Source organism: Ischnura elegans, chromosome 9 (genome assembly GCF_921293095.1).
Source record: "Ischnura elegans chromosome 9, ioIscEleg1.1, whole genome shotgun sequence".
Lineage (NCBI taxonomy): Eukaryota > Metazoa > Arthropoda > Insecta > Odonata > Coenagrionidae > Ischnura > Ischnura elegans.
The window spans coordinates 39,681,841-39,788,766 of record NC_060254.1 but is presented as its reverse complement, the minus strand read 5'-3'; the positions used below and the strand labels follow the sequence as shown (position 1 = coordinate 39,788,766).

Genomic DNA, 106,926 nt, shown 5'->3' with positions numbered 1-106,926 from the left:
GGACGGATTGTATTGCTTGAATTCAGGATGTGGTAGGAGAGAAAATTTTAGCCATTTTTTGTACTGTGAGCATGGGGTCGCAACTCCTTAGTTACTGAGCAACGCAAACATTTTTTTGGATGCACTTCGCAGTTACTATGACAACGTTGAATAACGTAATAAGCAGGGATGGAAGGGATCTGAAGCTTGTGCTGATTATGCTTGTGATATGTTTCGTTTATTTTATGCTATCCACAAAGAGATTGGTGGCTTACTTTTATAATGGACCCGAATATTCGTAGACATTTCAACTACCGTGGCGATTAGGTACGACAATGGAAGCTTGACACGCAGGAGGAACGGAAGATGAATGAACTCACTGCAATTTTCGGGTTCACCGCATTGCAGTGATCAGTGGCGCAGCGAGGGGGGGTTTTGGGGGATAAAACCCCCCAAGAGCCCAGAAAAATTTTAAAGTTTAATCCATTTTACTTAATTGGATTGATATTACTAATAAAATAGTGTAAGGATTAATAAATTATCCCTCAGAAAGCCGTAAAACTCACCATTTTGAAACATTTACCTTAAAATTCCGCAATTTATTAATCTCGCACCTATTGCTTATCCTGGTGGGTTTCCATACCCCCACACACCCCGGTATTAGTTGCATCTAAACCCCCCCAGCCTCAATTCCTTGCTGCGCCCCTGGCAGTGATGTAGCCATAAGAGAGGTCTGGGGGGTTCGGACCCCCCTGAAATATAAAAAAAACAATTATTTTCCTTCAAAAAGAAAACAAAATGTTGAAAAATCATGAATTTAAGAAGTATTTCTTTAAAAAATGAAGTTTTTCGATTATAAAAAGTGTGAAATTTAGTTTAAAACCCATTGCGAAATTTCTGGCTACGCCACTGACGCATTGTAAAAATAACTAGTACACAATGTTCTCGTTTTCGTTCAACAAATCACATCGCGTGTTCGACTGGTCCCGAAAAGTATGGATACAAGGGTTCTCTGTAACCCAATATCGCAATGAGCTTCGTGACTATTTTTTCTATCTTCGATTATGATTCATTCATGCATAGTATTGCAATCCTAAGATCGGTATACTTCTGAGGATGACTGAATGTGGAAGGATTCTTTTCGTTTAAAGTTGTCTTTCCCATCAATCTTCCGAAAAAAATCTGAATGGCTATTTTAGTTCTTAGTGAACAACCGTGATTCAAGTTGATTTCTTTTTATCCTTTACGGACACAAAGAGCATGAATTCACGATTTTAGCTATTAATACAATGTTTTATTAACATTCCTTATTATCATCCGTCAAGCCGAAGAAAAAACGCGTGGAAAAAAAACAAAACGGAAAACACCCTCCGAGTAAACGAAATAGACTGGATTTAATCTCCCCCGCATGCGACCAAGATAGACATAAGAGATCACGTGATGGGTCCAAATGTTTGATTACGAGATAGTTTATTTTAAGCTGTTAACACTCCTAATCCAACATAATGTTAGCTACATTTTCCACAATCGAATTAACAAATACATCACGTAGTGAAGTTCATGTTTCTCTGACTATAAGTTTCCGAGAAAACGTTTTTTCATAAAATTAACAATAACTCTTCACGCTAAGGGTTTAATAGGTTGACTACGGCTCTAGCATTCGTTTTATGTTATTAATTTTGATTGGAAATACAAAGAAGGGGAAATATCTACATCTACATGTACCTAATACCCTGTGAGCCACCTATAGGGTATTTGGCAAGGGGTGATCAACCACCAGCACGCAAAAGGTTCCTTACAGGATGCGGCCTCAGAAAAGTCCCCTAGCAATTCGTTTTAAAGATATCAACCCTTAAATATTGACTCGCAATTTTTGTTTCACTGCGAGTGATGTGAGATCTCTGAGATCGCAGTATATAAAGTGTTTAAACGCAATTTTATTGTTTTATTTAGTTTTTGTTCCTCCTGGTAACAGGTCTAAAACTTATATGTACCTAATTATTTTCATCACCAGCACTAGCAAATTTTCCGATAAAGTTTATAACCTGAAAAAGGGAAAAATAAACTGAAAACTATTATTTTTGGGCGAACCAAAAATGTAGTGATAGTCATAAAAAATAGGAAAGGGAAATTCGTATTTACTTCACTATAATTTGACACTTTTCGAATGTACAACCAATTTTTTTACGGATCTAACAGGGTTAAACTATAGTCATCACTTCCCAAGACTATTGATTTTATTAAACCTTGTACCAAATATTATTGGCAAGGGGTGATCAACCACCAGCACGCAAAAGGTTCCTTACAGGATGCGGCCTCAGAAAAGTCCCCTAGCAATTCGTTTTAAAGATAACAACCCTTAAATATTGACTCGCAATTTTTGTTTCACTGAAATAATAATAATTGAATTAAGAAACATGCATTAATTTTTACATATGTTAGTAGGCTACACTACAAGTCATGCAATCTACTTACGAGTTCTATTGCTGCCGTTATAATCTCTTATAAGCATTGTATTGTATTAATACCTATTAAGCAAATTTCATCCGAAATGTATGCGAATGAATCAAAGGCAGTCGCCGCAGGGGGGGGGGGGGGAATATGCTTCGGCTGTGAAGGGCGAAGCCTTCTAAGTACCCCGTTGTCTCAAGTTGCTCTCTTCTGGCGGTAATTTCCCATGCTTTTATCACCTTGAGGAGTTCGCCACACAGTTACGCCTTGGCGTTTTTCCGTTGATTCCAGAGAAACGCTTTCTTAATCAAGTTGCGAACGAAATTCTACCAAACAGTCTGATAGTTTACTCACAATCTTCCAAGCAGTGGCGGATCCATGAAGTAGGCCATTGAGGCATTCTTACTAATTTAATGTCTACATCTATATAATACCCTGCGAGCCACCTCTAGGGTGTTTGGCAGGGGGTGATCAATCACCAGCATGCAGCACGCATTTGGACTCCCACATGCACACCACACCGTCTAAAAAAACGTCCCGTATACTAACAAACTATACTACTATATGCTGTTAGAAATAATAATTGAATTAAGAAACATGCATTAATTTTTACATATGTTAGTAGGCTACACTACAAGTCATGCAATCTACTTACGAGTTCTATTGCTGCCGTTATAATCTCTTATTGATCGTGGAAATAATGACATTCGGAATCTGTCTGTTCTACAATCTATCTCTCTTATTTTATTCATATGATCTGATCTTCCGTAGTATGTTGGCGTCCGTAAGATATGGTTAACTTCGTCAGAAAAGACACTGCTCTTGAATTTATCTAAAAGGTTTAGTCTATTTTTCAATCCACGGTCCGATAGAGATTCCCATCCGAGTTTATCTAAGAGGTCAGTTACACATGTAAGTAGGTTCGAATATTTTCGCGGCGTTGATCAGATGTCTTCTGCATTTTCTTCGGATTCTCACCGTGTCCATCGGCGTTTGTTGACTGCACAACAGTTTTATCTTCGACCTGAAGATGTTGACTGCAATGTCAGTGAAATTGTTATAAACAAAAGATCATCATTACTAATTTGATGTTTGAATGAAGGTTTCATCTCTGCATAAATTTTTCGTTGTTGGTTGATGGAAAACAATTCACTGACAGAATAGCCTACGAAACTTTTTTCAAAAGCTGACTGACGCGGAATAAAACTCGAGAGAAATGCAAAGTACTACCTTAATGCTAATGTATATTGGTGTTTGACTTTAATGTTTAATACTCCATAACTGAAATCAGCTAGCTTCTTTTATTTCTACCTATAAAAAGTATATTTTTATACTTTTTACATTTAGAAACCGTTTTTAAAAATATTGTTTTTTGTTATTCATAACCCGAAGGCCTTACATTCGCTATCCTAATGTAAACTGATGTCCAAGTAGTTTATTCAACAAATGTCTCCTCAACCGGTCGCATATCGATGGGAAGGAAGTAGCCTAACGCTAGAATTAGCTTTCTGGGTGAAGTGGCAAGGAACCACGGCTTAGCGGCCCTTTAAACGGACGGAATATTGCACTTCGTTGCCAACCCTCGAGTAGAGATCAGGTTACCACTGAAATATTTCACGACCCTCTAAGGCATTTGGTTATGGCTGAAGGGTATGTGGTGATAAAAGAGAAGCCCAATGTTGGCTTAAGCTAGTGTTAATCCCGTCGGGGGAGCTTAGCTTTGTCATTCTGTACTCGGCTTGAAGCATCCGGGAAGGAATTAAGCTTTCCCTCATAGATGATTATACAAGTATTATAGTTGTATGTAGTAGAGCTCTGTTAAATGTTCGTAGTATTTGATAAAACCCTTTTTTGGCCCGGGCGAGTGTATTTACTAGGGACTTCTGGAAGAGAGGGAAGCAGGAACGTAGCCGGGGGGAAGAGGACTTAACCCCCCCCCCCTTTCTTTCTCCATTCTCCAATACTCCTCCAAGCCTCCCACAGCGGAGTTCGGCAGGGGTTGAACCATAACCAACGTACAGCAGAAGATTAAAATTTAGTTCCACCTACTTGCACTACGCATCATGTGTACGCTATATATGACACATAATATATCATATCCTACTTACGAAAGCAACCTGCTTATAAAGCTAGAAAATGTAAAACATGCTGTTAGAAATACTAGGAAAATTTATAAACAAGCATTTAAGAATTATTATGTTAGTAACGTGCTCTACCAGTCAAATAACTAATTTCTAAGATGGCAACGGGTCTCGATTAACAAAATTAATGGCATCACTCGCCAGGATAACTCATTGCATGTTTTATATTTCTATTGTTCTGACCGCGAATGGATTTGATAAAGGAACTATCAAACTTTTTCAAGTTTTGCCTTTGCATGAATGTGGACGTCCATTTGTAAGTGTGTGTAATGTTTTGATTACCGTGTAGTTTCCTCTTGGATGTTGGTGATTGATCATCACCCCATGCCAAACACCCTTAAGGTGGCTCTAAAGGGTACATACTAGATGTAGATACACCGAAGAGAGCATACTTGGATCTCTAGTGTGGTGAAGAATATTTTTGACCAGTTACTTTGAAGAAACGGAGAGGAAAGCACATTAACGGTCAACAGACTTGCACAAGGTCACGTAAAAAGGGTGATTCAGATTTAAAAGAAAGCCAACGGAATTATGAAAGCCATTAATTACGGGAAATACCCTTATGAATTATCCTGTACATTATTTTTTAAGGTTTAATTATGTAGGCAACCTGATTTCATCCAAAAAGTAGGTATTATATCATCATAGTGCGTCTCAGCCACTATTTCATAGTCCACTCGTTGGTATTGTGGATCAAAGGCAAGTTTTCCTTTTGCATCTGTGAACGTATAATTTGTTAGCATGTGTGATGTTGCTATAACCAAGTGGTGTACATGTGGAGATCCTTTTGCATGCTGGTGATTGATCAGCCCCAGCCTAACACCCTAGAGGTGGCTCGCAGGGCTATTATATACATGTAGATGTTTCTCCTTCTTAAATAACATTTACAGTAAAAATAAACATTAAAACAACCGCTATCGTCGTCGTCAATCAGTTATGCCCATCATGTGACCTCCCATTCCAATCCAACCACGGTTCGAGGCGTGGCAGCCAGAGTTAAATTTAAAAAAATGCGTAGTAATACATTTTTGAGAAGAAAAACTACCGCAACATAGCTATTTAATTAAGGGTAATTAGAGACTTGAAAAGAAACCGTACATATTTACTATAAAATTTTAATTATTAATTCTTAATTAATGGATTTACTGAAAAAGAGGCGGTAAAATATCTAGGAGGAACACTCACTAATTATCGCCCAATAAACGTATTCGGGGATACTAGGAAAGTGCGACAACTAATTGAGAGAAATAAGCGACTTCTCCCTTATTAGACCTCATTTGGAATACGCTGCCAGTGTTTGAAATCCTCATGAATAGACTTAGAAACGGAGTTGGAAGGTGTACGGAGAAGAGTAGTCAGATAGGTACGTGAAAAGCCGTTGCAATAGTCTTGCTAGTGCTAGATAGACCTCTTATAACAACTCCTTAGGGGATCACTGTTAGATCGTAGATTGAAAACTAGGCTTAACCTATGAAGGATATTCAAGAGCAGTTTATTTTCCGACAGTAGATTATTTTCCGAGTGGTTTGCTTTTAAAGTTAGCCATTTCTTACGAACTCCAACATACTACGTTAGATCAGATCATAAAAATAAAATAAGAGAGATGGAATGCAGAACAGATAGATTTAGAATGCCGTTTTTCCGCGATGAATAAGAGACTATAACTGCATTGTCATGACTTATAAAGGGTTTAGTTGAATGGCAGTATAGCCTACTAAATTACGTATACCTTAGTGTACGTTTCTGAATTTTTCAAGAAGTTCTGACGGCACGTTGTGCACTTTCTATTTACATTTTCAGATTGGCTACATAAGTAGGATATAGTAGCTAATGCATCATATGTGCATGTGTGGTATCGTTCTCCTCTCTGGTGGTATGTATACGCAGCGGCGCAGCGAGGGAGGGTTTTGGGGGGTAACCCACCCCCCCAAAAGGTCAGAGAAATTTTTAAGTTGAATCCATTTTACTTAATTGGATTGATATTACTAATAGAATAGTGTAAGTATTAATAAAATATCCCTCATAAAGCCGTAAAACTCGCCATTTTGAACCATTTATCATAGAATTCCGCAATTTATTAATCTCCCGGTGGGTATTCCCTACCCCCACACACCCCGGTATTAGTTGCGCCCGTTGCGCCTAAACCCCCCCAGCCTTAATTCCTAGCTGCGCCCCTGTGTATATGGGGATCCTCTTGCATGCTGCATGCTCGATCACCCCCTGCCAAACACCCTATAAGTGGCTCTCAAGGAATTTTAAAAATGTAGACATGTTGATGTGTAATCTGGATAGGATAAAAGTACATGTGGTCGCACGCGAATAAGCTGAAAATCACTCTACTTCATGTTTACTCGCAAAGTACCGCAGGTGTTTTCTTCGGCTTGCCGGATGATGAGTGGGTATGGATGTATCGTGCCGGGGAAGTTTGGGTGGTTGGCTTTGAAAGTTTTGCTTCCCGCGGTATTGGGCTCTAACATCCCGACTTATGTAAACCGCATGATCGCACTGACCTTGACTATGCCCGGATTTCACGTGCCCTCGTCCGGAGTGAAGTAAAGGAGACGCATAAAAACTTCTCTCACACTCATCAGTGATTCAACCCGAAAATCGGTTGGATGTGACGCGTATTACCGAATGGGTGTGATAAACGCCATGAGGGTATTTACTCATTCGTTATTGCCAACATCATTATTACGTAGCCATATAGATTTTTAAGGATGCAAAGTGTAGTATAACTTTACAATCTATTTTTTAAAACTACTATTACTAAAAAAAATTATTCTTGAGGATATATAGTGCTAATATTTTTAAATTTTAATCATTTGAAGGGCTGCAGCGAAGTCGCGGATGGTTCGATGAAAACGTAATTTACATCCAAATGAATGTAATCATATTATTCATAGTAATTTGGAAATATAAATGTGGCATTAGTTTTTTGAAGATACTTTCATATAACAAGAAGAGTAACAGTACCGGTTTTTCGGCATTTTCCGCGCGATCATGAAATATTGGGCATTATAAATATAACGATAGGTAATAACTGTATAAGTATTTTCGAAAACTAAAAGTCGGGGAAATCTGAGCGTTGAACCGCAGCGAGCGTCTTGATATTCTCTGTATGATGTCTTTGTGACAATGAATCCAAAAAAAAGTAGTTAACATTGTATTGGATTAGGATTGTTTTCAATTTTTCGCTCGGCCACTGTCGGCCGCCTATCAGGTTAGTAGTAATTTATTGCGAAAAAAGTCGAGTCGAGTTATTGTTGAGTGATACGTTTTCTTCGGGAGGATGGCCCGGCGAAAACGGGGATTGAGTTTTTTTTATTTTGGCGCTCCTATGGAGCTTTAGATTCTAAACATGAATCAAATTACTTCTCATTGTAACATGTTTGGTATTTTTGGAAGATATTCTTCATATTTTAGTCATTTCCTCGGGCCAATCACATTTATATGAATGTCTCTATCAATATTTTCTGAACTTTATAACCTTCGTAATTTTTCACTTTTGAGCTTCTATTCCTCATAGATTGTTGAGCAAAATCGGATCAAAGGACTTTTTCATGAATTTTCTGATAAAAAAATTAATGCCTAACAATTAATCAGCTAGTTATTTTTGTGGGAAGAACGAAATTTCTTATCTTATTGAGCACAACTCTTGACCGAAACAAATTCATACAACTGACACTTATCTCGAGGCAACCAACATTGTTTTTAGCATTCATAAATAATTCCTCAGTCAGTATTAACACCACAGACTCCGAGTAAATTTGATAGGAATTCGAAATTTAGAGGTTTAACTTCATTTTGAAACATTTTTATGAGCGAGGAATATTAATTGCAAAGGGGAGGCCAAGATTTTGTACAAATATGGGCTTGAAATTTTCAAAAGTTCCCAACTCCCGTAGTACGTGTAGAAAAAATTTCTTTCTAAATTTTAACGAAATTTTAAAAGCAGTGTCTTCAAGTTTTGCTGGAAAATATATTTTCTGAGCAACCCGAATTGCAAGAGATGGACAATCATTTATTTCTGTCCTTTCTTTATAAGATAACCACTTCAGGACCAGAAATCGAAGAATTCCTTTATTATCTCTTTTGAATTATTTTCGCATTAGATTCGTGGTTTTCCTCGTCGCAGTTAAATAGCTAAATAAATTTGTGCTATTATTCTTGTAAATTGTTTTTCTTACGACAGTATAATTCTTAATTTGCATAGGTCCTTCGGTAATTGGTGTTTAAAAATATCGAAAACAATCCGCAGTAAAAAAACATCAACATCACAAAGTGCTATACACATTCTTATACGTTTGACACTTCGTTAACAAACCCGATACTGTCAGTTTTTTTAAGATTTCATTATAATCGAATTAATTAATTTCAAGTGTGAGAAAAACCAATGTTAACACAAAAAAGGGCCCTTGTTACTTTATTCCCCCTTAACACAGGAGTACCACTTACCAAATCCCTTTCGACGCTTATGGGATAAGGTTATGAAATAGTAATCCTTGCGAAGAAGAGATTCAACTTTCTTATTCATTTTCAAAAGAAGTAATTTTCATTATAATTTAGCATTTTAAGGTAAAAATAAGATATTTTCATTTTATTTTAAATTCACAAGGAGTGCTTAGTTATTTTATCCAGTAGGTAATATATTAATCCACTTCTATTTTACTTTTTTACTTTGTTTTTGAGCTCTGCATGTGATGTATCGCTTTCTGTCCTTAGAACACGCATTCATCTACATTTAGATACTTCCACGCAAGCTACTTTAATAGACGCGTGTCGGTGAGTGTTAGAACACCAGCCATTTACTTAAAATAAGCATATGCTCAAACGAAATTATGACTAACATTTATTGAATACCTTTATAGTTCGGGGGAAAAACGAATTCCCATATCTATAACCATTACGTAAAATATCCGTCTTATTTTTTCGTTCCTGTCGGGCCTGGAAATGTATTGAAGTTTTACTGTGATTGCCTCAGTGTCGCTCTTAAAGATATTCATTGTCAATTGCTCAAGCAATATAAGCCTAGCACGCAGCCTCCGAGTCTCTAGCGGCTACCAGCCTAATTCACTTAACATCTGTGTGACGTATTCTGCACGCCCATAAAAAAAAGTTCTGCATTAGATTTGAAGAATAATTTCAATTTATATTTACCTCAAAATGCATTTACCCACTCCTGTAGCCCTAACCGGAAGGCAATTTTCATATTTTTTATTTCGAGTTCGCATTACTTAATGCGTTGTTTATTTGTCGGTGTATTTTTTTATTTTATCGCCATCAACTTCCACTATTGCTGCCATCGTCATGGAAATCTATTCAGTGACGCAAAAACCAAAAGGTGGAAGCAGACTCGGGTCATGGTGACTCTACGTGACAAATTATGCACATACGCCGTGAATCTGCCGCTGACTACGTGATTTCTCGCTTTCATCGGTGCTGAAATTTTATTTTCTCCTTCCAGTCCAGATACGCAGAAATGCACCGCCCGAAACCTCTTCTCCAGTCTTCACCACATCCTTCCGTTTGCTGCGTCTGAACTTGGGAAAACGCTCGTCATTAATGTTCGCGCGGGACTCACTATTAGGGGAAAGAGGTCGTCAAAAAGGAAATGTAATCTACTTTCTTTATGATGAGTAAAAAAAAAATATGTGCCCGAGCGAGATTTTATGTCGCTCGTCCATTAAGAGGATTCCAAAGGCCGTTTTACACGGGGCTGGTAATTTTACAATTTGACGTGTATACGAACGCGCAATCAAAACTGCATCGTGTAAATTTCTATAATGCATGGACGTAAGATTGCAAAATAACACGTGTTCTAATTTCACTCGCGCAATTGCACACCTTAGGATGAAATTAATGGAGTTCTATAACCTGCACAATTACGTGCCCCGTGTAAAACGGCCTACAGGCCAAATCCACAATCTTTGCATACGCAACAGCGGCGTAAAAACTCTAAGCGTCTGAAATTCTTACAATTTCCTCCTACGCCTAAAAACTGAACTTGAAGAAGCCTAAATATAAGGTAAAGGGTTGAGTTGCTTAGCTTTTTTACGGTAAACAGGGCATTCACTTCACGCGGAAATTTTGACTGCTGGCCTTAATGAACCTTTTGCCTATATTACAGGGGCGGATCCAGGATTTTTTCCTGGGGGGGCACAAGGGTTTGACTCGCAAACGGTCTTGTAATATCTGAGATAAAAAATGACGTACAAAAATTACTGTACGAAAGATTCCCTTTATTTTAACATGAAAGTTATAACTTAATATGAAACTGAGGAAATGATTGAAGCTCCGCAATACAAAAAACAAAACGAACGTAATGATAACCGTATTAAAAATCTTGTCTATTTTTTAATCGTCTGGGAGGGGGGGCGACCCCCTTCCTAAATCCACCTATGCCAACAGAGCATTCAATGAAATATGTAGACACAATTTCTCCTTATTTTCAATATTTCAATTCCTTTTCCTCATGTTTTTTTCACCCAAAATCTTATTGTAGCTAATGATAACATTTAAAAGATATACTCCCTGCAATAAATTTTTAATGCAATATACTGGATAAAATTGATGACAATTGCCGCTGAAGAAACACGCAGACACGAATTAAAAATACTAAACATGAGGAGATTACCAGAATATATGTAAAAAATCCTACCTCGCCAGATTTCCTTGATGAAGCAACCAGCATCAGTGGGGAAAAGTTGGGGCCACAAAAAAATTGACGCGGCGACATAGCCCAAAAGTGCAACAATGATAGTTGTTTTTATTATTATTTCCTCTGGAATTTGTTTCATTGGAGTTCATGAGCGAAACGAATGTTTTTCCGAGACAAGAAATTCAAGCAAGCAATTTCTATTAAAAGAATTGCGTTTCGGAAGTACTTTTTCTCAAAGCATTCATAATGAAAGCCAGTTTATTGGCACATACCTAAAATCAAAGTTGATATCAGAAAACAACGGTGCAATTCCAATAATGCATGCTTTGTCCTCCAAAGAGTCCAGATCTCACATATTGCGATGCTTTCTTATTGTGATATATCAAAAGCGTTGTTTATAGACAAATATTTGGGACCAAAACCACTGTATGAACAAGATTGTAGAAGCAATGACAGCCATTAACGAAGAAATGCTAATTTTTGTTTGGGCGGAAGTTGAGTATCGTTTGTAAATTTGTTGAGCAACTAAGGGGGCACATATTGTAATTTATTTATTACGTAAAAACAAGATTAAATATTGAAAGTTAGCGCTACCTGCTCGCAGGGTACTCTACGCTACCGCCATCCTCGGCAGCAAGCAGCCTGCATCGTAGCGGCGTTCATAGCCTAGCACCCAGGTAGCCTCACACATCAGCAGCCAGACGTCACACAGGCTTTTCGCAGCATTCATACTTAGCCGTCGCGTTTTCGCGCGCTTGAAAATTTTCACTTTTAATTTAATCGCGAAAAATAAAAATTGTCATCTAAAAATCTAAGAGCGTGTAATATGTACTCCAGGAGTAATAATCTTTCGATCTAGGCAATAAAAAATAATAGGAAACCACCCTATTGTCGTGTTTCTTCAGGATTCAATCCAGCAGCCATCACCTTTCGTTTCGTCAGCTGGTCTCTCAAAGTGCTTCTTCATAAGGGGGAATCTTATGCTTTTTCTTGCTCCTACACGCACAAATATCGCATAATTTCTAATTGAGGACAACCTTTTATATGGTAAGATAAGAATTCTTTTGTGTGTTAGTGGACATCTCATTTTTGTAAAATCTGAACGTTATCTCATTCAAGGGGACTGCATAGAGGAGGCCCAAATCCATCCCAAATAAGGCTGATGTCTGCATTTCCCACTTCGGTCACATTTCAATCCGTTTTCAAAAATGCCCGCGGCGCGGTGATGAGTGCAATGCGATCCGCTCTTTCCAATATTTTTCTGTGAAATGTTTACAATTGCAAGGATCAGCATTGAGAGGTCATGAATTTGATAGATCACATCATCAGGTATATAAATTTCGGGTAACACATCTATTCATACCTTATTTCCGCGTGAAACTCGGATCAATTTGTCCACCAGCGACGCGAGTGGCGACTTTCGGAAACCCATTTAAATGCGCGCTAGGTGACAGCACATTTAGAGACCGATTTGAGGATCTTCTATTGTACTATTCGTGATCTGGTTCTTGCACTCAGGTCTTCAATTGTTCGTTGAATCGACCTGGACCATTCAACTGAGATGACCCTTGCAGTAAAACGTTCATGTATACCTGTAGAGCATACATGACCACCACTAAAATCGTAGCATAGTCAAAGAGTTCAGAAGTGGGATATCGTCAGCTAAAAAAACATTTCAAATAAAGATTCATAGTATTTTTGTGTGTCCTCCTAATGTCCCAGGTGCACAAGACACAAGGCAGGGGTTGTTATTAACGTATTATCAGCATTAGCGTTGATTCTAGGAAGAAATTCCTGATTAGGAGTTTCTTATCTAGACAATAATTCCAATGGAGTGCGGTGACCCATGGACGTAAGAATTGTAACTTCAGACGTTTGCTTTGTCGCAAACCCTCTTCATTCTCTTAAAAATAGTTTCTTTTTTTGCTCGTAAATTCAAGTAACTTTCCCCTTTCTTCTCTCTCTTCAACAATCCCCCCTCTCCTCCCATCAATAGGAAAAATTAAATATCAAACGTTATAGAATGAAACCAAAGGAAGAGCGAAATAACCAATTTCAAAGCTACAGAAATCTGTTTTGAACGCTGGTGGATATAACCGCTTATTCTAAGTATGCTACAGAAAAATGGCGGTCCATATGATCGACGGAACGTTTAGAATAAGGATTGGTATAGAGGTCGGGTGACGCCGTTACTTCGATCCCAACATGCCTCCAGCGCAGCGTCTCCATAGTAATGTGGTATCGCGTCACGAAAATTGAGCGAAATTGTGGATAACTGCTGTGCATTTGGATTCCAAGAAAAATCATGCAAGGGAAGCTTTGTGGCATTTAATTGGTGAGACAAGTTAAAAATAATTTAATCCATTGTTTTTAATTTTGATGTGCGACTAATTTTCCTCCCGGGCTCATTGATGTTTGAATTTCCCACGTCACGTTAAACATAAAAGGGGTTCACTTGATAACTGAAGAGGGTGCTAACTTCCTGCTCTCTCATAATCCATACTTATGGTATGTACTGGTACTAAGTAGAGTAAGCAGTGGTAACTGAGTACTGAGTAGAGGGTTTTTAACAAATTTTAACACTTTTCATAATCGAAAAAACTTCATTTGTCAAAGAAATCCTTTGTAAATTCATGATTTTTCAATATTTTAATTTTCTTTATGAAGGAAAGTAGTTGCGCTTTTATATTTCGGGATTTTGAACGCTGGTGGATATAACCGCTTATTCTAAGTATGCTATAGAAAAATGGTGGTGCATATGATCGACGGAACGTTTAGAATAAGGAGTGGTATAGAGGTCGGGTGACGCCGCTACTTCGAGGGGGGTCCGGACCCCCCGGATCTCTCCCCTCGCTACGCCACTGCTCCGACTTAAAGATAGCTTATTTAAAACGGCTTTACATCAATAACAAAAGAATGAACAGAGAGTAAATACAGTTTAATTCCGTAACTAGGGTGACCGGATGCCAAGAGGTGAAAGTGAAAAGGAGAGGAACCTATGAAAAAGGAAAATAAAGTGTAATAAATAAATAAATAAAATTGTTGATGACCTATATTTAGCAATACCAAATAATATACAAGATAACACTATTTTACAACATTTCAATGATTTCCATCCCAAATTGCAATTTGTAATAGAAAAAGAAAAAAATAATGAACTTCCTTTTCTGGATATGATCACTAAAAGAAACTCTGATGGTTCCATAATAATAGATTGGTACAGGAAACCGCATAAAGCAGATAGATATCTAAATTTTCTTTCCCACCACCCTCTAAAGCACAAAATAAATACGGCCATGGCACTCAAATTTAGAGCACTCAGTTTAAGTGATAAGATTTTCCATAAAAAAAATTTGAAAATAATTGGTAATATTTTAGAAAAAAACCACTTTCCAAAAAAATTAATCAATAACATACTGTATTCAAATAAAAAATCATCTTCACAGACTCACAATACAATAACTACAACAAATATATCAAACACAAATACAGACCAATATCGAGGAATGATTTATATAAATGGATTATCAGAACAAATTACCAAAGTATTCAAAAAACAAATTTTAAAATAGCACATAAAAACTATAAAACCCAACATAAACTCATATATTCTAAACTTAAGTCAAATACCCCTATGCAGCTTAGAAGCAATATCATTTATTCAATTCCATGTAAAGACTGTGATAAAAATTATATAGGCCAAACATGTCAATATTTAAAAAATAGGATCTCACAACATAAAACATCAATTAAGACCAAAATTCAAATTTGTGCATTAGCAGATCATGCAATTACAAACAGTCACTCATTTCGTTTCGAAGAGGCCAAAATTTTAGATACAGAACCAGTTTTATCAAAAAGATTATTCAAAGAAATGTACCACATATCCAGAAATAAAAAAAGCTGCAATAAAAGAACAGACATTACTTACCTTAGCAAAATTTATCATAATTTAATAAATGACATAACCAACAAAGAAAGAAATCCAAGCAACCAAATTGTAAATAAATAAAAACAACATCAGACTTAAAGGTAAATTTTGAATATGTATTTCCATGTATTTTAATGTATAACAACTGTAAAATTGCCTGTATTTAACAAATTTTGTATCATAAATTATCATTTTTATAGCCCTGAGGATGGACAAATAAAATGTCCGAAACGTTGGCAAAGTTTGGAAAAAATTAAATAATATTTACAATGACCCACATCTCGTGATTTAAAAAAAAAAAAAATATATATATAAAATGTTTAATGAAGAAAATTATCTTTTTGCTTTCCGCAGATATCATTTCCTATCTTTGGATTCATATTTGGACTCACCGTTTACCTCTTACCAATACGTAGCTCCGTAGGCATTTATAATCGTTGCCGAGTGGGTCCATACGGTGCGCTGTAACTTCATGAGAATCCGGCGAGGGATGAAGTCCGAAGAAATCAATCTTTTTTCATTTATTAAACATAATACATGAAATGATTGTTATTTATTTTATCAACATAATAATGGTGGCGCCTAAGAAAAATTCAATACTGAATTTTTTTAAGGAGGAAAATTTTCTAAATTAGACTCCGAGGTGATCCACACATGCGTAAATCCTCACATCAAAACAAATATCCAAAACGCTTACTCCAGGGAAAGCTACTATATCTATATTGATTAGCACTTTCATAGTGATACTCTCATCTTATCAACAGCGAAGAAAAGAACCACCCGATAGGTAATCTAAAAAATATGACATTAACTATGTCGCAATTAATTTTCATAGCGTTATAAACAAGAGTGCAAAAATCGGGTGTAAATTTCAGGACGTAGGCATGGTCATAGGAACAGAGAGTTGACTTATGAAGGATATAAGCGACAGCGAAGTTTTCCCTCCAGGAATCTACAAGTCCCATCCAGTGTCGATGAGATGCTGCAGTTCAGAGGTGGCGTCAGTGATGAAAAGGCGGCTGACTGCAGGGCGCTTGCCGCGTATACCAACTGCCCTACATGTTTTCCGCGAAGTTACATGGGGACTCACAGCGATGAGCCTTCTCCGCAAACCTCGCGTGATAGCAGCATAGCCCGTCACTGGATGGGGGACGGGAGTTCGCACGGGAGCGGCTGCGGGAATTGTCTCGCCCCTCACGCCGGCGATGTATTACACTTAGTGACCATGTGAGATTGCTCTTGTTGCACTAAAACATATTATACATATAATACTGGATCTTACTGCATCTGGTTTTTTGAGGTAGCTACCTTACCCTACCAAAAAGTGACAATATATAAATATAACTAATAACTTACCATCAATGGTGGATCTAGAGGGGGGCACGGGGGCTCGTGAACCCCCAGACCCTTAAAAAAATGCAATATTTTTAATATGGTCCCATTATCAATGCGTTCGCTTTGTATTACGAAGTATCCTTGTCCCCCCTAGAACAAAATCCTGGAACGGTCGCGCTTGTGCCCCCCCCCCCCCCCCCCAGAAAGAAATTCCTAGATCCGCCCCTGCTTACCATTATATGTATAAATACTTCAGGAAATTTTTCTATGAGGTGTATAACACAAAAATGTCCCAGGTTGGGCGCACACAGTAAAATACACACTAAAAGATGAAAATAAATAAATTTTCAGGGGCACCTACCACCTTCTTCAGATTTAGGAAAGATTTTTATTAAATTGCGTACACAGTGCCCAACCTGGAATATTTTCATCTTATAGGTATAAATATTCGAGGCCGATATCCCAAAGCCCCTTCCCCTCCATCTTACTGTATAACAGTGTTATATATTAAAAAAAACACAATGCAAATTAGCTATGCAAATTAGGCTCTAATTTTCATGGTTGAACTGATCTGGCAGATCGCTGCTGAGTTCTCAGCCAACCACATTGCCAGAAAGGTATGAAGAGTATGGGTGTTATGTGGCCTGCCAGCACTCGTTGTCGTCGCTTTGGAGGTATCAGACAACAATACACTTGTTACAAACTTTTCAGCTACTTAGCGATGAAATAGTCTTTCAGCATTATAACAATTAATTGATTACTGGAATACATAATGAAATGTAACAACATAATTTGCAAATTGGAGTGCTGGAGGTCTTGTGGTCTTCTCAGTAGATGCGTTGCAGGTAGTCACCTCCAGGGGAGAAATATTGGGGATGTTAATGCCCCCAAAACACCCCTATGGTTATAAAAAATTAAAACATACATTATTAAAATAAATTCATACTGATCAAGCATTACCAGTACTATTACACTTATTCACAAAAGCCCTACAAGCCCTATTTTTAAAGCCCTACCTAACTAAATACCTCAACATGCACGCCTGAATTAATCTCACGCCATAATATGGACTCATTGTCACGATGACCAAAGGCCTGCCTAGTCTGAGTTATTTATAATCGATAGCATTATATAATTCATATATAACCCTTATTCTCCTGTTCCAAATCTAAACTGTAGCCGAAAAAATACATGTTCTTAATCTTTTTTGTGTAACAATGTCCTATTATCATTACAAAAAATGGATTAACAATGCTAAAAAATCGCCTATTTGCATACAATTGAATGAATTAAAATATAGTTATATACCCAATATATGCCCAATGTAATTGCAACCTTGATGGATGCTTTCTGAAAATGTTCACTTTATTTAGGTTAATTGTCAACTGACGAATGTAAAATTTTGTCAATACCTTAACGACATTCCATTTTACTGGATTTGTACCAGCACTTTAATTTTCACAAAAATTAAATGTAAAATGTTTTATTTTATGTCACCAATCACAAAGATACTAAAATATTTTATTTTTACAACATCTCCTTTGTAACATAGTCAAAGGTATATAGAAAATAGTTTTAATGTCTTTACCAGTACAAATTAGTAGGGAGAAATTACATGCACACCATTTAATAGCATTAAAAATAGCATTTAATAGCAGTTAATAATTTCAACTGCTATTAAAATAATATCATTAAAAATCGAGAAAAAAATATCAACAACAATAATACAAATCGACATTAGCAATGGGTACAATTTCTTCTAGTCAAGGTGTTACTTAATTATATTTTCATGGTCGCAAATACGAAGACCTGCCTATTCTGAGTCATTTCTTAACAACTGTCAGATGCAATATTAAATCCCTACTCTCCTGCCCCAAGTCTAAACTATACCTGGCAAAAATACAAGCCATAGTTACAAAAATAAAAGAAGGCTCTGTACAATATTATCGAAAAACCACAAAAACAGTAATGCAAATAGTACTTAGCACTGGAATAAAGAACACAGCAACATATAATATATTATATTCAAATATTTCACATATTTAAATACAAATCACAAATGCACCAACTGTTTTAGCCAGGGATAAGTCATATTTGCATGTTATCAAATAACATTTACAATTTGCAACTCATGCGGAAAAACCATAAACTTTGAAAGAAAAAATATTCCATCACATTCCCAATAAGGGTGCAATATTGTAAGCATTTGGCGTAAATTAATAACTTATCCCTGTTACACCCCCTCCCCACGATGAGGGAACAGTTTGGATTTGAGGGGGGCATGCACTACACTACGACCAAAATTAATAAGAATAAAAAAAACTACACAAAAAAGAATTAGCAATTCATAAAAATCAAGCACTACTACTACTACTAATATCATTCATTCACTCATAAACCACATTCCATTCACTCATTCATCAAAGCACAATCCATTCACTCATTCATAAAATCACATTCCATTCACTCATTCATAAAATCACATTCATCCATTCATACAGCCCTGCCTACCTAAATACTTCTTTATACGCCTAAATACGGAATCGTGGCCACTATATACGAAGACCTGCCTAATCTGAGTTATTTCTACTCGACGGTAGGACGCAATATAATATCCCTACTCTCCTGCCGCAAATCCTAACTTTAGCTGGAAAAAATACATGCATAAATAAAAAATATACAAACACCCTGTACAATAATTGCAACAAAAAATGCAAAAAAAACAACAATCATCAGGCGTGGTGTCTTCTTTCTTCCTATCTTCATTCTTCCTTTCCTCTCGATAAATCCTTAAGTCTCTGGTTGTCGGCGCAGTTACCTTCAGATGTCCATTTCATGGACCTCCACAGTTGTCTCCAAAAGCAATCGCTGTCGTTGTCCACAAGCATGACCTGTTGTAATGTAACAAAAAAATTTCAAAATCCAACGAAGGGGAGACCTAAAAAGTTAACTTTCAGCTCAGAAATATCATTTCGAGGAAGACTTTGAGAAAATATGTATTAACTTTGTAATGGTCAAGAAATTTTTAAAATTAAAAAAATGCAAGAGCGGGTAATTCCAAATTATTTGACGCTTATCTCATCGGCGATATTTCAATGTATTTTCATTATTCTTTAAACATTTTAAAGATATGATCGGGCAATATTAAAAATTTTCCCGGAAATCACTACGGTGAGCATGGGTATTACTAAACATTGATAGAAAATATATTCCATTCTGCATTTAATATATGTACTATTATGTGAATTGGAAAACAATAATGAAATTATAAAAATCAATACGTTGAAATTATTTAAAAAGACGAAACCAGAAGTTACAAATATGGCATCCATATTAAGGACAACACACCTATCCAGGAGAATGTATTTTAATAATTTCTTGTAGGATATAATTTTATAATTAAGTCTTCTGATACGAAAGAAATAATATAAGTTAATTCTCAAGATCATGCAAAGAGCCAGAGGTCAAAGTATCTCTTCAGAAAAAAAAACAGCCGAAAAAAATGAAAAACATATACTGATTTTTCCGACACCATTGGATTAATAAATATTTCATAGCTAGGAAAAACGCGTCACCAGAAATTAAGTACCCAAAATTAAACACAAAAGAGTATCAATCATTGTGACATTATTGTTGCGACTTTTTTTGAAATATGTCACTTAAACACATTAAATTCACGGAAAATTTCAGAAAGGTAGAAAATATTACCGGAATCTCATGTTTCCCTCAGGTAGGGTCTCCGAGGAAGTAAGTACTTGAGCGCGCATGACGGTTGCTGGGTTATCAAAAGCATGGCTAATATGGAAACCTCCACCTCCACATTACAATGAGAAAATTAAAGAGAAAAGTAAATACTTATGATGGATTCACGAAAATCCCCATAACTGTCATTCATTCGAATTATTAAATTTAATGGAAATGAAGTAACAAACCGAAATAGATGAGGCAAACGCTATCGTCGTCGTCAACCAATCAATGCTTTGATATTCAGTGCGGGATTTAAGTATTATGAGTGTTGCAAAAAAAGCACGAGATCTTAATTTTTGGTGCGGTTTAATTAAATATTTTCGCGTTGCAAAAGTGAAAATATTTATTTATTTTATCACCCATTCATTACTTTTATCATCGAGGTTCCTGATTATAAAAATTATAGTGTACCTATGTGATCACTAAATAATGGTTCTGAACTGAACTCAAAACTTGGAAGAGGAATGAATGAAATCTTACCGTCTGCCTGCGTCAACGAGCTGCATTCTTTCGATCTTTTTGCACGTGCTTTCACCGAGGCCTCGAGTAGTCAACTCACACAAGACGTTCAAACGAACTCTGCAATGGAAAAAAACGAACACTCATGATGAGACAAATCAATGTCCTAGAAAACCGGCTTCATGGTCGAATCAATCAATAAATTTTCTTATGGCGCATAGACGTTAGAGAGTGGATAGGCTCACCTTTTAATTAGATTAAAAAACTTCGAGTGAAAAATAACATTTCCCGTATTGCAGGGTAAATTAAAATAATATTCAATTAACTAATAATACTTATTAATATAAAAAATTAATTCTAATTAAATGGAACTATATATTTGTTTAAATAGGAAAAATTAAGGATTGATTTTGAAGTGGGTAACCTTTCACAGGATAAAAATAGTTAAATAATTCTGATTCAGAATGAAAAATCAAAATAAATTTTGTAATGAATAAACAAATAATTATAAACTAATTACAAATAAAAGTTATTCGCAATGCCTTATAATGCGAAAATATTTTGCGGAAACTGTTAAGGGAGGTGATATTTTGACTTGAAAACACTTGTAAAGAAAATACGTTAATAGGTGATTGTGAGTCATCCAGAAAAATGTTGGCACAAAAAAATGTTTTGCCCATTGCAATATATTTCATAAGTTTTCAATTCAATTCGAAGTTAATAGGTCAATGAAATATCACTTCCAGTTACTAAGTACCAAGTACAATTTTCAAACTAAGTAGTCAATGACTAAATTGAGGAGGATATTGAGTTTATTTTTTTATTTTGATTGCATTATGGGCAAATTAGAAGTTCAGTAAAAGCATGAGCACAATTGAGTTCCGTTAAGGAATGCAAAATTGAACATTCTTAAGCAACTCCTTAATTTAAAAATTTGTATTGGAAAAATGAACCAAATTTTAATTAATATTATGAGATCATACCGCTCCTAATCTGCTGCAACTCATGTAGAGCCGCAAGAAGCCGGCTCGGTAATGTGCACCATCCAATCTTCTTCCAAGTGTCTTCTTTCTCCTTATCATCATGTCCAGCGATGAATCGCGCCTAAGGAGAGAGCGGGTTAGTGCATACACAAATAAATAACCCTTCCGAGGATTTGCACCACTCCAAAGCAGCACACAAGAACGTGACAATGGCATCGATAGGAAACCACACATTTCCTACCTAGCCACAGCCACATTCCTGAATGACGCGATGGAATCCGTAATGCAAACCCACGGCACAAAAAACTACAACTAACGCGCGCAAAAAAACGCCTAGCCTTACGCAAATTTATGTTCACTGGCCAGATGGGCCCAAAGCTAAGATGTCGTCTTCTTCTGGTCCCGCGATGCCATCCTCTTCTGTCTTCTCTTCTTCCGATGAATCTTCATTCTTCCTTTCACATCCAGCGATGGCTTGCGGACCTAGGGAGAGAGCGGGTTAGTGCATACACAAATAAATAACCCTTCCGAGGATTTGCACCACTCCAAAGCAGCACAAAAGAACCTGACAATGGCATCGATAGGAAATCATAAATTTCCTACCTAGCCACAGCCACATTCCCGCATGATGCGATGGAATCCGTAATGCAAAACCACGGCACAAAAACTACAACTAACGCGCGCAAAAAAAACGCCTAGCCTTACGAAAATTTATGTTCACTGGCCAGATGGGCCCAAAGCTAAGATGTCGTCTTCTTCTGGTCCCGCGATGCCATCCTCTTCTGTCTTCTCTTCTTCCGATGAATCTTCATTCTTCCTTTCACATCCAGCGATGGCTTGCGGACCTAGGGAGAGAGCGGGTTAGTGCATACACAAATAAATAACCCTTCCGAGGATTTGCACCACTCCAAAGCAGCACACAAGAACGTGACAATGGCATCGATAGGAAATCATAAATTTCCTACCTATCCACAGCCACATTCCCGCATGATGCGATGGAATCCGTAATGCAAAACCACGGCACAAAACAACTAAAACTAACGCACGGAAAAAACGCCTAGCCTTACGCAAATTTTTATTCATTGGCCAGAAGGGCCCAAAACTAAGCCGCAAATATCGCACACGTCTTCTTACGATGCTCCTCTTCTTTCTTCTGCGAATACTTGCGTCTTCAATCTTCTCTTCTTCGCGCAGTCTTCACTCTTTCTTCCTTGAAGTCCAGCGATGGCTTGAATCTGTGAAGAGGTAAGATTAGTGCATGCACAAACAAATAAATAAATAACACTAACATGCAAGCCCTAACGCAACGCAACGGAAAAATACTCGCAGCACACGCAATTATAAATAATCACACGCAGAAAAATATCACACGAAATCACACGATAGATTAAAAAACACACGCAATCGGATTCTTGCCGTTCTTCGAGCTCAATTTGATGTCTTCAGTCTTCATGGCTGGAAGGGAAGGGGTTACAGGCATGTTACAATTAAGTACAAAAAAACACTCAGTTCAGGCGAGGGATTTTCAATGTCCACTCATTCCCCAAACACACATACATTATCTTCACTCTTCATTCTTCGAGGCCCCCAGCGATGTCTTCAATCTTCGGGGCCTCAGCTACGTCTTGTTTCTTCATTCTTCACTCCTACAATAAATGGTGTTAGTACAAAACCCACCCAAATACCTTAAAAAACTAAACACACAAAAATACCCACATTTATTTCCTGCCTAATAATGCATTCTTTGTCTACCAGGACCGGTCTCATTCGTAGTAAATAACCTTAAAGTGCACTTTCAGGTACCTTAGTTTCAGCGGTGTTTCGAAACCTTTTTGAACTTGCTTCTTCGAGCAGTTACCTTTCGTGTACTGTTGTTACCTAGAGGTCGTGCTTTGATAATAGAGTGTGAATTCACTTTCCACCAGGAGTCTCTCATAACTCCAGGTCGGCCCTAATTTACCATTTCATGTTCAAGATAACCTGATGAAAAGCTGATACGGCAATGACCAGCGTCCGAGGAAAACTGCACTCTTCCCAACCTTCAACGTAAGTCGATGAATGGTGTTCTAATTCTTCAATATTCATTCTGAAACTGAAAAATCAAAAATGTGGATTAAAATTCGAGTCAAATCTCTCCGAATAACATAAAAGGAATTAGCATTGGATCCCGAGAGGCCATCGTCTTCTTCTTTTCTTCATTCTTCCTGCTCCACCCTTCATTCTTCCCATCACGTCCGGGGATGGCTTGCACCTAAGGAGAGACCAAAAAATTTAATTAAATTCGGGGGTTAGATTATTAAATACGTGTCACTCGACCTAAATTCAACAAGCCTTTGTCTCTAAGAGTCTCATATTTTGATATCTGTATGGGTCTACATCAACCTCAAACTAAATACCATGAGATATTTTTTTAATGTGGTTTTAATACGTTATCGATTTTTTCCCAAAAAAATTGCCTTAAATCATATAAACCCCACAATCTAACTATCAAATTGTCGTATAGCCATTATTTATTGCTTTTTTACTGCTAAGTCCTTACGGAAGTCACTCTGAGTAAAATATTTATAAAGTGCACTTCCCTATTATTGTTATATTTAAATGTTTAAAACATTGTTAATCAACTTTTCTCAAAAAACCCACCTCAGAATTGGCCCAAGCATTAATTATTTAGAATGTAGGCTCATTCATTACCTTAGAAATACAAAAATTAAATTTAAATCACCTCCTGAATGATATTTTTGAAAATATTTAAACGTTTACTTTTTCTCCCGTGCGGCTTTCCGATTACTTTTAATAGCATTCTATGGGCGTGTACTCGTACACTGGTAATCTATATCATAGTAGTATGACCTACAGCGTCAACTATAAAATATCATTCATGAATTCATCAAAATCTGAGACCCTACGGGACAAGCTTTTTTTGGAATTGAGGTGGAATGACTCAAACTATTATACCCGTCTGTCTTTAAAAATCGTGGAAATGGATGCTAAAACAAAGGCTGTTTATTTAAAAAGAAGGACACCCAAAAAATTCTCCAGAAATTCACATATTTGTTCAATGGCTTTTAAACAACAGGCTATTTTTTAGGGAGCTTGTTACAGTGATATTGAATAGGGTAGGTGTATTAAAATCTCTCGTAAACAGATTAAATTATTGTACTTTAATGTGGAATTCTTTTATCCACCTGATTTTAGCAGTGAAATATTTGTATAAATATGTAAAATGACTTAGAAATATATAACTTTAATTATTCTAATAGCAGCACTAGAGAATTCGTAGAATAAGCAGTCCCAAAGAAATACATAACAAACAAACATTTTGGGAAATATTACATCGTATTAACTATTTTGTTTTTAAAAATAGGCAGACAGCAAAAGTTAAATATATAACTCAAAAAATTGAAGTTATTGATCGCACGATGTTAGTATATTACAAGTTAAGCAAGATTATCTATATTGGCTTTGTACAAATCGGAATTCAAAGTTGCTCTGTTCCACCGAGATCACGATTTAACTATCTAGTTTATTTTGGATACGTTTATTTTGGATAAATGAGTACGGAAGCTCATTTTTAAACAATGATCAGAATCAATATTTATATAAAAATTTCCTTCTCTCTTCACATAAATCGTTGGAATTGATACTGGAGACAAAGGAGGCAGTCAAGTGAACCTTATTTCTATATTTCACGGATTATCTTAGTGGTAAAATGAAAAATCAATACCTTATAACCATGGCCCATAACCATGCGTTATTATCGCGACAGAATTGGATGCGTATTTTCAGTGTTAACAAGTTAATCTAACCTTTATTCGTTAGATTTATTAAAAAACAATGTTTTATCATTTTTTATGAAAAAAATTACGCGACACTTGCAAAGAACACCTGGTCCCCCACGTGAGATTGGGTGAGAATCGGCACGACCCCCTCGCCCCCCCCCCCCTAAACACCCTAATCATCTAACTAACCCTTTCGCTACTAACAATGTAAATATTCGCTCGGACGGTTTATGACACGGAAGACAAAAGCAGCAAATTTTCGTCTCATATTTTCCTACGCAGGCGAACGAATATCCGTTTCGTTGCCCTTTTATGACGGTCGCAGCTGCGCGAAGTCCCATCGGGACCCAACAAATCGGGGACATAGGCTGTACCCAAGGTTCTTAGACTGTTACTTACTCTAAGAACCTTGGGCTGTACCCTCGAAATCCGGGAGCAGGTACCCGGACACCTCGTCTTCTACTACCCCTTTTTGTGGTAAGGTATAGTGATCATTCAGTCAGTTTTTGAAATAAGCATTTGTTCCTTTCTCGAAAAAATATAAAATAATAAGTGAATTATTTGCCTTTTAGGGAGCGTTTAAAAATTTAAATGAAATTTTACCATAAATATTAACTTATATCTCGATTTCGATATAAAAATCAACATAGAAATTGTTGATGCACTAAATTCGTTAATTAGGACGGTATAGCTCCGTTCAAAAGTTGACAATGCACAGAAAAAAACCGAGGAATCGATTTCGAAATCTGTAACATACGGGCAAACAACAATTATCCTTGTAGCTAATTCACAAAAACTAACCATGAGTTGACCCGGAACCAACTCCGCTGCAAGGGCTATCAACCCGGAAAGGAGGAAGACCAACTATAATTTGAGTCCGAGATAATGCGGAGTCCCCGCCAGGAAAAGTCGAATAAGGTTGGCGCTGAGAGAGTGTGATTATCCGTGAGACCCTTCTTAACCAATGTCCTGCAAAAATGGTCCGTACAGAGGGGACGGAAGAGACCCCTGGGGCTCAGTCATGCTAAGGAAACAACACCACTGTGTCGAAAGGGTTAATGGATACCCCCAAAGATGTGATATTCGTAAGAATTGGCTTGTATAGTACAAAGTAAATATATAGTTGACAGACGAAAGTGGTATATTTTGCTTGGATGTTGTAAAAAATAAGAAAATAAAATCCTTTCAAGAAATAAGGAAGGTGGAATAGTAAACCAACGTAGCATTATTTGACATTAACGTCCGAAAAATATGGCTCTGTTGTGCCTACAAGTCAAGGGGAAAGTGGAGGGTCTATCAATTTATATTGAGAGGAACTTTGAGAATAATATGATAATAATACTCGGTTCTCTTATTTTTTCACCTGTATAAAGGCTTTAGTATCGAGTACGGACACGTAAAAGATAAGCGTGAAAACTCCATCTGCGAAAAAATTATGAAATTAAAAGTATGAAATGCTAAATATTGAATAAATGTATTATAATTTTTCAAACGTTTCAACTTCAGTGGTGAAGGATATGATTAAAAAATAATAAAAGCAGGGTCTTATCCTATAACTCATGTCATAAATGATTAGCCTCATTCACTGAATCGACTCACTTACTAGCTTTCTGTGCGCGAGAGACTATGTCTAAACTTAATCAGCTTCTTTGCTTATTTATGCTTCATGTGACATTTTTTCCGATGCCCTTTGAAGGTTTAGTTAAATTAGCGCCAACGAGAGTAAGACATGTATCCCGATGTCAAATGCTAACTCAGCATAATATTCAGCCAGCATTGTGCGAAAAATCCACGATGAAAAAATCATTCGCCAGGATTCGAATCCGGATCCCCCCGAATGATTTTTTTTCCTCTGTGGATTTTAGCACAATTTGTGCACGGTGGGTGACCCTCGCAGATTTACCGCCGTGGCTAGTCCCGGTATACTTATAAAAAAAGAAACACTTATCCAGCCAGCAAACTGAAAAAGTGTTTGGCAGGGTTGGCTTATCACAAGCATGTAAGCTACCTTTCATAAATGTTTACGAAACATGATATTAATGTAAGAGGAGTTATGTAAGAGAATGTGAGAGGAGGGTCCGTGATTTCAAATGAAACTATCGTTGAAAATGTAATTTACTGCGTTCCTTGGGTCCTAACTTCCTTTCTTCGCATGATTTATCTCTCACGGACACTATAAAATTAATCTGAATTTATTCATTGACGGCATACAAAGAACTCTAATCAATTTTGTCATATGGCAATTTTCCAACAAATATTCCAGTAATTTTCCTGGGCAATGTTAGTACTGTTACCTTAGTTAGTACCTGTTAGTTAGAACCTGTTAGTACTTCCCGACTCCCAATGAAATTATTCGAATGATAGAGATTTATATTATTGTATCAGCTTTAAACTAAGGAGCCACTTTTCATTTTTTCCATAAAAACCAGCACTAACTGATATTTCAGTTTTATACGGACAAAATATGATTGAAAAGCTAATTTTAATCACACAGGATCACTACTACTATGTAGTTTTCCTATTACTGCTCTCAGTGCATAACGTATGACGTTCTTTTACTCAGATTTCTTCTCTTCGGCAACCATTATTATCCTCTGTATCGTGAAATTCTTTAGAACTAACATCATCTACTTCGGACACCGCAAAGTAAAAGTTTCAATATTTCTGACTCTCGACAAGAGGGCAGGTGAAACATTCTAACGGAATGAAAAAGGAGGATTACATGCGTTCTTGTCAGCGTAAAGAAAAGTATTAACTCGAAAGCACACAATATATTTATGAGCGCATTTGTAAAAATTTATACACTAACGAAATTTATCATTAATTAATCGTTACTCGTCATCTGGGCGTTATTTAGACGGTGCGTTAACCTTTTACAGAACTAATCCACAACCTAATTTAAATTATTTAAAAATTGTTTTGATCACCTAAATCTACATCTACAGACTAAGCCGCCTCAATAGGCGTGTGGCAGAGAGTGTTAGGTCACCTGCCGTTGACAAATGAAAAGGATATGCTCTAACAAAATTACGCCCAGCATTTAGTTATGTCCTTTATTGTCGACGGGGGAAAAACTAATTCCCATACCTATCCGTTTGGCAAAATATCTCTCTCAATTTATCGTTTCTGTAAGACCTGGAAATGTGGCGGGGCTCTGATATGATGTTCTCCGTTTTCGCTTCGAAAGATTTCCATTGTCAATTGCTCAAGCATTCCAAGTCTAACGCGCAGCCTCCGAATCTACAGCGGTTCCCAACCTAATTCGTGTAACATCTGTGTAACACTTTCCGTGCGCCCGAAGCGGTTTTATTACGAATCGTGCAGCTTTCCTTTGTATTTTATTAATTTCACGAATCAAATCTTTCTGCACCGTATCCCATACGCTCGCTATATATTCAAGGTGTGGCCTGGCGAGCGCGAAATAGCACCTCTCTTTTACTTTCTCATCCGAAAATCCACCCACTAAACGCTTGACGAATCCCAGCTTCTTCAGAACTCTTACAAAAATATTTCTTAAGGCCTGTTTACACGGTACATTAACACGTACGGGTCTAAATGTATGAACGCGAATAAACGCCAAAACGCATCGTGTAACCAACCAACTTATGCGAATGCATGCACAGAAAATAGAACCTGTGCTAATTTGGTTCATGCATTCATACGTGTTCCGTTCCGATCCACAAAAATCATTCATGGAAACAGACGTGTTAATGTATCGAGTAAACAGGCCATTATATGCGTTCCCCAAGATAGGGTCGAGGTTATGGTAACTCCCAGATACCTTACTTCATCTGTCATCATAATGTTAAAAACATCCACAGAAAATACATGGAGATAGTAGGGCGACCCGAGCAAAAAAATCACAGTCAGATTGCATTTGATCAGATTAAGTTCGAGTCCCCACTCTTGGCTCCACACATGGACGTTTTTTAAGTTCGTAGATGGAATTTGAAAGCCTGAGTGATCACTAATACGGCGGGAAGGATGGCAACGTCGCGACGTTGCCATCTTCACTTCCTCTTTAGCCTTTATGTTAATACCATCCACAGAATTAGCATGGTTATGGTTGGACGAACTCTGCAAAAATTGCACCGACATGAATTTGCTCAAATTAAGTTCAAGTCCCCAATCTTGTCTTCACAAATGAAGGTTGTTTAAATTCGATTATAGAATTTCATTGTCAGAGTGGCCGCTAATTTCGCGATAGATGACGGCGTCGTTAGCAAATAAGCGTATTTTACTGTTAATGCTAGGGCAAAGGTCATTTATGTATATGCCTAATGAACAAAAGGGGGCCCGATACGCTTCCTTGTGGGGCACCTTATGTCACTTCAACTATAAAAGAGCTAATTCCGTATTGAACTACTTGTTACTTACGATTACTCAGAAATTCGCGTATCCAGTTTACCACTGTTTCATCTAATCCGCATGTCTGTAAATAGTATATGAGTTAATAGGGAAATTGCATACTTTTTATAGACAGTATGCTGACATACTACAGTAAATACTTAGTACCGCAATATACTTTTTTCCGCTTAAAATTCAGTTTATACACTAGAAAATAAATCCCAAAAGTCTCCCGAAAATCGCGGGATAAAAAATACCGCCCCCACTAATCTTACGCAGTGACGTCATAATTCAGTAGGAGTCCAAGATCCAAGCCCAGTAACGTCGTAGCTGCAGGTTTGGAAGAGCCAATTTGCGTTTAAAGGAGAACATGGCTGGAATAAGGAAAAATTACATGTGGTGCATAGTTCCTCTGTGCAATAACACCCCAGAAAAAAATTGTCGTTTGCATTCCCACGGAGGAAATTAGAAGATAAGCCGCGATACATGCCGTTCGTCAGAATGAGCGTAGCGGAAAAATAAGAGTATAATAAACGGAATCATAAACCCGTGTGCTATGTGTGCGAAGATAACTTTAATATAAATAATATTTCGATATTTCATCGACTGAATGACTTGAACCTGAGATTTTTCTATAATTCGGCCGCCTTATAATAAAAACTTCGAGATACTTGTTTCTCGATGGATACGATGGGCTCGAATTACTTATGGCACTTGTTCAATTTCAGTTACGGGAGGACATAGAAAATTCCATGATGTTAAAAATCAAGGAAGGAAACATGAAAATAAAGAGCAGCGTTTATCCTCATGCATTCGAGTGCCAGCCAAGAAGACATCGTTTTCTTCTGCTGTCGGCGTCAAAATGATGAGGCGCTGTACTTCGCAACTTTATATCTTGGCTTCAGCGCATGCTATAATTTATTTCTTTATTTATTTATGTCACACCAAAAACAGCACTAAGGCCTTTACATTGGGCTTATAAACAAGATAAATAATATAAATATAATAATGAACATGTAAAAAAAATAATATCATAAATAACAATCATTTTCAGCGTATGCAACAGATACAAAAGGTCAGAAAGATGGACTTTTCACTTGGTTATTAAAATTAGAGCGGGAGGCGAAGATGTCAAGAGAGGAAGAAGTATATGAGACTGAATTGAAAATAGAAGGTAGGCGGAAAAAGAGGGATCTTTGAGATATTGCCAGACGGAAATTGGGCTGGTGTAGAAGTTCAGTATTGCGGGTTTTGCGAGCAGGAATGCGAAGTGAAAAGAAGGATAGGAGATCACTGGATCTGAAGGACCCATTTAAGATGCTGTTAAGAAATTTGATGTCTATTGTCAATCTGCGGTGGTTGGGGTGTATTAATCCAAGTGAATGAAGTATTTCGGCACGTGAAGAGAATCTGAGGTGAGGTATACGATGTCGAACTATTGCTAAAAAGAAATTTAGTGGACGGTTGATTAATTTTAGTGTGGCGGGAGAAGCAGTTGACGAAATGGGAGAGCAATATTCAAGGATGGGTTGCACACATCCAATGAAGACTGATTTTAAGGCACTCGGTTCGGATATCTCGCTCAGGCGATATAGGGTCCCAACCACTGCCATAGCCTTGTTAACAACGGTTTTTATATGCTCGTAAAAGGTTAACTTTTGGTCAAAAGTGACGCCTAAATCGGAGTGGGATAAGAGGGAATGGGTTGATTATTTAGAATAATGAATTATACGTCATTTTAAAGAAAATTTTATCCTAAATTCCGATTTTTTTAAATTAAAAAATGTAGACACACCAGTGCAATTAATGACTCCGCGCACCGTATAAGTAGCCGTTTTGTCAACTTAATGAACTTTGAAACTCAACCTAGGGTAAACTACTGCGTCAACCGCACTCTTCTTCCATAATTATTTACAAACATCAGTGTAGATTAAAAATGGCTTTTGGGTGTTTTTAAAGCGCATATTTTGTTATAAATTAATGAAAATATTTAAACAGTATCTTGTCCTGTAGTTTACCCTGAAAGAAAAAATAAAACTGATAGAAACACCTTTTATTTTATTTGTAATATTTCTATGACCCATAGTCTATAAAAATATTGATATTTGTGAATGCCAATCAACTCTATTAATGCCATGTTGCCAAACGGGGCGCGGCGGAACCTAGAGAGCTGTTGCGAGAATGGATCGGAGACGTATGATAAAGTAAGTTGTAGATGGAAAAAGAATGGAATACAGAGGTGGTCACAAAAAATGAATCGTAGCATTCTTTGATGTTATTCTACGCCGTTGCTTGCTTTCCAGAAAAAGTTGAATCACAAGAGGAATGCTCCGCGGCCCTTGATTTGGAAAATGTGGAGGAAGAAGCAGAATACATGTGTGGATCAGCAATTTCCATTCAGCATTTTATTTTGGTTGTCAGGAAAAACCAAGGATCCATTTAAAGGTTGTCAGGCCATCGTATAAAGTAGGACTGATCTGCACCACAGGGAAAATGGTGAGAGTGCAGGTGAAGGTTATCCATCTAGGATTTCCGATACGGAATTTTTAAGTGGCAACGCTCGCAATGACGATGAGCTCATATTGAGAGTAGGTTCCAGATATATCGCGAGAACAGCTCCCAAAATGGACGCTCTTTGGAAAATGTTCATATTTTAATGTTACATTAGGAAGACCTTAATTACAAAATTAATTTATTAACACCTGAAGACGTTGTGTTTATTATATTTATCGAAGTGCGATTGACTGATTCTGTCTGCAAAATAGGAAGTGGCTTCTGAGTTTTTGAGTCACAAGCTGGTAGATTGTGTTGGAAATTCGTGCATATTATCGCTACTAAATTGAAACAATTAAAGTCTGGCTTGCTCAGATTCTAATCTCAAAGAGCTTCCTGTCGCCTTCCAGGCAAACTATTTTTAAGTTGAAAGCATCATTGACTGCCTCGAGGTGGAAAATAAGTTCACCATAAGACTCTCTAGCGGACTGCCAAGAGAATACACATTTCACATACGCTTTCGCCAATAATTTATGCAAGTCTCACGTTGTTGTTAACTATAAAACATTTCAGATGCACATCAGCTACATTTCCATTTCTCGGCATCGACATTCGGCGCCGACGAAGTCTACAGTTTCACTAAAATACCCTGGTATCATGATGGAATCAGGAAGCATGCTAGGATCAGCCAAAGAATAACCATATTCCTTCATCTTCATGCAATCTATCGCTTTCAATAAAAGAAAAATAGATCAAATAATAGCCCTGTAGTCACAATAAACAACTCCGATACGTCTGCACTTCAATAAATGAATCATAACCACGCCGTCGCTTGTATTCAAGTATGCAACCTCTACCATAGCCGTGCCTCCTCGTACTGAATAATGACGTCACTTTTCTACCAGCGAATCATCGGGCGTTTTCGATTCTCATTTGTATTTGAAAATTCTCGTGAACTTTGATGAATTAAATATCGCAAACCACGTCATAAAATAAAATAAAACTTTCACCGTGGTATGCAAGCATATATTTTTATATAATTTTGGGGCTCTTGATTATATCTGAAATATATGCAAGTTCCCTATTGTGAGGTACCGTGTCAAATGTTTTCTTAAAATCTAAGAATAAAGTGTATTCATGTCTTTTCGATTCGACAGGTTGAAGGGCATCGTGAAGAAAGAGCGCGAGCTGTGTTTCCGGAAGCCGTGTATATATAAAACATGTTCTCAGAAATAAGGTAAAAGGATAGATTAAATCGAAATCCCTCCGTGAAGGGATTCAGGGCAAATTTTTGGCAGGTGGCTCCTCAAGTTTATTGAAGCCTCCTTAATCATCAAGTTACGACAATTATAATATTTCATACAAACATTTTATTTTCGCTTCATATGTTTTCTTATGACGTATACCCCTGTCTGTCCTTCCCGTATTTCATTTATAGTTAAAGGGTTCCTAGAGCCTGTCCATATTACGATAGTATTACTCACATTAAGTCATCAACAATGTATTCACTACAGCGTATCAGTATTAAACGGCCACTTGAACACCTTATAAAAACTGTAACAACTGTCATATAAAGCCTAAATAAGGTTTTAAAAAGGAGTACTGATATCCGTATAAATAATCGGGCATAAACTAGGACTCAACAACAGGTGTCAGCTCCGAGTTCTCAACGCGACGAAAAGTCCGAAAACATTTTGCAGTACAAGACTTCTAAGCCTCTGATGAGTTCAGTTATAACCCCGGAACTTTTCCTCAACAACCGCGCACAGTATAGACGTACTCGGCGACGGAGCCACGTAGTAGTAAGAGACAAACGGTGAGTCCAAATGTGAATCTAAAGATAGGCAGAACCTCGCCAAGGAGCCCGAAAGAAAACACTGCGACAGCCCAACGTGAGTGTGGACGTGGGTTACCTCGGTACATTCCATCCGCTAATCTTAATGCTGATTGGGCTTATGCTAATGGAGCTTGACTCCAGATTCGGTGGCTAGGTCGCGTCCACCTCCATCCTCGTCGGCTCTTAGTTGCTTACGAGGCTTACGAGTGAGGGATGCAGGTCGCTCTATGTGCCAACCTCTCAAGTTTTCACCGACCCGGCCCCATCAGTTAAGTAGGACTACTGTGTGTCTACATACTTTGGAAAACGATAGTACTTACATTCTACGTATGGGGGAAGAATGGATAACTTTCGAGAAGTAATCGCGCGATAACCAAATGAACCCTAATGTAAACCATCTCTAACATTTTCTGTTATTATTATTATTATTATTATATCCAAATGAATCCTAATGTAAACCACCTCTAACGATTATTCGCGAGTGTATTGGAAATTTTGTGGCTTGGCTACGTATGACGGCGTTGATAGAAATTCCTATTATCAATAAAAACCGTAAATTACTCTCACTGTAGCGTTCATTTTATTAAAAATATATTAATATGCGTTGTTAGTCGTGATATCTATTTTTCGAAATTGAATTCAAAATGGTGAAGCCTATCTACCCACATGACGATGCTGATGTAAATACCTATTCTATTTATCAATCGCTGATTGATAATAATCGTGAATTATTTCAAATTCGTGTCGTTATGGCGTGTTGAGATACTTGGACGTTGACAGCAGCAGAGAAGTCAAGAGTGGAAGCATTCGAAATGTGGTGCTACCGGAGAATGATGAATATGAAATGAATCGACTGAGTAAGTATAATGACGAAGTGCCAAGAAAAAAGGGAGAAAAGAGAAATATTCTAAAATCCTTAGGATAAGACGGGAAAATTGAGTTGGCAATAATATGAGCCATGATAATCTGACGAAAATCTTATCTTAGAAGGACAGGTGGAAGGAAAGAAGGGCAAGGAAAGTCCCCGAATGTGACATTTCGGATAAAATGTTTTTATAACATAACGAACGGTTGTTTTTACATAAGGAATTAATACCTTTGCAATAGAGAAAATTGAAATATCTTATACGTGAAAAAATCATTTTTTTTATAGTCTGTCAGGAAACTTTGTTAAAAAAAAGGTGGAATTATGGAAAGTATCTGCATTTCTAGAGATTGCATTTAATATTCTGTAAATATTTGTGGGCCCTTACGGATGAAGTCACAAGCATTCTTCTACTTGACAATTCGCAGTGTGAATATCTCTTCATCCGACCAATAAAAATCATTATCAGCCCGTTGCGTGCGAGAGGTGAGTATGTCGTGTGCGAATCTCCACGTCCGCCTTCAAAAATAATTCAGCGTGCTACCTCTGGCTTTAAGCTAATCTATTTAATGTTAACAGAGTACTATGTTGTGTTTCATCGCTAGAATTTTGTGCATTGGAGTGCTTGGAACGGCAGAGCAAAACGTTTCTCATCTCATTTGATGCCTCATCTATGCAGTGAATAACCCAATATGCAATAATTACCATATGAGTACCTCATCGGAGTTTTTGGTTGGTTATCGAGTAAAACGCATCGGATTTCTTAAAACGATTACTTTTGCAGTCATTTGTATTTGTAACAATTACTTTTACGAAATGCAAGTTTTATTTGTAATTTACTACTTACGTTGGAAGAGGAATCGGTATTATCGATGTAATCGTTAATTGCTCCTAATCGACGCTAACATTATGGATTTTACTGATTTGCCTAGGCCTACGTATAACTTCTAATCCTTGAGTGCCATAATTTCCTTGCTTACGTTCAGCCACTCTTCTGTTGTAAGCAACAACACAAATGGGTACAAAATACGACACCACTAGTGTCGTATTTTGTACCCATTTGTGTTGTTACAATAGTTATAATTGTATGCATCGCGAGTTAAAGTGCAACTTTAGCTATTTCTGACTCTAGTTTTCCATATTTTTACTCCAATATTCGACATTAATTGCCAAGTGGTCTTTAGAGTGGACAATTTAGAAGAAGTTAATATAATTTTACTGTTTACTTTTAAAATCAGTAACTTATACCAGTAAATGATTACCTTTTAAAAAGTAACTGCAATATAGCCGAGTTTCTTTTTCTCAGCACTTTTACAAACACTGCTCATTGGATAAACATTCGATAACGGGCAAGTGGTGGAGGGTTAATTTCACTGGCATCCGAGAAGGTGATTGATTACCGAGGAGCAATATGAAATATTTGACATCTGGTGAGACCTGCCTTCATTTTCCATTTCGCTGATTGTCATTTTGGTACCACTAGATTTGTGCAGCCGAGCTTCTTAGCCAGGTGAGATTCTACAGCCTCGAATTAATATTGATATGACTCCCTTCATTCTGTGTAACGGAATTAATTACTTTCGACTGTTTTAGTTACTCCGGTAATCAAAGGTTCATTTCCGTGTCTGAAAACTTCGCGGTGCCCCTTCGCTTGATTAAACTGTGGTATTAAAATTAAAGCAACGGACGAAGTGAAGTACCTGGGAGTTATGATAACTTACAATCAATCGTGGGGAACACATAAGGAATATTTCTGGCAGAGCCCTAAAGAAGTTAAGATTCTTGAAGCGTATTGTGGGAAGATTTTCGGATGAAAAACTGAAAGAGAGGTGCTATTTTACGCTCTTCCTCTCCACACCTTGAATATGCAGCAAGCATATGGGATGCGGTGCAGAAAGACATAATCCGCGAGCTGAACAAATTACAAATAAAAGCTGCGCGATTCGTAATAGAACTCCTACGGGCGTACAGACAGCGTTACCCAGCGAAGTAGCAACCGGAGACTCGGTGGCTGCGCGATAGGCTAAGATTGTTTGAACAATTGAGAATAGATATCTTTAAGAGTAACATTGAGAACATAATATTAGAGCCCCTCTATATTTCCAGGTCCGACAGAAGCAATAAATTAAGAGAGATATTTTGGCGAACGGATAGACGTGTGAATTCGTTTTTCCCCCGAACCTTAAGGTTTTAAAAAATGCTAGCCGTTATTTCGTTAGAGCATTTTCTTTCATATGTAAACGGCTTTTGTCCTAACACCCCCTGCCGCACGCCTTTTTAGGTGGCTTGCGGGGTAGTATGTAGATGTAAACTAAAGGGCAGTGAGTGCAACGAGGTCCGGTGCTAAGATTGGCTACATTCAGTTCGTGTTCCGCTCCCGTCGGGTATGGATGTGTTCTCACTCCGTGTGGTTGACTCAACGTCCGACGTTGTGGAATGCATCGCCGGTTGCGAGCCACTTAGTTTCCGGCTAAATGTGTGAAAATAGTTGCCTTCATTGAGTGGAAGCCTTATTTGTGTAAAGAAAATTGTGCTAAATCGAGCTTACAGGAGTGATATCCGCCATGCCTACAACACCTTTCTGACATTAGTTCGTGTGCAAAGTGTAACACATCTACACGGAATACAACTTCCATCAATAGCGATACCTGCCGTAAAACCTTCCATGGATTTTCTCTTCAGGAGTCGCTGACATCGAAGGGATTGAATCAAGAGGACAATCCTGGAAATGTGTGTACTGCAAAAATTTACGAAAGACATGCCGTATGGACAGAAGTAAATCGGAAGGTAAATCCCTTCGGGAAATATTTTATTTGTTCATAGAGGTTATACAATAACTAAATATAACGGATAAAAAAAACTAGGGAACACTATTCATAAGCCATAAGATAAATTGGGAGACAGGTTAAAGTTAATTGAATCGCAGGGTAAAATATTAAAGAAATTTTTAGATCGAATATCCAAATTGCAAAGTGAAAATGTGGTGCTGAAGACGAAACTTTCTGACGCACTAAACCGTTCTGATGGCCTTGCGAAACGTATGTTAGGTATTAAGACGAAATTTCATGGCATCCCCAGCCAATGTGATGAAAATATGGAAGTAGTAGTGAATAAAGTTTGTGTTGCATTAGATGCAGAAATAAATAGTAGCCTAATTGTCCACTACTACCCGGTTAAGACGAAATCTAGTTGGGAAACAGGAGGAATTCAACTCCGAATTCTGAATCAGCACGTAAATGATAAGCTGTTAGCTTAGTGCCAAGTAAATTTTTTTTATCTATTCGACTCTTGACCTTGTAATTCTACCTCCTAGTGATGTACAATCGTTTTCAATAATATCATAGACATCCACGTGTCCCATTTTAGTGAGTTAAAATAATTTTCATACCCTAGGGCCCTAAAATGATTTCAACTACGAATGTAGCTGGTTAGTTATTGAGTATTGCCGATACTATAAGTTGGGATTTTACTCAATGGATATTTGACAGTGATTAGCCGCAAGGAAATTAAGATACAACCACTGCCACCTCCCCGACTTATTTTACCTCAGTGATTTAATCTGTTTAGAAAGAAATGTGTTAAGGTAGATAGAGGCATTATTTTTATAAATGTAGTATTGACTCTTGTATACTCTATTATTTTATAAAATGTAAAAGAGAATAATTAATTCGATTTTAAACCTTCCCACATTTCACCGCAACAACCGCACATGTAATGTATAGAGCGCAATTGCAAGCTATAGAGCCACAACTTCGTAAATCAGAAACGGTGAGTCACGTATGAAAATGAAAAGAGGATATACCATGCCGCGAAGTCAACCTTTTTCCGGGGAGATATCGCGGAACAAAATATCGAATTGATGCAAAGATATCGTTCTGCCCACTAATTTCATTCCACTCCTCACAGCACGTGTTTCGATTCCTATATAGTCATAATCGGGTACAAACAAATTATTCCGGACTATACATACTATTCCGGACAGAAATATATATCTTCAAAAGTAGCAGTGGCGAATACATATGCCCCTCCCCCTTGCGGGACCGCCCGCATCGCCTAATATTTCAGAACCTAAATTGTAACTTTTTTATATCAAAAGGTAGCATTGTCTTGTATATGCGTATAATCAGAAATTATCTTAAACTTTGCATGTAACTTGATTATTCTTCATTACGAGTAAAGTACAGGAGGCTCAAAATATCTTTTGCGCTCCCCCTTGAGTTTTTTCCATATCCGGAACTGAAAAATAGTTAGGGGGAGGTATCAGAAGGAAGTAGGTGGAGGGGTTGTAGGAGGACGCATAGACGGTAAGTCAAGAAGAGTTCATCATACAGGTAATCTAAATTCCGGACTTGCGTCATGTCACGAGGTAAAAAAGGTTTTGGGGAAGGAAGTGGGGTTAGGTAGCAGTCAGGGTAGTACATATAAGATGGGGGAGTGACTAAAAAACTCATTTCCGTTCAGTAAGTCAAATTTCTTCCTTTTCTTTTTCACCATTTCCCACTTTTCGGCCGCACCTAAAATAAGCCCTTTTTCTTGGAACCGAATAATTTAATTATCGAAAATTTGATGTATGTTTTTGTGCCATTGGGCGTTTTGAACAGTTGGGTAACGGTTCTCCAAGCACATATTGCGTTCGGACACACGAGTAAAGAAGTTCCTCCCAGTGTGGCCGATATACACCCCCTCAAGTGAATCACATCATAGTTTGTACTTGCCGCTGAGCCCGAAAGAAAAAACTCAGACGGCCCAACGTGTGCGAGAGTGTCCTCAGTGCATTGTAACCGCTAGGGTTTTTGCCCCGAGAGTTCGACTCCCATTTCGCTAGCCGGGCTGCATCCGCGTCCGACCTCGTCGGCGACGTGAAGCAAAGGAAGCAGCTCGCATTGAGTGCCAACCCTGTAAGTGGTCACCGACACGGCCCCATCAATAAAATGGGACTGGTGGGTGTCTGCATATTATTGAAAACAATAATACTTGTTTGCATTAATGAGACCCATTTGTGCTGGTAGAAAGGTGGGGTGGCGCAGAATGATAAGCACTGTAAGCATATTTGGATTCGTGGAGGTAAAATTTATTTGAGAAAAGTAGAAAAGGAGCCAGCAATTGTAGTTAGCATTATGGATGACGTAAAACATCTTTGATCATTGCTTTTGTGATTCATAATTCAATGATATAGAAGGTATACCTAGACTATAAGTCAATTTTATGGATATAAATATTACGGTAAATGCCTTTAATGGAATGAATTCCCTATTGATCGTCCATCAAAATATCCGAAGTGTTAGACGCAACTTTAATTTACTACTTTCACATTTAAATAGCATGTCACAATTACCCGATATTATAGCTTTGAATGAAATAGGAATACAATCTGATTAAATTAATGTATATACAGTGAGTGGGTAGGTACTATTCTTATGGAAGTTGTAATACTTCTGAAAGAGCAAGAGGTGTGTTAGCTTTTATAAGACATGACATAACAACCGTACTGAGGCCTTGTCATATAAGCCCTACTGATTGTTTGTTAATCAATGTTTCATGCAAGTTTTGTATATTTGATCTCTTTGTCGTCTACAGAAAACAAAAAATTTCTATTGATCAATTTGTTTTAGATTTTGAACCCTAATCAAGGGGCATATCTAAAAAATTAGTAATGGTCGGTGATATGAATGTTCAGTTACTAATGCCCAGCTGCGATTCCAAGCAGTTTACAAATCTCATGAGTTCTTGTGGCTTGACTACCTTAAAGACTGAAGCAACCAGAATTACTATACAATGAGCTACCTGTTCAGATCAGGTAATCACTCGGTGGTTTTTTTTAACACATTTAATGTAGACCTCCAAGCCAAGGTTATGCAAGCAAGGTATAACGCATTACTCTTGAGTCCAACCCAATATCCAATCTTTCTGCTCGCGAAGAAAACGAAAGTACTCCATCTAATGACACTTCGCTAGAGTATTGCTGCCGTAAATCATTAAATGAAAATGTTCGACTGTATTCTCGGGAAGTATTGTATGAAGAACATGAAATTTCCTTAACTTTTACTACATTTTCAAACATACTGTTAACATGTGTAAATGAGTCTTAAGTATGGTCAGGAATGAACGTGCCGTAAAATTAAAGCCCTGGATGACTGACTCCTCGATGAGCAAAGTTGCGCGTAAAAAAAATCTTTTTCAAAATCTACGTCATCACCCGCACAATAGCGGCTTGAGAAAAGAGTACCTAAAGATAAGAAATAAACTGTGTATATGTGTCCGTAATGCGGCTAACTCCTATTACATGAAACAATTGGACAAAGTAAATCGAAATAAAAAGACAGTGGAGCATCTTCAAGGAATTAACGAGAGCGAAACAAACTTCGGATGCATGAGCTAATACAAGGAAATCGGACCTTAAATGACCCAGTTATTATTGATATTGACTTCAAGAAGGAGTTCATAAGCACATTTGAGTCTCCTAAATTGTGTCCATTTGTAAAAAATAATTCAATGATTGATAATTCATCAAATAGTAAAAATCATCTAAGCCTAAACTCCTTCTTGGAACCAGTCACGACGCCTGATGTATTAAAAATTGCCAATAGCCAATCTTTAAAAAAGCTGCCCGTCCGGATCAACTAAATGCTGGTATGATAAAATTATCATATAAGACAATGCAGATGTACTCTGCCATTTCTTCAATCAAAGCTTGCCAAATGTAAGGTTCCCTGCATCCTTAAAGCAAGAAATTATTGTTCCCGTTCACAAAATAGTCGAACTACGTGGTATTCACAATTACCGTCCGATTTCTTTGCTCTTATTCTAACTTATTCTAACGTACTTGAAAAACTTGTAAAAAGAATACTGGTAAATTTTCCGGAAAAGGAAGTAGTTTTGTGACAGTCAATATAGTACGAGGGTCGTTCAATATGTCTTTACAAAAAGGTATAAAAACAAATTGTATTGGACAAATTATTATATATGTTTGATTTTAGTCTCCTTTCAGCTCTATAATTTTTTGTTAACAAAAGTTGTTCTCTACAATCGGCAACAAAGAAACTATGGGATGGATACTGCTGACAAGTCAACTTCAACTGCTGACAAGTCACAAGTGCTAATTTCTGAATAACATTAATTTTGGGTACTAAGAGAGCAATTTTTCGGAAATTCTAAGGACTTATAGAACGAACCTTGTATTAGGATAGGTAAAAGTACACAGGACGCTTGAGTATATTCGAGGGTAAATTATAGTTTGTTGAGCTAAGCTAGTGCATTTAAAAATTCGCTCAAGCTTCCACACACAGCTCTAAGAGCAATTACACTTGCCCCTGCAGCCGGAGCAGATGGCCTTTCACTCTCTTTTCCTATAATTGTTAAACTGCAGGTACTTACTACCCCTGAGACACTGATAAATCTATTAGATGCTAAGGTTCTCTACCTTGGTGGTGGATGAAGGTAGTCAAAAAGTCTCGGACAAGCCCCAATAATACTATCTACGAACAAATACTTCATGTGTATTGCCCAAACCCAATGTTATTTTTTTAAAGGCAGCTTTCTTTTCTTGGGACCAAAAATTTGCTCTAGTTCTCGAAGAACAACCAAAGAGAGTAACAATATGTATACGACTACGAGAGTAACCACATATATACCATCCTTAAGCAAGTGAACCTGGCTGTATACTAAAAAAAAATTATAGGGGATATCTAATCAGTATTTTCAAATCATATTCCTTTTTTATTGTTGATTCCATTTTTTAGTTCATATTTATTGTGTTTTTCCAATGTATCAAAAGTTCATCTGGAAGGCATTTCTTGTTTCGCAGCAATATGCACAGAATTACGATTGTATTTCTGAAGGTGATCCCTCCAACAGACAATAGACTCTGAGGTCAACTATAGCTCCAAAATTATTTATGTATGTATGGTATTTAACTTTTTAAATTGTTTAAGGAGAAATACATGTAACTATTATGGAGGACTGATGATAAAAATAAAATGTAGGCATTTCACCATTGCAAGTCAAAGCCAATGGTTAAAATCAACGGGAAACTTAAAACGATAAACACGTTTTATTAAATTTGGGTTTTATACGCTTGCATTAATATGGCGACAGGTATGAATAAAACCGTAGGAGAAAAAGATGACTGAATAATCGACTCGCTATTGTACAATGGGCTTCAAAAGTAAATGTCTAGTTGCGACAGGCCACAGATAGTAGGCATAATTCGCTTGACATTTTTTCCGCTTTTGAAAACAGGCACGACAAGAAGAGGAAGACTCGGAGAAAATCATATTAGAACAACACTGTATTTCCAGGTCCTTCAGAAACGATAATAAGAGATATTTTTTCGAATGGATGAATAATTAAATTAGTTTTCCTCCCGCACGATAAAAGAATTTAATAAAGTATCGATAGAAATTCGTTACAGCCTTTCCTTTTTATTCGTTAACGGCTGGTGTCCTAACACCCCCTGCCACGCGCTTATTGACGCGGCTTGCTGCGTAGTATACAGATGTAGAAGAGTAGGTTCTGAGAAAAAGTAAAAGGGGGAAGCTGCGCCTAATATAATGTGCATAAAAGTCTGCTCCTAGTCTAGACCCTATGTGGTAGGTCAATAAAAAAATCGCAAAGTAACCGATCTACTACCACAAATGTTTTCCCAGGAAAACTCCTAATTAGTTTCACAGGATCAAATCCAGACCTCTAAGGTCTCCCCTGTCATCACACCACCAACCCTCAGCTCACATTCCATATTACATCCCTTAAGTCATGGAAATTCCCCTTCAAGATTTTGAAACGACATTCATTTGATATGTCTTTCAAAGCTAAATTTATGCGAGCATTTATTGAAAGAACGAAATTTGAGTTGCGGTTGGTTCGGCATATTTATAATTTCAGACATTCGAGAGAAAAGAAATCAAAAATTAAACAAAATCATATTTTGTAACAAATGAAATTGACGAGTCATTATCATTAGTCAATGTTGACCTGTAATCGATCGAAACATGCTAATAATTAGTGGAAACTATTGTGCATCCTTGCATAAATGTGGAAGAAGTGTACTTGGTATTTTGTGACGTGTCCTAGATTAATAAATTTATATCAGTATCAAGAATTTCTTTTTCTTACAGATATCCTTATAGATTGCCTCCTATTTCTTTAGGAAGCAGAGATGAGAGGTCTTAAGCATTTTCACGCCTACTTGGGGGGAAAGGAACCCTACTCATGTGTATGATAACAAGGAAGTAAGTTTTAGCCATGATGAGAAATACGAGAACAGGCCGGGTCGTAGTGCGCAAGTCAGTCGAAGTAAGCTAAAATCATGCATTGGGCAAGTAAAAATAAACGGCTCTTAAGACAGTTATTTGACTTTAATGCCTACCGATTGAGAAATTGAAAAATTTATCACGAAGTGAAAGGAGAGTCTGGACTGCCCAACAGTGAACCAAGCACTAGAGACCCACGACGCTAAGTATTTCGCTGCAGGCCTTAGAAGGCAACATTTCACAATAGGGTCGATTACTCAGACAAGAAACCGCAATTCATTATTAGAATTCGGTTGATGAAGTGGGAAGATTACTTACGAGGAAAACTGATCTTCTTCATTCAGACATTCTCTGTTTAAAATGAAAAGATACGAGAAGGTACCCCCACAATCCACATATCATCAGTTGGTGATGCCATTACATCTCTGATAAATCAGAACCGATCAGAGAGGGAAAGCATTTCTAACTAGAGAACCGTCTAGTTGATCTCTTATAATAATAGCCTAACCCTTCTGGGCTAATAACTGTTGTATTTATATTGTAAGCAGTTATTTTTTAACAGTACGCACAGTGGCGAATCTATGGGGGGCTAAGGGGACCATAGGGCCCCCCCCCTTGTGTGTCCAATTCACTTTAGATAGAATAGTAATTTTTTTCGGACCCCCACTACTGCTGGTCGGCTAACCCCCACTTCGCCTCCCCCATTTTCCCTATTCTGGATCCGCATCTTACTATATTTCTACTGTTTTCATTCTAGTAATAAAAGTGTTATCGTCGGAACAAATAAATAAACCAAGCGGCAATGAACTTCGCTTGTTACGTGAGAGATGCTTGGGAGTTCTAGGGGCGGTGACTCGCTCCGAATTAATTTGTGACGGTATCAAATTTTCTGCCAAAGTCTCGATACCTTCGATGTTTCACCGAGAATTGCTCGATAAGTGGACGACGGGTTGTAAACGGAAAAATATGTCAGTGCTGTTATCAAAATTGACGATAAAAGGAAGTCCTCAACTGGTCTATTGAGTCAAAAACAAGTATAAGCTCAAATAAAGACATATCACTCGAGCTGAGAAATAGATCGAAGTAAGAATGGTGCATAGGAGGCAAAGAAGACAAGTAAGCTGGGCAAATCGTAGTGCGCAAGTCATTCAAATTAAACTTTAATGATGATTATTCATGGTTATAGGTAAACCTATTTATCTTAATGAAGCTGAAAAAACTGTAAATCCTCGCAATGGATTAACATGACGACTGTTAACTTATCACTGTGAAGCTGAAACATGCGTTTCATTCGTTGATGATTGAAACAAAATTCTGAAAAGGTATCTTGAATGTTCTCATGACACATGACCCTGCCTAATGCCACCTCATTGCATAAAATTTGTGAGTATATTTTGGATATTTTTTCCTAGGAGCCTCCCTCACGGAGGAACAAAGCAGACAGAGAAATCTACGTCGAGAAAAAGTTTACAATGCCCGTGAATCACCAAATGAATGGTCACTACGTCATTAAATAGTTCTACTTTGCGAGTGTATTGAGACAATGTCAAGTAAAAACAAAATATAAGTGAAGCAAATGCTAAAGGAAGCGAATGAACCAACAAGGATATATAAAATTAAAATTAACGAAAATTTGACTGACTTACCATATCTAAATCAGCACACCTCTCTCATGTGACCTTGTAAGGGTTTCCCGCAAAATCTGATTTCACTTCACGCAATCGACAGCGACAACGGATTTGCATTGCTGTAAAGAAAGAAAAATAACAAATTAAATTTCGCCTTGACTTAGTGCTCGATTCAAACTATTACTATCCTTTGTAAACCTCAAGTCATAATATAAATATTATCACTAGAAAGAATTAAAATATGTGAGAATATCTGAGTGAGCCATTTTGATACATTTCTCAAGTAGAAATAAACGAAATTAAAGAAAGTTATTGGAATTCGATCCCTACCGATTGAGAATTTTTAAAAATTTCGCGCCTAATAGTGAACCAAGCGCTACTAGCAGTCACCAGTAGTCACCCACGCTACAGTGCTTAGGAGGCAAAATGCCACAGTAGGGTAGATTTTTCATTATACATATTCGGTAGATGGAAGTGGGGACATTGTATTAGTTACGAGGAAAGTCCGAAGATTATTAAGTTACGAGGAAAATAATCTTCATAACTCAGCCATTCTCAGTTTAAAATGAAAAACACGCGAAGGTAACGCCCACATTTCACGAGTTGATGACGTCATTACAGCTCCGGCAAATTTAACCGTTCAGGTGGAACAAATCATACAGGGAAAGAATTTATAACTTCTTGTCGTCTAATTTCTAATTCTTATTTCCAACTTCCTCAGAATTATGGCCCAACCTTAGTTTCAAAGAAGCGTTTCATATTATGTATCAATGTACTACATATTATGTATGTAGAATAAGTGGCTGCAAGGTGGAATATACCAACGAAGATTGGCAAAAGATATGATGTTACAGATTTTGATTCACATCACTACATAGTTATGGAATATACGAATACTTAGATTAACAATTTTTGACGCAACCAATATAACACACCGGTGAAAACTTGAAAAGACAATGTCAGTACCAACTGATTATGACGGTATAGAGCAATGTACGGTCCCGAGAATCGCCGATTCAAAAGCCTACATTGAAACCCCGGTCAAAAAATTTCTGGAGCACGTCTTACGACCTTGGTTCACGCTTGCCGAGAAATAGTGAATTTAAATTTTGAGAGGCAAGAGAAATTCACCACACACAAAAATGGATATTTCATACGTTGCAAGTATTTTGCAAGTCCCAAAACATGAAAAAACGAGAACGGTTCATGTAAACGAACGATGGAAACTTCCCACCGAAAAATATATTCACGACCATCATATCGATAACGATTACATTACGTAGCCTCAAACATCGAATAAAATATGAGGATTACTCTTGATAAGCTTGAAGACTATACGGGGTCACTGGTTCTCAGCACTTCGTTGAACACCATTTTCCGTAAAATTAATTTACTTTACGGGTTCCATAGTCACTCGCTACAAGAATTATTTCACATGCCTAAAGTCGAAATCACACACCATCAACACCGGAGATGAATGTAGAATATGGTAGCTGTTAACTTTTTGGGAACACTCCCGTACTCACCTCTTAACTCAATGCAAGTTGCCGCCAGACTGACGAAAGATTTTCAGGAGAAGCATTGTGGGCCTCTTCGAGTGTCACGTGACAACTAGTCACCACAATAAATAGTTCCGATAAATTAAAAAAAACAGTAAAAAGCAAGCAACAGCATAACATAAATAACTTTTAAAATATTTGAATCTACTTATTTTAATATTTGATGTTGCTTATTAATTTAATAATACGTTTAGGTGCGATTATAAAATTGATTCATTACGCGGAAGAACGAATTTAATTTTAAGTCTTCGCGGAATAACTTTAGCGGAAAACAGTATCCTTACGCGAGGGTCACGATGCAATTTTTCCAACCTTTTTCGCGCAGAGACCTTCTAGAAAAATCATCCTGTGGGAGGGGGAAAATCTGCTTCAAAGGTCATTCAAAGACGTCATCCGCAAGATTATCATCATTTCACGAAAGTATTGCATTATTCCATTGCCTCTCGTAACAGTCTGCTCCGCGACGTAAAATTGGGCAGTAGTCATGGCTATTTGATGTCGAGCCTGCCTTAATTCGACGGCCTCAGTAACCGCCCTACCCCGCCTCCCATCAAGTCTAACCCCCCTCTAGTCTAATCGTCACGAACCTTGGTGTCATTTCAAGCAACTTATTTCTTGATTAGACAGCTGATAAACCAGCCAACCCTCTTCGTCAAGATCACCCTCTTCCTCAGCAGTTACGGAAAGAAGACAGTGCGAAGGAGACTACGAAAGAAACATAAAAACTCTTCGGATGGCCATTTACGTGAGTACGAAAATTTTTTACTGGCGGTAGAACAATTCATAGGATAAACTTACTTAGAATAAGTCATGTGGGCTTTTTACGATAATGTTCGTAATTATTTTACTGGTTGTATCTGGAGGGTGGGAAGAATCGAAAAAAAGTGATAGGCATTTGTAAAATCTCGCTATTTGAGATGTGATTTTTTCGTCAAAATAGCAGTGTAATTATAGGGCGCAAAAATCGGTCGCTAACTGATCTCCATGACACTGCTGAAAGCATTAAAATTATAATTATTTAAATGAAATAATTTGCTGCACTTTTAAGTGGGTGGTTGAGTTGTACGTTAAGATTCAATCGGATTGCTGTTTTTGTGTTGCTTATCACTTTCCATATATTTACGGTTTCGGTAGTTCCACATAGTACATTAAGAACTTAATGGTAAAGATCAACTCATCCGCATTTGCGAGCATTTATTTTCGTAATGTTTTTTCAATGTAATAATGGTAATAGCTTGAGTTCATTGGCGTGGTAGCGGTGGGAGAGTCAGGGCGATCTCAATTCCTCTTCCTATCGAAATTCTAGAGAGAATGATCATATGCGAAATCCCTCATAATGAACCCCTCCTACCCGGACATTTTATGTGTATGGCAGGAGCAGTCGTTGTACATCGTTGTTTAGGGGGTTCATAAACTTCCATACCGCCTTGTTGTACAATACTTGTCAGTGATATTATGTATGAAGCCTGATATATGTTGACGAGTGCCTTTGTGGTTTTCATGAATTATTGTTAAACATTGTTCATTCATCTGTTCAAACGAAAATTTTCATTGGAAAGCCACCTAAAAGCGATTGCAATATTTTCAATTTTCCCAGAAATTACGTGGGTGGTTCTATCCCCACTACGTTACGACTGCGGCCTTGATTTGAATAACAGTAAAAGTAATATAGTAACTCTCTCACACATGGCTAACACCAATGCGATGCCTCTTCAAGTGTTTATTCAAGTGTCGAATTATTCTATTTTCTATGCCAATTCACATAACATTCCAAAAATCATTCAAAATTCTCTGTCCATCTTGATGATTATTTTCTGCCATTTGCGTGAATATTTTCGAGACCGCAACGATTTCAACAAGTTGGGCTAAACGATGAAATTTATAGTGCCTGAGAAGTATTTTTTTCTGCTGCTGCTTTCCCGTTGAGCTGCAGCGATGGCTTTTTCCCTCTGGGTTTCCGTCCGGGTTAGGCTCCCCAATTTCTGCCAACGTTTCGATGGACGCGTCTCACTAACAGGTCGGAAGTCCGAGAAAAATTCATGGTATATTAATTGCCATTTCCGTAAATGCTGAGGGGCGGAAATATTTCTCTAGGGCATGAAATTAACTGCAGGGGATGGTGTGGCCAATTTTCTTCAATAAAAACCTTCGGTTTGCATAAATGTAACTTATTTCCTATTAACTTTCATCTGTTGAGGCGTTAGACCTATTTACCACTCAAAATCAGTCCCCAACTATTTTCCACGCGTTGATATGACCGGTTAGGCCCAACTTCGAATTACCTCTTTTTGGGGCGAGTCAAGGCCTGTAGACTCAACTGTATCTGAACCTCTCTGCTCGAGTAAAGTGCCCATATAACAATACATACCATTCTACCTCCTAACCTTTAAGCTCCCCTCTCTTGCCCTTGCTTCGGCCTGCGCAAACCAACCAGGACGAGAAATGAACTTCTCAGCCTAAGCTAGGATCTTATCTTCGAATAACTCCTATATTTTAAGCTTTGGTTATTATTTTGTCTCTAGACAGGTTTGTTTTCATTGCCTAACTCTTGCAAAGCAGCTACGGTCTTCTACAACTCCTTACACACCTCTTAGAACTCATTTTCAGTGACGTCGCCTTGCCACAGCTCCGTTGCTTATCAGTTGCCAGCCCTAGTTAACCGCTTCGATTTATCATGCGAAAAAATTGTGCTCATACAAAAACTGTCACGTAGTGCCCAACATCAGCGCTGATATTTAGTGTTAGTTTTTAAGAGGACGCATACCTCGAGCTCAATCGGTCTTTTTTGTGACGGATTACTAGCTGAAAACTCATGTACCAACTTCGAATTTTCAGGGTGCATAAAAGAGATCTACAAGGCAGCTGATTGTGAGATGGGGAAACATCAGGCTGAGACCCTGCATGGAACCAAACCCGTGGATGCAGTCAGCAGGAAAAGAACGAGAGCTAAAGCATTGAAGGATTCAGTGAGGCATACTGATAAGTACCTTCCTAAGGCAGGAGTGAATTTGTGTAAAACGTGCAATTATAAGCATAAAAAAGGAGAATGTCTAGCATTTGGTAAATTTTTCAATAATTGTGGAAAGCAAAATCATTTTGCAAATGCATTTAAAGTTAGAAAATTGTATAATAATACTAAAGTAAAATCAGTTGACTTATCTGCCCAAGACGTAAGTGTTGAACACGATCTTAATGATTTTGTAATTGAAAGTGCTGTGAGCAGTTTGAGTATACAGATGATTCGAACGTCTGGTCTGAGATTATTAATGTTAATGGTGTAAACGTCAAATTTAAACTAGATACCGGAGCTCAATTGAATGTTCTGCCTTACAGAATACTGACACATTGTAAAAGTGATAATTTGATGAAGGTGGAATTGAAACCCACGTCATTAATATTAGAATCATTTGATGGTCATAAAGTGAAGCCACTTAAGAGTGGCAAGTCAAAACACTACGCAGAGGAATTTTCAAGTGTTCTGGATTTCTGGATTCCGGATTTGAGGTCCTCAATTGTAATATGCTGGGAATGTTCATCAAGAATTGCTCTTTTTACTGAAAAGGATGAAAATGAACAGTGAAATCTACCTCTTTATCTAAATGAATTAATGAACCAGAACTTAACAACATCACTAACTCATGAAAAATAGGTGGTAAATTTTACATTTTTTCACTTAGAAGTTATGAGAAAATGACTGAATGATAAATACCTTTTTTGTCATTACTTATCTTTTCCATTCACTTATAGAATTGCCTGGTAGAATTGTAATATTGGGTTTGACTGAAAGACCCCATAGGAAATGAACATGAGCTCTCGAACATGAGGTGATTTTTTTTTAGAAGTTTGCGATGAAGATGGAGTGGCCTTAACTCTTGCAACTGAATGTCAGGCGAGGGAAGAGCATTGGAGGTTTCCCTCTCCACCAAAATTTTTTCCTTTACGGCAACTGGCAATCCATCCTCAAATACTCCATTTTTCCGAATACATTGGAGTCCAACTAATACAGACACATGCAACCCAAACATCTGCTTAATGCAAACAGCTCTAAGACAAAATATTTTCGAAGAAATTGACTTTTTTATTTACAGTATAGTTATTTTCTTTAATATTTAGGTGCTAAGCACAGTATAATAATTCTTTCATGTGCACATTTTAAAGTATAGTACACAATAAAACAACAAAATCCATGCAATATTCAATATTTTATTTAAAGTCAGTAACTGTACAGTATTGAAAGTCATTAATTTAGAACAAACGAAATAAAGAAAATTAAATGAGTGAAATTAAACTCCATATAGAATTCTGATACTTTGGCCTACTTGCTATTAGGCATAAACTCAGTCATTGCCGTTTGTCACAATTGGTAGACTTTAGGCCTATGAGTAGTTTTGCCATCGCCTCATTAGTTATATTCCATACCTAATGTCTGCAAAAAAAAACTTCGAATTTAACTTTCAGCAAGATTCCAATGAAAAATATGTGTAGCTGGTTTAATGATGTGTACGATTTTCTAGTGTAGGAATTGCTAAGCTCCCCAGGAGAAAATTGCTAGCCTCATACCTGTTGGGAGTGTAAGATGCAGTAAATAGACAAAACAAAAAAGTAAGCTTTTCTTACTTTTGACAAGTATTTATGTAATTGTTATTTTTCTTTCTTGTTCCATCTCTCCCTCCCATTGCCGGCCTGAGGAGCCTATGGATTCCCACCTAACTTACTCACTCGTGTGGCCATGTGAACCCATGATGGTTTTTGGCCTCGCAAACGAACCGCATTCACTCTTCTGTCATTTCTATTTCCAGTCCACATCTCTTTACATCCTTTGGCACTTTGTCTCTCAAACGCAGACTTGGTCAATCACTTGTCTTATCAATTGGTCTACAGTTAACATGCTGTTTTATCAAACCGGCTGTTAGTTGACAATTTAAAGATGGGAAAATATAGCGACTAAAAAGAAATGGCCAGAAACAGGAAATAATGGAGACAGCGTTGGCGCAAGGGACCTACCAACAGGCAAAACTCCAGATGATGATGATATCCATCTTAAAAAATTGCTTTTTATTGTTGCAATTATATCTGGCTCACTACATATAAATCTCTCTCAGTTATCTTTTTATTTCTGATTCTTAAAACTACCCTTCCTATACCCTTAGGCAAGGATAGACGGAGCGTATTTTAGAACATTGGCGGGTAGGCCCTATCCTTCCTGGAGTGTAGGGTAAAGGCAGATTAAGGGTTGGGCCATTCTCAATGAAGGGTAAAGGAAGGGTAGGACTAATATGAAAACAAAAAATCCATAAAATAATATGAAAACAAAAAAAATCGCAACATAATTATCGCAACTAAGCTATTACAATCGCAACTAAATTAAACGAATGGGGATGAGTTGTAACAGTGATTTCAAAAATTATAAGACAGAAAAAATTACCCTTCATGTGGACTTGAATCCGGGACCCACACACCGTGAGACCCACGGCTACCAAGGTAACCTTGCCTATTATATATTTATTTATTTGTTTCAGAAAATAACATCGGCGTTCAAATCCCGAACATCACTCTCGCCATGTCTCCTTGACAGCCACATAGAAACATTAGGTCCTTTTCACACAATTATAGCAACTACTTTTCCTTAGAGGACTTTTAAATATTTGTTGTGCATCCCGTCTAGCTTTGCTATCAAAGGCTGCTTATGTTCTTTTACAGAGAAGAGATTCCAAGGAAGGATGGACGAAGGATAGTCCTAAACTTACCTTACCGTTGATTGAGTGTAGAGGAAGGGCAGTCAGATGGCAGGGGAAGGAGTCCCAAGGAAGGGTATACCCTTACCTTACACTCAATAGATGTTGGATGAAGAACATGATATTAGAATGCCACTACATTTCCGGGTCCGACAGAAACGACAAATTGAGAGATATATGAGAGAGAGATAGAGAAAAAATTGATTACTTCGGACTTGATCCCTCGCAAGATTTTCATGAAGTTACAGCGCACAGTATAGACCCACTCGGCTACGGAGCCACGTATTGTTCAAATTTCCCTCCCACTGGTGCAATAGAAAATACCGAAACTCGATTTCAAAACTGGGGCGAAAGTGGCGCCGCTCCATTTGTTGCAATACTTTTGAATCCGACTACGTGCGAAGGCGCAATCAAAATTGCGTCGTGTAAAGCGGTTAATTGCTAGAACACATGCGAGAATGCGTGGATACGAGACGGCAAAATAGCCCGTTCTAATTTCGTTCATGCATTCGCGCAATTCCACGCCATTTTAGAAATTAATGCAGCTCTAACCTGCGTAATTCCGTGCCCCGTGTAAAACGGCCTTTATGATCTAAAAAAGTTGCAATTGTGGTTCTGCATTGTTCGGCAATACGGGCAGCCCCGCAAAGGGGGGGGGGCGTCCCCTGCGCCCCCTAAATGTATCCGCCACTGTTTATAGCCCTCATTTCCTCTGCAGAGAGCATCTGTGTGTGTATAATTCCTGAGCAGGACATGCGAGAAATAAATTGAAAAGCATTTCGCCTCAACCATCAAATGTTTGTACATTAAATACGTCTAAATAATATGTCGTATGTTCTCATTCGGAGGTCCATTGGTGGGAGGCAGTGGCGGATACAGGGAGGGTGCAGGGGGTGCGCCCCACCCCCCTTTCAGGGCCACCCGCATTGCAGAACTACAATTTTAAATTTTTTATATCGTAAGGTAGGATTGTCTTATATACGTGTATACTTAGTTTAAATAAATCTTTCTTCAACTTTGCACGTGGCTCGATTAATTTTTTATTACGATAAAAGTAAAGGTAGCACAAGATATCTTTTGCGACCCCCCCTCGAGTTTTTTCTGTATCCGCTACTGGTGGGAGGACAGCGGATTAAGTGTTTTTATCAGCAGCGTTGACAATTTATTATTAACGTCAATGTTAACGACTACATGTAGACCAAAAAAACAACCCAGCTTCACTTCGAATTCCCTCATACATAATGATTTTTTTCTGATTTTGTGAGATTTACCTCTACTTTGACGGATGGCTCATGCTTGGTGGGAGGCCCAGGGGTCGGGCCCCTCCTTTGAGCCTGCCCTGCCCGGGAGGTTTAAATTTTTTTGTCCGGGAGTGTAATAATGCTTCGCCGTGAAGGTAAACGATTCTAACTACACTCACTTTAGGTAATAAAGCCATTATAATTGTTTTCTCACAAGTAAGTTGGTGGATAAAGACAATAATTAGCTTTAGAAGGAAAAAATTATCGTTACTGGGTGGTTACCTTATATTTCGAGCCATTTGACTCTTTCTGTGAGAATTTTGCCAAATCCTTAGATCCGAGTTTCGGCTGTTATGTTATTCCTCTTCTGCAACTTCCATCTAAAGATAAAAAAAGCTACAAATCCACCACAAGTTGCTTCCACACTTACAATATCGAGCACAATTAACACCATTCCATGCACTGACACAGTGATTTCCTAATCCAGATATTTTTCTTAATCCACTTACACCAATGCACTTTTTCACAATGCGCAACGAACAATTTACGTTTTTTATGTACAAATCACTTCCTTCACGTTACTGGAAATTGGGAATAATTACATCGCAAGCGGGAAAGGAACACTTTCAGAAATGAAATACTCGCATCACCAGGGACGCAGTTAAGAATTAAGCCTAGGGGGGTGGGGGGTTTAGGCGCAACTAATACTCCGGGGGTAAAGGGGTACGGAATAACCCCCAGGTGCGGAGTCTGGAGTTTCGCACGTTAATTGTTGTATCCTCATTATTTTATTATGAAAGTTATTAATGTGAAATTAAATGATTGAGGTTCCGTAACTCACAAAACACAACGAACGCAATGCTAACAGTATAAAAAAATTTTGTCTATTTTTTAAGCGTATGGGGGGGATACGTGCCCCCCCCTAAATCCGTTGCGATCCCATGCTCATGGACGAAAGTTCTTGAAATTGTCTTCCCTGCTACCTCCTGAGGTATTCCAGATTCCTCCCAAAACACCCTGTATATTTGGCTACGTTCTCGACGGGAAGAATGACTCTGGATTCCTTTCGAAGCCATCATGATTAATCGCTCGCATTTACACGTGCGGCTAACATGACACATCACTCCTGCTCAATCGGTGGTGTTTGATTTTATTGTTTAGGTACTAATATGGTGGAACTGTCGTCATGTACTAACCGTAGGGGCCGTGGGGAGAGGTAGTGTCTTCAGGCCTCATGACGCAATTCAGAGTTGAGGGTGGTGAAATTTTCGGATCGGTGCGAAGCCACTCAGAATATAGTTCAGTTGCCGCTTAACCATGTGATGTGCAGTGCACGTTAATTGTTGTATCCTGTTTTTAATCTTAAGTATGAGAAGATCGTTTACTTGTCGGACCCCCAGAAAAAAATCCTGGATCCGTCCGTGATCGGAACTCCTAAGTTATTTGAGCCATGGCAAAGCAAACATTTTTTTATGCCCTTTGAAGTTGCCATGAAAACAGTATTGGGTATCCAGCCTTTTTGGAATTTTATTTAGTACTCTGTTTTTTCTGGACATATAATAATTAAGGTTGAACGAAAATGTGCGATTAAAAATGTCTGAAACAACCTAAAAATGGGCGAGATTGCGCAATCGTATTGTTGATATACGCTCTATGCTCAGTTTAATGGTTTAATCACTAACGTAACTAGCCGCCGCGACTTATCTGATCTCATTTTTCTGCATAATACGCTTTTGCGGTTACCTCCAGACCAACGAATTTCTCCCTCTTTTCCGCTTTCATGTCCCTCCTCGGCCCTTTACGTGATAACTCTGTTTCACATTCCGCAATTCCGTCTTTCCATCTTTTAACGCTCTCTTTTCTACCGAATCCCGTCCTTGTTTATCTCCATGTCTTCAAAAATCCCCTCCCTGGACCTCTTTTCCTCTGCCACTACTTACAAATCCTCCTTAAAATGCCACCTGAAAAATTCACCGCTGCCTAATCCATAATGCCCCTTTTTACGTTCAAAAATGTTGTTTTCTGTTAGTTTCGTATTTATTGTGTTATCTTTCAGCGATAAAGGCTTTTACAATGGCGGTGTACGTAAATAAATAATAATTATTTATTTACGTACACCGCCATTGTAAAAGCCTTTGTGCCGTTTTTGGTGGTGAAATAAAGAAATAAATAATAGAGCTCAAAGATTAGTTATAAGTAAGGAATGGCGACCCCATGTTTATGGACAAGAAATGCTTCAAATTGTCTCCCCTACCACATCTTGAATTATTTCAGATTCCTCCTGCAACACCCCCCGGTATGAATGGAGGGATGATAGACCAGCCCTCGCCACGGTATACAGGTACATTAGAGTCGCGAATCAAAATTTAAATGATAAGGTGAGACTAGAACTCATAAATTCATACAGTGGAATATCGATTGCCGCATTTCGCTAGCATAAACATAGTCGCTCATGAGCGGTGCTTTTCGCTAAACGCCGTGGGAAGGGCCTCGGCCCATGTATTTTTAACGAGAAATCTTCGGCTAATTCTAAATTAAAAGGCACGAATGTCACAAATTAGAGGATTCTCCATTCGGCTGCCACCCACCGCACATTTAAACGGCTTTACAAAAGTGGCATATTGATACGAATTATCACGGAGAAATAAGCTAATATTAGGGATGTTAACCGAGCAATTGAAGCCCTTACAAAAACAAAAAAAAGTCAGGGGAGGTCTGGCCAGGTCGGCTGGTCGGCGATAGCCGAAGGCCCCAAACTTACGAGGCCCTCACAACACTCGCGTTTACCGTGAAGCGTGCACGAAAGGTGCAGATTACTTGAGCCATATTTTTCCTATTATAAAAAATTCATTGATTTGCTTAATCAACAAAATACTCTGCGTAAAAACGTCGTATGAAAATAAATAAAATAAAGGAGCCGGAAGACTAAAGACAACCCGATTGTTTTATGACAGGGTTATTCGAAAAGCTTATTTTAGAGGTTTTTTAAGATTTATAATATTTTATACACTGTGAAATTCTCACTTTTTACAGTATTTTATCCTGACGAAATTGCTATTTTTATTCACTTTTATCTGGTATTTAAGAGCAAGAATAGTTTCAAAATCCGTTTCCCGGCATAAAATTTCCAAAATTTTTCCGAGGGAGGGCCCCATCCCCCAAATTCACCCCAGACCGCCCCTGCCCTAAGTATCAATAGAAGTATTCACGGATCCCCGAAATCCAAACCAAATGCATCGGGCAGCATGTTAGCTTGTCATGGGAAAATAAAATCCCCTAAATCGCGTCATGAGTTCTCATTTGCAGGTCCAAAACCCATAAAATAAGATGAAAATAGAAAAAATACTATTGTAACAGACATTAATGAAAGAGGTTGGGCTGTAAAAACGATTCCTTAAATTAGAAGATAGAAAAAAAATTAACTTCCCTAGAACCTAGAGGGCCCATGGTAATAGTGAAGGCTTGTCTCCTAAACGCACGCGGTTATACCGATACTAATTTCTCATGAGGTGTGATACCGCATCAAATCTTTCCTTGCATTTATCTTTCGAACCCGGGCATACGAGGAAGAATGCCATGACATTTTTCGTACATTCCCTTGTATACATAGTTTCAGAAAATAACATCGGCTAGCAAAACGGCATTTAGATCCCAAACATCACTCTCCTTGCTACAGTGTCAGATCCAGAGAGAGGCTAAGGGGCATGCCTCCTCTGTGGTATCCAATTTACACTAGATAAAACGGTTATTTTGTTTGCTCCCCCGGCACTACTGAGAAGCCCAAACCCCCAGGCCTTCCTGTCCATATCCTGGCCGCTGCCTTGTTCAATGGTAAAGATTAAACAAAAAATGAAAATATGTAAGCCAAAGATGAAGTTCTCCATGAAATAATGTATGGCTTAGCCGGGATTCAAACCTGGATCCCCCTACAGCCAGTCATGTGTGCTAGTCAGTTACACCACCAGTCCTGACTAAGCCACCATTCTTTCTTAGGCTTAGTGATTTAATTGGCTAGTATGCCTGAATGGCAATCAGGAGATCCAGGTTCGAATCCCAGCTAAGCCAAACAGTGGTGCAGCGAGGGGGGGTTTTGGGGGATAAAAACCCCCCCGGAACTCAGAGAAATTTTAAAATTTAATCCATTTTACTCAATTGGATAAATATTACTTACAGAATAATGTAAGGATTGATAAAATATTCCTCAGAAAGCCATAAAACTCACCATTTTAAACCTTTTATCATAAAAATTTTCTGGGGGAGGGCAACCACACCTCCAGTACTCCATACCCACTAGAATTAGTTGCTACTAAAACCCCTCCTATCCTTAATTCTTAGCTGTGCGCTTGAAGCCAAATATTTTTTTATGGTGAACTTCATCCTTCGTGCATATAAATTTGCATCCGTGCATGTGGCTGCATATAAACTGACTCATTTCATGCAGTATGCTTAAAAAAATAAAAAGATGGAATTAATGGGGGAGGGTTCGCTCAAATTTTTCATGGGACACAGCCCATCTTTCTCCAGAGAGAAGAGGCACAGGAATGACTGAGGAAAAAGCAAATGTCTGATGTGGAGGAGCAATGGAAGCATGTATAGACACGCATCCTTCGTTCCTCCAATTTCAGCTCTTCATTCATTTACATTTGTGTGTCACCTCCCATTTCATCAATGTAAGGACCGTAAACTTCACTGTTGAAAAGCAGAAGCTCAGTTATAAACAGCCTTTCTCGGGCTTTGGCTAATTACTTAATTTTTCATCCCAATTTATGATAGACCAGGGAATTGAAACCACATTTCTCTCTATGTTTCGTAATCTGAAATATATATTGATTGAGAGCAATAATTGAGAAACATTACTTAGTTTAATTTCAATATTTGAGGATGAGTAAGCTAGAAAACATAAAAAGGGAAATGGAGAAAGGCAGGATAGATATCTTGGGACTATCCGAAGTGAGGTGGAAGAGTGATTAAGATTTTTCTGTGTTCAATAAGCGACAATAACACCTACGATAGTTTAGCTCTATGATAGCTTGAATCTGATTAGGTAAAATATGCTCCACATGTATAGCAAATAACTAATTTAATAGTAAATACTATCTTCTATGCATCTCTAATATGTTTCAAGATTTTGGCTCCAGAGCAGAAACATTTATTCCATTGTGGCAGATTATAAGGTTGGGGTGAGTGGCCGCCCCACCCGTAATTTCTACGAATTTTAAAATAAAGTAGTTTTTAAGATGGCTTTCCAATGTAAGTTTTCATTTCACCAAACTTAAATTTTTTTTTTAAATAATGGATATCTATTGGCCACTTGTCTACACACACTATGTAAACCTCAGTCAATTCTCCTCGGACCTTTTCTCAGTTATATAGCACAAGCTTCTCTAATTCCTCATTACCATCAATTTTTTGACCACCAAATGCACCCAAAAAGTAGACAAAAGCAGTAAAATAGAGGCAGGGATCAACACTGTAAATGATAGAAAATTTAGTGCTTCAGCAACTTTTCCAAAGGTTTCAGACGATTTAAGAGGGGGGTGATTCTATGACCTTTTGTCATATATCGTCTCGTTCACCCCAAGTGGCTACAAAAAGCAGAGGCATAGAGACAGTCTGCAACATTGTAATAGAGAGAAAAATGTAGCCTTTCAAAAATTTTTCCTTGGGCTACACATGATTTTAGAGGGGGTTCAATTCTATGAGTTTTTGTCACATTTCATCTGTTGCATCTCTAAACATTTGTATGAGTCCAAGGTCAGAAGTGGGTTTTATAGTACATATATAGATAAGATCATTTGCCTCCAAGATAGATGAATAATGATCATACCATAATTCCCAGAAGGGATGCCTGAAATGCTGGAATTAATGAACTTTGTTATTCAAAATATTTTTGCATACCTTTTCACTTCTCATAGAAAAAAAAAACCTTGATGCTCGAAAAATAATTGAATGAACAAACTCCATTAACAAATTAAATTATACTTCTTGTATTGCAGCAATAGCATAAATACAGGTATATATTTTATAAACTCATTGATACAAATGATCACTACTTTTTTCTATTAAAACAAATCTTCACAAAAGTCAACATTCTCTCTATAACTTTTCATATACCCACGGTATCATGTCATATTTACACATTTTTATTGCATGGATGCCATGCATAGCTTTGCCCCACTAGCTCTCATCATCTCCATCTTGAGTGTCACTATCAGCCATACTTTCATCATATATTCGACGTATTTCAGACAAAACTGTAGACAAATTATCTCCCATTTTTGCTGACATAGGAATCACAGGCAACTTCATGTGCTTCATAGCATTTTCAAGATTTTCCTGCAAAGGTTAAAAAAAGTATTTTTTTCAACATAAGCACATTACATGCAGTATCAAATAAATAAATTTAATGTAACTAGGATTAGAAAACATTTCACTACCCATTAGATGTTAACAGGAAAAAAATACAATTTTGTGGAAGGTAAATCTTTATTTATGCAAGATAGTTTTCCTCTTAGACACGACTCATTTGCCGATGATATCCAACCTCTATCAACGCCATGCAAAGGTAAAATTTACTATTTTTATTTGATATCATAAATATAATATAATTCCACAAATTTTAATGAAAACCTGATCAATTTGGACATCTTTAAGTCGTGTTTTAGAGTAAACTCATATAAAAAAAAGAATTAAGCATTTTTTTATTTCAATGAATCATCTATTTTCCACATGGTAACAATGATCAACGAGTCAGGACAGTTCTCCACAATCTATTCCAGGTAATAGGGTAGTTTTTGGTAGCTAGACACCATGAGCCTCGTTACAATAAGGTATTTTCCTTCATCAAAGAAAACAAAGGCATTTATTGTGATTTTTACCCACCATTACTGTATTTATAATATAAAAACTATTTGGTTTTAGAAATCCCAGTATCTGAACAGCCTTTGGCATATGGAATCACACTAATCACTCCCAATGGATAATTTTTTTTAACCTAGCCTTAAAATGAAAGCAAAAGAATATGATGAGTTTACCTTGGCATCAGGCAAATCCATCTTGTTGGCAAGCACTAAGAGCGCACGAGATGGGAGATTGGGATCAAAATGCCCCAATTCCGAAAGAAGTTCTTCACACTGCTCCCACGGGCATTTAAACGATGCATCCACAATTAGAAGCAGGGCTATACAGCGTTCCGCATGGCGTAAAAAAGACAGTCCCAGCCCTCGGTTTTTATGAGCACCAGGAAGAAGGCCGGGCAGATCAGCCACTGTAAAAAAAAAAAAAGATCAATGAGTCAGGACAGTTCTCCACCCTCCCAGGGGCGCAGCCAAGAATTAAGGCTGGGGGGGGTTTTAGGCACAAATAATACTTATGGGTGTGGGGGTATTGCATACCCGCAAGGGTAAGCAGGAGTTGCGGGGGGCCCTCCTTTAGAAAAATTCTAAGAATAATGGTTCAAAATGGTGAGTTTTACGGCCTTCTGATGGATATTTGATTAATCCTAACACTATTCTATGAGTAATACTGATCCGAATAAGTAAAATGGATTAATTGTGCGAAAAATCCACAGAGAAAACTTAAAAATTCCTCCGAGCTCTGGGGGGGGTTTTAACCCCCAAAACCCCCCCTCGCTGCACCACTGCACCCTCCTACCTACCTTTGGGCCCACCACTGCTATCAGTAAAGTCAAACCTGTACCAAATGATCCTTGGCAATGCAAAAGCTGTGGTTGTTAGCAAGTATAATGACCACAAAATTAAAGAATTCCCTCCCAGCAAACCTAAGGAAGAGTAACAGAGAACCAAGGAGGTTGTAAATACACTGGAAGGGGCATAACTGGTTCCGAGCGTTGAGCGCAGTGTGACATGTTAACACAACAGAGGTCTGCAAGTGAGTTTCCAAAGCTCTAAAGCCCCACCTGCTGTCTTTTGATTGGCTAAGGGAAAATCACGTGCTTATAAACTTTCCCTCCACTAACCCCTACTTGCTTTAACCACACCCACTTAACCAAAAAGATATTTTCAATCCAGTGCAGCAAGCACAAGATTTCCTATATCATGTGATACAGAGGTGGCTTAATAGAAATCCTATATCATCGCTAGGATCCTATCTATCATGCTTGTTCTCATGGAAGACCTAATTTTCATTCTATCTCCCACTAGGGTCATCAAGCAAACAAGTTCACTTGTTATGAGAAAAAATTCCCTTCCGAGCCTCTGCTAAGAACACTCAGCTATTCAGGTTCCCGAATTTCCATGGTCATTTCACCAAGGCCCATGGTATTATGTAGATGTTACCGCCCAGTGCGACTTTAACGCAAGTTTGAGGCTCTCAACCAGTTGTGGCTTCATTGAAGTCCTTTCTCCCACGCATTGCCATCCTTGATGGACCCCGAGGGCCTAACATCTAGTAGCATGAGGCTTGTTACAATTGCCACGGGAATCCAAGAACCTGGATAGCATAGCGGTCTGTGCAGTGCCCCCGAAAGCCAAGGTGTGTGGTTTGATTCCCGTGGAATTTTTTTCGTGGAAATTTATGTGAATTTCACTGCCGTAGGCAGAATCGAACTATTACACAAGTTTACTTGTTGCTGAGCATGCATTCCAATTGTTATTTGTGTACATCAATAATGGTTAGATGGAAGATGGGAATTTCTAGTCCCAATCTTGCCCAATAAAGTTGAATTATTATTATAAAATAAAATAAAGATTTTTTGGACTCCCCTGGTGTCGTACCTTCACTTCTGAGAAATCTTTATCATATCAACTATCCATTTAGTTACACAAAAAAAAGCTTTCCAGGGTAACTTAGAAAAAAACCCAAACCAACCTTCTGCAAGCCCCAAAGATACTGAACTTCCTCGCATCCTTGGGTGTACACATGGAAAATGATTGTGCAATTCAGGCTTTAGAAATGGAGAAAGAAAAGAAACATACCTGACAGCTGCTCATGATCGCTGTATCGAACCATTCCAAGTTGCGGCTTCAACGTAGTGAATGGGTATGGAGCTATTTTGGCCTTTGCTCTTGTGACTGCACTGAGGAAAGTGCTCTTCCCAGCATTAGGATATCCAATCTGAAATGAATGTAGAAATGAAAATTGCTATCATGATCCAAAGTGAATGATGAACTGCTACACGCAAGAACTGAAGAACAGAAGGTTATTTTTGTATTATAGTTTTATTATATGTAGTTATAGGTTTGGTAATTGGAGTTAACAGGAAATGGGTATGGGCACTCACCCAATTGCAGTAAAATTTCATACACATAACATTCTCACGAAATGGATTAAATTCAGAGGTATAATAAAGGATAACAGGAAATTAGGACCAATCCAATTACAAAGGCATATAGCATAGCAGCAACCCAGGACATTTACTTTTTTTCGATGAATTACTAAAATATTACCATAGCAAAAAAATTAGTATTATTTGCAATAATGATGGCATATTTTAAGGTTAAGCAAACAGTATGGATGAAATACATACCAGGCCAAATTGAGACATAGATTTCAGCTCAAGGATAAATGTTCCATCTTCTCCCTCAGCTCCAAATTCTGCCACTTGGGGAGACTGGAGCGTGTCAGTTGCAAAGAATGCATTCCCATGACCACCAGCACCACCTCTAGCACCAATGTAAATGGTTCCCTCTGCGGCCAAGTCTCCTACCACCTTCCCTTTCATAAACCACAATGGATCTGTTGTCGGACTTTTTTTCGTATCTTCAGGATCTAGCCTTTTCACAACAGTCCCAATAGGAACCTAAGAAGAAAAAAAATATATTTGTTTGGTTGTGAATTTCCCATACAAAGTCGAGCCTCGCCACCTGTTGGCGATACCACGCGTAGTCGCGTTTTCGTTTTGTTTTTTTTTTGTCACTCTGAGAACGTGAGTAAATTGTGCAGTTGTCCTGTGAACTCCATAAGCGCATGGTCGGAGAGCAACCCGAGGAGACGGAGCCATATCCCGCCCCCAACGGGAACAGCAGCGGTGAGTGGTATGCGCCGGCACAGTTCGACTTTGATTTTAACAATATAAGACGTAATATACAGTCCACATTTATAATCACGTTCGAGAGTGATCATATGGTCAATGGAGCTTTAAGAATATATTCATATAATTTATAACTTCATGCCTAACTCTGTGAAACCTTTCCATTATGGAAAACAAAATAATAAAACTTAGTTAGTTCACTAGTATAAAAAAAAACAAGTCCAGAGTTTCATAACATAATTACATCTTCAGGTTGAAAGTACCGGTGGACCTGATGATGTAACTATGTTATGAAACTTGAGTTGTGCCTTTTTAAATCTACTAGTGAACCTAACAAAGTTTCATTCTTTCAGTTTCATTAATACAATCATACTCATTTTCAAAAGTTAACATTTTATCCCATGGAAAAATAATGATAAGGTAATGGTGCATTGTTACATGAGTTTCTGTCGATTTTTGGAAACTATGCCCCCATTTTTGGAGACCCATTTAAATGCTTATTTCGAAGAAACTCGTATAAATTCCTAAATCAGCCTGAGTAACAGATATCTAAAGAAATCATAACCTGAGAGTACAAAGAATTTGTTGGATAAATGAAATGCAATACCATTTCATGCATCTTTTTAGCCAGGACAGACATGCTATAGTTTGACTTGATCCTTGCAATGGTAACAAAATTATATCTTGAGCAGTGACAACATTTTTCATTAGCATGCTTAAAATTTTTTGTTAGTAGTATCTATGCTACCTATAGGTAAGTTACTGACTGTATTTACTCTATTCTAGCAAAAAACTGTGTAACATCAGTTTTGGTCATCCATTCCACTTATTTGCAACAAAAAATGAATTTGCTATTGCACATACATAGATACATCTTGGACTACTAAACAAACGGTACTGCGATCAAAACTTGTGTGAAACCTCAACAGTTCCCCTATTTTCATAAAGTATGAACTCAATGCCAAAACCAAAATAAAATATTACCAAAATCAAAAGATAAATACAGACTAAATGTCACACTAATTAATACAATCACTTAACAGAGCAAAATAAAGCTTCAACATATAAAAATCAAATATCTACAGAAAACAGGTGATTTAATAATGGGATACAAGGTATCTAACATGCACGTTAATCCTTGCATAAGTCTTGACGTCAGAAAATTTGTATAAATGAGACTGAGAAAAAATGAGGTATAAAAGAGTACTCACTTCAACTATGGTATGATCTGCATTGCTACCATAGCGGTTTTTTGGATTACCTCTCTCACCGTCTTTGCCAGTAATAACTGAGGGCACCTTAGACAAATCATTTACACTTGAGGAAGCCTACAAAGAGAATACAATTACACTAATTTTTACTCCCATAAAGACAGAAAATATATGTTTAATCCATCGAGTTAATACATGTGTGATTCCTTTGCAACTCAACCAACCTTGCTACCCACCTTGAATTTTGATATTTTCTTATAAGGAACAAAAAATCATCTTCGATATTAAGCCATTCTCTCAAATCTTTAAAATAAGAAAACATGACAGTTGAAGCCCACTTTTCATGAGTGTGTTATTTCAATTTAGAGTTCTGGTTCATTTTCTCATTTGGGCTAAACCTTTCATTGAGGAAAGAAATCATGGTCACAAGATTATGAAAAACAAAGAACCGCAAGAGGCCCTAACAAAAGTTTGAGGAGTAGTTGAGAGGTGTTGGTGTTTGTCTTTTCATAGCAAATAGATCATGAAGTTGGTGAAAAATGAAAAATGGAAAAACACGTCTGTTTATTTTTCAAACTCCATCACTATTGTTAAAAAAAATGATGGTGAACTAGTCCATTTCTTTAAATTATACCAATGTGGAGGGGACTCCCAAAAATGCACATTTTTCTTTTCAAAACCAACTACAAAGAAGCCCAAACTCTGGAGGAATAGGATTCTCATGAAAACATCTTTCATTGGCGAGGGATTGGAGTGATGTTATTGTATCATACATAGCTTCTGCCAGTACTGACAAAGGGCAGGCCATAATAAGTCTCCGCAATGATGCATGAAAACACATGAAACACAAAGAGGAATTTTTCACATGCACGTAAATTTTCCCTTCCAGTCAACTAATTGAATTACATAATTAGTGCTATTTAGCACTAATTATGTCATTCAATTAGTGTTATTCAATTCAATTATGTAATTCAATTAGTGTTATTTAAAGTTGATAATAAACTCAGACATCAATCCTGGAGGTCGATTCCAATTACTAATGAAATAAAATGTGGCAAGCATTTTCAACAAGAACATTCATTATGTAGAAGTTGATATATTTTAACAGAGATACGATAGTATTTTAAAAATTGGGCCAATTCACAGAGTATGGCCCTTGGCTGTTATCATGGAAGGGTGGGGGTCACTACCACCTCACTATTATCATAGAGTAATAGACTTACTCCATGCTTTCATTTAATGGACTAATCGTCATTCCATCGACTGTTGCTAGGAGTGTTAATATTCATAAGAATTCCTACTGATACCAGTCTGCATCATTTTGTTGCGGACTGGGGTATGAAAGCCTGCTTACTTGCTAAGAAGTATTAATGTCCTTAATGTGGTGCATGGATGAAATTGAGTGAAAGGAGAAGCATGTCTAATGGTTACCAATGGAGGTGTCGAAAGAGGGATCACGGTGCTCACGATCCAAATGCTCTTTGTATAAGGGATCGTGGTTCAGTTTGAGTCGGTGAGATAGTTAGGGGACTCATTCAACGCATACTCATCCAAGTACATTTGGACGAGGAATGTGTCAAAGGAGATGCTATCTTCCTTCCTCCTAAGTATTCAGCAAGTATATCCCCCTACCACTGCTGGTGTGGTCAACAGAAGCGATAGAAAAGTACCGGCTTATGACAGTACCAACATATGTTAGTGTATTCGCAATTGCATTGTTTTCGGTGAAATATTTATTTGTTTTATCAAGTGTAGGTGCAGAGTGGGAGACCTCTTATCAACACCCAGCACCATGCACTGCGATTTACCAAAAAAATGAAAACAGAATCATGGCACAGAAAATAGTTGTTAACTCAAAGGGATCCTGCCAATAGCAGAAGTCACAGTTGAACACCAAACTCACTCCCATTAAACTATCTCAAAATATATTTAGATAAATGTTAGGCAGTAGCTATTTTGGCCCTGTGGACTCAACATGGATTTTTCCAATTCACCATCCTCTCAGCTCCTAAGGGATTAATTTCACTGTGCGCCACTTTGGGCATATATGCTGAATGTTTGCCAGCCCCAGCTTGGGCTAAAATTTGAACACTGAAGGTGTCAACCGTAGGGAACCCTCTCTATACGTGAACTCCCAAAACATTCTTCTAGCAACAGCAACGGTAGAATTTTCATAGTATGAATGATTGCAATACAATATTTTGCACAGTCTTGGAACTCACCAGAAATATAACGTGCCCACCATTTCCGCCGTCACCACCGTCAGGCCCCGCATGATCGTTGGCCCATAACCGCATGAAAGAGATGGCACCATCGCCACCTTTGCCGCCAATCGCCCGTACTCTTTTTGAGTCCACAAATTGCTTCACCTGCAACGATCGACATTAAACCGTGAAAAATCCAAATAGCGAACAGGAAAGAGGGCTGCGATTTATACTGGCTAAGCACAACACGTTGAACAGAAGGAGCATTTTAAGTGGAAAGATGCACAAAAAATACTACTTACTGTCTTCCGCAGAGACTTGGGCTTAGTGCACCTCAAGGCATACACATTTGAAGCGGAATTCGCACTTGTTACAAACGACGATGAATAAATGGCATCACTTGCACGCCGAATTATTAAAAGAGTGCACCTCTTCATTTCGCGAGTATTAGCATAACGAAGTGCAAAATGAAAACATCGCGCAGACAGGGACTGTTTTCGTTTTTGGGGATGTCGCAATTGCACAGAGTGTGACGGATTAGTTTCCTAGGCTCCTGCGCAATTTATTGCTCTATTATGGACCTGCCTTAACATTGGAATTGAATGTTTTTGAACACTGGAATTCACACGAATTGTATGTTTTTCTTGCTTCATTTATTTTCAACATGACAAATGACTATCATTATTAAGAAATTTCGATCCTTCGCGGTCGCTTAAACTTTCGGAATACTTGATCATGCTGGAAACAACTTCCATTGAAGGCATCATGTACTACATTTACGGGATTTATAGAACGCCTTTATTTCTTAAAAAAGGGAATTTGGTGAGCAGAGTATGGACGCGGATCGCTATGCCCTGGGTTCATGTCCAAATTCTTGGGACTAGGGTCTAAGATCACATTAATTAAAGGGAATGTAATGGATCATATACCTCTGTTAGCAGACTGAGAATTTTTCAAAGCATTTTCTACAAAATGACTTTCTCTATATCACCCTATACCATCAAGCGTCTCCAATTACGAAGTTTTAGGGACTTTCAGCTCATGGGCGAAAATGCAGAACCCACTAGCTAAGCCCTAGGAGCCAGGGGCGCAGTTATAAGAATTAAGGCTAGCGGGGGTTTTAGGCGCAACTAATACTGGGGGTCTGGTAGGTATGAAATACCCACCAGGGTAAGTGGGAGGTGCAGGGACCCTCTCTCAGAAAATTTTAAAGATAAATGGTTCAAAATTGTGAGTATTAAGGTTTTCTGAGAGATATTTTATTAATCCTTAAACTATTCTATAAGTAATATTAATCCAATTAAGTAAAATGGATTAAACTTAAAAATTTCTCTGAGCTCTCAGGGGGGTTTTATTCCCCAAAACCTCCCCTCCCTGCGCCACTGCTAGGTGCATTCTCATCTCCACATCCATCTACCAACAACCTCCCAAAAAAATGATTGAACCAACCCTCCCTTAATTCCTCTGAATTTGTCTTCTTGCTATGCATTCTAGGTTAGTTTATCACCATTTAAGATGTATAAGAACTTTCCACACTGAGCCATCCTAGGCACAACAGTAATTGAACCCCAGGCAGACCAGCAGGGATACCTTCCTGAGACTACGCTCATATGTCAGATACTTTTATTCCAGGGTAATCTGAAGGGAGGAGGATGAGGAAGGAAAAGGCATGAAGATACCACCACAGTAAGGAGCCCGCCAATGCCTATGGAGGTAGGGATATGAGAGGAAGGTAATGGATGATGCCATTATAGGTCAATACAGGCTGCAACTAACAAAAACAAATTTACTGTTCCCAGATGTATGGAAGGTTATCCTACAAAAGGAATAATCCACAGACTGTTCTATAGATCATTCTTGGCACAATAATAACAAATACATGGTTCCTATAATAAACAATCACAAGTGTGGCTTGGAACCCTAATACATACACTTTAATCCTTTACCTGCAGGAGTGAATAATTTTAACTGAGAGCCTGTACGGGAGAGAACCAAGAAATATTTTTCCCTTTAACCTGGCCGACTGATTCGGAAGGAGTGAACCCTTTTAATCTGGGGCAGCCCTTCCTTCTTTCTTACTAAGGGATGGGCCTACATTTGGGCACTTGTCATAGGCATATTAACAGCGTGGAGCAGGAAGGAAACAATACAAAATGGGCAGTATGATAGGAAATTCCAAAAGGGACCCTTGCCGTGAGGCAGTGAGGAGCGGATTTAGGGGGATAAACCCCCCCCCCCCCCCCCCCCCCCCCCGAGCTCAGAAAATTTTTAAGTTTAATCCATTTTACTTAATTGGATTAATATTACTTATAGAAAAGTGTAAATATTAATAAAATATCCCTCAGAAAGCTGTAAAACTCACCATTTTCAACCATTCATCTGAAAATTTTGTGAGGGGAGGGCCCCCACCCCTCCCGATTACCCTAGCAGGTATTCCACACCCTCAGACACCCCAGAGTTTTGTGCACCCGTCAGCACCCAAAGTTTTTTTTTAAATTGAAACATATTTCACTTTTATAAAATATGATACATATGAGCTCAACACAATGAACACAATCCAAACTGAGTGAATAATAGAGGAAACCTTCCACTAAGTATGTGCACCGAAATGTATGCTAAAATTCACATTTATATGCATTGCAGGAGTATTGGGTCGGCACTGCACTGGGTGCTATATGGCACCCATGAGCATTGATGGGTTAAACCCCCCCTAGCCTTAATTCCTAGCTGCACCCCTGCTCTGAGGGATGGCCGTGGAGAGTTAAGCCGCATTAGCGATCTCTACAGTGAGGGAAAGTGCACTTGGGCACAACCCGGGTAGCGATAAAAAATTTGCGAAACTGCCAAGCAATGGTCAAATGTTTAAAAACATTTATCCTGCAGCCAGCGTATATAACTAAGGTTATAGTTTCAGCCCTGAGGATGGAGTACGATTCGCACCCCGAAATGTCGGCAGCCATGAAGGAGATTACCCGGTGGAGCACCCGAACAGCCTTCACTACCAGTGTACATAACATTTTAAAATGTTTCCGTAATCTAAGGGTTAAATGGAGAAAGGTAAAATCCCATGACAGACCAAATAAGTACCTCGACAGACCATAGCAGCAGCTCTGCCATGCCTATGGTCAGTGGCGGCGTGTGCGTATACGCATGTTAGCAAGTGCACACCCAAAGATGAATAAATTATGAAAGAAAACTATTCCTATGCAACGAGAAGGATAAAAATCCTATCCGTATATGTAAGAAACATGAGCCTCCGAACGCTACAGCTATCTCCTTTTCGAATTCACCACTCCTGCAAGTGTGGGATCCCGTGGCATCGCGCTGGGCACATTTTCCGTCTATGCGATCGCTTGAGGGTGCTCTGGTGGGACGAAGTAAGCGGGGGGGGGGGGTATGTACAGTTCAAATGGGTGATGGGAGCAGACTCAAAACGATGCAAGTGCACACGCGCATATTTTGGTGACTGACTCGCAGGTAGTGTAGTGGTGTAGCCGCCACCTACACTACCTGCGCCCAGGATCCTAGTCCGTCTACAGAGTCATCTGTAGGGCCGTTTTCTACACTACTTCCTCATAGGGTGTAAGGAAAGGAGAATGAATTTCACCTACCGTCACTTGTAAAGGTGTGTTTAGAATAATTATTTTCATGCAGGGGCGGATCCAGGATTTTTTTCTGGGAGGGGCACAAGCAAGGCCGTATCCAGGATCTTGTTCTGGGTGGGGCACAAGGATACCTCGCAATACAAAACGAATGCAATGATAATGGGACCGTATTAAAAATCTTGCATATTTTTGAGGGTCTGGGGGGGGCACGTGCCCCCGTGCCCCCCCCCCTGGATCCGCCTATGCTATGTAATCTATTACGACGAAATATGATGCTCATGGATTAGGATTAACATAATATAATTAAATCATCCTATATCTGCTCTAATGCACCAAATTACCACCAGCCGCCACTGCCTATGATACAAATTGATGCATGTGAAGGCCAGGGGTAGATTGAGGCAATTGTTTTCAGGGAGCTGTTCATTACTTTCCCAAGAGCAAAGGTGGTGTACTATAACTCTCAGCAAAAATCCATCCAAAATGATCAGTGGCGTCACAGCAAAATTAGCAGAGGTGGAATGCACTTTCGTCAACTTTTTTTACAAGTGAAATATTACTCAGTGTGCTTCAATTATTACAGCTAATTCCGAATAAGCAAATTGAAAAAAAATTATTTTGACCATGAATGTATGTGTATTAGAAATTTTGAGGCACCAAAATTAATAAAAGAGTTATTTGACTATTGTATATTTTCCTAACCAGAGCTGATACTGCGATGGACCATGACACCACTGACAATGATGTCTAACAGGGAATTGGGAAGTTGATTTTCAGTATTCATAAATCATTATAAACATCCTTTGCTTGCCTTGTGAAATAAAAACTTTCATTGGAAAGCCACTGTTAATACCACGGACTGTTCAATTTTTCTTTTAATAATGGGGGGCAGCCACCTTTCCTTGATCCACGACTGCCAAAGGCACCCATTTAGGTCACGGTACTTTTATGTCTATACAGTGGCAGCTCGTGAGTCAAATGCTTGGGGTGGGGGGGGGTCAAAATTTTTAAATATTTTGTTTATTTTAATGAGTTTCTAAGGCTATCTAGGTAATAAATTTGTTTAATTTAAAATAATATCATTTAAATATTTATACTAGTAAAATTAAAACCAAAATTGTTGCCAGACATCAGGAATTTTACTCACAATGGGATAATATTAACACTTTCCGGCCGGCGCCTACAATTGGAAAACATTTTCTGTGCTACCAGTAGCATGAGAATATTTTAATCCTCTCTGTACAGAACTCTTTTTTGGGGTGGAGTTGTCCTTCAGATTTGGGACCCAACTCAACAGGGTGCCCGTCCCTTACACCGGCCACTGGACTACACCCTCTAACCCTACCACAGCACGGACCCACGGTCAACTAATTGCGTTACCAGTGTTTTTTCAACCAAACATTGTACATATTTGATTTTCAATAATCTATTCTTCTAGAAGAATTTTTAGCATTTTTTAAAGCATCATGGAATTTTAAACAGGTACCTAGCGTTAATAGCAACAAAGTTAGTAAATGAAAGGTAATAAGGCTATAAGTCCGGAAGTCCGTTATTTATAACTCTAAAGTGTCATTTAAAAATTGCTTATGCGCAGAACAAAACAAAGAATTCATTTCAAAGTATAAAAAAATTGTAGTATGCAACAAAATATATCATTGAAAAAACTATTGACAATATAACTACTTTGCAACGGATTCCTGCGGTGAGGATGATCATAAATGAAAGGGAGGGTCGGGCTTAATTGCCGAGGAGTGGTCCTAAGGACTAGCTAAGCTGGGTCTCAGGCTGGGCCTGAATGCATCAGACAATTGCTTCCTCAGCAGTGACTTCCCCTCCCTTGTGTCGGCCAGAGCTGACGTCCAGTCGCTTGCATTGATAAATCCATGACAGCCATACCTGACATTAGGTGTTCTGCGTTTGAAAATGCATGTCGGCTCCACCTGACGTTCGGTGCAAAAGGCTGAACTACCGGACCAGAGCCTTACAGCCATTTTGATAAAATCCAACAATGGCCATAATGATCAGTTAAAATTAAATTACATTATAGCTTATTCAATGAAACTAATGGATTTCCAATGCAATGTAATTGACAAAAATTACCAGTTTAGGCTACCTTCATACCACTCAACCACATCCGGAAGCAAAGTTCTGGCTTAGTGCCTGAGCAGCATATATTGTACACACTCGTGAGTTAGCTGTCTTCTATGGTATTGTTGCATTAATAAATTTAGGATTTTAATTTTTTTAATTTTTGGAGCTTCCACATCTTCATTAAAAATGTGTTTTTTTTCAAATTTCAATCAAAAATCAGGATACATGTTACAGGCCGATAAATATAGAACCCTTCAGCTTCTTAGCATGCTATGGATGCAATAGGCTAAAAATAATACCATTCTGTCAATGACTTCAACAACATCATTCTATGCAAAAATAAAATTGGCCCTTAGAAAGGTGCATTTAGCAGATAAAAATGCTGCTACGCCTCACATTAGTGCATACAAGTACATTTTTCATTTGCAGAGCTTCCTAGAATGGGGTAACACTCAACATGAAATGAAAATCAAACAAATGTTTCAACACTCAAAACACTTTTTTATTCAAGGAAGAAGTAAATACCCTCTCTGGGTCTAAATCTACTTCCATCAGTAATAATAAATAAACTTCTCAAATATTCACTAAACATTTATATATAGATTTTTTATGTGTATATAATTATATTATTTTCATATATGTAAATATATTAAACTAAGGACATCTGAATAAAAAAGATGCACAATAAGTGAACATCAATGGTAGATTTTGCAAAGATGAAGTGATTTCAAGGCTAATTGACATTGTTCCAATACACGTGAATGACAAAGCTGGTTGTTCTTTTTCATCACGTTCACATTACTTTATAGTCAATCACAGATTGAGACAATGCCTATCCTGCTTAAGAACAACCCTACCTACACAAGTGTCATCAAACTCTTCAAATATTATCATCATCATCATCCCATCACAGTTAATTAGAGTTAAGGGAAATAAAGCTTATTTATCAAGGTCGGTTGTTCTCAAGTGAAAGACTCTTTTTGAGTAGACGGCATGTTAATTTTTTTCACCTGCAATGCTTTCAACCTTTGTGTTGGTAACGGTGGAAACAACACAGCTTTGAGACCAATTTCTGCCGAAGGAGTGAGTTATCACAACACTGAAAAAATATTACCATACCATTCATATATACACCACCTTCCTTACAGCATTTCAGCACAGCACTCATTTTTTAAATCTACATATACTCATTAATTCATTGCACTGTTATTTCAGCAATGTCAGCATAGGATGCCCTTGGTCAAGTCCCAAGATGGTCAATGCTTTACAATTGGCTAATTCAGCTGTTTACTTACAATCTCCATCCACATCTCACAATTTTAAATGTGCCCAAGGACACAATCTCACTCAAAGGATTACTACCACACCAGTATTAAGCAGGTAGGATGCATGAAAGCATACTTCAAAAGAGCATCCTTGCCTACTCGTATTCTCTTAGTCCAGCTAAAGCAATTACAATCCCCCAAAAAGCATCAAAGGATCTTTTAACCTTAATTCCAAACCATGCAATGGCTCTAGAGGAACTCCTAAAGTGGAGGTATCCGATCAAAGAGATAATCTACCAACACAAAGCAGAGAAATACAAGCCACAGAGATGTGGCCCACATTGACACAAAAAACTCGAGCTAATATCACGCCATCCACTTAAACATATCACAGTCAAGTGTTCATATATATATATATTTTTTTATAAAATTTTTTGTTTCTTTAACAGGCATCACCTGGAGACAGTTCAAGCGTCTATTGATTTATTTGGCAATGAGCCACCCCTAAAAGTTTTTCCTCACAATCTCTCACAGTGAAGAGTTTATATATACTTTTTTTTCAAGAATCGGTGAGCACACATGGAAATTTTTTGGCACATCCCAAAGAATCACTTTTTCCAGAGATGGTTCAATTAGGACAGAATGCCAACAGAATGCAGACAGCCGGGAATCATTCGTTTCTTTCAGAATATTACCCCGAGGAGATCTGCACACCACCAAAGGCACTCACCGTGACCCCTACCCATCCCACCCTCCCCTTACCTCTACCGAGTCCAACCACACAACCTACAAACATCACTGCTGGAGACTTGATTGAAACCTTCTCGAAAGAAGATTTCAGCCCTTTTTTCATCCTGCGACCTCAACAGAGAGACCGCAGCGACTCTTTAACTCATCTATTGTCCCACACACAACAGAAGACTCCCGCAACGGAGAGTGCAACTGCTGTAACAATGGCCACCATCGTCCACAAAAACCAACCCCTCAAAACCAAGAGCATATCATTCGCAACCAAGTCCTGCTCCGCCTCTCCCCCTCAACAATGGGCCAGTCTGATTTCATACCTCCTTCGGAGCACAATGGCGTCTGCGTGAGGCAGATCACTTGGGGCTCTCTTAATGTCCTGCCGGGTTGGTGAGACAATGGCAGCTACTTGGTGGGTGAAAACTTTGGATTGGTAGGACCATGAGTGAAAGATCTGAGCTCGTACGCTTCCTCCGATGACGCGGAAGCTGTGGCAGTGTCCATGTCTGACTTGCGAAATATGATCATTCTGATGTCCGTGTGGAGGTAGATACGCCCGGACTTGGAACTTGAAAACCTTAAAAGAAATCCAGGACATAAAAAATTATCTATAGTAGAAATATCAAATGAATAAAAGTCATAAAGAGATGAAATATTGTACAGTGACAAAGTCATTGACTACAAGAGGAAACTCTAGGAGAGAAAGTCAATTAAAGTTTCATGAATAATCAAATTATTGAAAATGTTTGCTCTTTGAAAGTGAACAAGAAATAGCATACCGCAACATAGAAGAAAACTAAGTAATACTTCCAAAAATCTAAACGAAGAAAAAATCTAATGCACCTATACACCAAATACAACCGTCTGAATTAAAAAAAATCTTTCTTCAATATAAATTCTCTCTTCCTAAATAAAAATTATAAATAGATAAAAAATAACTGTAAACTTTAGATACTTTCTTTTAAAAATTTATATCTGTAACTATATTTTCCCTCCTTGAATGAAGCTGAATAAACTTCCTGTTGTATTTCAACCATTGGACTGTCTAGTCATAAATCTATGTAAGACAAAGACAATGGAACTTTGCAGCATTAACTGTCAAAATTTTATGTTCCTCTTGATTCTTACACTCAAATAGTATCCATTTACTTGCTAGGTCCTCTATTAAACCATAACCCCAAAAACAGGAATTTTAAAAACACAGGGCACTGATGGTAGCAATTAATGCTACTCGATTTTGAGAAATTTTTGAATCTTAGATCTCAGTCCCAAATTCCAGTAGTTCAAAGAAAGAAGATCTGCCACTTAGGGAAAAACTTCTGGGTGCAAAGGCCTTTCTCCACCTCCCCAGGCTAGCGACTGCCATAAACTCGATGTTATGCAAAGTAAACTTGCAAACCATTGAAAACATAGAAAAGTTTCTTGGGTTTTCCACCAGTTGATGTCGTCCATGTCTCCCGACGTTTTTATCTGTGACTTGCTGATCATCCTGAGGGGATCTTCCAGTATATATACACCCCACATGAGGCGTATATACACTGGAAAATTTTCGAAGAATGGCATTCGGAAGATACCCTGAGGATAATCAGCAAGTTACGGATCGAATTGTCGGGAGACATGGACGATATCAACTGGTGGAAAACCCGAGAAACTTTTCTGCAACTGATACACCGGGAAAACCTAAGATCATACATTGAAAACATGCTTAAACGGCTAGATCTAAAAGCTACAATGGACGATACAAAGTCAATTTATCGTTGAATTGAATAAAACCTACCTGAGATGGATGAGGTAGCGAAGCCATTTGTGGGCCTCTGCCTTGCCGGGAGTGCAATAGTCATGTGAGGAGTTGGCTGGCACATAGAGTGTGCGCTGGCGCAGGAAGGTCTGAGAGAGGGGTGGCATGTCTGAGAGGTCGTACAACACCACAAACATTTTCACCACGGTCCCAAGTGGGTTGAACAAGGTGACTTGAACTGTACCAGACCTGGGGACAGAATATCCTTTCCTCCCCAGGTTGATGTGACTCTGTAAAGAAACAAGATGGCAGAAGAAATTTAGTTAACTTAAGTTACATTAGCGAAAGCATTTAATGCAAAAAACTGCACACTTGATTCACAAAAACTGCACTCTCTCATCAGACTGTAGAGCTTTTACATACTTCAAGCACTAAATTCCAAGCATTCAAATGCTTAAGCTCCAGCTCATTCATATGAATGCAACAGAAACTAACATTTCGAGGAATTCGGTCAGATGCCTTTCAAATATGATAACAATGTCTTGTTATTAACGATTATTTTCAATGTCTTATTTAAACCAAATGACACTTAAGAAAGTTTAAGGGAGGAAATCAAACATTGCACAATAAGTTAAAGACAGGTTTAAAATTTGAAATGTTTTCTTCTAACCGTAACTACCCTGGAAACAGTGCATTTAAGGCCCTTAGAGCGGGGTAATCTAAAAATCAAAAACAACATAGGAAGATCACAAACACACAGACACTGAATAGGGGCAACCTACCTAGGCAGGACTAGACTCTACCCCAACCACTACTCCAAGACGAATAAACTCTACCCCACTACCACTGAGGCTGGTTCGACAGAAGTGAGGAAAAATTGGTTCATCTACATAAATGCCAAAATTTCAGCAGTACACAAATAGTTATATGTATAAAATACATTTTGACCAATCTAGTACAATCATTCTCATTATAAATAAGGGCTTCAAAGTTTCTCAGCATGCAGACCATAATGCTACCTCACATATAACCCTCCAGGATCATCTAGCTAAAAAAGCGAATCCAACCGTGATATAACATACAGTAAAAGGTATGTACAGGCATCCCCCGAGTTACGTATGTCTCGACTTACGTAAATCCGTACTTACGTAAGCGGTAACCGTATTTCAAATGATTACGTTAATTTTCGAATGCGAGCGCGAAGAAGTAGATATTCGCCCGTACAACCTATGGTAGAAAAAATATCGAATAATTATAGAGTTTTTTACGTGCTAAAAATAACAAAGTGACCCATTTTTGTCATTCCTCGAAGGAAATTTCATTAATTTCTGTAGAAAAATCGCTTTTAAATCCCAAGTCAGCAATCAACGTGAAAATTTGCAGTTCTAGCGATGGATGTGGTGGCGTATGTGGTTGCGCTCATTCCTGTACGATACAACTTGTTTTACAGCAATCTCTGAAGCGCCAACGCAAAGGTTCGACTTACGTAAATTTCGACTTACGCATAGTCTGCCGGAACGCATCTCTTACGTAACTCGGGGGATGCCTGTATTTTGTATGGCATGGTATTTAAAGTAGGCGACCAACAGCTGAGGTCATACACGCCATGAGGAAAGGGTACGTAGGGAAAATTAGAGGGAAAGTAAGAGTTGGCATCAGCCTACTCTTTATGAAAGTTGCCAAGGGGACCATGGTTAAACATATGGAGTACTGTTCTTGAAGCTTCTTCCAAAAACAACTCAAACACTGACCACGTAGTCTTTAAAAAATCTGTGGGCAATGACGCTAGGCTCACTGTGTGGGAATCCAATAATCAAGAAACCACACTACCCTCATCACTGAAATACTATGTCACTTTTTATGCAAAGAATTGAAGAGTCCTGGAAGGGGAATAAATGAGGATACCCCGAACAAAACAAAAGAAAAACCTGAAGCATACAGAAATTGCAGAGTGTGCTGATAGCCGCCCAGCCCACATTAACAGAGGGAAATGCACTTTGGTGGGTTATCAGTGGGAAGCAGATGTACAGTAAGTCCTCGACATACAGACGAGTTCCTAGACCTTGTTCATACGTTGAAAAACGAGACATCGATAAGGTAGTTATCCTGCAAATGCCACACTGCATTACAATTTTGGGTTAACTCACGATAGTGACAAACTGATCTAGCTGCATGTGTGACGTGAATGGAGCCGAAAAAATTTCACTCTCTGCAGAAAGGCAAAACACTAAACAGCTCCTGAATTCACAATGATTTAATTGATAATTTAATTGAGACTGTGTCCAAAGTAAGAATTCCTCTACACCACACCACATTGGATAGTGCGGATTGGATTGTGTGTAAATTTGGGTACGCTCGAATTTTTCAAATGTTTGTAAGTACGGGACATACAACACAATGACACTGGGGGGAGGGCGAAAAAAACAACAATAACAACAACAACTCACCAGATATGGAGTAGAAACTTTATCATTGTCTCCAAGCGTGTAAAAGAATACTGTAACAGGAAGAAAAAGATGCTTTGGACATCCAGTCGGGCCGCTCGCGCCGATTTCAGCCGTGAAGCCCTGGACAGTGGAGACTGGCTCGAGTCGGCCGTTGAGGACCGACTCTTCAAAGGAGCCGAGGAGAGACGCAGAGGTGGGCGAGGGAGCACCGGAGGGCAGGAGGGGGCGGGGGCCACGCACAGATCGCGGCGTGCAGGAGTAGCCGTTGGTCATGGGGGAAGAGGAGAAGGGACAATCCGCAATGGTGGGCTTGGGGGTGGTGGGTAAGCATTCTGCTGGCGTTCTCTTCTCAGCGGTGGGGCAAGGGGCAAGGATGACTGGAGCTGGAGGAGTGTCTGGAGGCGAGCCTGGCTCCGTCTCTTCCTCAGCCTCCTCGGAGCGCACTCCTGATTCAAAAAGGGCACTGCAAGAAGGAAAGGATATTGATTTAAGTGCACAAAATTTATCACTTGTTTTGCTTGATTCAACAATACTTTATTTTCAATTCTTGGAGATTCCAAATTACTTCAGCAACAATAAATTAGTAACAAAAGTTAAGAATCGAAAATATTAATACGATTTGAAAAATATAACAAAGAATGTTTGAGAGCAAAGAATAAGTACACACCTTCGTATTGCTGATACAGAGTTGAGGGAGCTGTCAAAGTCAAAGCGCGTCCCCCTCCTGATTGGAGCAGGGCTGGAGGTGAGAGGAAGGCCAGTGCGGCAATGGAACACCATGGAAGCAGCAGAATCCAATGACTTGCGGAAGCGAGCTTTATCCTTGGCAGATGGGACAGGCCTCCCACATGGCAGACTTGAACTATTGCGGACTGGAGATGAACTTGAGGAGGACTGCAAAGAAAATGACAGGTGTTAACATGCAATGACCTCACTCATTCCAAGACATCAGAGTCAGACAACATTTTCAAGCCTTTAAGGAAACACAACTTTAAATGTACATCTCTGCAAATGGACACCAGCAAGAGTGAAGTTGGAGCAACATATGTAAATCATTCAAACTATTTTTGATCGCACAGCTGCTTGATGAATCAAATGCTTAACAATCATTATCCAAGAATCTACAAATGAATTAGAAGAAGGCACAATTCTTGATAAAAAGCATTTCGTACATCAATTAGCACCTTGATAACCCACGTTTCAACAACAAATCAAGAAATCAATTCATTGCAAAGGAAAATTGAAGTAGAATCCAAGTAAAATGGTAAAAATGGCAGTAATGAAAGTTTTTATTCCAACAAGGAGGTGATTCATGCAACTTTGAGATGCCTCACGTACACTCCACAAAACTGAACCCTGGGATATAAGGACCCCAGGGAAAAATATATATGATATATGTAGTATGTACTCACATTATCAGTATCACATTTGTCCACCTCCTCCTTCTGGCAATCACTTCCACTTTCTGCTCCACAGTGCTTTGTGCTTGAATGGCATGCTGCAATGTCGGAGGACTGCACTTCGGTCTCACTCCGGCAAACTTGATCTCCTGGCACCCTCCCCTCCTTCCAGGAAGACTTTTCCTTGGCTATGTGAGGGAAGGCCTTAGCGAGGGAATTGTGCCGCTCCTCGGCGAGCAGGTGGTAAACCTGCGGATTGCAAATTTGGGGAACAATGGGTCCCTTCATCACAGACGCAGAGAGTGGACTCAGCCCTCGTTCAGATTCATCCTCATCTTCACTCGTCCTCTTGGGCATCCTCTGTCTCAAAAGATTCCTATTCCTGGAAAAGCAAAAGAGAACTTACATTAAGAAACTATTACATCAAACAAAGAGACAAATGTTAAGTCTTCTTAAAAAATATGAGCATCTAATTTACAATAAAACCCATAGTACTGAAGTCATTAACACAGAGATGAACGCTACATGTCGACTCCATTGGAGAGATACAGTGTCCGGCGTGATGCGGTGGAAATCTTTGATGTATAGCTTATTAAAACAACTTGTCAAACAACAAATGAGAGAACATAGATGATGTTTTGTAAATAATGACGACTCATCAGAAATTGCAAGGCATTTGAATGACGAACACCATTGGTGCAATTTTGATGCAAAAATTTTACGTGTACATGACAAGGGGCGGAAACTGGATTTCTTAGAACAGTTTGAAATTGTTAATTGCCCCGCTGATTTTAAATTATGTAACGACCATATGTTCCCATTCCACTCACCCCTTCTGAACATTACCCTACCTCCAACCCATCGCCCATTGACGTCATCAGTAACCTCGGCATGAGCACACTCCAATAACCCCTCCCCTCCCTTCCTCCCCCTCCCGAAAAACCTATAAAAAGACTGTCACCCAAGGCTATGTACCTTGACAATGGTTCAAGCTGCCGAAACCATGGCCGGTAAAAATAAAATAGTGTGGAAACAGACAAGTTGTTTTAATAAGTTTTAATAAGCTATATCCATTGGAGAGGGTTAATAAATGGGGTCATGCACACTGACCTAAAATTGTAATTTATTAGATAATTCAGTAGATGGAAGTGAAAGAAAAGTTATGATGAAAAAAAGTCTCATTCATTCAGCCATTAAGATATTCCATTCTATTCTCACTACTACTAAGTTGCCGCCTACTTTTCATGAGCCATTGACATCATTTAAGTTCTGGTTCATAAAGTTATTCAGAAAGACCTGATACTTCATGGAGAGAATCAAGAAGAATGATCAAAAAGAAAATATGGGCGAGGCTAAGAATTAACCAAGAAGTAGTGAGCCATATGGCAAGAGATGTCATGAACCTATCATAGAAACAGTAAAGTGCTTCAAATTTTCTCCGAGCATAGCTCAAGAAGTAGGTGACAAATTGAGAAATGGAAAAACACAGTTCACTTTCATTTTCAAACTCTTTAGCAATTAGAAAAAAATGGCAAACGAGCCAATTGTCACGCAAGTTCATTGACATTCTCAAACCAGTGAAATTAAAATCAAGTTACCTTGCTTTTTGGCACTTCCAAAAACACCCTAGTGTATCTACTCATTGGCTAATTTAAGACAAAGTTTGTAAAAAAATTCAAACTCTTAAAGGTAATAAAATATATAGCACAACTCATTACAATGTTAATTATTTACATTTACAATCATGCCAGTGTAAACAGGATATTAACTCCTGTAAGTCTCTAAATGAGATACCATATTTCTCCGAACATAGTCCCCCCCCCAATTTTGAGGCTTCAGTTTCGGGAAAAGTTACTAAAATCCGTTTGAATATAGTTTTTACCTTTACTTTTACCACAGGCAGTTTTGGAAAAAAAGGGGGGACTGTATTCAGACATGTACGGTAATTCCAATATTTATTATGCTGGAAACATAATGAAGATACACTTTTGTATGTTCCACAAGAGTTTTTAATACCGACCCAGGTTTCGGCAGTACACACTGTCATTATCAAGGTGGATATACAAAAATTTGCGAGCTTATATATACCTTAGGGAGAGGGGGGTTAATACAGGGAGGAGGTGGTGATGGTGGGAGGGGAAAAGCTAACGAGGAATAGTTTCCCCAAGGTCAGTGGGTTTACTTGCCGAGTCCAGCCCCCCTCCCCCTAAGGTATGTATAAGCTCGCAAATTTTTGTATATTCACCTTGATAATGACAGTGTGTACTGCCGAAACCTGGGTCGGTATTAAAAACTCTTGTGGAACATACAAAAGTGTATCTTCATTATGTTTCCTGTCAACAAGTTCCACCAAATATCGCCTTCCAACCTTAAGCTGATTTATTATGCTGACTGGCAGGAACCCTAGAGATCACGAAACAAGACTCACCTGAGATATTCCAAAACTTCCTCCATCTCCATGTGACTGAGCGAAGCTGGCGACTTCTTCTTCCTGATGGTCCCTTTACCCTCATCCTCGGCCACCTCCCCCCTCTCCATTGCGCTAACCCCTCCCTCATCCACAAGACACAACCCCTTCTTCTTCTTCTTCTCTCCCATTGCCATCGGCAGCCTGTGGCCACTAACGCCCCCCTCCCCCACCTCCCTCTCGTCCTCATCCTCCTCTGCGTGGCGGCAGTGGTGCTTGCCGGGACGATCACACGGCATGCGCATGCGGTCGTCCACGACAAAGGGATATGGTGGCGACCCCTGGCTGCCACGCGCCTTGGTCCGCTGGGCAGTGTTCAACGGAGGCAAATCCCGACGACGGGCCAGACCCTGACGGCTAAGCCTGGATGAGCAAGCCGTCGGGCATGGGTTGGTCATCTCGTCGGAGAGATGCGGGGAAGACTGTCTGGATGATGGAGGGTGGCATCCGGTTCTGGTCCACACATCGGCTCCCATGCTGCCTTGATCCACTGAAGAGAAACGAGAAACCGTGAGTATATTAATTGTATTCAACAAGACCTGAGCCAGGAAGAAAAAAATATTCCATAGTGTAATATCTATTTATTTCAGTCCAAAAACAGCACGAGGCCCATTACAAAGGACTCACAATAGCAAGAGAATAATTTACTTAAACTAAGCATAGTGTAGCAACAACAAACAAAATGATACTCAACAGTATTTACAAATAAATAACAAAGAATGGTAGACTACATCGGCTGCTGAGAGGAGGGGCGGGAGAAAATTACAATTGAGATGGTGCCAGATGGATGAGGGATGAAAAAAAAGGATCAAAATCTGGAACACATTTGGAATAGGAGTTAATGGAAGAAGGAAGTCTGAATAGAACCGTTTAGATACAGAAAGGCAGGGGTGAATCAGCAGTCATTCGGTCTCGTCATGTGTGAAGGAACACGAAGCGGGAAAAGAGAAAGGTCAGATGATCTGTATTTGCCATTAAACCTTTAAATGTCTGACAAGCCCGTATTGGCAGACTTATTTAACTAGATTAGAAATAAGCCAGCAGTGAAGGGCGACCATTGGTAAATTATATCTGGTGGATAAAAGTCAAACGCCTAACATTCCCATTAAGGCACAATAACTTTTGAATGACTGTAACTCAAGAGCCTTCAAATTCAACATTAGATTTATCTCACACTGTAGCTTGATGCAGCTTTTTAAGCATGAACTACCCTTTGTAATTTTTTCAACTGAAAGTAAGCATAGTTTAGGAGGATGACAATTTCATTAATATAGGTAAAGAGGGCAAGTTCCTTGGGCAAGTTGCCACCCATGGCTCTAGTGCTGGAATTCAGAACATCACACCACTTAAGACTCCATGACATGATGCCAAATGGGGCTTACATTGAATTAGAACCTAAGAAAGCACTAAACATAGATACACTATTTAGGGCCCAGGAAGTAGAGATAAATTAAGAGATGTAGCTGAAACAGTAACAATCCACACTGTCACTGAGACACTTTAAAATAACTTTAAAACTGCATATTTTAAAGTTACTTGGCCAAATTATTGAATAGGGAAAGCAACTTGACTTAGTACATTCCACACATTATTTCTTCTGACCAAGATTTAGACAATCTTACTATCTTATGATAATGACAAAACGGTCTGAAACCAGAGGCGAATCTATTTCGTTGAAAGAATAATTTAAAACAAAATGCTTAAAAGGTACCATATTACACCATTATTTACTCATATTTTCCAAAATATATTTCCCCAGTAAAATAAATTAAGGAAAAATGTAGAATGAACAGGATAATCAAGGACAGGTAATCCAAGATTCATTTTGATTCTGCCACCTTAAAAAAGACATGTCGCCCAACGGCAAACAATGGAGTGTGCAAAATATAATGGCTATTTTTGAAGCACTTTAAACATTATAAATCAGGATACAACATTCGCAAAGAAAAAAATGTTGAATGTTGTTACATCTCATAAATGTAAATGTTACAGCTATTGAGTTCCATACATGTATATAATTAAATCCCTTAGTAAAGTTCCACGTGAATACATTTCAGCAGCTTAGGTTTCCACTTTAACAGTCATTTTCAAGGTTAAAAATAAATTTCAACAAAAAAAAAACAACAGGTCAGTATAATATATTTTGCCGGAACTTAACTACGTAAGTGATTATTGTCACATGATTCCACAAAGAATGTTGGAGAATGCGTAATATACTACTGACTTCACTCGGTTGCCAACTTACTGTGATTGGATGAGATATTTTTCCCAAATACTGGGCTGTCCCTGAGATACTGAGTTGTGTTTGATGGCAGTGGGTTGCGATGAGATGCCGGGGGCGGAGGTAAGTGGCCCGGACCATGGACTGGTCCTCGTCTTTCCCATGGAGGAGGATCAAGCAGACTCTCACCGAGGAGGGGCTCTGGCAGGTGTGAGCCATTGTCCGCTGCCTGAGGAAGACTGTTCTTTGCGTTCCAACGGGATGTGCATGATGACCTGCGTCTCCCACCTGAACTACCCATAGGCTCACTGAAATGAAACATTAGGAAAATTATGGCATGGTATTTGAAGGGCAGGATGTAAAAACAGTTAAGGTCATTTCCACCATTGGGAAGGGTAAGGAAATAAAATATTTTCCCCACAAATAACCCTTCCAACTAACTTCGTTCAGACCATAACATGATAAAAAATAAAGAAACTGTTTTCTTTATTTTTATTTTTCAGCAGCTCTTATATATAAGGAAATTTGGCACTATTGATGATATTGAATACAATTAACATTGGTCTTGAACAATAATACATTTAAATAGGTCGCAACTGACGTAAATAAGGTCACGATCAACATAAAGCACGATCGACATTGATATCAGCAGTAATGGACCATTGACAATTCCTAATTGACTCACTAAAGTGAATGGTGATAGACATCACTGAAACGACTGACACTAGCTACAGTGCTTGGCTCCAGAGTACAGCCAATATTGGGATCTGAGCACACTACAACCATATTATGTTCATATCCTGACATTACTGAGAAAAGGTGAACATTTACATAAAAAATACTACTTACAATCACTACTACAATCCATAAACTAATGAGCTTATGAAAATTAATGAAAAGTAATAAGGTTAGCATCATTGTAAATTGACGCTTGGGGATATTTGAAAGATAAAAAATAAATAAATAGAAAACATGATCATCCACATGACAAGGGCATACCCAGGATCAAAACTAGAGAGAGGCAAGCCATAGTTGTTCAAGTTGTAACACAGAAAAGGTTAAGGAAACTAAAATCGCAAGACAATTGTGACACTGCTTCATTGGTATTTAAAAATGTTTGCTAAAAATATATTTAATTTCATGTTTTACACTAATATGGCTTTTCTTGGATTAAAAGAAAATTTGTTCAAAACTTTCTTTTTGAATTACATTTACTTTCGCTTCTACATGGGGGCAGCTGCCCCCTGGGTATGCCATGCCACATCAATGGAGATACAGTAATAAAATTTAAAAAAAATGAGAGAAGCCAGATGTTATTAGGAATACATGACGACCAAGGGAAACATGAAGGAGGAAGTAACAGGCAAATTGACAATCATAAGGATGGGAGATGAGGACTAATGTATGGACACGTAATTCATCAATAGAAAGTAATAGAATAATGTAATGAGGAGCAATAGAAGATTATGTAGAGAGGAGATGAGGAGAATGTTACAGGGAAACCAACAATCATAAAGAGACTTAAGAATAATGCCACAAAATTCAGCAATGAAAGAGGTCATGAACATTCCATTAAAGGGAACTAATATCTACACTGCACATCAATTTGAATATGACATTTTATTGAAACTGATTCGTACCTCCATCCCTGGGATGGCGTTTCCTCCTTCCCAGGCCTCTGTCCGTCATCCCTGGTGGTGGTATCGGCGGCAGGGACAGCATTCCCAGCGTCCTTTTCAGCAGTGCCACCGTTAAATGGTTCGACGGTCAGGTGAATAGGGCAAGACAGTCGAGGCACAGATTCCATTCTAGGTAGACTGCTTAAGCTCACCTGTAATGAAATTTAAAATTCAAAGTAGACTTACAAAAGCTTAGACAGAATATAAAAAACATCAGGATTAAAATATCTCCAAATATTTGGGAGGAAATCCTTTCTCACACTACCACCTCCAAATCTATTTTCAAAGCACACCCTCCAAATGAAAAGGTTTGAAAAAGATGTATCTAATGATTTACCCAAGATATAAATAAAGGCAAGGAGATGATTACAGGACAGTAAAACATCGACCAAGTTATTCGAAAGATGCAAAAATTTTGTTTTGGAATCAAAACCACAGCGAAAATCCTAACATCTAAATAAAAAAGTGATATCAGTTTAATCTTTAATGTAGAGCAGTGGGGTAACTAGGAATATGCTTTGGGGGGACGAGAGGGGACGGGGAAGGCCGACCTCCCACCCACCACCAATTTAAGGAAAATTTTGGAAAAATGACATGCCTCCAAATACATTTTACATTGTCTTAGCACTTAAAATTTGGGTTTCATTAAAAAGTTACGTGAATATTTAATATAAGTCAAAAATAGACAATAGTTTTGAAAAAGTTTATTTCCCTGAGGATTTGGGGGGGATCTATCCCCCTCATCACCCCCCATAGTTATGCCACTGATGTAGATAGTTTCCCGTCAAGCAATCAAACAATTTCTCTCATTTTCACCCAAATAAGACTAGCCAGACATTTCAAAATGCTTTGGCTATTTTCAGCAACTAACAACCTGCGATACAGCAATGAAAAATGGAACGCTGACGGCTCCTTCACTCACCTCAAGTGTGGACGTTCCTCTGCCCAGGGGAGCACTTGGGAAATGATGGACGGACGGTGGCCGCACAAAAGACGAAGCCATCAGCATTCCAGTTGGCACTGAGAGTCTGTACACAACGTGGGCAGGTGACCGGCCCCCACTGCTGCTCCACCAAGCGCCGAGCTGCGAAAAGTGCAGCTGCGAGCGCACTGCTTGGAACAAACCTTTCAAGCCAAGCGAGTGGTGTCTGGCACCACCTAACATCGCTGCAGATCGAGGTAAAGGTTTTGAGCCAGGGCCATTGCTTTCTTGGGTTCTGGTAAGGAAGAAAAGACGGTGAAGAAATAAATATGTCAACAGGTAGCAGTAACAATGATAACATTTAGAACAATGGACACAACTCGATTAACGAATTTAAAGGACAAGTTTATTAATATATTTTCCAAAAATTAGGTCCCACAAACACATGAATTCCAGATAAGCAATATTATTGTGCAATGAAATAATTAAACCTATGTCTGTGAATCTTGTATGTACAGCGTTTGCTGCATAGCAATCAAACAATACCTATCATTTTCATCCACACAGTCTGGCCAGACCAAAAAATTCCCCAACAAGACATTAAAAATTTCTTTTCGTTGTGGTATTATTTAAATTTATAATAATCTTAACTTTCAACTTTTCATCACTCTTTTGCTTACAAAATTGGCAAATTTTCTTATCTTATTAAAACAATAAATAATAGATTCATTGAATTATTACTCTCCTCTTTCTCACCATTTTATATTAAATATCCACATTCCTTAAACTAAAAGAAGGTGCAAGATCCGAAAGAAGGTATAGTAAGGAATTTACAGGAGAAAATTGATAGTTTTTTCAATATTCTGCTCTAAACAAAAGCTGCGTAGGGGACCACTATTATACGTCCCATTCGATGAACAGAGTGCTGCACTTTGAGGTACCCTCCACAAAAGCACTGATCTGTCAGTCTTTGAAAAATCTCTGCCAACACCATGACTGGAACCCAGAAGTAAGTAACCCTGTTAGCCCATGGGGTGGAGGCCAACATTCTAGCCGCCACACCAACGCAAACCCTGATGCAAGACAGCCTTTGGGAAAGTGAGAAAGATAAATCATTGTGGAAAAAGCACAACGTACCTGTGATGCACAACGGTGAGTGTCCACTGCTCGAGAAGCAGTAGGTCGGGAGTGTTAGCAGAAGGGAGGTTGCTGGTAGGGGAGGGGTTGTTGGGAGGGGGTGCGGGAGGCGGTGGACTGGCCACATCCGGAGAGGATGCACGCGCCGCGCCACAGGGGCAATCCGGGCACAGGAGGACCTCAATGCACAGGGGCACGCCACTGCGCCACAGCAACAAGGCATGCTTCCTCAGGTTCTCTCCACGTTTGCACTGAAGGGCAAAAGAGTTACAATAAGAGGAGGGAGGTCATTGCGTCAATAATGAATACAACACTAAACAGTACGTGATACATTAGGTACATAAACAGAATATCAATAAATATATATGTATATATCTAGAATTCAAAGGACTAGTGAAAGTCCACTTGAAAGACCATGCTGGCTAAATTAAAAAAAAATATGGAAAGACCTGAGACATTTAGGAAACTTATAGGGGAGGCAAAAATTGTTGCTGGGATTAAACAACCATTTTGCCTCTCAGAGGGTATTAAGTCATAGGAAGATATCGATTCAAGGATCGATATAGGTTCAAGGTATCATGAAGATCATACAGTCATTTTTGAAGTCCTGTCTTTCCATCATATTCGAAATCCCAATAAAGATAAGAACTCTTATTTCAAACTGAACAATACTTTAAAATCACCTTTTGAGCTCTGATTGGCCATGTGATAGTTACTGGGACAGAAAAAGGTTTGCGTTCAAACACAGGGAATCCTATGGCACCCGCAACATAGGTTACCAAAAATAATCATTTAAATGATGGAGAAAATTGTAATATGATTCGGACTAATATTCAACCAGTGCCGCAAAGAGCTGACAGCAAAAATAAAATCACCCGGATCAATGCAAGATATCAGTGCACTGGACATGATCTTTCAAATGGATAAGGGGATACAAATCCTGCTGTCTGAAAGGCCACAGCAAGAAGCAATGTGACTTAAACAAACATCACGGAGAAATCATTCACATGTACTGCAACACCTGCAGTAAATAAACTATATTATAAGAGGTTTCTCCTTTTTTAAATGAAAAAATTATGTTATTTCAGTGCAGCAGGATTTACTGCATCCAGACGAATCTAAGGTAATGATTTTCTCACTCCTAAAGTCTAAAATTAAAAACAGTTATTGCTATGAGAAATACAGAATGTGCATTAAGTAATGGTGATTCAATTTGTGTTAGATTTCTAAATTTTTCTACACCTGATCAGGTATTAATTAACAAAATTCTATCTAAGGTATTTTTATTATTGATACTTGATAATTGTTTTTCAAAAATCAATTCCCAGAAGAGATCTGGAAGAAGGGGAGATATTTTCAACTCATGTTTATCTTAGATCCCTGAGATGTCAGTGATAAAAGAAGAAATTTTTTAAGCCACTTCATTAGTTTCAATGATTGAAAGATTTGGGAAAATAATTGCTTGCCTTAGGGATGAATCACAAACCATGTAACTTAGTAGCTTGATGAGGGATATCATATACTACCAAAAAAGTATTTGAAGATATAAGTTTATACACATGTAATAATATATTTAAGTTACAACTGTCCCACAGAACTGTCAAAGTTTTTTTTATTCCATTAGAGTTTTAGTACTGATATTAATGTACAAAGTAACATGATAATCAATCCCTCCGTAGTCCCTCTTGTCCCACAAATGAGAGTGTAAAATTAAATAACATATATTGTACGCGCAAAAGAATCCGCTAATTAGGGAACTAATGGAGATAAAATAACATAAAAAGACTGATATAATTCAAGGAAGGAAAACCCTAAATAATTATCTGAATATTTTTTTTAATTTGCAAAGGCAAGTGAAGCTCAATTGAGGGTGGAATTTCAACCAGAGGGACTTTGACCTTGAGCAATAACGTAGCTGGTTCACAGACAAACAGACTCATTAAGTAGTCAAAGTATATGTGACTGCTACTCAAAATGAAGCAACAATATGATACCAATTATCTTTGAATAAGGTCTGATGAAAAAGTAACAAGAACTAAAGTTTCTCAAAAATAAATTGTGCCATCGTCGATAATTTTATCCCACACACAATAACTCACTCGAGCAAAATGTACATCTGGTTGCACTTTTTTCAACCCTTGAAAACACTTCTGGAACATTTTTGGTTGGGCAAATGCATAGTCCTTCCAGCAATCATTGACCTCTTCCATGTCGGTACCATATAATCATGCCGTAATTCTCTTCAATTCCGAAAGTAGAAATATGCTATGCACATATGCCTCTCAGATATGGTGGCCTGGAGGTGTAGTTTACAGCCTACTCCACAAATCCTGGCTCATAATGGTGATGCGATGACCATGAGCCGTTCATTTTTCCATAAGATTGCTTCATACAGGTAATGTCTCACTTCAAAATTGTACTCCACAAATTTGAATAAGGTCTGGGCACATAATAATAACGATGTAGCCTAGAGTGCTATAGACAGCCCACACTATTATAAAATTCTTGTTACTTTTTTACCATTCCTCAAGCGTCTACCAGAACTTTGACAGCTCATGAGGTACAAAATTAAACACAAGCCTCTAGATGTGGATGAACCCCTACGTTATATTCTCTCAGGAAATTTTAAAACAAACATGGCACATCAAAAATAAGAGCTAACCATGAGTATAAGTCCACAGGCTCAACAGAAATGGTGGAAAAGAAATGAAGGAAAGACATTTGTTTATCAGTGGGTCGTGGGAATAAGTCTTTAAATGTAGCTGAAAACATGTCAAACTCACTCAAGAATGACATTGATTAAAAAAGGGAAATCATGATAGAGAGAACAGAAGGTAGAAGTTTATAGGCTTGTCAGAAGTCTGGAATGAACTGATAAAAAGTTCATTCTATTTATTCGGAAATATTTTATCTTGGGATATGAGATTACTGGTACCTTACATTCTCTCAAGAACGTCAATTTTACAACAGTGGACATTAAGACAGAGAGAATACAAAGTAAATTTTCATAGTTTTGTTATAAAATGCTTCTAAGATTGAACTCATGGAAGTGTCATCTTTTTTTGGAATTTTACCTCAACACGGGAAGAAGCCTTTAAGTATTGGCGAACCCTTACTTTCATTCTCTCGCAAACATTACCAGCAAAAGTAAGACGACATGACTCAAGAGAATACAAAGTAGAGGTTCATAGGCTTGTGTGATTGAACCAGAGAGAGTTCAATTCATTTTTTTGGGAGAGTACCTTAATCAGGGGAGGTAGGGGCAGTACTTATAATCTAGAGCAATCTGAATTGCTCCCATGGCTCACAAAATTTAACTGGATATTCGCTTCCTGCTCTTCAAGTCCTCAAGCGAGAGGAAATGGTGCTCGCCCGAGCCAATGCAGTAATAGCACATGCAGATCGCCCCCACGCCTCATATCGGCTAACTCGGTCATCAGTCACCAAAACAGCATGTCCACAAAGGTAGGTATGTTGGATATTTCCATCACTATGGAATCAGCACAGTACAGTGGCAGGTGTATCATGATTTTTTCATAGACAGCCAAAGGTGAATATTCCAACGGTGGTCCCTAACAGCGGAAGTGAAATTAATGAAGCCCAAAGAATGGAAAACAATTTTTAACCGCCCTCAAGAATACTAAAAAAATATTCTGAATGGCTTATTAGACTGTACGTTGCACTTTCTCTCCAAAGCTGTAAAATGAAAAGCTTCAAGAAACCTGATGATTGTCACGGGATTGTGTGTGCATTTTTTGAGCCATAATTATGACCAATTCCCCTGCAGAAACATTAAAATTCTTATCATGACCCACAAAAGACAATAGTTATCAACAAAAATCGAACTGGATAACACTTAACAACAACAAGTTTTTATGCACACACTACCCTACTGACATGCCATTACACTGACTTTCCAACAGGTAGGAAGAAAATGAAGGAAATAATCATGTGAATTCTTTACATCAATCATTTAGGTAGGACTGTGGTAAGAGATTTGCATAATAATCAATCAACAAATAGTCAATATTACCGGTGCATCACTCCTAGTTCAAGGAATAGGAGAATGTACAGGTGTCATTGCACTATTGGAATAGCTGATTCATGGTGGGGTTAATCGGATTTGTTAACATTCGAGCATTAATCAGTGGTCACATCGTTCGCTGATACTGTACAGAAATTAGGATTAACATAAACAACAAATTTTTATAACAAAAAACACTCGCTGTCCATAAGTTTCATTAATTTCAATTTAGAAGAGAGATGATGAAAAAATTGATCAATACAGAAAAATAAATAAGTAGGGCGCCCATTAAAATTCATATACACCGTAATTTGACACTCATTTCATTGCTAGCAAATAACTTGTAACACGCCTACCATGATGCCTAATGCTGTACACACAGCTACGCGAGTGACCTTCACATGCCCACATCTTGATTAAGTCAATTAAGAAAAACGACTTCACCCACCCAGTCAGTATGACCTCCTCATCGCGAGACAGATTTCGTCGCATACACTCATACGAGTAATCTTAATATTGAGTACATTCCTCAGAAGAAATCAGAACACAAAAGATAACGTCCTTTTTATGTCAAGACGGCATCGAATTCCCGTTGCTATGCAGACGTACATGTTTACAATGGTTACTGAAGCGCTGCAACAAAAAAATGTCAGTGCCAGGTAGTGCCCGTCTTCTTTAAAGCAAATATAACTAAAAATCGAGAGGAAGACTCATTAAATGAGACTATTAGTTAGCTGTAGAATTGAAATGAAGATAGAAGAGCAGCCATAGTGAATTTATTACCGTCACTCCCTGAGACAAACCTAAGCAATGAGATTATCACCTAATACTTTACGTAGGCTAAACCTAACGCCGACAAAATCCAAAGCCATTCCTTGTTGTTTTTATTGCTGTACGGAAATTGGCTTGAATTGTATCATTAACCGTTGTTTGTTTGCTCTGATACAAGAACTTGAGAGCAAGCACTATATCTAGAGGATTGGAAAATATGATGAAATGTTTATACGTCGAGAAACTACCCACAAAGATTCGCAGAGCGTAAGGTTGACGAGAAAGCACTTCAAATGAATTGCAAGGAAACCATTTTAGAAATATGAAACAAAAACTACGATGAAACGATCTATTCGGCTCAAAAACTGGGCAAATTCACGATGTAAAAAAATAGACGACCGATGAAATTATATCACGAGATGCGAGGGGAAAACTGGAGTTGGCGATGAAAGTATAGGATCGCCACGCAGTGATTTCTCGCGACCCATATCCCCGTTTCACTTTCAACATTTCTTTCACCCCAATTATTCAGGCGGAGACGAGAAAGGGAATGTAACGCTAACTGAAATGAGCCTACGAGCGAAATGTTCGTCGCTAAACAACTTGGCTACCATGGGGTTAAGCATAGGGGGGTAGGATACGGGCAAAGGAGGCTGGCATGACAACAAGCAGAGTTCGAGCTCCCCCTAGCTGGGCCCAACGCTCGCACAGCTGACTCCCACCCGAGCCAGCCGCCTGCCCTCAAGCAGGGTTGGGGAACTCGGCACAAAACACCACAGCACCCCACCCCCTCTCTCTTCCCTTCCTCCACGGCGAAGAAGTGATAGTGGTAATCTTTCCCTCCCCTATTTCCCCTCCAGACGGGAACATATACACAAAACATTCGAACACAACAATAAGTGTCCTCGACTCATGCATTGTTTTCCCTACGCCCGCTCGACAAAGGCCAAGCCCTACGGTTAGCCCAACCGTTGTCCACGAAACTTCATCAACAAACCATGACCAATCGATGAGCGATTGTTGAGGAGAATTTCAGCGTACGGATCGAAAGTAATTTCATTCGTCAATGACAGAAAGTATATGAGATCGTACGCGTAACCTCAGTCTCATGACTACCGTTGACATTACCAAATCTCATTGTCAATGCTCAAACCAGAAAGTTGGTTTAGATAGGCGAGGGTAGAGCTCACCACAAAGACATACGGCATGGGAATTTGACACATTCATGATAAAGGGCCAGTACTTTTCTCTGGCCCGCTTTGCAATTAAATCGGAGGTGCAAGATGGAGTCTCCCCGGATTTGAACCGGGGTCAGTAGTTGAACGCTCTATCCAACGGGACACGACGTTCCCCGACATCTTTCGCACGCAATCCAATATATATCACATCCAATGCACAGGGGATAGACAATCCACAGCATTAATTCTAATCACAGTTCGTCCTACCTATGCCGTCGTAAACTTGAGACAACCGTTTGAGCTAACCAGCAGCGTAACCATGGGCGCAGCATAAACAATGCATCACTCATCTTCGTCGTCTAGACGACACAGCGGTAAACAAGGAAGAGCAACTCACCAGGAAGGCCCTCGGGTCGCACTCGTGCCGGGAGGCAGAGGCCGTGGCGGGAGGGCTGTGGGGTCCCTCCCCGTAGCCTCTGGCCCCGCCCGGAACCCGTCCCTCGACGATCAGAGTGGCCAGCCCCACGAAAGACTCCGCGGGGTCTACCTCCTCCACCACGGAAGAGCCCAGCATCTCTGCGTAAAGAAAGAGCAGGGGTTTCAGCGTTCGTCGGAGGTCGAGTAAACAGGTATACTATCAACACGGGCGGGCAAAAACACCAACATCATAGTGGACAACACTAAACTACAGAGCACTACCGAAATAGAGAAGCCTAGGAAGTGACAAGTAGCGATAGGAAGGTAACATTATCCTTGCGCAACACAAAAGCAAACACTATCGAGGAGAATGTTATGTGCTTAATTACTGAAGCTTATCCTAGGCAAAAACGAGAAATACCTCTGAGGTAACTCGAAAGTAAATTCAAAAGATGTTAAAGCAAATTAACTACGGCATGGGTTCAAGAGGATGAGGATTTCACATAGATAGAAGTCACGGCATCGGCACACGAATTTCAATAATTAACGAGGATAAATACAATTTCTCTGATCCATACACTTAAACAATGATAGCAAACAAAAATTTATTTCTCCTAACCCGTAGTTGAAATCGGGTTGTCATATAAAACAGTCATCGCAACTGACATTCATCGAGGTGGCAATGAAAGATAATCAGTCACCTTGGAAACACCCGCAACTTATGGAGATTATCAATATTCGGTTTCCATATCAGTCATGGAAATTTGTCATCCTGTGAAAATCATTAGTCGGCTCGATAAACCACGGCGAATGAAGCTTTCGGCTTGAATCTTCGCGAACATATTACTCTAACTGAAAGCTAGCTCATTCTCAAATGCGAAAACATTCTGGAAATGTATATCTAAACAGACCATCTACGTTCGACATCATTTTTCGACTCTCCTCGCCCGAGGGAAACATGCTACATAACAAACGCGTGGACAAGTGCACGCGTAGAGGGCATTTCGTCACGCGCCCTCCATTTCACTCACTCGTGCGAGAGGTTTCTTCATCGCACGAAAAGAAAAAGGGACGGACGACGGACTTGTTCGCCTAGCTGGCTGCCTGGTTGGCCGCTGCTGAAATTGAGGCGACCCGTTTCGCAAGAGCTCTCCGAGCTTGTGTGCCCCACTCGCCAGGCGAAGACACGGGGCCAGTCCCTTTAAAAATGCCCGACCGTGCGGGCCTACGACGCTAAACTACAGAAGACGAAATCGTGACTATCCACCGTGATTTAAAACATAACTGGCACTAAATTAGAATGACGGATGAATTGAATAACATTCTGTCGTCTCATTAAGGATGTCGATCCGCAAAACCGAACGATAAAAATGAAAAGGATGGCACGAAAGAGCAATACATTCATGGAACAGGTGATCCCCCCCTTCCAGACGTTCCGTTACCTACAGGTTCACAACGCGAGCCTTGCCTGGCTCCCGAGAAAGAGAGAGAACAGCTACTCTCCCGACAGCCAAGTGTGCTTCACGGACCGTCACCGATTCACATGGGCGAATGAAAACGACATCGACATCCGTTGACAGTCACGCTTGCACTAATTTCCAGCTGTTTCGGACAGTGACGTGTCACGCTAATCACCTTCCATTTTTCAACAGTCATTAAATTCCCGATCGACAACTCGTTCCGAACCCAGCAGAGAAGCATTTAAATGCAAAATTAATCTGACTGCGCAGCTCACATTACAAAAATCGCACAAACAATGAGCACACGCAATCCGTTCGACTAACGTTTCGTCACCCTAGCAACAAACACAAGCACGATCGAAATTGGACAAGAGGTGTACGTTACTCTTTCTTAAAGGGGATGTTCGTTGCATTTACCTCCACCGCAGGTCTTCATGCTTCCTCCTTTGTTTAATACTTCAAGAAACTTGTCGTGATTCTGTAATTTTTTCCGCACGATCCAGCGACGAGGACAAGACAACACTTCTTCTTCTTTTATTTCCGAAAGGGTGAATATGCACACAAACACACAAAAAACACACCAGCAGCAGCGGCAGCAACGATCACACGAAACAGAGGTCGACCATTCCACCCAGACTATGTGTAGCGGCTCTCTCCTCCTCCATTAGATTTCAGCATTAATCAGGACGTTCTGTCTGCCACGGGCAATCGTTCGTGATCCTGAATTATATCCATTCTCACTGTGTGCTCTCCCAGCGACATTTGCAGCCGTCTGCAATCGTTGTTGTTTGCGGTCGAAGGGGTTTGTGTTTCTTTCGACTAAAAAAAACAGCTATACGGACTCAATACAGCGCTGTGAACAGCTCTATGTGATAATCTCGGGAGTAAAGACTGATGTCGACTAACTCGAACGGCTGCTCAGCTGCAACTGAAGAGCAGACGACGAATCGCTGGCTGGCTCGTGCGTTCGGGCGCTCCGCCGCTAGATGTCTCCACCGACCTCAAAGAACGGCCTGAAGCCCCGTCTCTCCTCTCAGCGCCCCTCCTCTATATGAATGGCTTGTCCCCTTTCCGTCCGGGAGTCGGTCGGTCGATCATATGTTTTTCCCCCCTCCCGTGCGGGGAATGAATCAATTTCGTTTGGCAAGCCACCGCAAGCCTTTGCCGTCATTCTTTCCTCCGTCGGTGCGGAGGATAGGGAAGATCTTAGGGAGCATGCTTGACATGCTTTAAAAATTAAACAAATGTTCTCCGTTATGCATTCGTCCCAAACGGACAAGGCTTGGACGGGCCAGGAAAATACACACTCAAGGGATTTACATGGCTTCGGAGTGACAGAGATGTGACTCTAATGTTTCTTCCACCTATATTAAGCCTCGGTAGCGCAGTAGGCAGCGCGTAAGTCTCATAATCTTAAGGTCGTGAGTTCGATCCTCACCCGGGGCATTTTTTATTTTCACTCTATCGCTTTTCTCCACTATTTTCCCTCATCTTGATTGGATTGGTTAAATGTTCATAATTTCATTGAATCTCTGCATTTACACAACATTTCTGAATTATGCCTCGCAATGCATCCATCGTAACCTGGTCAGCGTAAACACGTGATACTACATTAGTTTGGTCGTTACGCGTGATCTGTTGTCGTAATCAGTTTTTCGTAATTTCTAACCACTGTTTAACTACATAAGCCCAAAAAAGCTTAAAAACAACATTTGAACCAAAATGGCCGCCGACACTCTCAGTTCGACAACTGTGTTTTGTTGATAAGTCACCCCCCCCCCCCCCCCAACTACACACTCTTAGAGGTGCCTCGCACGGCATTATATAGATTTATGAGTATTTATGTAACTGCCATAATATGTACTACATATATATGTGTAAGTATCATAATGGCAGCACCCAAGGTTGGGCAGCACCTACGTGAGACCGAGTGCATGATGGAAATAGATACTCACCCCCTGCCAAGAACCCTAGAGAAAACTGGCATGTGCGTGATACCCTGCTAGTCACCACTAGAGTGGTTGACAAAAGTTGACCAATCACCGTCGTGAAATAGATTATTTTTTTATTATTCGCTCGAAAAAATTGTTTTTTATTACATTACGTTTTATAACAACATCACTTTTTTGCATAAAAAATACTTTCGTTTTCAACAAAATTTACTTCTGCTTCTACGGGGGGTGGGCAGCCGCCCCCTACTACCTCTCGCTGAGTACGCCCATGTGCGTAACGTTCTTTGGACCGCGTAATGTACATGTGGAAATCCTATTGCGTGTAGCATGCTCGTGACTAATCACCCACTGCCAAACACCCTAGAGGTGGCTCGCAGGGTATTACGCAGATGTAGATGTAGTAAGAGGATAGTGTGGCTTTGGAACATTTCTTAGTATAATACAAATCTAGACGTGATCTTTCCGTCTTCGTTTCTCCCTCTCCAGGCTTGGATGGACGAAATCATTGTCTGAGTGAGATGATTTGGGGGGGGGGGGGGGGAGGGTTTCGAAGGGGAGCTGGAAAGAGGGGAAATAGAGGTATCTGTTATCCCACCCACCGTTCGTTGCCAGCCACACCGAAAGGCAGGAGGAACAGCCAAGCAACTCGACGTACGTAACCCAACGGCGCAAATGCCGAGATGAAGGACTTCGGCCATGTTTACAAACCCGAGCGAAGCACGAGGAGACAATCCACTCCGTTCCCGGCAACCCAAAGCCATCCGATTGTCGCACGTGCCTCCATCATCAACACACCTTGAATGCAAGACATACGGATACCACAAGCAACACGCCATCGATCACGGCGACATTTTTTTGCAAGCTCGTTGAAGTAAATACTAATCCTCTGGTGCATGTTGGTGATGCTTAACCCCTTGCCAGACACCTCTGTAAGTGGCTCGCAGGGTAAGATAATCATAAAAATAAAAAAGAGAGGTAGACTATAGGAAAGATTTAGATTGCCGATTTAATCGCGATCGATACATCTACATGATTCCACGCGAGCCTCCTTCAGGGTGTTTGGCAGGGGGTGATCAATCACAAACATCCAGCAAGAGCCTATAACGGCAGTTTAAGATCTTAGAAATGATAAGATCCGAAGATTCAAGAATGATGGAATTGGAATTTTTCCACATTGAAATGAAAAATTGCATGTATTAATTTCAAGTCTTGAGAATAGGTTAGCTGACTATTAATGTAGTTGACTCACTTATGTATTCCTTAATGCGTGTTCGAATTTTCCTGGTCTTTATTTATTTATATCACACCAAAAACAGCACTACGTCCTTTACATTGGGTTTATAGACAAAATAAATTATGTAAATATAATTAAAAACATGCATAAAAATATATCATAAATAACCACCATTTTCAACATATACTATATATACTAAAGGTCCGTGTCAAAAAGGTAGTCTTTTCAATTGGTTGTTAAAATTGGTGCGGGAGGCAAAGATGTCAAGAGAGGAAGAAGTATTTGAGATTGAAACTGAAAATAGAAGGTAAGCGGTAAAAGAGGGATCTATGAGATATTGCCAGACGGAAATAGGGCTGGTGTAGAGCTTCAGTATTGCGGGTTCTGCGAGCTGGAATGCGTAGTGAAAAGAATGTCAGGAGATCAATGCATCTGAAGGACCCATTCGTGATGCGGTAAAGAAAATTGATGTCTGATGTCAATCGGCGGTGGGTGGGGTGTAATAATCCTAGTGAATGAAGTATTTCGGCACGTGAAGAAAATCTGAAAGTATTTTTTTCTTAAATTATGTTTTGCATGTTCAAGCTTCATCGTCAGATTGCCTTCATAAGTAAATTTAGAAACTTCGCAGTTTAAATTCTCTGCCGGCACTCACCGCTTAAAGCATGTGAGCGAATCGCTAGATGCTAGTTGGCTGGGACTCTACGTGGCCGCGAACTACAAGTGGGCGCGGGCAAGCTACACCTCCGCCACAATATGTCTTATTCCTTAATTTATTATTTTTCTACAACATAATTATTTAAAATATTCTGTATTTTGTCATATAACTGTGGTTCACTACATTCTATCGTCATCTTCCTCATTATGAAAATAAAAAATTGACGCTACAAAATGCGATAAACTGTTATTGAAAGTGCGATAAAATAAAAATGAATGTGCGATTTTCACGTATCTCTAATCATAAGATAACATTCTTTTGTATATGCGTATAATCAAAACAAATAAAACTATCGTCAACTTTGCATATAACTTAATTTTTAATTACGATAAAAGTATAAGTACCTCAAAATATCTTTTGCGCCCCCCCTTGAGTTTTTCTGTATCCGTTACTGTGGTTCAAACTACCTGCACCTCTGTAGGTGACCTGCAGGGTAATATGTAGGCGTTGATGAATTATATATGGGAAAAGAGTCCCATATTTAAAAATCCTTGAGGACCCATCAAGTCTAAATCTGGCCATGGTCATGGCCATTGGATTTTGTAAGTTCAACATTACTGATAACGAAGGTGTTCTCAGAGAAGGACATGAAGGGTTCGACATTGCGGCTGCACATCCACGAAATATTTCACAACACGGCGGTAGCGTCGAAGTTACTTATCCGTTCGTCATCTTCCTCTTCACCCCGGATATTCCTAAATTTAGAACCACCAGTAACCAAACCTTAAAGTGACCCTAGCGACCGGACAGCGAACAGGTTTTTGCTAGAGTAGAATTCAGTTTGGAAGTCATAACGGTTTTTGTTCAATGATGGATGATCTCAGAGTAGACAAATTTACCTGTGCCTACATAAAAAACTTGCGACAATGAATCTGAAATACCTGGAGAAACAGAGCTTGGCTAGTGAAAAAATGTCATCATGCATTTGGTGGTTACCAAGGAAACGTCAAAAAGTAGCTAGGTATTTGAAATTTGACATTTATACCGAAAATCAACTCCTATTCAAAACATGTTTCCCCACTCACTAGGTAGTTTCCTTCACCAAAGAAAACGAAAGGCATTGATCGCGATTCGTTGCCTACCATAAGTGTATTCATAATACACCAATTATTTTGTTTTAGAAATCCCAGTTTAGACGAATGTTTATGGCCAATTTGAACCTCATTTGAAAAAGGCCAGATTGGCGCCCATTCGATGCCACTCCACGTGACGTCTAAGGGACCTAGATGCTATACGAATAGTCAGGAGTTTTACATCGTCTGAGATTACCAATGCATACTTGAGGCACAGAGCTCAGGGAAACATCTCTTAATAATCACCTAACAAAATTGCCTAAAAGTCGTAAAGATTCCTTCGTTTGATAGGGTATTAATAATCCTTATTTAAGTCAAGCGCTACCTGCTAGTGGGGCACTCTGCTACCTGCTAGCAGCCTGCATCGTAGCGGTGCTCATAGCCTCGCACCAAGGTGGCCTCATAGTAGTAGACGTGATCATGAGAATAAAATAAAAGAAATAGACTGCAAAACAGAGAGATTTAAAATGTCATTCTTCCCTCGTACTATTAAGGATAGCAACGTTGTCCCAATTGATAGCATAAATGGCATCGCTCGCTAGGATCACTCATTGCATGTTTTTTCATAGTTCTAAACCTGCATTTATTTGCACTAGGAATTACTAACCATTAGCATTTTTTATGAATAAGCATGTATATTTTTCTAGTGTGCGTAATATTTCTAAGACCGTGCGCTGTGCATGTGGCGGTCCTCTTGCATGCTGCATGTTGGTGATTTGTCACCCCCTGCCAAACACCCTAGAGGTGGCTCGCAGGGTATTAAGGCCGTTTTACACGGTACACGGAATTGCGCAATCTGACGTACGTGCGAAGGCGCAATCAAAATTGCGTCGTGTAAAGCGGTGAATTGCTAGAACACATGCGAGAATGCGCGGATGCGAGAAGGCAAAATATCCCGTTCTGATTTCGTTCATGCATTCGTGAAATTCCACGCCATTTTAGAAATTAATGCAGCTCTAACCTGCGCAATTCCGTATACCGTGTAAAACGGCCTTTATGTAGATGTAGATCTCCGAAAGCCCTTGAAAGACGCCTCCGGAGATGGTTCGCTTCAGGCAACGGACGCGGTCCGGCTCATTGTGCGTCCGACATTGCGACAGCGACATGGCAACGATCGAACCCAAGGTCCTTCGCGCAGCGCGTCTGCGGACGAGGAGGGGCAGTAAATAAGCAAATCAGCTGTTGTTGGGGGAAGGCGGCCGGAAAGGAGGTGGATCTCCTCGAGCAGCCAGCAGCCCCGAAACACAAAAAGAAGAACGTGAGCCGACTCGAATAAATAAAAAAAAATATAAAAATGATCGTGAGCACGAGATACGGGAGTTGAGGGGAAGGGCTGATGAACGAAGAACGGAGATGTACCGTTCATGAATGAACCGTTCAAAATTATGAACGACTCATGGGTGGAAATGGAAGGAGTTGGATCTACATACTACATGGCAAAGCCGCCTAAATAGGCGTGTGGCGGGGGAGTTAGGACATAGGACACCGGCCATTAAAAAATAAAAAGGAAATGTTTTAACGAAGTTACGACAAGCATGTAATAAAATCATGTAGATCATACGTAATATCTATATATCCGTGCAGTGTACAGGTGGCAGTCCTGCATGCTGCATGTTGGTACACCCGTGCCAAATACCCTAGTGGTGGCTCTCAGGGTACTATTCCTAGATAAATGTAGAAAATCCTTGAATGTTTGGGAGAAAACGAATTCACCTATCCGATTGAATCTTCATAGATAAACCACTAGGCAAGTAGGATGACGCCTCTAGCTTGTTAGTCAGCATAACCAGATATTCCGTTAATACTCAGTACTGCCTACCGGTGGAAAACTATAGAATACTTCAACTACATTTTTGGACTGTGTGGTGTGCATGTGGGAGTCCAATTGCATGCTACATGCTGGTGATTGAATACCCCCTCACAAAAACCCTAGAGGTGGCTCGCAGGGTATTATGTGGATGTATAAGTAGATGTGCATCTACAAGTGATCTCTGCACACCTTCGACCGACACCGAAACCTTCGACCTGAAGACGCTGGTATGATAGCCAGCGAAACTGTTGTCTACAAACAAGCTGACGCGGAAGAAAACCCTGAAGAAATGCAGATATCAAACCATCGCCGCGGAAACCTACGTTTTAACATTACATCTACAAGTTACCGCGCGAGCCACCTATAGGATATTTTTTACATTATGTTTTGCACTTTATAGGCATAATACCTTCATAAATAATACATGGTTTATGCGTTATATGTATCGCACATGACGCGTAGTGCATGTTATTGGAAGAAAATTTCAATACTGTACAATATGATGCATGTTGAAGATGGTTCACCCTTTGTCAAACACCTCTGTTGGTAGCTGAAAGGGTAATATGTAGATGTGATCTTAATGGTTATCAGAACTGCCGAAAACTTGGAGGTGGATTCGTTCATTCGGTTGACAACCCGAGAAGAATCCCAGCACCAAATCCATATCCTCCATTATGAAAAACCGAATCATGCAGATGAACTGCAATTTGTGGATAGCATATATGAGGCGATCCAAAACTTTTTGCTCATTGCCACTACGAAGATAGAATAACCTTTCAACCTTGCAGATAAATCGGGAGAGGACGTCTTTTGGACGTCCTCGGGACGTTTTTTGGACGGTGTGGTGCGCATGTGGGAGTCCAAATGCATGCTGCATGCTGCTGATTGATCACCCCCTGCCAAACACCCTAGAGGTGGCTCGTTGCGTAGATGTACATGTAGATAAATAAGTGCCTCAAATACACCAAACGTGCACTTTATGGTTATCAAAGCTGCCGTAAACTTGGAAGTGGAGTCATTCATTAGATTGACAACCCGAGAAAAATTACAGTGCCGAATCGTTACCTTAAATTTAGAAAACCCGAATCAATGTGGCGAACCGGATCATGCAGATGAACCGAAATTCCCATCCCTATAACTCAAGAGAGCTCTACGGCGAGGAATTCAGTAAGCGGGGGGAGGGGGGCCGCTTTTAATGGTGCTTTCACCCCCTGCCAAACACCTCTGTCGGTGGCTTGCAGGGTAATATGCAGATGTGAACTTAATGATTATAAAAGGTGCCGAAAACTTAGAAGTGGATTCATTCACTCGGTTGAAAACCCGATAAGAATTCCAACGCCTAACCATCATCATCCATTCATCTATATCTACATAATACCCTACGAGCCACCTCTAGGGTGTTTGGCAGGGGGTGATCAATCACCAGCATGCAGCATACAATTGTATTCCCTCATGTACACTACACCGTCCAAAAAAAGTTACGCATACTTAAAAATTATACTACCACATGCTGTTAGAAATAATAATTAAATTCGTAAACATGCATTAAAGTATACATAAGTTAGTAGACTACACTACAAAGTGATCTAATCTATTTTTGAATTCTAACGATGCCGTTATAATCTCTTATTGATCGTGGAAAAAAGACACATATGAATCAGCCTGTTCTGCAGTCTATCTCTCTTATTTTATTTACATGATCTGGTCAACCGTAGTATATTGGCGATCGTAAGAAAAACCGAATCAATACAGTGAACCGAGTCATCCAGATGAACCGAAATTCTCACCCCTATAAATTCAGAGAGCTCTACGGCAGGGGGTGCAAGAGAATACAGTAGGGGAGAGAGTATTTAATGGTGGGGTTGGGATTTAAAGGAAATGTTGAGGAGGGTTCCTTTTTTTTAAAGGGAAAAGCACTGTGTGGTGTAGGGAGAAGTCTTCCCTCCCCCTCTCCGCCGTGTTGCCATGCGGGCTTGGAGAGGGAAGGGGAAGACCAGTTTGCAGGGGAGGGGGTCGTGAAGCAAAAGGAGGGGAGGCAAGGCAACCTCACGCACTGTTCCAACAAGGGAAGGAGGGGAGAGGGAAGATCCGTGGGGCAATATCCAGAGGTTCCCGTGCAGACGAGAGACTTGCTCAGCTGCTTCTTCCACGGCAGAGCCAGTCATATGTTTCGGTCCGCTTTTGTTATGGTTGGACGGAGGAGGAAGCATAAACAAGCCAAGTTTCGACGTCAGCGATAAAAGTGCGCCAAATGGACACGAGGGTAAGAAATAGATTGCCAACAAGTCGGCAACACGACGAAATTTCACTTTATTGAACATTTTGGATGAATGAATGTGAACCAAGTTTTTCCACAGAATTTTTTATTAAAACACGACCATTATTTCGACGGTCAACGTCATCGTCATATTTCACTTTATTGAATGTGAATAAAAGAAAAACTCATTGACAAATGTAACAAAAAATGTATGCTTAAATAAATAAATAGAATTTAGAGCAGCAAAGTAGAAAAAGGGACACTAACAATTAAAAAAATGTTTCAGTGGGATAACAAACAATGTTTAATGAGAGAGAATGAGAAAAACTCACCGACAAATGAAACAAAAAAACTATTTTTACTTCAATAAATAAATTTCCAGATTATAAAATAAAAACGCAAAAAAGGGACTCCCATAATTTTTTTTAGACGTTTCAGTAGGATAACCAACTATTCTCAATGAGAGAAAATGGACTGTAACCGTGAATAGAAGG

The 106,926-nt window shown here is 39.0% G+C and overlaps 2 protein-coding genes, 1 long non-coding RNA gene and 1 other non-coding gene across 4 annotated transcripts; 1 reads left to right on the top strand and 3 right to left on the bottom strand.

Annotated features, from left to right (window-relative positions):
• Nucleotides 1-23,896: 23,896 nt before the first annotated feature.
• On the bottom strand, nt 23,897-47,432 carry LOC124164878. Its single transcript, XR_006866107.1, has 3 exons — nt 47,408-47,432; nt 45,900-46,000; nt 23,897-23,935 (listed from the first exon to the last, which is right to left on the bottom strand). It is a non-coding gene; the product is annotated as an uncharacterized LOC124164878 (long non-coding RNA).
• A 12,947-nt stretch (nt 47,433-60,379) lies between these two features.
• On the bottom strand, nt 60,380-68,479 carry LOC124165653 (mitochondrial ribosome-associated GTPase 2). Its single transcript, XM_046543128.1, has 7 exons — nt 68,125-68,479; nt 67,841-67,987; nt 65,619-65,735; nt 63,904-64,176; nt 63,353-63,491; nt 61,451-61,683; nt 60,380-60,752 (listed from the first exon to the last, which is right to left on the bottom strand). The coding sequence occupies exons 1-7, from the start codon at nt 68,257-68,259 to the stop codon at nt 60,594-60,596; spliced, it is 1,203 nt and encodes a 400-aa protein (XP_046399084.1). The 5' UTR covers nt 68,260-68,479; the 3' UTR covers nt 60,380-60,593.
• A 5,519-nt stretch (nt 68,480-73,998) lies between these two features.
• LOC124165983 lies at nt 73,999-98,337 on the bottom strand. The gene is made up of 12 exons (XM_046543546.1): nt 97,806-98,337; nt 95,909-96,087; nt 89,539-89,789; nt 88,402-88,696; nt 87,441-87,631; nt 85,825-86,108; nt 83,541-84,069; nt 81,125-81,494; nt 80,380-80,606; nt 79,713-80,175; nt 77,305-77,555; nt 73,999-76,104 (listed from the first exon to the last, which is right to left on the bottom strand). The coding sequence occupies exons 1-12, from the start codon at nt 97,822-97,824 to the stop codon at nt 75,933-75,935; spliced, it is 3,231 nt and encodes a 1,076-aa protein (XP_046399502.1). The 5' UTR covers nt 97,825-98,337; the 3' UTR covers nt 73,999-75,932.
• Nucleotides 98,338-98,761: 424 nt separating this feature from the next.
• Trnam-cau lies at nt 98,762-98,834 on the top strand. The gene has a single exon. It is a non-coding gene; the product is annotated as a tRNA-Met (tRNA).
• The last annotated feature ends 8,092 nt before the right edge of the window (nt 98,835-106,926 follow it).

Excerpts from the sequence above, each read along its gene's own strand:
- LOC124165653 (XM_046543128.1), bottom strand. The coding sequence starts at position 68,259 with ATGAAGAGGTGCACTCTTTTAATAATTCGGCGTGCAAGTGATGCCATT. Across the intron at positions 63,492-63,903 it reads CTATGTCTCAATTTGGCCTG|ATTGGATATCCTAATGCTGG; the intron begins GTATGTATTTCA and ends CATTCATTTCAG. Across the intron at positions 61,684-63,352 it reads CGATCATGAGCAGCTGTCAG|TGGCTGATCTGCCCGGCCTT; the intron begins GTATGTTTCTTT and ends TTTTTTTTACAG.
- LOC124165983 (XM_046543546.1), bottom strand. Across the intron at positions 84,070-85,824 it reads AAATATCTCATCCAATCACA|TGGATCAAGGCAGCATGGGA; the intron begins GTAAGTTGGCAA and ends GTTTCTCTTCAG. Across the intron at positions 80,607-81,124 it reads ACAAATGTGATACTGATAAT|TCCTCCTCAAGTTCATCTCC; the intron begins GTGAGTACATAC and ends TTTTCTTTGCAG.